We start from the raw sequence: 104501 nt of genomic DNA on the forward strand, positions 1-104501 counted from the left end.
TTAACAACTTCGCTCTTAGAACCTAAAAAGAAAATGGATCATCGCTTATTATCAGAAACAGACAACATTTATATTCACATAGTTCTGGAAATGAATCCACATAAAATCTGGAAATGTTTTAACAAAGTGGTCTCATGACTTATCAAAGCCATTATTGAATATGTGTTTGTCCAGGATCCTACTTTTGAGTTTTTCATCTACAAAGAAATATCACATATCATTAGAAAGATTTTAATAAAAAATCGAATTTATGATATTAACCAGGAGTACAAATTAATAAATTAATTGAATTAATTATAACTACAAAATTAAATATTGATTACCATATGAGAACTGTGTACAGGTTTTCTCGAAGTGTACAACAATAAAGGGTATACACGAATACTCTTTACTGTTATACATCTGTAGAAATATGTGCGTAATTTCCCTCCTGGTTCTAAAGGTTGCTTAAAATATAGCAAATTCCAAAGTAATAATTAGAAATGATATTAAAGGAATACAGCAATCTCTGAGTACATACTCATTGTCTGTATCCTGGTAAAAGCAAAGTGAAATTTGCAATACAAGGTAAGTAAGCGCATTCACTGAACACCCTATTGACCCCATCAGGACAATGGCGGTCATCGTCAGCAGGCAATATGCGCATGTTATTTAAGTCTGTCAGGATCACTGTACCTCTGTTCTGAAATCACTGTTCTCCATGAGCCATCGGAGGTATTGTCCGTTTCACTGTCCAAAGAATTTTCATGTTATGCATATCTTCTCTTCTATAAGGTACAAAGTCATAAGACAGACTCTAATCTTCTCTATATGCCTCTGAAATATGGGCCTCTGCGGCACCATCTCTCACGAAACCTATCTCGTCAGCGAATACTGGATACTGAAGTGAGCAACCCGCAAACATCGCCATCCCTCCCAACGGAAGACGACCAGCATGGCCGATCAACTTCAAACCCCTTGGAGGTCAGCAAGTTTTATTTTATTTTATTTTTTTATGGATTGCATTGGAAAATTTTCAATCTTTCCGTCCCTGCCTTGATCTTAGTAAATATCTTCAGGTCTTCAGCACAGGATATAGTGTCACGTTTGTTTTTAAAAGACATTGTTATTGTTGTAAGCAAGACATCAGAAAGAATCCCTCCATGGAATATATCTGCTGTGGTACTGAAAGAGACCCTCGCTTGGTGTTAAGAGCACTGAGAAACCATAGCATGTCACCATGAATGTGAAACTATCCATCCAGCACGTGAAGTCGTGATGGCACTTGAAAGACTGCTTGATCTTCAAGCATTGAAAGCTACCCTGAAAGTCAAAACAAGTTACCACTTTCTCTACACTTTCCTAAAAAGCTTGCAAAAATATGTTGTCTTGGAGAAAAGATCCGAAATGAGTGGTGTGTCATTCCATGCTGCAAGTGATACTTCACTAGAACGACTAGTTATTTGTGAGGGGAAAGAAAAGAAAAAAAGTAGCATGACCTTAAAAGTCAACTATTTCTAATCGAAATATTAGATCTTCAGACAAATGAACTTGACCTAGTAGTCGCAATGGAAAAACCTGATTTCCGAAAACATGAAGAAAATAATTTTCCCGTAACCTTCAGCAGGCTACAGGCACAGGAAATTCACCTGCATTCGTTTACCAGTGCGGCAGTTGGAATGCTGGGAAGAGGACTAATGGTGTATCGATTCCAGCTTGGAGGAGAGTAATGCTGTAAGAGGATATTTTGAAAATAGTTAGAAGATACTAACTATTAAAGGCGCGGAGGCGCTTTATAAGATATTGTGGAATACTGTTATGAGGCAGGAACTGTTGCTCTTACTGGTTTGGACCCTCGGTGGTAAGAGATGTTTATCTTAGATGTAGATTATTGGCAAATAATACATACCTACATGCAAGAATTTGTTTTTCTTTTTAAATCTCATCCACTTGGTAGGTCAATACGTGCATGCGACCTTCCTCGTGATCACTGTGTCTTGGTAGCAAAATGACAATAAACACTAAATAACACAAGATATGATATTGTGCTTTTGTCAGACATCTTAGAGTGGTAAAAGGCCCTTATTTTTTTAAGTGTTGCTTCCAGATATGGCTCCCTAGTAGAAAAATGGGCTTCTATCTTCTTAAGTCGATTTAGCTCCATCGTCCTAGTGATCAAGGTGTGATGACGGTAAATTTAGTATCTGTGCACTCTGGAATGGTCCTGATCTACTGGGTAAGGTAATCCAATACAAGATCCGGATCATACAACTCAAGAACTCGCATGGAACATATGTAGGATATCCAGTACGTTTTAGGGGTTTCAGCGTTGTGATTTCTCCACCATTTTCGGTCCAATGATCTTATAATTTGGCGTTGGCAGCATCAGTTGTATGAACCTTTGGTCACGATCTGAATGGAACAAATTATGTGTGTCTTCTGAAACGTGACAACAGCTGGAGAAGAAAACTAAATTCAGTAGGTTTTGTCCTCGTGCGGGTTGTTAATTGCCCTGTGACATATTTAATGCCTGTGAGGTAGTCAGTTTCTTTATAAGGTGCTGACGCGTGGGTGGTAAGTAAGAGTCTCAACACATTTGTAATGCGGAAGTGACGGGGCTTCTAACAAAGTTTAACATTTCATCAGTTCATTCTGAGTTGGGGACAATGCTACCTACAGGGTCCCATCACATTAAAATGATCACCTACCTAGTTTCCAGAATATGCGCCTTTCGAGGCATGCTCCGCAGCCAGCAGCCTTGGGAGAGACTTAATGAGTCCGCGGAAGGTTGCTACGGGCATCAGTGACCATGCAGACTGCAGTTCACCCCGGAGTTCCTGTAAGTTCCTTCGTTCAACTATTAAGTTATAGGATATACAAGTTTGGCAAGGATTATTGCCTCAGGTGACGATCGACCCAAGGCCGCCATAATTATCTTTAACAGTGAACTAGTAATAACAACTATCTCAAATGAATGTTCTGCTACCACAGTTTGTATCCTGGTTTCCTCCAGGGACCAGTCGTTTTATTTGGTTTCCCAGTATTTTTCTCCCTCGGAAGATATTCAGCAAGCCGAACACAGACTTGACAGGGTATGTAGCAGATTTCCAGCTAACAACTTACTAATTACAGCTGATCTCAAGGCTAAGTCTACACTTTGGAACAGCGGCTTTTCTGATGCTCGAGGCGAGCAGTTGGTTGACCTGACCTTGGATCATAATCTCTGTGTAAAGAACTTACCTAATAAAACGTATACATTGTGGACGTCCTCGAGGGTAGCACAGTGGTATCGTCACTATCCTCCCCACACCGGGTGGAAAAGCCCCGGGTTCGAATCCCGTCGATGACGCTAGGAACTTTAGTGGGCTTTTTTTTCACTCTGTGGCTGAGTTAGTCGGTCTCAGGCGTAGATAGCAAGGTTTTCCCCTCAGAAACAGGTTTTTTCGCCAAGCGAAACAGGCAAATCGACCAGAGAACACATACAATTTACAGACACGAATACGGGTTAATGTAATCATTTACGGGTAACCCTAATGTAGTAATTTTTTTTTATACATTGTGGACGACAAATGGTGAATCTAATATAGATGCTACTTTAACTTCCATTAATCTGGTGGATAGTGTGCAAGATTGGGACATCAATCCGTATATAATTAATAGTGACCATCGAGCAATCACCTTCACGGTTTTACCGGAGGATAGACAAGTAGATACAACAATAAGGGATTTAAGGCATATTCAGATGGACAGGGTGAACTGGACCAAGTTTCGTGAATATCTGAAAACCATTTTTAATGGAGATGATAAAGTAATCATTAACACATTAACAGTAAAATAATATGTCTTTCTGGTTCAATATCATTTATATCAGGCGATGGTCTCCTCGACAAAAAGAAAACAGACAAGAAGAACTTCTGTCCCATGGTGGTCTTCAGCACTAGCTGAATTGAGACAACAAAATCAACAAGCACGAAAAGCATACCAAAGGAATAGGAATATATCGGATGCAGACACTCAGGCTTTGAAAAATGATTACAGAGACTTGAGGAAGAAGTACCATAAAGCAATTGCTGATAGCAGGCAAAACTGTTGGCAACGTTTGTTGAAGAAAACAGGAAATGCTAACCCTTTGGGTATAATCTATAAGCTTTCAAGAAATAAATTTTTGTGAGGTGAAATTTACAATACGGTAATTAGGGAGAATCAAGAAACTTCGGATTGGGAATCTACAGTTGAAGCGATAGTGAGTAGCCTCTTTCCTTAAGACTTGCCGTACATGGACAGATCTGACCAAGCGAAAATTAGACGCATTCATCGGGAATATAAGGGGACAACTGAAATTGCCATTCTTAACATGCTTGAGCTAGGAGCTGCAGTAGCTAAATTGAACCATAAAAAAATGTCCTGGCCTTGACCTCGTTGAGAATCAAGTGATTGAAAAATTTTATGAATTCTTCCCTGAGACTTTATTAAACTTATTTAATAAATGCTTGCTAGAGGGGCTTTTCCCTCTTGAATGGAAGCTTGCACTCACCCTAATCTTGCATAAACCGGGAAAGCCATAAACAAACCCCAGAGCATACAGGCCAATCTCTTTATTGGCCAATCTTGGCAAATTATTTGAAAGGATGATTGCTCCAAGGATTTTAAAATTATTTACAGAACATAAACTCTCCTCTGATTGCCAGTTCGGATTCAAAAAAGGACGATCCACTGAGGACGCAATCTCAACCTTGCTGACTTACATTATTCAGGACGGAAACAGCAAATATGTTCTTGCTGTTTTTATTGACTTTGAGGGCGCTTTCGATTCCCTCTGGTGGGAGAGTGCTCTCAGGTCACTGCAACTGGCAAAGTGTGATGACTACCTGTTCAAAGTCCTTAGATCTTACTTTAAGGAACGACAAATTAGAGTATGTGCAAAGCATTTATCGTACACGACTACATTTTCAAGAGGATGCCCTCAGGGTTCAGTCTTTGGACCTCTCTTCTGGAATGCAGTGCTAGACCAGTGGCTCACGAAGGATAGCGATGAGTTCATCAAAGTTGCATATGCAGATGACCTGGAGGTGGCAGTGCAGGGAGGATCAAGACAAATTCTCGAACAAAAAATTCAGTCAGTTTTGAATAATTTAGTGGCATGGGCAGGTTTAAATAAACTAAAGATTTCTGTCACCAAGACCAATTTCATGGTGTTTAAACACCACTTCGATTATGGAAGGCCGCCAAAGGTAACCCTATATGGTACTCAAATTCCATATGTACAGAACACCAAGTATTTGGGTTTAACTTTAGATGATCGTCTCAGGTTTCATGTACATGTCACTAAAAGCAATGAAAAAAAATCAAAAAGTTCGTAGCTGCAGTTGTTAGAATTCCCCCACAAGGAATGGGGCTTATCCAAAAAACTCTGGTATTGTTCTACATGACGATATTTCTTCCCATTGTAGTTTATGGTGCTGGTATTTGGTTTGCGGCTGCTACCAAGGTTACAATTAAAGCTAAGCTTCTGTTCCTGCAACATACAATGCTGCTTACAGTTATTCTCGCTCCCAAGACAGTGTCGACAAATGCCATATACATTATTGCAGATACCATCCCCTTATATTTACACATTATTTTCGGAGGTATTGTATATAACTTAAAGAAGGGATGGCCGTTACAAATACTGAATATAACCTGTAATCCAAATAACAACATAAAAGAGGAAAAACGTAGAATATGGGGTGAGTTCGTGAATTACTGGCAGCAACGTTGGGATCTGAGTAAGTATGGAACCATTACAAGAGGGTTCATTCCAGCCTTAAGGTTTGCAATGGACAGGAGGGTGTCTTCTTGGTTTGCTCCCACCATGACCACGAGTTACATAATCAATGGACATGGTTTAAGGGCCAAACTATTTGAAAGAGGATTAGAACCTGACCCCTACTGTTCGTGCGGTGAGGTTGAATCTTGGAGACATGTCATCCTTGAATGCGGACTGTATACTTCAGACAGGCAAGAATTACTAAATAGGTTACCAAACCTCACGGATAATGATTTACCTCGCTTGGCTCAGAGGTGGGACATCTTTGCTTTGCTTCAGGAATTCTTGGCCAAAGTTTTTAAAAGAAGACAGGTTAAGAAATCTATTGCAGGATAACAATTAATGGAAGCGCTGAACATTTGATGACAGAACGCTTCGTGTACTATCTTCATAGGATGTTTCTGGTTTACAGTGCGAGTTGACCTTCCGCTCCTGGATACCCAAATGCAGAATTGCATTTGTGGATGGACTCTGAGTGGAGATAATGTTAATCTAAGTGTTAATGTTAACATTTCCTAAGTGTTAATGTTAACGTTTTATAAGTGTTAATGTTAATGTTTTCTAAGTGTTATTGTTAAGTTAATGTCATTCTAAGTGTATGTATGTATTTACTATTTACATGTAAATAATTGTATAATGTTGCTTTTGTTTCAACAAGTATACATTGTTCTTAGTTGGAATTTTTTTTTCATTATTATTTTTTTATTTTTTTTGTTTCGCTGGCCTCCAAATCTGGGCAGCCTTGGTGGGTGGGACTGCTGGCACCTACCATTATAGCACTACATATGGTAGGTGCGGGATTTGTGCGGGATATAGCACACAGAGAATGATTGATCTTGATGTTGGTTAGTCTCTGGTGGCGAAATGGCCTGACATAACACTCTTTTTTTCAGGCCTGTTTTGCAGAGGTTCAGAGCTATTAGAGGAGTAATAGGTGAAGATGGGCTTATGTATACGATGAAAACAATCTCTGCATATCCTCAACCAAGACCAACTCAGTACTGTTAAAAGGTACCCTGAACATCAGGAGACCACCCCAAAAACGCATCCAAGGCACTACAATTAAGCTCACAAAGGAACTAAAACACCTCGGGGTTGTCCTAGATATAACCTCTCATTCACCCCCTCATCTGACCTACATACAGAAAAAGATCAGAAGATACTCTGCTCTGTTCATGGGGGTCTCCCGCAAGGATTGGGGCATGCGGAGGAGAGACCACAAGCTATTCTATGAAACCGTATCCCTGCCTGCCATAACGTATGCCGCTGGCGTGTGGTACCGGAAGGCCACTATGGCCGTCAACAGAAATAGTACGATGGCCGTCATTCAGTGTAGCCACGTGTTCTGGAGCTCCTGAATGTTGAGTTATATTAATGTGTTTAAAGTATTTTCTTCCACTGGAAAAGTGTGCCAGCTAAAAGAACTTCGCAAGTGGATTAAGTGGGTAAAAAATTTTTGTTATTACGAGGGTTATCTGGTCTGTACTCTCTCGTCATAGACCAAATCCCTTTAGGCTTAGCATTCTGCTAACGCTTTGCTGTAGTCAAACACGCATTGTTGGCAGTTAGGCCTAGTGGATATTGCTGGGAATACGATACGTACAGTACATAAAGTTTTGGTATCAGTGGGTAGCTCTCTTCTCCAGCTTCTGAAACAAGTACCAACAGAAGACTGAAGCATACAGATGGTGTTGGAAGAAAGAGGAAATTGGACTGGATGTACAGGTGACCTTTTGTGACTTTTCGTTAACAATATTTAGAGATATGAACGTTTTTAAGAAATTTTCCTATGTAAACCAGTACAGCAATATGCTGGCAGTATATGTTTAGAATAATCGTTTTGATTAGAGCGGACCAAACTTTGGAAGCCCTAAAAACCTACAAAATAATCTCTTTGACCTGTATGCGTGTAGCGGGTATTGTTCACCAGCATATTACAGCCACAAACTGATATAAATATTGACAACCCCGATAATCCGCACGTCCGAATATCCGGAACCTTTGCTGATATGGATAGCAAAAATCACAAACTGAAAGAAACCCAGCCAAAAGGGCAGGACGACGAGATAACCCCCCTAGAACAACAAGAGGACACAGAAGACGCCTGTCCTGGGACCCCCCAAACACAAAGCAAGCGTAAAAACAAAAAGCTGTTAACAGCGAAAATAGAGCGGGGAACACGCTCCCAAACTGAGAATAAGGACACTCAGGAAAATGTCAATGCGAACGAAGAAACAAACAATGAAAAGCAGCAGGAATCTCCCCCCATAGATCCCTCCCTACCGGTGGGCACTGTCTATGAAAAGTCACTGGCACTCAAAACAGCACTGGAATCAATATTTAAAGAACCGAATAATAGAATAACCACCCTTGTGAGGTCGCAAATCGTCACAATCTTTAACAAGATGGAGACTATCCTTTTCAAGACATATGTTGAAAATGAAAAGGTCACCGCGAGGCTGCAGGCCTATAAAGAATGTGGGACAAATAAAATGCAACAGCGTGCTCCCACTTTTGCTGAAACGCTGAGGAGTAATCAAAATCAGGGAAAACAAACTCAGCCCGGGCCCCCAAAAAGGAAGCAACCTCTCTTGATGACACCCAACTTGGTTGTGCTTAGACCTGTGACCACAGATGGCCCCCAGGAAAAGAGAACTAGTGAAGAAATAAAGACAACTGTGATGAAGGAACTAAGGGATGACCTCAAAGCTACTAAGATAAAGTCCATTCGGAAAACGAGGAATGTAGGACTCGTTATTGAAACGGAGGGAAACGAAGACATACAGACGATAATGGATAACCCAAAAATTGCCACCTTGGGTTTGACTGCAGAATTGCCAAAAAAGAGAGGACCTGCTATCATTGTCTTTGACATTGACAAAGACCTAACCCCAGAACAGTTAGCCACAGAGATAATAAACAGAAATCTGAGACCGACCCCCCAGCAACTACAGGAACAGCGAACCCTGGTGCAGCCTAGGTACTCCACCAGATCTAGGGCAGGACCAAACAGAAACTGGGTTCTAGAGCTGGCCCCGACTGTCTGGCAGCAATTAAAGAATCAAGAGAGAATCTACATTGAATGGGGATCCCACCGATTTCGGGAGCATGTGGCAGTCCCGAAATGCTTCCGGTGTTGTAAATACGGCCACACAACTCATACATGTACACAAACAGAATCAATCTGCGGTCACTGCTCTGGCAGGGGACATGAATATAAAACATGTCCAAACAAGGAGCAAGATCCAATCTGTACAAACTGCAAGGCAGGGAAAATGGACCATTCGCATTCTATCAGAGACCCGAACTGTCCAGTTTATCTTAAAGTAAAAGGGTTATACCAGTCACGAACCGACTATGGAGAGACGCCCTAAAGAGTACAATAGATCCAAAATTGCAATAATACAGCATAACGCGCAGAGAGCTAGAGCAGTGGCCCAGCAACTTAGGGTCATAGCGGACGAGGAAGCAGCTGACGTCTTACTACTACAGGAACCATATACCCACTCAAAACGAGTGTGCGGATATCCGGCTGCATACAAAATAGTCCATGACGAGAGTGACACCCCTTGGGCTGCAGTTGTGGTGCGCAATCCCAATTATACTGTGACTAAAGTAACACAGGTTTGTGCACACCCTGGGCGGCGTCTGCCCACATCTTAACGCCATTGGGCCAAATCTATGCTGTGGCCCTTTACAGCAGGCCGGGCGAGGACATCGCACCCATCACCAGGTACTTGCAGGCCTTGACCGACATGCTCCCTGATCAAAGGATCATAATTGGGGCAGATGTAAACTGCCGCTCACCAGCCTGGCACAGTCTGACCCCAGACAGGAGAGGTACCAGAAATGGACAGATTTTAGAGGACTTTCTCTCGAACTCCCGGTTCACTATCCTGAACAGACCACACCAGATGCCTACATTTTGTAATACCCTGTGGGAGGCGACTATTGATGTCACATTGTCCACGAGAAACCTTGCAGGTTACGTTGATGATTGGATCGTCAGAGACTCGTGGACGACTTCCGACCACAGGGTGATTACCTGCCAAATCAGAAGATTATTAAACAGGCTACTGATACCTAAACAAACACTAAATCGCTTCGCCATCCGCTGGGCGAACTGGGAAAGGTTCAGAGAGGTTTTAATGCCCGCTGCAGCCCTACACCTGGAAACAACAAACCAGAATGGGGATCCAGACGAGAATCAAAAGATTGTAACGGAAATAATACTTGCGGCGAGTGAAGCATCAATGAAGAGGAGAAATCCCAAACCGGGAGCAGTCCCGTGGTGGACTCACGAGATCCAGCAACTCAGAAGGGAGACCATGAGAAGAAAACTCTTTCAACGGGCAAGACGCACATGGCCTGCTGCTGAGGTCCAGATACTAAAGGAGCACTATAGAGAAGCAAGAAACAGATATACGGATGCGATAAACAAGAGCAAACAAAGAGCCTGGGAAAACTTGGCAGGCATAACAGGAAATAATGAGCCATGGGGGGTAGTCTATAGGATAATCACAAACAAACTCCCCAGGGGGGAAGTTATTTCTACCACATTGACACCACAGGGGAGCCAAACCACCACATGGCAACAGTCAATCACAAATATTCTGGGCACTATTTTCCCGGAGACTGCCATGCCTACTTCACCTGAACAGCATAGAATATGCCAAGAAAATGACATATACACCACTGACTCCCGTGAACCACCGTTCACGCTAGATGACATCAAATCCGCGGCAAATAACGTAAGAAATAATAAGTGCCCTGGCCTCGATTATCTCGAACCGGAAATTGTCAAAAAAGTAACGGATCTGACCCCCGAACTCCTTCTAAATCTGTTTAACAACTGTTTGCATCAAGGCATCTTCCCAAGAAACTGGAAGACTGCGGGACTGAAGCTGATCCCAAAAACACCCACGAAGCCTCCACAACAGCCAACCATTTACAGACCGACAGCTTTGCTACCAGTGATCAGCAAACTATTTGAGAGAATGCTATATGCCCGAATTGACACACATTACAAGAGTGCTGAACTGCACATGTCTACCCAGTTCGGCTTTAAGCCTGAGTCTTCGACAGTAGAGGCACTTAGACATCTGCTGCACGGTGTGGCCAGTTGCAACAGTAAATACTACCTAATCATCTCCATAGATTTTGCCGGGGCTTTCGACACCATTTGGTGGCCAAGTGTCCTGGCAAGGCTAAGGCGGGCCAACCTTCCCTGCAATTTGTATCTCACTATCAAGTCTTACCTTACCGACAGGAGTATTAGTGTCGTGGCACCCTATGGTAGGGTAAACCGCCGTGTCTGCAGGGGTTGCCCCCAGGGTTCTGTCCTGGGGCCGCTGTTGTGGAACATTGTCTTGGATGAGTTCCTGGCCATGGACCTTGGTGACGTCCAAACCCAAGCTTTTGCCGACGACTTAATCTTGAAAATTGCTGCCGACAATAGAACCCAGTTGGAGGTAAAAGCAAACCATGCCATCAGGATACTACAGGACTGGACCATCTTACACTGCCTAAAAATCTCACCAACTAAGACATCCTCAATCTTACTGAAAGGCTCCCTTGACCTGCACAGGCCACCTCAAATAAAGGTGAACAACACCACAGTGAAACTCCAAAGCCAGCTTAAGTACCTGGGGGTGATATTAGATTGTAATCTTTCCTTCAAGCAGCATCTCACACATTTAAGAACAAAGATAAGGAAGTACTCTGCACTGTTAGCACGTGTGGTTCGTCGGGACTGGGGACTTAAACGTCGCGTGCTCTCCTTATATTATAAAACGACATTCCTACCAGCTATAACATACGCCTCTGCGGTTTGGTATCACAAGGCATCAACCGCCGTAAATAGACGCATAATCGACTCAATCCATAGAACTATCCTGTTAACCATTACCAGAGCCTGTAGCACCACTAGCACTGTTGCCCTACAGGTCTTGGCCGGAGCCCTTCCCCTTGACCTGGACATCATACGTACTGGAATAGCCTATTATATAACCAAAGGAATGCCTTGCACCCACCAAGACTACACAGTGGATAACAATGCAACCCACAAGGCTGAAAAGAACAGGTTGCAGAAATACCTAAAAGAAACCTGGCAATACCGCTGGACAAACACAACAAAAGGGAACATCACCAAAAAGTTCATCCCGGACGTAGACAGAGTATACCCCATTCTTCCAACCTGGCTGCAACCCGGACTTTACACGACCTACCTCCTTACGGGTCATGGGGCTTTCAATGCAAAGCTTACAGCATTGGGAATAGTGGAGGATCCGCGTTGTACTTGCGGGGAACAAGAAAGCTGGGTGCACATTATGTTTGAGTGTGTCCAATACGAAGACCTTAGATGCAGACTAATAACTAGAGTTCACTATTTACCGAGGGATCTCGAGTCACATCTACTAGATACACAAGAAGAATATTTAGCCTTAACTGATTTTGCCCAGGGATTATTTACCAGGCGCCAAACACTAGCCGCCATATACCGAAGACCTTAACGGAATGAGACAAAACAAAACTGCAAATAGCAGCGAGACGACACAGAGGAACCGACTATACAGACCTTGGACTGACTACAAAATGCACTAGGAAAAGACAAGTGACAATAGATTGTCGAACTACAAGAGTCATGATTACCGCCAATAGAAGCGAAAAAACACCTTTAAATAGTCGTGACATCAGAACAAAGGGACACTGCCCCAAGACCTTGCAGCATAGACCCACTACATAATGACAAAAGGTAGTGTAAGGACTAGCAAACATCACGGAAGGGATAAAACCCCATAATGACAGCCAGTTGACTTGATTATGACCCCAAGATAATGACCAGAAAATAAGCCCCAGACCACATGCAGTCTGGAAGGATGACATCCAGATTTAACCCCCTATTAGTGTCCCACCTAGATGAGACTCAACGGCCAATTTTTTAGGGCCTGCAAACTGATGGAGACGACATACGTGGCACTCTCCCGCCGGAACAGCCTATTGGCGACCCAAATCCGCACTCTCTTGAGCGGATCTTTCTTTCCAAACTCCTGGGGAGGAGAGACTTGCCTCTCCTTGCCTCCCCAATTTTTTCACTCTGGTGGGGCACGGGCATGCCTCACTACCTGCAGGGGCCATCTACTCTGTCGGTCCCTTATTTCCAATTTCTTCCCCCCAGTCTTCATCCTCCCCCCAAACTTTTGTCTTGCACAGCGTTTAGCCCTACATGTCAAAATCAAAAGAGAACATCAAAATTCTTGCCCGAACCTATTTGGTTTTTAAAACTCACTTTCACCGCACAGCCCCACGTCGCGCAATATTAATACTAACTTGTAAAGTATCACTAATAGCAACCTCGATTTTTTTTTTTTTTTTTTGGTCCTAGCCACTAAAATCCCAGGAAAGTAAGTGGCAAGACCAGCCAGAGTACAAATATTGGTAACACCCGGCCGGCCTCCCTGTGGCAGGTATTGGTAACACCCGGCCGGCCTCCCTGTGGCAGGTATTGGTAACACCCGGCCGGCCTCCCTGTGGCAGGTATTGGTAAGGTCGGGTCTTACTAGGGGCCCGGCGGCTAACAGGCCGGACGAACAATGGGCACAACAAACTACACAGTACATATCCCACACACTTTTAAATCTCTGGCTTGTCCGATACAGAGAACATACGCGGAGATGGGAGAAATCCCAGGTGCCGTCAGACCCCGAACATACCTAATACCTAATACCTAATATGGCCGTCAACAGAAGAAAACTGGACACCACGCTGCGGTATATATTACTTACAATAACAAGAGCTTGCAATACTGTAAGCACGCACGTTCTACAGGCCCTGACGGGGACTCTTCCCCTAGACTTGGAAATAGTCTTCTGTGGCTTAACATATCAACGCTCCAAGGGACGGGAGGCTAACCACCTGAACTTCACCGTGACCCCGGAAATTGACCACAAAGTGGAACGCAAACGTCTCCTTGCACATCTCAACCAGACCTGGCAAAACCGCTGGAAGACATCATCCAAAGGTGAAATCACTAAAAAATTTATTCCTGATATCCAACTGGTGTACTCGAACTATCCACCTTGGCTTTCTCCTAGACTTCTCGCCACCTACCTTTTATTTATTATTATCTTTATTTTCTCCTAAGAGACACCCGCTTACAGCTATTAACCAGGGGGTGCACATTCATATATACAAATATAATTTATATACATAATTATCTATTTATAATTTATACAAATTAGTCTTTATAAATTATACAAATTATACAATGTCTAAATTATACATTTTCTAAATCATACATTGTCTGATTAATCATTGCCTTATTTTACATGACAGGCAGATAGAAAGAGAGCACAAGCATAATTTACAATTTTACAAGGAATTAGAGAATGTTCACATCTACACCACTATTTACAGCGAGTTCACAGAAAGACAAGACGTCCAATATAAACATAACAGGAGCAAAAACAGTCCCGACCAGTTCATTTTCTTCATTTCCTGCATTCTCTTTTGTTTCCCTCTGTCGGCATCACTCAACATTTATAGGTGGAGTAATGCCTTTTGAAACACTTCGGTCCTGTATCTCTTCTCTGCGCAAAGCCTTTCTGGGTCTGCTTGAAGATCGTTGAACATTTTAATAGTGTTCAAAGGAAAAAATCGCCGAAGGCTTTCCAGCTGTGTGAGCGCGCTACTGATTGGAAGGGATGTTGTTCTATTCGCCCACCTTTGCGTCATGTGGGGCCGAGTCAGCAGGTGGTCAGTTTTCGGCGAGTCGACTCTTCCGGTCAGTAGTTTTGCAAGCGTGAGGATGTTCTTGGTGACAATAATGTGAGACCAAGGCGTGACATCCAAGTTGGCATATAAAATGGTTCTTGAGATTGTAAATGGCTTCGTAGTGATCCTGTTTAACCATCTCAGCATCCAGTACTCTAAACCCAGGAAAGCCTTGATGGTAGCAACTGGGGCAGAAGACCAAATCTGAGATGCGTAGAGAGGGATGGGGATGACGCATCTTAAAATATATTGTTTAACAAGGTCAGGGTTCCTGATACCTACTAGTTCTTGTCTGGAGGTCCATAGCGCTGCGTAAGTTTTCTTCTTTACATGTCCGAAATGGGGTGTGAAGTTTAGGTTTTCGTCCCATTTCAGACCAAGATCAATATGTGTCCTGACTTTTTTGACCACACTGCCATTTACGCGTATTGATATGTGGTTTTTTAATACCTTGTTGGTGAAAACAATTTGGGCTGTCTTGTGTTCATTTAGTCGGAGCCCCATGCAATTAAGGTATTCTTGCAACTCGGCGATTTTGGAGTTTGCTTCGTTGTTACATTGTAAAGATGTGTTTTGGTCATTCGAGGTGACGAAATATTTCAAGTCGTCTGCATATACGACAAATTGCTTTTGATTTTGGGTCAGGAAGGGATGCAGTGCTGTTGCGAAGAGAGTAGCAGAGAGGACACCACCTTGTGGGACTCCCCTGTTGACTTGGAAGGTCTCTTTGGAAGTTCCATTTATGGCAGTGATGTGTCTCTCCCTCAAAGAACTCGTTATTATAGCTAATACGTGCCCAGTTATATGGAAATATTCCTCCAAGATGATAGTAATAGCCGAGATGGATATTCTGTCGAATGCGGATGCAACGTCTAAGAAGACAATGTCTAATTGCTGTCTGAAGTTAAGGGCGTGTTGTATTCGAAATAGAGTCTCCATGAGATTGGTGGTAGTAGATCTTTGTGGGATCACTGAATGAAGGTACTCCGGTCTATGCCCGAAGCAGTGATGGTTGATGGTATTTAAAATGGATTTCTCAAATATTTTTTGAAACGAACATCCAATTGCAATAGGCCTGTAGTCTTTGGCGGATTTAGGATTGCTATTTTTTGGGAACAGGTTTAACGAAATACGTATTCCATATCTTCGGAAAGTGATTTTCACTTAAAATTTTGTGGAAAATATGAAGGAGCAGATCTATGATGTATACACTGCTGATCTTAATCATGAAGAGTGGGAATTTATCAGGCCCAATTGTGGCTTTATTCTTGAGGCTATTCACAGCGGCTTTAATGTCACCTCTAGCGATACTGATTTGAGACAGTTCAGGATAGAACTCTGCCTTCAGTTTGCTAATTGCTTCACGGATTTTCTCTGTGTTGACTTCACTTTCAACTTGATTTTCTGCTAGAGGAGTTCCAAAGGTGGCTTGGATCCATTCTGAGAAGATGTGCTCGGGCATTATATCCGTACGCCTTTTCTTATTATATATCCTGCTTCCTTTCTTTAAATGTGATCGCACCATGTCATAGTGAGCTTGTTGGCCGGCCGTGGCGCCATAAGAGAAAAACTCCATGGATTCAGATTGAGTGACATCCCCCTATGCCACTGCGGTCTACGCGAGAGATGGGGGCACTTGTTGTACGACTGCCCACTGTACGAGGATCTCCGCTGCCGATTTATAACCACCACCCAAATAATGCTACGAGACCAGGAATATCTGATACTAACTGAAAAAGATACCCGTAGTGCCTTCACGCAATATGCGCAAGACCTCTTCACAAGAAGGCGGACTCTCCCGCATCCACCACCTCAACAGCAACAACCATGAAATGAATAACCTATGACAGCAAACAATACAAACCAACAAATAACTGCCTCAGAAAAAAAAAAAAAAACATGATAAGTAACCAATCACACGAACTGGATCTAACCAACGAAAAGTGCACACCCGCTTTGTGGAACTCCCCCGACGGGACGCAGCCTCATAAGTGACTTTCTACTCAGCTGAATTCCAACCAGCGCAATGAGGCCGCAGAGCTTTCTGCATATGCCAGCCATAATGGCAATCGGTGCCAGCACTCTTGCCATCTTTCTTTCTCCCTCCCTCGGCGGCAGGGGAGGAGGCAGGAGGCTGTCCTTCCTGGTCTTCCCCTACTCGCCAATCCAGATTTCCTCCTGGTGGAGCATGGGCATGCCCTACTGACTTATAATGGGGGTCGTCTCCTCTATTGATCCCATTTCTTCTGTATTTCTCCCCCCCCCCAGTCTTCAGTCTCCGTTCTTTGTCTATCTCCTCGCTAGCGTATACCACACAGGTCTAAATTTAATAGTTCCAAATTAAGTTCGCTCACATTTCGGTCTTTCAATCTAGCGATCAACCCACCAAACGTTTTTTTTTTTTTTTTTAGGTCCTAGCCACTGAAATCTCGGGAAACTAGGTGGCAGGACCTGCCAGAGTAAATAACTGTAATACTGGTGTACCTGGTCTGCCCCCACGGGGCGAAGTGAGGGCAACATCGGGCCTCAGCAGGGGTCTAGCGGCTAAATGGCCAGAAGAACAACGGTACACGACATCACAAACCTCAAGATCCATACACTTTTAAATCTCTGGCCTTTACAGTGAACTGTATCACACCACAATGTAAATTGCGCAGAGATGGGGGAAACCGCTGGTGCCGTTTCACCCTAAACATACTTTACAGTTTACACTTTACACATTACATTATGTCCAGGAGCCGCTCTTCATATCAGGACACACACAAGCAAATGTACAGAAAGGCTACAACATATACAGGGTGATTCATTATCAGTCAGACAAACTTGCAGGAGGTATAGGGGACAGGTGGTAGATGACTTTCATCAACCGGTGAAATACCACCACTTTGCTTATTAGAGGCTTGAAGTGGTGAAATCCATGTTTAGTCTCTAGAGCAAAGTTTCCGGCATCCCCCCTCTCCCCATACTTTTCCTTCAACCCATGCATGGTACTAAGTACTATAGGTTTTGATACCTTTCGTGTTTGGGGTTTTCATAAAAAAAAAAAAAACAAAGACGAATCGATCGGAATCACATAGCATTGTAGGGTCCGAAATGCCTTCGTCATGCGGTAGAGGACGTTGAACGGGAGGTCGCGTGTACAGCGATCCCGCTGGAAGTCAGCATTTGAGAACCGGTTCCCGAGGCAGTAGGATGGACGAGTATTCAAACGTTGAACTGGCCGACATGCACCTCGCGTATGGAGCTGCGGACTGTAACGGCGCGCCGCTCTGCGCTTGTACCAGGAACTTTTCCCGCATAGGTGTGCTCCTCATCATACGATTTTTGCACGTGTGCACAGAAGGTTACGTGAGACTGGTTGTTTCACGAGAGGTACCATGAATCGAGAGCGAACGACGAGGACGCCACACAATGAGGAGAATGTCCTACGTCTTGCAGAAAGCAATCCGAGTACGAGTACTCGAGCGATAGGTCAACGATTGGGTATTTCCCAATCCACTGTATGGAGGATACTGTCAACAAACCAAATGAGTTCATACCAGCTGCAACGCGTTCAGTCATTGGAGCCTGCGGATTATCCACTCCGGAGGACTTTTGCTACTTGAGTTCTTCAACAGAAACGGTTCGCAAATGCTGACTTCCAGCAGGATCGCTGTTCACGCGACCTCCTGTTCAACGTCCTCTACCGCATGACGAAGGCATTTCGGACCCTGCAATGCTATGTGATTCCGATTCGTCATTGTGCCCCCTACACCTCCTGCAAGTTTGTCGTACTGGTAGTCAAAAAGAGTATAAGAGTATGTATACAGGGTGTTTCAGTTAAACGTTTCAGAACTTCTAAGAGGGGTAGGGTACATCCTGACAACTCGAAATCATATAGCAATGTGGGGTCGGAAATGCTTTCCTGAAGCGGTGTTGTACACAGAAGCACCATAAAGAAAAGAGACCGTAAGTGAGAAATCGTTTTAATAATACATGAAAAGAAGCAAAAGGTACATGGATTAAAGTAAGTGTTCGAAGTTTCTTCCACGGGCTACAATGCACGCCTCACATCTCCGACGCATGGACATCCGAACATTCTGGAATACTCCAGGCCAATTTCGAATTTCTTCGGCAGCTACTGCAATTCTTGCAACCAGCTCCTCAGCATTGTCAACAGGGGTGTCATAAACTAGCGATTTCATATGACCCCAGAAATAAAAATCAAGACATGATAGGTCGGGTGACCGAGCAGGCCAACGCACGGGACCACCACGTCCGATCCACTGTTGACCAAATGTGACATCCAGGTAGTTACGAACATCTTCGCTATAATGGGCAGGGGCTCCATCGTGTTGGAACCACATTGTCTGTTGCGTCGATGCAGAAATCTGTTCATCTCTCAAAAGTTGTGGCAATACTTGCTGCAGAAAGATCAAGTAGATAGGTCCGGTTAGACGACACGGTAACAGGTAAGGTCCGATGAGGTGATCTCCCATAATACCGGCCCATACATTGACCGAAAATCGAATCTGTGCTGCACGACGTCGTATTGCATGCGGGTTCTCGACCGCCCAGATATGGTCGTTATGCGTGTTGAAAATTCCTTCCCTTGTGAAGGATGCCTCATCGGAAAACAACACTTCAGCAGGAAAAAGGGGATTTGTAGCACATTTTCCAAGGTACCACTGTGCGAAAGCAATACGAGGTGCATAATCCTCCGGTTGCTGTGTCTGAACACGCTGCACGTGAAACGGATGCATGTCTTGTTCTCGGAGAATCCTCCAGACGCTGCAATGGGAAACCCCGACTGCGTTTGCTAGACTTCGTGTACTCGTTCTTGGATTCCCCTGTACATGCTGCAGCACATTCTGTTCGACGGCTGGAGTCCGTGCTGTTCTTACCCTGTCCCTGTCAGCTCTTGCAAATGAACCTCTCTCAACTAACCTCTGGTGCAGTCTTGCAAAGAAATTATGACTGGGAATACGCCTCGTCGGATATCGTTCCGCGTACAAACGCTGTGCGGCTGGCCCACTACAATTTGCAGCCCCGTACGCCAAATGCATATCGGCTAACTCTGCGTTCGTGTAATCATCCATCCTACTAACTTGGCGTTCTTGTGCGAAATTAAGATTCCCTGCACTAAAGCTCGGAATTTTCGATTCTGCCCATTGGTATATGATTTCGAGTTGTCAGGATGTACCCTACCCCTCTTAGAAGTTCTGAAACGTTTAACATTGCTATATGATTTCGAGTTGTCAGGATGTACCCCACCCCTCTTAGAAGTTCTGAAACGTTTAAATGAAACACCCTGTATATTGTATAAGAGTATGTATATAAAATTTGTATATAAATCTTGTATATAAATTGATTAATATGTATCTTGAGAATGTATATACAGTTGTGTGTTAATAAATGAAATGAATGAAAATGAAATGTAGGTTCCTTAGTGGAGGATCCATCCGCCTGATGTGTTGATTGAGGGGGTTACATAGATTTTCAATTGTGTTAAGATCCGAGGAATTCCGTGGCCAAGGAAGTAGCTTTTCAATTCTGGCGACATGGCATTGCGCATTGTCTTGATGATAGATACCATCGCCCCCAGGGAATACAGTCAATATGTACGTGTGCACTTGATCGGCGACGATCGATAGGTAACCATTTGCATTCAGAGTGCCTTCCAGAGGTATCAGCAGACCCAAGCCATGCCATGAAAACAATCCCCAAACAATCCCTAGACCATAACGCTGCCCGAGCGGAGTTGTACGGAGGTCTCGGCATGCAGACGCAATAATCGAGCTCCTGGTACTTTGTTTAATTTAAGTGCTTAAAGTGCCCCATACTTCTGGAATTATGTTCTCCATAGACAAGTTTAGCATTAGCATTAGCATTAGTAGAGGCATATAATGCAAGAAAGCAAGCTTATGCAGCATCAGCCAAAAAAAAAAAAAAAAAACCCACTTCCATTTCACCCCTCTGTTCGTTCAAAATACCTGTCCAGCTGAGCCTTAAACTTATTTAGGCTATCAACTTCCACAACAAGGGATGGAAGTCTGTTCCACCAACCAACTACCTGCTGTCTAAAGGCAAATTTCCGCACATCTATCCTACATCTGTCTTTCTGATGATGTCCTTGATGCATACAAAAAAGCAGTGTGGAAGGCCTTCAAGGCACTCTACCAAAATTTTAGAGGAAATCAAAGATCAGAAAACTATGAGGAGCTTGTTGACTGCAATGTACAGAGAAATGGATTGTAATATGAGCTAAGTATATTAATAGAGAGAAAGTAAGCCTTCTGTATAACAGTGTTTTTTGGGATAGTCTGATTCTTTAATCAATAAATGATGCATCGCACTGGATGAACAAATAGTGGAAATTAATTGATAATGCAACATCTGTGGCATCTTGAATATCAAAATTTGCAGAACAATGTAGCCTAGGGAACTAAAGATGGCTCTTAAAGCTAATACTGGTCTTTTTCATAGAGGGGAGGGCTAAGAAAAAACAAACACCACATAATTTTAAGCAGTGTTCATTACTAAATTCCTTACATGCTTTCAAATGAACAGTAGCAGAAAAAGAACTAAAATTTATGGAGTTTGAACAATATGTAAAAATTGTATTCATTATATAAAGAGGTCTTTTTGTAAACACAACCAATTATTCTTGAGGCTTGTATAATCATGGTCAGACTATGTTTTACAGCATAAGCAAGAAGATATGATGTCACAACCTGAATGGGAGCTTTGGTTTTTTTTTAGGAGCATTAGCAACTAATGCCATATTGCTCCGGTGCGGTGGTCATTCCCTGACCTTTCCGCATGCACCATATTTGGTGGTGACGGGCTCGAACCCCCGGTCTAATCAAGAAGCTTGTGCTACGCACTGCTGCTCCTTCCCACCTGGCTACGGAGGCGCCTCCTGAATGGGAGCAATGAGAAATAGGTTATCAGCCTTTAATGCAAAAGGATAAGCTTTTTAGGGAATTTATTACAGCTCAAACCATCATTAGAAAAAACTAAGTAAAACCATAAAAAATAAAACCACAAAAAAAAAAAAATACTCTTTACAATTTAATACTGTATTAGCATATCAATATCATTTTCAGTTGTCTTTTTTAAAAATTTTTGATCCCCCACTATTTTTTTGCATTTAACATATATGAAGAATGAAACTGCGAACAGCAAGAGTATACTATATTGTGTCTATAAATTTGTATATTCTAAGGTAGCTTACATGTTTCTTAGAAAAAACCAATTTTCTGGGAGGATGCTGTAGTCATTGTTGGTTATTCACACATCACTTGCTATGAATATAACACACCTCTAATGGTTTGCTTATTGCAATATGATCCTATGTGACTAGTTAATCAACAAGGGTGGATATTTCCTTTTTTATATTGATTATACAGTAATCTATTAATTTCAGGTAGCAAAAGACTTCAAGTGTATAATTTTCTTCATTTATGTGATGGGAAAAGTCTACTTCCATAGTGCATAATGGCTAACTATAACCATGATTAAGGAAGGGGGGGTCACTGGTGTATACCAATAAAGGTATATTTGTTATAAAATTAGTTGCATTGCTTTATGATCACATCTTGTAAGAACTTTTGATAATGAATTGAGTTTACTCACCAGCTCCAAGTTATTTCACCCTTTGTTTTTCCTTCACTTAAAGATAAGCTCTGATGATATATGGTGTCTTTTGACCACTTCTTAATACAAAACAAATGAAACATACAATAGCATCCCAAGCAGGACCATACCTATAACAAAAAAAAAAAATAATAAAAAAAAAATTAAAAAAATTAGGTGGCAGGACCTGCCAGAGTAAATAGTAAATTTCTAAAATACTGGTGTACCTGGTCTGCCTCCACGAGGTATAGTGTGGGCAACGGTGGGCCTCATTTGAGACCCAACGGCTAAAAGACCAGATGAACAACGGTACAAAACATTACACGCCACAATATCCACACGCTTTTAAACCTCTGGCCTCTACAGTGTTCTGTATAACACCACAATGTATATTAAGCGGAGATGGGGGAAACCCCTGGTGCCGTTAGACCCTAAACACACTTACACTTACACTTACACCATAACGCTGCCCCCCACCAGCCTGCTTTCTGCCAACAATCGTGTCTGCGTGTCTGTTCTCGGAGTCTGCGCATGTAGCACAGTGGTGTTGTCACCGCCCTTTCCACACCAGGTGGTAAAGGCCCGTAGATCACGCGAGGAACTTTAGTGGGCTTTTTTCACTCCGTGGCCGAGTAGTCGGGCTCAGGCGTAGAATAGCAAGGTTTATCCCCCAGAAACTGGGATTTTTTCAACCAGCAAACAGGCAAATCGACCAGAGAACACACGAAATTTACAGAGAAAATAAATGTATGGGTAGATATAAACATTTACAGGGAACCCTAATATCATAATTTTTTCTTTGTCTGTTCTAGGAGGTTTCACGCCTAAAATGTCATCGTTCATCCACTCAGTGGAGCAGATACGGTGACTTATTGGAGAAGGTTACCCGTTGACACCCCGCGGGGGTTCAGTGTCGGTATTGCTGTGCAAACTGATAGCGTTGTTTGCGATGAACAGCCATCAGCATGGGTGCTGTCACCAAGCATCAGCTCCAGAGCCCAATACACAACATGGTTCACTGCACTGTCGAGTTGCAGACATTTCTGGTGTCCCATTTGGACAGCCAGTTGAGCAACAGTAGTGCCCTGATTGGTCCTGACCAACAGTTTCAGCCGACGTTCACCTCTGGGCTCAATGGCGCATGGGGCTCCAGAATTCGCACGTCTGGTCTTCAAAACGGCCCCATTCGTCAAGTCGATAAACTTTCACCACTGCAACACGTGAGCATTTCACAAAGTCCGCTTGTAAGATGTAAATCTTACAAATTAAAATATAAATATTTGTTTTGCTAAAATAAATCCAGGAAGGGCGATGGAAAGTGAAAATTAGCATTAATGCCCGAGTATTAAGTTAAAGATAGTAAGTATCAAGATTGAATATTTAGGTTGAATGTAAAAAAGATTAAAGTTGGTTTATTGTTTATTTTTTTTATTCAAGGACTCATAACCTATCTCTGTAAGGAATTCAGTGATAGTCCTTTTAAAAAAGAACACTCCTGTTGTATTAGGCAAGTTAGTTACTAAGGTTGAGATAATTTGTTACGAATGTTAATGATTAGGAAATAACGCAAGGGTGGTAAAAGGGATAAATAAGATGGAAACTAGAGAGTAACTAAAGTAGAATGAATGAACTATAGTGAATTTTATTGAGATAAGAGGTAATACATTTGTAATACATTTTGGTAATACAGTTGTAATACACTTCATGTGTTAAAGGCTAGAAACAAAATATATAAAAAGAGTAATAAGAGCTGAAATGAGTTAACTGATGATAGTGATAAAAATTGATAATGTAAGAGGATGATTGAGTAATCATCGAGAATTCACATTCAGTAAGATACAACTGATACAAACTGATGTTAATAATTCGTAAAGTGAGAATAGTTGATGAGAGATAGGTAGTGTATTGTGCTGTAGTATGATTCAAATATATGCAAATTGATATGCTTGTATGTAATTATTTGTTTCTTTTATGTACATAATGTTCATTAAAGGTTTGTAAATTTTTTTGTAAATAAATATGTTTTTAATGTTCTGCTAACACCCGCTTTACACACCTTACAATTTTCTGTGAATTGTAGTTAGATTTGTGTTTGTGGAGTGGGATTGTGACTTTAGTAGGGTGGAGGTCTAAGAAAAAAGGGAAGCAAAAGCCAACCCCCCACCCAATAGCCGATGATCCTTCCTTTTTCCAGGTCTGATAGATCGCGTGCTTGCCCATGACAGACTGTTACTGTGTTCACGAACACCAAGCCTTATATGCTTGCGATGTGTGAACTTGTCAAGTGTGCTGTATGATTTGCTAGGCATGTGTGATGTCTGCATTGGGGGGGGGTCATAATATTGTGACTGTACTCTGTTTATGAGTGCAGTCCATCAAATTCCTCTGAATTTGAGAGAACCAGACTGGCATCAGAGAGCATAGAAATGCTAGTAAATGAATGGATAAACAGCAAGATAAGAATATTAAGATGTAGCGGCAGTATTAGTAGTGTAAAAACAGCATAAGAATCCCTTGTTAAAAACATTGCTTCGATAAAATTTAAAAGGATATTTTAATTCGTATGACCATTAGCTAAAATTAACCTGGAGCTCGCCTCTTGATAACAAATTTGAAGTACACTTAAACCTCAGTTCACATCATCATCATTATTAACCATAAATTATCTGCTTGAAAGACTCCTGCTATATTTGTCGGTGGAAATTTGACTCGTCTTTGCCAGCCTGGTGGGAAACTTTCAACATTTAACTTTCATTGCCATCGATTATATGACAGAGTTAGTGGTATCGTCAAGGCTTAAGACATCTACACGTTAAAGTGTCTCTTAAGTTGTTTCGCTGGTTCTACCCCTGCCATTGCAACAATATCATTGATATTTGTATCAGCTTTGATTTAGAAGATAATTTAGCTTCTTTGTGCATATATCTATTCGTGTATAAGTTTTCGAAAATAAATCGCTACAATATATAATTTTAAATCTTTCCTGCAGGTGGCAGTTCCATAATAGCCGTATTGCTCAACTCATTTGTACATACCTTCATGTATTTATATTATGCGCTGGCAATATTGGGGCCAAATATGAAGAAATATCTTTGGTGGAAGAAATATCTGACAATGGTTCAAATGGTAAGTGATTTATTCTAGCGTTCAGGGTTAATGAATAACACTAGCATACATTTGATGCATAAGCATTTTTTTCGTAACGAGACAGCAAAGAATGTTTGCCACAAATTCATCAAATATCTCATTCTGTGATGAAGTTATCGACAAATTTATAGGAACGTTAAAGATAACTCAAAATGTCTTTTAATGTTCTAAGTTGTCCTTATCCTTTGACAAAGATAATTCAAAAGTAGTGGCATCACTCTGTAAGTCTACCTCCTTCTGTGTTCAACTAAATAAAACATACGAAGCACTGAATGCAAGCTGCAGTCTGTTGGTTTTAATTGGTGACTATACCATGTCAATATGAGCCTCATCAGTGATGCAGCATACGTACCAAAGAAATCGATGTCTAGCCACATTTCACGTTAACATGCCGGGTGTTATGCAATCAGCATGAACTCTGTTCTTCAAATTGTTCAAGTTTCCTACTAGTTGCAGTTGATAAATCTGATTTCTAACGAAGGCAAGATGATCGCTTTGGTCATGAATTTAGACAACAGTGTCCCATTCATTGATTGGTTAGTTGTGAGATTGATCTAATGGCTGGGAAAATGGTAGTATCTCTTTATAAAATAGCTTCAAAATTTGAAACCAAACTCTTACTTATGCCATTAGGATATTCCAAGGAAAGACCCAAAGAAATCTGGTCTTACTTGGAGAAAAATATTCAAATATAAAGATCTGCATATTTTTTCTGGCAGTTGCCACCATAAACCATATAATGTTGTTGTTTTTACTTAATTAGCAATAGATTTGAGAAAACCTATCATCACTTTCCCATACAAGAACATTCGTTTCTTGCTGAAGAAGTAATGGTAGTTTCTCTGAAATTAAACAGTGTCACATTGCACTATTAAAACATACACCTCTGAGGAGTGCAGTAGTCTTGGTGCTCAGGAAAATTCACAATGCATTCCATTCTTCTAATTTTGACATGGATTAGCAAGGGAAGTGGCCAATATTTTTAAAGATTCGACACGCAGTTGAATCATAAATGAAAAGAGTACATTAGAACCAAATGGTTTCCTTTTAAATTTCAAATCTTGCTTGTCTGAATATGACAGCGGCTCCACGGCAAGTCATCTCAAAAGAAGAGAAAATCACCATATAAAGTCTTTATCAAAAAAATGTACCAACGTTTAAGGCTAAAATGAAGGGATATATATGTATAATTGAAGTTTTTAATATAAGAGTAAAAAAATATTATACGTTCTCTATAACTCATTTAACTTCTGAAAAAATATCATAAATCATAGCGAAATTGTTATATTTCAATAATATATAATCAGTGTACCTGATTGTCCATAAATATGTCTTCTACTAGGGGATTTTCTCTTGTATTTCTGCTTACTCTCCTTCACAAGGAACAGCAGTAATCCCCCAACATTACAGGATCCCAGCGACCTTGGTGCCGCTTTTTCATCGGGAAAATATCTTGATGAAACCGCGCTCTTGTTCATCACTTACATCTTCCGAATTTTCGGGGGAAAATTCGAGATAGGAACGGAGAAAATCAATTTTCAACGACATTCGACAGCCCATGTTTTTGTAGCACTCAAGTAAATTAGACACCAATATTCCTTAGTTTTCTTCATCCTCTATTACCAAAAACATCAAGCACTACCGCCTTAAATGATCGCCAAGCTGCAATTTCAACTCCTTTAATTGGGTTTCAAACACATCGTCTTTGGGAGGTTCCTGATTTGGGGTTCTATGAAAATTCCTTCCTTAAGTTTGGCATATGTTAAATTAGGAAACACACTTCTCAAGTATGCAAATCCGTTCCTTCTTCATCTAGTTCCTTCACAAAATTTTTCTTCAACCCAGGTTTGATATGCAGGGATGGAAGAAGAACGTTGTTTGAATGTACTAAACTGTCCTGGTATGAACTCGCCCCGCTTGTCCCAAAGTTGCACAACATAATGTTCTTCTGTCGCACGGCTGTCCCACAAACACAAAAAAAAAAAAAAAAAAAACAATATTTTGTGAAAGTCCCCTGCAAATCAACAAGAAAACCAATAATCTTAAGATTACTGCATATGTTCCAACCATAACCCTGGTATTTTATAGCATGTAGAACCATAGACACGCTTTCATGACTTTCTTTAAGTCCAACTGAATGAAACACAGTAACTGATGGAAATTCGTTGCAATTAAGCAGTAAAACTGCTTTTAAACATGTTTGGAGGATAGATTGAAATTAATACTTGGAAAACCTTGGCACAACCTACAAAAAACACTATGTGCTCTCTTCAAATTGTAAATTGTTGCATCGGAATTTGAACCTAAGAACCATACGTAGAAATCTGATTATGTTTATCACAAGAAAACCGAGGCCAGAATCGATTGCTAAAATTAAAGAGAATTAGCTTATATCTCTTAAAATAAATCAGTATGTCATACATTACTGGCATATTTTGGTGTGACGTAACTCCTTCTATATTTAATAACTGTGACTTGATGTGAAACTTTCATGGTGATTTTATAAATCTACGCATACAAATTGGTTAAAAACAGCATTTAAGCTCTTGGAGGTAAAAATCGTATTGGCTAGTGTAATCGATTTAATCACTGAAATAATTTGTTAAAAAGTAGCCTATAATTTAGATTGCACACTGATAGTTTTGATTAAAACTTCGACCTATGTCATAATTTCAGGTTCAACTATTTCTCATGGGCGCATACCATCTCCAGTTGCTCCTGTTTCAGACCTGTAGTTATCCAGCGATGTGCAGCCTCATTTATGTTCTAACAGACGGAGTCTTCTTTCTACTCTTCGTGAATTTTTACATTCAGACATACTTGAAACAAGGAAATTTATCATCGCTCACGAAGTCTGTGACTACTGCATGTATAGGTGCTGCTGGTGACCAACTAGACAAGGAGACGTTCCCTCAATATGGAAATGATTTGGCGAATGGATACTCCTCAGTTCAAAGAAGGAGAATAATGCGCACTAGTTATGAAACACATGCCATACAGCCAGAAGAAGATGGAGAAACAGTCAAGTGCTTACAGAAGGACAGAAATCTTTAACTCACCACGCATTTAAATCTTCCTTCAGCGAACTGAAAATACCTCGTATACATAATGAAGTTTATTTAATAAAATAAGAAACTACCAAAGAAAATTTTAAGCATAAAAATGAGCAGTACTATAAGCATAACAAAATGCACTTTAAATTCAATCTATGTTTTATTGTTTTCCAGAGATGGACTAAAACCTCATGTTAAAAACTGAAGAAATACTATTTATATGTCCAGTAGATATAAACTATCATTCACAGTATTTGGTTTTTATTTATTTACTTTTTTATTCAGCTTGAGGCAGGTGCACAAATAATAATATTTACAAATTACAGATAAATATAAATAACAACTAACGTATAATAGGAATATTAATCTTTTTTGCATCATTAGAGTTCAACTAATTAAAATGTATTGATCAGGACGTTGGTCTGTATCTTCTGTTTGAGCTAAGATATTCAGGATCAATTTGATTAGTAGATCGTTGTACAGGTCTTTGTGTTAGTAGGCAACGTGCAATGAGATTCAGGTTAGATTCTGTTGTACGATTTCTGTCATCCCACACACTGGGTGGAAAAGACCTGAGTTGGAGTTCCGTCGATGACGTGAGGAATTTTTATGGGCCTTTTTCACGAAGTGGCTCACTTTGTCGGTATCAGACGAAGGTACCATGGTTTTTCTCCAGGAAAATTCACGATTTTCTTCCAGCAAACAGAAAATCGACCTCAGAACACAAGCAATTTACAAATCAGCGACTAAGCCCATAAATGTACAAAATTTATGGCCTTAGTTGCTGATGTTCCTAATACCCTACTATAACAACAACAACAACTTCAGTATGCTGAACTCTTCTCCTCCTCCTACTGCTTATAATGACCATCCATTTCTAATATTACTTTTCCTTGCATGAATAAAATGTAAATAGACGAATAAGAATGTATATACGCGCTTTATTGATAATTTCTGCACACTAAGACCCGATATATTCCCAATTTAAAGATAATTAATAAACCCGGAGGCTAGCAGTTAACTACAACTTAATGAGATCGTGCATCGGATGAGCCCGATATTCACTCTGAGGTTAAGTAAGCAGCAACTAATCATTGCAGTTATTGTGTTCTATCCCCGACTGCTTCAATAGGGGCTGGTATGATTCCTCAATACATACTGTAGTGTCTCGGCTCTTATCTTGCGGATACCTTAACCACACTATTTAAAAACCCCCTCCTAGCACCACTTTCCGCCTCTGTGGAATCACCACACAATAATGCCCCTCCCAAAATACCAAGCAGGCAACACCATCAGCTAATAGCCTGCTCTCCAATCTCTTAAAGCTTTTGGAGAAAGTTTTGCTTCTAATCCTAACAAACCAAATTCTTTCGCATCTGCTCCACAGATACATTATGCAGTCTCTGGTAGATCTACCATTATCAACCTAGTTGACATTCGATCCGCTAAGAATTCTTTTGAGGATAGCACTGAGATGGCCATCACCTACGTAGCCTCCAATCAGCCTTTGATTCCATACACATCCCGACATTCATCACCCTCTTGGAATGGAGATGTGCTGTCTTTAATCAATGCCTTTCTTCTCAACAGAACCATAATCCTCCAAGCTAATGATTGTAGGATCTCAAAATCATCTCCGCAGGGGCCACAAGGAGGGCTACTTTCTGAATTTTATTCACAGCCGTCATTGTAGCCTTCATTGAGAACAAATTCGTCATCATATGCTATGTTGACGATAAATAGATATCAAAAGAGACGAAAAGGTGAGAGTTATCAACGCTAACATTAGTGCAAATCTCAACGACCTAGAAAAGTATCTTAATTTCTTCGCGCTCTCCAGCAACGCGTTAAAATTAGTCTAGATTATCCTGGCACTGAAAAATAATTTAACTAAGGTCATAGCGACTATTGGAGAATCTCAGATACTAATTATGCCCATCCACACCGACTTAGGCATAGTCTTTGACCACAAGTTACGATTTCTCAATCACATCAAGAAATACTTCGCTAAATTTCGTCATATATGTTTGTTAGCGAACTTCCAGCTTCTTCTCGTCCATGTGCTTATGCTAGCTTGCAAACATATAACTACCTTCTTCTATGTGGAATCCTGTAAGGAATTGAAATCTGGGCATCGGGTGCCCACACTGAAGTGAAATGCATTTATGCCGTGGAACGTGGTTGGTAAAATGGGTCATCATCCCCTTGCGCAATGGACATAGTGGTTCTGGGAAGCCAAGGGTGGCCGCAGGATCCCTATTGGAACTGTACCTTGCCCGTCACCACCGCAGGGAGGTGAGCTAGGCATCCATCGTTCTCTGGCTAGTCTCCACCAGGGTTGTCTGAGCTTTGTGACGGAGACCCAAGAAAAATAATTATTGGAAATAAAGCACGAGGATATAGAGAAAAAAGAATGGGCCAGAATATATCGGTACAAAAGGTAGTAGGTCGCACAGAATGGGGCCCACAAGAGCTACAAGGCGAAATGGCTGAGTGGGAAAGGGGACCGGCTCCAAGAAGAAAAATAATCGGAGAGACAGATGCTCCCATGTGATCGCCATTTGAGGCCCCAAATGGCAATAATATCCCACACTGCAGTTCAGTGTCAGCAATGGTTCCTACTTCCAAAAGTGGTTTGCACAAAGAGGTAATCCCGCACTGGGATTACCTCTTACCCCACATCAGGTCCGAAAGAAGTGACAATCCCGTACTATGAAATAGTGACAGCAAAGAATCCTACCCAGGCTAAGGTTTGCCACAATAATTTTGAGCCCTCAGCGAGGCCTGTCCCAACAGAAGTTTGCAAGACAGGAATGATCCAATCTCTGGAGTAGAAGTGTTAGGAAGTGGTCTGACCCCACTAGGGGTTTGCATGAGGCCTGGAGGTGGTATTTCAATTGTAGTCTTCAGCAGTCAGATCAGGGTAAGTCATATATCTGAGATTTCGTTGTCCTAGTTTGCGTGCGTCTGCTGGAAATTCATTAGGTTATTGGCTCTTCTAGTCTCGAAGACTGACCGCGCGAACTCAGAAAAGGTAACATAGCTGCGCTCGTCCTGTAGCAGTCGTTCATTATGCTGAGGATTTTCTTGGATTTTAGTGTAGAGCCTGAGCTGAAAGACTTCATGTAAGGGTTATGCGTACTTAATGTGGTCCCAACTTCAGATCCACGTGAACATAGAGGGTCATTTTCAATTAACATAGAGGGTCATTTTCAATTACTGACGTTGTTAGATTAAATTTGAAGGGCCCATGTCCCGTTAGGAGAAAGGTTTCTTGCAAACCAGGCGAGTATAGGAGGGGGGTTTCGACTCTTGAACCCAAGGGTAGAGATACATTTTTGTGATGAGACCTTTTTTTGTGTGATCTCAGTTTTCCTGCCAGTTTCGGATGAGGTTTTCTACGATTCTCTTTCTTTCCTGCTTGGGGCTATTGGCAAAGTCCAGCATAATACCAGCTATCTCCGTAGGGATGCGCTTCTTGAGACGTTGGAAGAGGCCTCTATGGATGACATCTAAATGCAGAGGCATGTGCCTCTCAAGAACCTGGATCGCTGGAATGCTAACTGTTCGGCATGCCCTGCTGACCGTGAGTAACATTGTCTTTGAATTGAGTCTAGCTTATATCGGTTTTGTGCAAGAGTAGCCCTGGTGTATCAAGCAGTTGCACTATAAATGACAATGGAAATGAATATGGCTTTATAGAGGTCCATAGCTTGAGGCTATCCCAATCTAACCGACTAATTCTGACAATCATGAAGGAATAGTTTTTTTTTTTTTTTATCTTGTCGACTAGGTATTTTAGATGCAGATGGAAAGTGAATTTCATATTAAGGATAATTCTAAAGTATTTTTTCTGAATACAGCTTGTCAGGTGCGCAGGCAATTTTGATGACTGGGATGACTGGAGGTGTTGTCATCTGAGTGTTTTTCTTCAACACATTTTTACATTTACTGCACAGATCTATTTTAGGTGTACTGTGGGGGGTGGAAAAAGAAGTATGATGATGGGACTTTTTTATTATTTATATAGTTCCTTGTTTCTTATTCTTATTTCGTTTTGTTCCCTATTATGTGTTTGTCCACTTTATTCTTATTTCCCCCACTTACGCATCTGACTTTACTTCCAAGGAGAATTCCAGATTCGAGGGAACTTCTCAATTGTGTATAATTCCCTTCGGAAAGGCTGAGTGTTCAGGAATAACAAACTCCAAATTAACAAACAACAAAGTTTATTTACATATATATATATATATATATATATATATACAACATTATATACAATTGAATAAAAAAACATGTCATATGCATACAAGGTTAAGTCAAAGATACCTTGCATATATTATTCTTATATTAACAATCGATATGCTATTTTCATCATTATAATCTGTGTTCTCACCATTCTGTTACAATAACTTAAGACCAATCTTAATTTTCCTAAAGTCTCTATTTGTTATTAGTCTTTCAGTTGGACCAACAATTCTTCATTAATACAAACACTATATTCAATTACCTATCCTTAAAACATAATCAAAACTTCTCATAGGATTCAATTATCTGTCTTTAAAACATTCAAAGTTTTTTTTATAGTTCAATTATCCTTCTAACATATTATAATCATCTGAACAACAATTTAAACTATTATTTATCTTTCGTTTCTCTTGTATTTTACAATAACCTTTTTGAATTAATTAAACTCTGTTAGTATATATATAATTTACTTAAGAGATAATTTATCTATCAATTTACTTCTAGTGCTATCTCTGTTTTTCATTAATTAATCACTATACTGTTTCACTAACAGTCCTTGTTAACTTACAGTACTTACTATTATCTTTTTCCTTTCCCTTCCGGGGAGGTTTCAAACTTCCATTTTTGGCTCACTGGGGATCTCCTTCATCTGCTTTCACCTGAATTTGCTACAGATAATTTTTTTAGGAACTCTTGGCTGCATGGGACTGGCGTTCTTTCTCCACCTTATTCGGGCTACCATCCATTCGCTGCTTCCTTCCCTCTCATCGAGCTACTAATTTCGCATTTTCGCTACTTCTCTCGAGCTACTGATTCTGCGGATTTTGCTCCCTTTCTCTCCACCTTATTAAAACCTATCACAAGGAAAACTCATAGGGCATCTCACACTAACTCCTTCTCCACCCCACTTTATTAAAACTCATCACAAGGAAAACCTCATAGGGTGCTACCCTCGTTTTTCCGCTCCACCTATTAAGAACTTTTTCAAGAAGAAAACTTCCCAGGGCGCTACCCTCCTCTTTTCCACCACGACCAAAACACTCCACTGTTAACTGACACATATTTCCTACCACAACAGAACCCTCAACTGTCCATGTTACTAACTCATTTTACTTATCTCGACGAAAATCTCGACTGCTGTGTCCGCTGACTATTTCATTTTCCCTAGCACCAACAAAAACTCAACTTAGAATCCCACTAACTCATTTCCATAAACACCCACATAACTCAACTCGGGGATCTGTGTCTGTCTCATGTTCCCAAACACCGACAAGAATCTCAACTTCGTCTCCCTCCTAACTAATTTCCATAAACCCCCACATAACTCAACTCGGGGATCTGTGTCTGCCACTCACATTTTCTAACACGACAAAAACTCAACTGTCCATCCTAACTCACTTTCCCAAACACCGACGAGAATCTAAACTTTGTCTCCCCCTAACTCATTTCCATCAACACCCACATAACAACAAATATCGTTGTGGGTTTTTTGGAGCAAAGGCTGATATGACCAAATTGCGCCTGTTCCTATGGAAAGATATTGTATACATGTATGCTACAGTTATTACTTCAACCCTGAACGCTTCACTAAACCACTTACCATTTGAATGATCGTCAGGTACTTCTTCCACCAAAGATATTTCTTCATATTTGGCCCCACTATTGCTAGTGCATAATTTATGCATGTACAAATGAGTTGAACAATGCTGCTAATGTGGAACTACCACCTGCAGTAAAGAGAAAAATCATATAATTTTGCTATTTATTTTCGAAAATTATACAAGAATAGATATACGAAAAACATATACACGAAGCAAAGTTATCTCCTAAATCAAAGCTGATACAACGCTGATATCGTAATGGTAGACAGAGAACAAGAGAAATCATGACATCATTTATTTATTATTCTTTCATGACAATCAATCATTTTGACATCACAAAAAAAAAACAAAACAAAAGTAATGTTAAGCGGTCGCCCGCATTAAATTACGTAATATTTACAAGAATTAAATTACAACACTCTTCATTATCTACAGTTATCCAGCTTGGATATCTCCAAATGTACTCATATTGGTATTTTATCTAAACAGCAATGTCTTTGTTATTGAATTGACTTATAATAGAATAAATCATAGGCAGTAGGATGAGAATGTGATAACCTATACCGATGAGCCAAAACATTATGACCAGTCGAGTCGTTATGCAAATCGAAGCAACTCAAAACGAAGGTTGTCACAGACATCTCTCAAATATGCCAGTCAAGCTGTACTTGCTACCTGGGAGTCTAAAACGCTGATGGAACTGATATTCGGTTGACAATCAAGTCAGGTGGACCAATTTTCGGCGAAGTCCGGACGGTCTGTGGCAGCCAAATCCTCTGCTTGCACGTTCACGATGGTGGGACTGTTAGTAACCCTGGGTATAACCTCCATGCACATGCACACTGTTGGTGACGTGACAACCCAGGTGTGAACCAACGTAAGCAGTAGTCGAGGTGTGGCGCCCACAACACATGGAGGAATGCCACCCCTCTCTGTTACCAGGCAATACTAGGTTGATGAGAGTCATCTACCACTAGGTGGTAGATGACTTATATCAACCGGTGAAATACCACCAATTTGCTTATTGGAGGTTTGAAGTGGTGGAACAGACATAGTCTCCAGAGCTAAGTTGCGGTCAACCCTTCCCCATCGTGCAGTATGACTGATGACTTTTGACGTTACGATGAACATCATGGCGAGATCCAATCTTCCTTACATTTTGCGGGTACAGCTCATAAACGGTAATTGCAGACCAGCCGCTAGTTAGTACACCGGACCGAATCTATAGGTAACTCTTTAGGAGGTTTCCGGATCAGCTAGTGTATAATCTTGCTACATCTACTCTGCCAGGTAGTGACTGGAGTGAGTCCGAGTGGTGTGGGTGCGGAGGACATTGTCGAGGCCATGTTATGTATACAAGGATCTGGAAATATTCTTACCACGTGTACGCCTTATCCAAAAATTTCATTACTTCATACAGCATGTCCCACACACTTTTTCTTACTATTGAATACACCATGAATTGTCAAACTAATAGAGTAAGCTTATCTGCAAAAAGATCTAAACCTCCCAAACACTTCCTAGTTCATTTCACAAATATACGTGGTCTCAATTCTAATCTCAACGATGTCCATTTCCACTTTTAGTCGGCTAAACCCCATGTACTTTTTCTGACAGAATCTCACTTATCGGTTGATTCAACTACTGCTCATCTCAGATGCCCAAATTATTCGCTGTATGATTCCTTTCGCCTCAAAGGTTGTACTTGTGCGTATGTCCGTTCTGATATTCCCTGTCAGAGACTTGGCAATTTGGAATCTCCTCTCTTTGATCTTCTCTGGCTTAAAATCGCTCTACCTCATTGTGTTTAAAAGTCATCTGTTGTCTTTACCGTTCTCCCAACTCCACTAATCACTTGGAGCTCTTTGACTTCCTCTCTTTGCAACTTGACTTTCTCCAGTCCAACTTTCCTAACAATGAGGTAATTTTCCTTGGTGATTTTAATGTTCACAACTCCAGCTGGCTTCCATTTTCTAGTCACACCGACCCAGCTGGTCGAGATTCTGAGGCTTTTGCAATTACTAATGGCCTTGCAGAGACTGTTCATTTTCCTACAAGAATACCGGACAATCCTAACCGTACAGCCAACACCCTTGATCTTTTTCTCACAAACAACCCTTCTAAGTACATAGTTGAAGTGAGTGGTCTTTTGGTCACCTCAGATCAGAACTTGGTGATTGTCTCTTGCCCAATGGAGCCTTTATCTCATGGCTATTCTCAACCTCGTATTGTTTGGCATTACCAGAATGCAAAATGGGATGGACTGCAAGATTTCTTTTGCTTGGTCAGATTACTTTTTCAAAACTTCTGATGTCAACGTTCGCTCAGATCGTGTCAGTGAAATTATTATTGTAAGAAAGGAATCCTTTATTCCATACTCCACTTTAAAATATTGTCCTTTATCTAAACCTTGGTTTTCCAATAAATGTGCTAAGGCTGTTCAAGAGAAGAATGTTGCATATCGTAATTGACTTGTTTCTAAATCTACAGATTCATTTTCTGCCTGCTCTAAAGCTAGTAACAATTGTAAAGCAGATAGTAATCAGTCCAAACTACATTTTGAACTGGCTAAGGGTAGAAAACTTGCTTCTTGCCCTAATGGTAGCTGAGCATTCTGGTCTCTTGCCAAAGCTATTGGCCGCAACTTTTTCCCATCTCTGCTCCCACCTCTGTCAAAATCAGATGGTTCTGTTGCCACTTCACCCAAGGATAAAGCTGACCTGCTAGCATCCCATTTTTCTTCCAACTCATGTATAAATGTTCTTCGAAAAACACCTCCCGTCATTCCCAACACGCTCCATTCAATGCCTCCTGTGGTTTTCCGTCAAAAGGATGTCAGTAAGATTTTTACGAATCTCGATGCTAAGAAAGCTCCAGGTCCCGATGGTATTTCTCCACTTGTTCTCAAAACCTGTGCTCCTGAACTTACTCCTATTCTTTGCCGCCTTTTTTCACTTTCTTATTCCAAAGGTGTTTTTCCTTCTGCTTGGAAATTTGCTCATATCCAGCCAGTTCCTAAAAAGGGTGACAAATCCCTCCCATCCAATTATCGTCCCATTGCAATTACTTCTACTCTTTCTAAAGTAATGGAGAAATTAATTAACCACCAACTCTTAAACTACCTGGAAACCTTCCGTCTGATCAAGGATCGCCAGTATGGATTCCGTCAGTGCCGATCCACTGGAGATATTCTGGCTTATGTTACCCATTTATGGAAAAATTCAATGGAAAAGTTCGGGGAAACAAGCAGTTGCTCTTGACATCTCACATTCTTTCGATCATGTTTGGCATAAAGGTCTCCTAAACAAGATTCCATCTCATGGTTTGCCAACTGTGTTTTTGCAAGTGGTTATCCAGTTTTCTCTCTGATCGCTTACTGAGGGTGATGGTAGAATGGTGAGATCGGCAGAAGGATGACCGTATGAGGAAAGACTCCGTACATGTGGGCTACAGAGCTTGGCAAACTGGCACCTCAGAGGTGACCTGATTGAGGTTTACAAGGCTCTGAGAGGGGTTAGTAAAATGAATGAAAAGGGGTTAGTAAAATGAGGTGGAATTCTTACTGTTATAATGAATTCCGGAACTAGGGGATTATAAATTCAAATTACAGGGGTTGAGGTTTAGATTAGATTGTAGGAAGTTTTCTTTTAGTCTGCGAGTAGTTGATTGCTATAACAAGTTTCCCTCGTATGTAGTTGAAACTGACAGTTTGAGTAAATTCAAAGGTCAACTGGATAGTTATCTGTGTGAGGAGTGAAGCATATAATTTATGTTTTCTTATCTACTTGTTTTTTTTTTTTTTTCCATTGCAGCAAAAGCCTTGTGGCTTCCTTTCACTATGCGAATACCATTACTAAGGCAAGGTTTCTGAATCTGGAAAGTGAAATGAAACGTGCTATCATCAGCAAAATTATAGATAAGATTTCCATTCAATGGAAGAAGGTAATTAATATACAAGAAAAATAGAGCGGAAGAAAAACTGAACTTGGGAAGAAGTTAGGAGACAGAGAATCTTTTGCCGTTAACCGCAGTAAGCGATCAGAGAGAAAACTGGATTCACAATTACAAAAAACAGTTGGCAAACCATAAAATGAATGATTCCTTAGAATAGCTTTATGATAAACAGAATAAAAAGCCTTTGAAATGTCAAGAGCAAATGCTAATTTTTAAAATTGAATCTGTGTATAGATGGGTAACATAAGACAGAATATCAGAGTAGATCCACTATAAGACAGAATATAGTGGATCTACTCTGCCGAAATCCTTACTGTCGTTCATTGATCAGATGGAAGGTTTGTAGATAGTTTAGGATTTGGCAGTTAATGGATGTCGCCATTACTTTAGAAAGAATAGAAGTAAGTGCAATGGGACTATAATTGGATGGGAGGGAGTTATCACCATTTTTAGGAATAAATTGATGGACATGAGAAAATTTGTAAGCAGAAGCAACAGCACTAATGGAATACGAAAGTGTGAAAATAAATAAATCTTTATTTGTCCTACCAAAATTAAAATATAGGTGTACATTGGTAAGAGACAAATTCCCTTCACGGCAGAAAATGCCAGGGGATTACCATAACATGTGAATAAAAGAATGTTTAAATACAAGAAAGGTTAAATATACACGAACAGATGAAATACAAACTGCATTACTCATCACTGTATTACTGTCTAGAGTCATGGCAATTGTAACCACACTGCGGTTTGTTTCCTATATTTCAGACCTTCAATGAGCCTTAGTATGTTAATTCCTATACGCGTTAGGCACTAAATTGATTCTAACGCACTGGCGGGTATAAACCTGTCGGCCATCTTCAGTCTGTTGGTCTTCATTCTCAAGAATTTTGTGCCTCTCAATGCAGATGGCGGGATGTGCCACTCACAAAGCTGCCAGAAGCATGGTGATGATATCGTGCCAGTCATCATTTTGATTGTAGTTATTAATCGTTTCCAGGCAATGATGTCTGGTAAACGTTGCAGTTTAAGCTGCGTGGTTCTTAAATGTTGAGGGAGATGGTGCTTATGGTTTGCCCACTTCAGCAGCCAGAATTCACTGGCATATATTCTCCTAATGTGGGTAGGGATGGCTGAGGCCCACAATTCTGCGCCATACAAAATAGCCGAATACACTGTGGTTCTTAAATATCGTGCGGTTGTTGTTGTTGTCTGTTTCACGTGCAAGAAGTGCTGTTTTGTTGTCCAACGTAAGTAGTGCATTTTCTTTACAATCAGGTCAATAGGAGACTTGAACATAAGTTTAGTATCAAAAGTTACTCCCAGATCTCTATGCGTTTCAACAACTGGGATAGGTTTGCCATTAAGTTTCGGGTGTACGAGCGTAGGCGATTTTTTGAGCGAGTACACTATGATTACAGTCTTCTGCGGATTTAGGGCCAAGCCAAATTTGTCTAAGTACACGAATAAGTTCAGAAGCTTATAATTAATCTGGTCACATAATGCCCTATTGGTCATGGACGGTTGGATGGGTGTTAAGATCTTAACATCGTCTGCATAAGTGCATACATCATCCCTACTTTTGCAGAATGGGATCATAATGGCGGTAAAGAGGAGTCCAGATAAGACTCCACCCTGTGGAACTCCTGCATGGAGTTGGCGTTGGAGGATCTGACTATCTGTGCGGTAAAAAATGGACCAACGAGTAAGTAGGGCCTGTAGGAACTTCAGCAAATTTCCTTTTATTTGGAACGCGTGTTGGGGCAGATGAAGTAAGCCATGTACATCCAGACTATCGAAAGCTGCTTTTATATCGGCATAAATTATTGCAATTTCCTTTCTAGCTTGAAAAGCATTTAGTATTGCGGCTTGAACTGTGAGGAGGTTAGTAATAGTAGATCTTGCAGTTATTGAATAATGAATTTGTTGAGGCTGCCCAGCCAGTATCTGATTCGACAACTTTGGCAATACAGCTTTCTCCAGTACTTTTAACAGGGTAGATGCAATAGATATTGGCCTATAGTGCTCCACACGGTTAGGGTTTATAGTTTTCGCCATTGGAATTACAGCATACTTATTCCAGTTCTCAGGGGAAAACTCGGCAAGCAAGAATAGAGCTATAAATTGCTTGGAGTGGTTCAATTAGGTAAGGGCTGAGACACTTTACCATGAAGTGGGGGGACTCCATCAACTCCAGGTGTGTTAGTTGTCCTGAGGGAGTTAATACTCTGTATTAGTGCTTCTTTAGTGATAAGAACAGACTCCATCTCATTGTCAACTAATTGATCCCACTCAAACTCCCTGACTTGGGACTCATGATATATGCTGGGGGAACTGCTGATGTGGTCCATCCACGCTTCTTTGTCAAGCCCCTGATTTGTGTCACTTTTAAGTGTGCAACGAGGTAGCTTTCCTCTTCCAATTGTGTCTTTCATGTAGCGGCTGATTGCTCTAGATTTTTCCCTATTAAATATTGCTCTGGCCCTCGAGTAGTTAATTCTCTTTTGTGTGTCATTAGACAGTTTTCATTTTCTGTGCAGAGTTTGCTTTAGTTTAAACAATGCAGTTAGGCTAGAGTTCCACCAGGTTTTCGATTTTGATGATATCCTTACTACTTTGGAAGCCGCAAATTCTGTAATAGAGTTGATCCAACTGGTTAAGAGAATTGTTGCAAATAAGGCATCACATTTGAGTAGACATTCCCACGGGATACATCTGGCAGCAAATAAGCATTTATTTGGGTCCACAAAGGCTAGCGAAGCGACAAGCTGGGTCTTAATTTTTTCCTTGGCATTGAAGTCCACATACGGTATCATTATGAGCATTAGAATTGGGCTATGATCGGATGGAAAGAACACTTCAGGGGGTACATCAATTATACATTTACCAGAAGACGGAATTAGGTCGAGTCTATTTTCACCTCTTGTAGGTTGGTCATTAATAAGAGAGATGGAGCATGGCTGTAGTTTATTTCACATGGTGTCCAGCCAGTTATTGAGGTGAGGTGGAAGGTTGAAATCTCCACATACTATATGAGTGGTGAAACGTGTAATTTGTTGAGAAGCCAGTCTACCACATTATTTATCATTTCTAGACTAGGGACAGGTGGAATGTAAACGACTGCTATATCTAAGAGTGCTGAGTGGACTTTTAAAGTGACAAGTAATGCCTCATAAAGCTCTGAATCCGCGTAGGCGACTGAGATTATTTGAAGTGCTATGTCACGTACAAAGAGGGCTACTCCTCCACCCCTCGTTTCAGATCTGCATTTGAAGTAGGCTTTGTATCCAGCAGCGTCAGCAGCGACTATAGACTCTTGATGTGGCTGGAGCCAGGTCTCGGTGAGCCAGATAACATCAGCAAACGTGACAAGAGCATTTGTTCCAATGTGTCCAACTTGTTTCGTAAGCTCCTAACATTCTGATAAAAAATCTTCCCGATGGGTAATGGTTTTATCTGTATCCTAGTAGGTCTTCTACGGGGTATAGTCTTACTTTGTATCATGTGTCGGGTAGTTACTATTGTAGAAATTCGATTGACATCAGACTGGCGATCCGGTAGAGGTTCATTATCCTGTGTAACTGGCGTGGTTCGTATAGTTTTCAATGGCTTGGTTTCCTTCTTTTGGCGTCATACTTGTGAGTTTGTGGTAACAGAACGCGGGTAAGCTCAAGAGCACAGGTTTTGAGAACAAGTGTATAGAGAAATATCATCAGAAACTGGGGAAATCTTGGCCAAGACTATTTAGAATTCTTCTGACATCCTTTTGATGGAAGATCATAGGAGGTATTTGTATATTGCACACGTTACAAAGCATCTACACATCAAGTAATAACCAAGAATTCTGGACACATGGATTGAAAGAATTATATTGCAACTTTGCAATAGCTAGCAGCTCCAACCTCAGTTTAATCGGACCCCTTTGGGAAGAAATTGAATGTTGAAGTCCAACTTAGCATAGTGGAAAAACGAGTGGGTACAGTAGTACAGCATTTGAGTGGACCTGTGATTATTAAATACAGTACCGTTCTTACATTCTTGTGTGTCCGATCAGCAGTACAAATTGAAACGGAATGGACGAAAATTTATTAAATGGCAGTTGATTTAAGTTGATTCACCAAAATGTAATTGATTTAATGGCGAAATTCCCTGCCAAATGCTTCTTTCAGTAAGGGTTGAACGAAATACTTGTAACCAAGATAGTCGTACATGCCTACCTTTATAATTAAAAAAAGGAATAAGTAATGTTTATTCAATTATTACCCATTTATTAAAAACTGGTTTACAGGCATTTACAGCAATAATTGAAGTCATATTTTAAAAATTAATATTAAATTCAAATATTCTTTAACTTCATAATGTTCCTGTACCGATGGGTGCAGAGACGTTGTTCCTACCCGAGTACAGCTTATTTTACTGAGTTGTAATGTTTCATTGCTATAACGGGTCTGGAATGACAATATTATCAAAAACCTGAAATGCAAATGAAAATTTTTTGTGTTACAGGAACATGGCATCTGGGCAAGGTTAAACGTTTTAAGTAAGAACATGTAAAGCAAACAGTAATCGAAATTCTTGTTTACCTTCAACAGATTCATTTTACTTTTAGCAGGAAGGGAAAAAGGTTCTCTCGTGAACTTAAAAATCTGGTGGTGAGTAGAAACGTTTTGAATGTCTCTTTTCGCTTTTCTTATAATGATTATTAAGTCGTTAAATCGTTTGATTGTTAAATCGTTTGATCATTCAATCGTTTGATCGTTAAATCGTTTGATCATTCAATCGTTTGATCGTTCGCAATCAAACCGGGTGGAAATAACATGTTTACAACTGATTTTGGATTAGCCTAATTATATAAGTTCTTTAGAAATTGGTGTACACTGGGCTCAGAAATGACTTCCATCTGTTTTTCTCCGTTATATATAGTTTTTTTCGCAAAGAGTTATATTAATTTTTTGGGTGCCAATAAAATACCTAAAAGTAATATGCGAAGTGTGATCAAAAAGTTCGACGACCGAATTTTTATCTCGAAATTGCTGCGTTGTAGCGACTAACGAGTTGCCACAAGTTGCTCTGGGTTTCCTTTTAACTCAGGTGATTATGTCGGATCGGACCAAGTTCACACTTCAATGGCTCATTTTTACCCAGATTGAAAAGAATTCTTTGAAGGTGACAATGCAACTGTCCACCATGAGGAAATTGCATCTGAATTGTTCGAAGAACATTCTCGAGATTTCTGACTTCTACCGCGGGCACCTAATTCTGCAGATCTGAATCCAATTGAGAATGTGTGGGATATTTTGGAAAGGGCATTTCGGATTCGTAGTTCTCTACCAATCACAATACCCCAGGTGACAAATATACTGATGGAATAATGGTCAAACCTGACAATTCTTCCATCAGTATATACTGTCTGGCTGACACGCCTAGTAGAATCCGTGCCACGACGTATACGGGCTATAATTCGGACAAAGACTGGTCCTGTTTATATAGTAATGAATAAGTAAAGCATGCCTGTGAATTTGTTGAAGTGCATAAATTTACGAACATCTCTGTCTGTGGATTGGCTACCACAGGGTTGCTCCGCTAGTGCTTCATACGCCCTACTGCCAGGCCCGCCTCCTCGTGGCGCTGGACGATAAACTAGAGATTTCTGTGTGAAAACGCAAGCCCCTAGGCTAAGAGAGCGGATGGAACAACACAACCCACACTAACAGTACAGGAATACTCACTAACCTAGATAAATCTGCCCTTTAAAGTGTTTGTAAAGAGCTTGTAATTCATCGCACTGCTTAACGCGGAGTTAGGGGAAGCCCCCGTTGCCACATTACAAATTACACTACACACTAAACTACCAGAAATTGAGAACTATAACATGAAGCCTACAGTTGGGAGAGCTACCACATCGAATTCCACACACGACCACAAAACAACTTCCAAAGTAAAACAACAACCGTTGTGTCTCTGCTTTCACCATAGACAATAGAAGAACAGATGAGATCTTATTTGAATACAGATTTAAGTATAGATGCTGATCAACAAGGCTTTCTCAAAGCAACAATGTACCTCATTAGAAATAACGACTGAGAAATATATACAGGGTGTATCATCATATGTGGGATCCACTTCAGGGATGGAATTTGGTGGTAAAAACAATAAAAAAATGTTCATGTAAATATAGGTCTGATTTAGACTTGTTTCTGAGTTACAGCCATTATTGTGTTCCCAATTTTTTCCACAAAATGAATTAGAACAGCAGGCTTCATTCCACTAATTATTTTTGAATGATTTCAGTTAATTCTCCTTCCTGACAAGGGGGGCTGGAGCTTGTTATTTACATTTTATATTGTATATTTGGTGTGATAACGGACGATTATTCAAATCGAAAGATGGCATCTCATGTATGGACTTGCTAAAAGCAATGATGTACGATGACAGTAGACTTATTAGCACCAGAAGCTTTTTTATGCTGGTGAGGAGGTCTATGATGAATCATTTGCATTCTCGTATTCAGGTGTCCAGGAGTCATTTTGCGCATTCCCATTTTGTGTGCCACCAACTATCTAAGCAGATAGTTGCTGGCACACAAAAATGGCCGTAATAACTCGAAAAACAAAGCAAAATTAGAGACCTGCATTTACATGAACTTTTCTAAAATTCTTTTTAGGTCCTAAATCCATCCCTAAAGTGGTTCCCACATGTTATAATACATCCTGTCTATACAAACTAATTTTCTCTCAGCAGGTGAATTCTGAGATACACAGACACTGGCTAAAAAAATACGTACCTTTGTTCAGTGTCGAATCGGGCCGCCTTTATTTCGAATAACAGCAGATGTGCGCGAAGCGGCATGGATTCTATAAGGTGTTTAAATATTTTAGTCTAATTGTAACTTTCTTCCAGAAAAATATCGGGTAGCTTCAACAAAATTGAAGGAAGAGGTCTTCGCTGTTGAATAGCTCTCTTCAGCTCATCCCACACATTCTCAATAGGAAACTGAGATCAAGTGAATGTTGGGGCCAGGGAAGTTGGTGGAAATCCGTATCATGTTCTCGAACCATATTTGCAGTTCTGGAATCAAATACTGAGGATGCGGAAAGGTCAGGGAATGACCACCGCATATCCCCGGAGCAATATGGCCTTAGTTGCTAATGCTCCTAAAAACCAAATAACAAACAAACAGCAGTTCTGGAATGATGCGCTTTTCCATTGTCATCAAGTAAAGTGCCCGTCAACTTCGGGATAAGAGTGTAACACTGCAGGGCGCAGTAGATCTGAGACAAAATTCAGATACTCCCTGGATGACATTGAACCCTCCACCGGATCAACGGACCCAGCCGTGTCAACAAAACATTCCTCATACTATGATACCACGTCCTGGTATCATAGCTTGGGTTGTCCTAATAAGGCGAGCAGGGTTCATAATTTCTTGAGGTTTTCGCACACGCACTGCCTACATTTTCCTTAATTGTATCGTGATTCGTCTGACTGCTTACTTCTATTGTTCCACTGGCCAATCGCGGTCTCGAAACTACTGCAAGCGGACTTTTTCTGAATCAAGTGGCTTCCGAAAAGGCAGGCGATTGTCAATACCTATTTTCTTCAATTTTTCACCCTTCTTTTCGTAGCATAGCGGTCACGTTATTTTTAGCTCCTGTATTATCGCGTCAGAACTATGGATTTATTTCTTGTTAAAAGTGCAGTTTGTTGCCAAATAGATAATTACAACTTGAGAATTCTGTTGGTAAGCATAGGTTTGTGTTATTAGAGCTCTCTTTCGAGTTTCTTCCATTTTCTTCTCACTACTATGGTTCTTTGGTGCCAAAGAACTTTGGCGCCATAGCCGAAGCTTTAGGTAGGGGGCCACTCCTTTGCCTGACCACCACAGCCTCTATCCTCGCTAATTTGACTGGGGCTGTTTTCCCCCTTCCGTGATCTTGGACGGGCGTCGCATCGGAGGTACCAGTTTCACCGTTTTGTGCCTCCGGTGTTTACTTCCTTCTTACTTACCCAGTGCCAGCAGTGCTTGTTTCAATAGCACGCATGCGTCGCAAATTTTCACCATCTGCATAAAGAACTGTACAGCACACCCATTTTCTGCAAAGATCATTAAAATTATTATTAAAATCAGTTTATTTCCCAAAAAACCTTGGGTCACCCCGGGACGGCTCTGTGCCAGAAGGGTGTGAATATAGACTAAGGTGCGAGGAACACAATGTACAATAAACAAGGGTACATTCATGCTCGACCCGAGACTTTTACAGGATTAAATAAACAATAATATACAAAATATACAGTAATATACATGATTACATGAAGACAGAAAGTCTTTGTCATATACAAATAGGCAAGTTAAAAAAAAAAAAACAAAAAAAAACAAAAAAAAATGTCTGAGGAGTAGGTGAGTATTATAGGTTCATAATCTGGTAACAGTTCTTGAGGATTTCCTTCCTGTAGGGCTTGTCTTCACAGAACCTATCAGGGTGGATCCTAAATTTATTGAAGATCCGAAGACAATTGCCTGGAAACATGTTCCCCAGGGAATCGATGTTCGACAGAGTAAGACGTAGAGGGAGACAGGAGTCGGGGTGCTTCCCTCTTGCCCTCCTCGGGCCAGAGATTAATGCGGATACTGATGGAGCATCAATTCGCCTCGTTATAAACCGTGCAAGCGTGAAAACATTTTTTGTCATGATGATATGTCTCCAGGGAGTGGTGCCTAGATTTGCTTGTAGGATAGATCTGGAGATAGTTAGGGGGTGGCCTACCACCCTGTTCATCCATCTAAGCAACCAGTACTCTAAACTGAGATACTTCTGAAGGTATGAGGCAGGGGCAAATGACCAAATTTCTGAAGCATAGAGAGGAATCGGCGTAATACACCTCAGGATGTGCCGAATAAGCAGCGCTGGCTGATGCACACCAACGAGCTCTTGACGCACTGCCCAAAGAGCAGCGTACGTCTTCTGCCTCATCCTGGCAAAGTGAGGCTGAAATGTGAGCCCAACGTCCCAGGTGAGGCCAAGATCAGTATGAGAGGTCACCTTTTGCACCGGTTCCCCACTCACAAAGATTTGGATATCATTTTTGGCTTTCTTCTTGGTTATCGTCAGTTGTGCTGATTTGGAAGGGCTCAGATGCAGCCCTATTGTGGAAAGATAACTTTCCAAGCTCAATATCTGCCTAGAAGCTTGTTGGTTGATATCATGAATCTGATGATTATGATCTGAGCTCACGTAGAACTTCAGATCGTCGGCATAAGAAACAAAGTTCGGATTCTGAGCAAGGAAAGGCTCCAAAACTGCTGCAAACAGGATAGCTGACAGTACGCTTCCTTGTGGGATGCCTCTTGAGACGTCAGTAGTTACTTGAAAGTCATTGTGGGTCACAGACAGATGTCTAGGAAGTAATATAGACTTCAAAATTTGAAGTAAGGTTTCCGCCAGTCCGAAGTAGTGTTTCAGAATGGTAAAAAGAGCTGGGAGGTGTATTCTGTCATAAGCCGATTTTATGTCGAGGAATATGATATCAATCTGTGATTTGTTGTTAAGGGTGCGCTGAATTCTGAAGAGGGTATCAAGAAGATTGGTAGTTGTCGATCTCCTTTGTAGAACGGTATGGAGGTATTCGGGCCTGTGTGCATAGCAATGCTGGGCAATTGTTGGCTGAATTACTTTTTCGAAAATTTTGAGTAAAGAATAGTTGATGGATATTGGTCTCAGGTCTTTAGGAGATTTCGGTTTCTTGATCTTTGGAATGGGCTTAACATGGTAAGTTTTCCAAATTGAAGGAACTGTTCGGGATTGCAGGATTTGTCTGAAAAGGTGAAGGAGAATGTCGGCTATATATGGGCTGCAAATTTTGATAATAAAGAGTGGGAAACCATCCGGACCTACAATGGCTTTGTTGTGTAGTTTATTGATGACATCAATTAGGGTCTCTCTAGTTATTTCTATTTCAGACAAGTGTGCCCTAGGTAACCAGTCCTCCTGCGAGAGAAAGGAATCAGAGTCAGGAAAATCTGCCTGCTGTAAGCTGAACTGTGCCCATTCCTGGACAAACTTTTTGTCAATAGCTAGATGATGATGATGATTCGAAAGGATCCTTCTACTACTCTTCAACCTATTGAGAACAGCTTGGTTAAGGACCAGCCTTTTCTTTTTCAAGAAGCAAGCTCTTTCTTTCTTAAAGATGGAATGGTCTGAGGGAAGTGGAGTTTTTCTGCCATTTCCGGTAGGCCTTCTGCTTCTTGATGAAAGCCATCTTAGTTTCCTTATTGAAACCCCGATTCGACCTGTTACCACTCATGGTGATTCTGCACCATGTAGTGCAATTAACTTCAGTCGTTCCGACAAGAGCATAATGGCATCCTCCAACGGCTCAGAATAGAGACACCCCCAGTCAAACCCAATCAAGCATTGGAGAATGATCTCTGGCTTCAGATATTTGGTAGAGAAGGCTATCCTAGGCAATTCAGCAGAGTACTCGTCAGGTAACCCAAGGGAATTGCTCTGTAAGGATAGTTTACATGCAATTGGCGAGTGATCAGATTAGAATCGAAAGTTGCCAGGTAGGAGTTTGATATCTTTTAAGTTGTGGAAGATTAGGTCCAGCGCTTGACAGGCTCTAGTTGGTTGCGTCACTAACCGTGTAAGGCTAAAGGCCCGAAGAGTGGCCTCAAGGCCCTCAAGAGCATTCCCATGCCTGGGCAGTGGCAAGTTAAAGTCACCTGCTACAACAGTTGGAATTTTAGGCATTACGTTGGTTGCTAACCACGTGAGCAGCTCCACTCTAGAGTCATCATTGTGGTCCGGAGGAAGGTAAACCAGGCAGCATTGCATTTGAAGAAGAGGACTCCTCAGCGTCAGGAAGACTGCCTCAAAGTTGTTAGATTGGCTCACTCGTGTCCTTATTGGCTGGAAGCGATCGTTGAACAGGATTTCAACACCTTCGCCTCGCCCGTTAATTCTGTGATTCCCAATGTGTTTGTAAGGGGTGTTAAAATGGGTAAGATCAAGCTGTCTATCTGCCACTAACCATGTTTCTGTGAGGCAGATGACATCAAACTCATTAAGCAATAGGAGAGTCTGGAGACAATGAAGCTTGTTTTTTAGGCTGCGTACATTCTGCATAAACCAAAGAATCTCTCCTTCTTGTGAACCTGGTAGCAAGTCATCCTTTTGTAGCTATGGCTGTTTATCTCGCCTGGATCCGCTATAAGCGATCGATCTGCTCCTCTCTTGGAACGGCTTTATAAGGGTGCCTACCGGCCAGCAGCTAGAATCCAAGACGATATGCTTTGCATTCTCAGGGCAGGAGATGATAAAGGAAGAATAGGTCGGGTGTCTAGTTTTGATCGCTTTTGCGTCTAAGTTGATCCCATGTTCTTGGGCAAAGAGTGCCCTGCAACTTTCCACTTTTGTTGCTGGTCCTAGTCTGGAAATAAAAATTCTCTCTCGGGTCTGGACAGCTGAAATATTATATATCTCCTCAAGTCTCCGCGACAGAGGGACCGAGGCAGGTTCAGTAGGAACCGACATATTAGGCTCCTTGCATGGAGTTCTGTTACCTTGTGTTTTCACAGTCAAAACACTTTGAGCGCAAGCCATTTGTGGGTTATGCCTGGGAAATTGCGCAAGATAGTTAATTTGGTCAGAGAGACAGAAGGCATCCGCTTGAGCACAGATCCGCTCCTCCCTGTTTTGGCGTGGGGTTTCTCTCATCTCCATCCTCTTGTAACCGTGCTGGGCCTGGCTCAGAACCTGGCCACCAGGTTTCTCTTGACGTCTTTTGCAAGGTTGGTGCAGATTAGATTCACCAGGAATAATACACTTGTCCTGTATAAAAGGGCTGTCAGCCTCGAAGGTCGGATCGCGCTGATGGAGAGCGCTGTGAGGGGGATGAGTACCCAAAGGGTTCAACATCACGGCCGGGGCTACGATCTGTTCAGTTGTTTTGTCTGCAAAACGAGGTGAACTGTGCAGATTTTTGAGATCTCGATTTCCTCACTGGACTCGCTCAGTTTGAGTTGGAGGTCTTGGTCGTGCATTATCTGCTTCCTGTGAATGCTCCTGAGGTTCCAAATGGTCCATCACTGACGTCTGACTAGAGGGAAGACAGTATTCACTTATAAAGATTTTGAGATCCCTGAGTTGTTCATTCATTGGGAGCACTTGGTCGAGAATTTCCGTATTTTGGGCTCTGAGTTTTCTATTTTCGTTATTGAGGCAGGCAAGAGAGTCGATTATTGGGGACAAAATCTCCCTGAAAGTGATCTTAAATCTTTCAGGGAGGGCATTGAGTATGGAGGTGTTGTCCCTTAGAGCGCTTTTAATTGACGAACAATCAAAGGGGCTATTAACCTGTAAGTTTGCGGAGGCAGCAGGAGCGGTATCAAACTCCCTATTCTAGGGAGTTTGATACCGTTTGATTCTCAGCTACCAGACTGCAAAACTCTGACCTGAACAGTCTGTTCTCTTGGACTCCGCGAAGACTGAAGAGGTTTCAAGTTAAACTCTTCTTTTGTCTCAGTATCATCACTTTTAGATATTAAATTAACACTACGCATATATTTCTGATTTCAGTTAACATGGATGACAAAAAACCTTCTGCAACTGATATTTTTTCTCCGTTACCATCACTTGATGAGATCTCAACACCTCTGACCCCTCAAGTGCCATTGACTCAATCACCGCAACCAACTATTGCCTCTCAGGAAAGCTCATCTTCAAAAGTTGCTGCTGATTCTCTCACAATCAACTCTTGACAAAGAACGTCAGACGGATCTCCCTTCGAGTAATAAACTTGGAACTGCAGGTGCAGAGGAGAAAAATAATTTAACAAATGCTCAGGCAAGCGACCCGTGCCAGAATGTTCTTATTTTATATGACAGAATTGCAAAAATGAGACGGGATCTCTCTAGCTTCCTTTCTTATGAAGGCAACAAGATTACCAAGCAATCAGGTAACACTATAATGGATGAATGGCTCAATTTGGAGGCTGTTTCGACTTATCTCCTTGTAGAAAACGAAAAGCTAAAGGCCCTAAACATAGAAATAAATACACGTACCAATCTTTTCGAAAGCGTTATAAATACATTTTCCGGTATAACAACAAATATGGCTTCTTTGGCCAAACAATCTGTTAGTGACAGTTCCTCTACAGACAAACCTATATTTACACATGATGTGTCCCTTGCCCCGATTGTCAAGGATGATTCAACTTTTCAGGAAGACACTGCTACTGACACCTCTATTGTCAGGACCTTTGCTGATGCTGCCCGTTCCGCTGTAAATGTTCCTAAAGTGAAACCTGGCAATGTCTTAATTCTTAGAGCTTCTGAAAACAGTGATTGTAAGTCTAGTACTGACATTAAGACATTGGTGGCTAAAATTCTTAAATCGGATTTAAACAATGTTAAGATCAAGTCTCTTAGGCTAGTGAGGAACAAAGGAGTCTTGCTGGAAACGGCCTCTAAAACAGATCTGGAGTGTTTGTCCTTCTCGGAGTCTTTTACATCTGCAGGTATCAGCTCAGGTGTTCCTCGAAAGGGAAACCCCACTGTACTGATTTCCGATGTCCCAAAGGAATTGACACGTGACGAGATAATTGAAAATTTATATAACAAAAATCTTAGCGATTCGGATTTTACATTTGAGGAGGTTAAGAACGGAACTTTCTTTCGCTTCTCAACTAAAGCAAGGTTACATTTATCCGTAAACTGAGCTGTTAGTTTTTCTCCCAAGATTTACAAACATATAATTACTCTGGAGTGCATATTTCTTGCCTGGAGTTCTCATAGACACAGACCTTATACTGTTGTGAGGAAATGCTTTCATTGCTTGGTGGTCATGTGTTTAACGTGCGCATGGTGGTCATGTGTTTAACGAGTGTCCTAATAAAAACGAAGAGCCATCGTATATCAATTGTAAGAGAGGAAAACGTGACTTTCACCATTCGGTGAGAGATAGCAACTTTCCTGTCTGCAAAAAGGCCTTGGAAACAGCACGACTGAGGATTGCTGATGAGTAATACACCCAATTAAAGTGTATATAGTGTAAATAATTCCCCTACTGGTGATGTTAATAGTACGAACTTGCCTAGTGTTCAGTCTATTAATCTGAAATTTATGCAGATCATTCTCGAGTTGTTTCGGACGAGATTAGATTAACAGCAGAACAAAACTCAATCGACATCATCGCTGTTCAAGAGCCATATTTTGCTAAAGGGCGAATGGGAGATTGTTCAAAGATCACAGGTTATTCTCGTTCCACCCGAGTAATCCAACCTGCTCACCAGCAACCGAAGACTTGTATTGTTGTATTAAACGACAAAATTGATGTAACTGTCATTAATGGTCTCTGTCACCAAACTGCAACTTGTATCCTTGTCACATATTCTACCATGACCTTTTATATCATCTCAATATACTGCTCTCCATCTGAAGACTTAAATAGTTCATTAAATCATTTAGAACCCACATTGAACTTTCTGGGTCCTCATAATGTCCTTATTTCAGCGGATGTAAACGCCAAGTCTAAGTTTTGGTTTAGTGCACGCTCTGATGCTCGAGGAAAATTACTGGAAGAATTTATTATTAATATGAAGATTTTTAACAGACCTCAACAGTTCACTACGTTCTCCAGCTTCTCCGGAGAATCAAACATTGATATCACTTTTTGAAATTCCTTCTGTAATCTAGCTATCAATGATTGGACTGTACGGCCTAACTGAACAACTAGTGACCATCGGACAATTTCTTTCTCGGTCTCCATACGTTCTCGTCCCTCAGATTCGAGTATTTGTGGGCCTGAGTACGTTCGCTTCTCAATTAATAATATTAATTGGGACATATTTGAATACTCTGTAAATGCTGATTTCTCCAAACTGACTCTCATTTTGACGCCATGTCTGTGTCTGAAGCTGCGACACAGATTCAAAAAATTTTGATTAATGCATCATATAAATCATCAAGGAAAAAATGTGTCAATTCTAGAACTTGTTCCTGATGGTCGTCAGAATTATCTTCGCTTCGGAAACCTCGACGCACCTATCAGCGCAATCGTCATTTGTCTCAGGCTGATGTTCGCATCTTTTATAATTGTTACATTGATCTCAAGGCAACTGCTACCAGGAAGAAAGCAACTGCTACCAGGAAGAAGGAAACTTGGACAGAATTTGTGTACAACTCTGGTAATGCAGACCCGTGGGGGTTTACTTTATAAAATTGTAAGAAATAAATTATTTACACAAGAAGTGTATAGATCGATCGTATACAATGGTCTGGAGAACACTAACTGGACGGATTCTGTAAACATTAAAAAGTTATTCTAAATAACTTTTTTCTACAGGACAATTTGTGCTCCGACTCTGATTTTCACACTAATATTCGTTCTGCCAATTCTCTGTATGTTTCTTAAATTACGACTGAGCCTTTTAGGGCCATCGAGTTGGACACATCGGTCAAACAAGTGAAAGTTAAGAAATGCCCAGGGAAGGATGGACATGCTGGAGAGTACCTTTATTGTACGGTTCACCAAGATTAAGCCCAGTATACTTCTACAACTTTTCAATAAATGTTTAGATGCTGGGACTTTCCCGGATCTGTGGAAGACTGCCCTTATCAAGCTGATTAGGAAACCAAAGAAGCCCCCTCAGGAACCGAGGTATTATCGGCCTATAGCCTTATTGGTCAACCTTGGTAAGCTATTAGAACGTTTAATTGCCCTGCGATTAAACATTTAACAACGGATTAAACAACGGGGACTAATTGCGCCTAATCAATACGGATTCACTCCTGGAAGGTCCTGCGAAGACGCCTAATCAATACGGATTCACTCCTGGAAGGTCCTGCGAGGACGCCTAATCAATACGGATTCACTCCTGGAAGGTCCTGCGAGGACGCCCTTGTAGACTTCATTTCTTCTGTTGAACACTCCAGTTTCAAGTATACTCTTGCTATCTTTATTGACTTCGAGAGCGCTTTTGATTCCCTTTGGTGGGAAAGCGCCCTAGAACGTTTACGTCATGCCGAATATTCCCAGCAACTTTATCTTCTAATTAAGAGCTATTTCTCTAACAGATTTATCACTGCCAAATCTAAGTACAGACAAATTTTGCGTTAAGTCTTTCGAGAGTGTCTTCAAGGCTCCATTTTGGGACCACTTTTCTGGAACTTTGTTCTGCAAGGTTAGATTACCCGAACCTTTGACAACGTGAAGATCATGGCATATGCGGATGATTTGATAGTCCTTGTTGGTGGCAATTCAAGATCTTCTATTGAAATATGCGCTTAGAAAGTTCTATCTGATCTTCAACAATGGACAGTTGAAAATAAGTTAAAAATTAGTTCTACGAAGACAAAAATTATGATCCTTGCTCTAAATTGGATGTTCGTCGACCACCAAGAGTTAAAATAAACAATAGACAAATACCTATAATAACGGAAATTAAACTTTTGGGAATAACTATTGAAAGCAGGTTACCTTTTCTTCCTCATTTATCCAATCTGATAATTAAGATTAAAAATTTTACCGCGGCTCTTGTCAGAGTTTCTAGAATTGAGTGGGTCTTTCTAGAATACCTTTAAGAATTTACTATAACTCTGTGTTCCTCCCTATGGTTGCCTATGCTGCTGACAATTGGATCCATAGGATGGGGACAGTAAAATTTCAATCAAAATTGATGTCACTCCAGAGTACAATGTTACTTTGTATTTTGAAGATTTGTCGAACAGTTTCAACACCTGCTTTGAAGGTTTTAGCTGGGACGTTACCACTCGATCTCTACGTAATTTTCAGAGGCTTATGTTATCGCTTGAAACGTCAGATTCCCACTCAGATCCTCGGAATTTCTATTAACACTCAAGTCGATGCTAAAGCTGAACGACAAAGAATTTGGCAAGAGTTCATCAATTTGTGGCAGAGTGGGTGGAACAGCACATACTGGGTTGTGTAGCACGTAAGTTTTTTCCTGAAGTTGACTCTCTTATTGATAGAAAATCTACAATCTGGTTTAGCCCTGACTTGTTTAGTTCCTATTTGATATCAGGACATGGATCATTAAATAAGAAACTGTTTAAATTTCGCTTTTCTCCTACGGAACTCTCTCATTGTGGCGGTGTGGAAGATTGGCAGCACGAGTTGTACTCTTGTCCCTCATACAATGAATTTCGAGTAATTCTGTAGAATGCAATTCCCAAATTTTCATCAGGATTGGAACCTAATTTTGTATCAAATGCCACGAGTTACCGCGTCCTTCAGGATTTTGCTAAGCCCGCCTTCAATAAAAGGCTCGCAATCCTTTCTGCAATGACTGGACATGCGAATGTTTAAAATTCAGCTCAAGACTGTTCACTGTCACTGCAATGATGTCCATTTTCTCAACAAGATCTACAATTCTGTACTTGTGCTCCGTGTGCTGTGTTTTTTTTTTTTTTGCAACTCTACAAATGTCCTACAACTACAACTCAATTTGGCGATGAAAATTCCTTTGCTCGGATGGCTGTTAACTGACTGTGACTTTGTTATTGGTGATTGACTGCGAGTTTGCTACTAATGACTGCAGGACTTACTGGATTTAACCTCAACTCCAGAGTACAATGTTACTTTGTATTTTGAAGATTTGTCGAACAGTTTCAACACCTGCTTTGAAGGTTTTAGCTGGGACGTTACCACTCGACTGTTTATAAGGTTTGTGCCTGCTTCTGGGCTAAAATGCTTGTGTAAAGTTTTGTCGGTTGAATGGTACTGTTACCCTTAATTATTTTCTTTGACCTTGTATTTTTTTTTTATTTATGTTACATGCAAAAGATTATTTGCAAAATTGTTACAATGCAAAAGATTATTTGCATTGTTTAGTTTGAAATCTCAAAGTATCATCTGTGTTTACCTCAATCTGTTGAGGTTATCTTGTGTACAGTATTTAATTTTTGTATAGTTGTATAAGTTCCTATTTTTTACTATTTTTGGCTCGTACTTTGTTGGGCTCTTGGCGCGTCCCTCTCTTCTGTTGCCGCCGGTTGGTTGCCCCTGGTCTACCTTCCTGTGGTGGTGGTGGTGATGATGGCGGCGCGTTTCCAACCTGCTGGTTCAGGTTAGCCAAACAGCCAGTTCACTTCTGGCCATTTCTGCAGAATCCTCTAATTTAAAAGTGAAACGAGGCGGAGATGAACTAACGTTCCAGGTACGGCCCAAGACAAATACATGCATACATACAATTCGCTGCGCACGGTACTAGATGAATAGGGCAGTTCTGGGCTTGGTTGAATTCAGATGTTATTTGCTACGTACTGGATGTCCTGTTTTAGAGTACGACGGCTCTTGAAATACTGTTTTTCTGCCACATTTACTCTTTTCAGATATGAAAGAACCACTTCTTTTCCAGTCTTCAAAACCTTTGAGATGGATGCTTTTAAGAAACCAGTTATTTCTTCCGTTTATTGGATCACGTCTCCTGCTAAACGTGCACCGACATGTGGGATAAGACTTTTTTTTTTTTTAAATATAGATCACGTTTTTCACCATTCTAGCTTCAGATTACTGCAGTCGAACAGTGCGTGCAGTGTTTATACTCAACGAAGCAACACGTCATCACCTCATATCATCACAGTGTCCTTTGCATTTCTTCTTTCTGTGACTGTCTTAATACGAAAGTTCTTGTTTTTTTTGGCCAGTGTGTGTATTTCTATTCTACCAAGCGTCATTCCTCCGGGAGAAATATTCAGAGCACTATAAAACCATGACAAGGGAAAAGAAAACCTGACTCAGACCTGCTTCCAGATCAAAGCATTTTGAGGAATTTTCGGAAAACAGAATTGAACTGTTCAAATTATCCTAAATTGATAAATGATATTAGCGTGCGACATTCAAACTTACCAGCAAATTATGAGCGCTACGTGAACATGGAAGTGAGTATTACCTCCAGAACGGATCCCAGGTGAAACATAAGGGCCACCAGGACGCAAAGAAAAACGTAGGCAGGACAGCGCTATTTGCTCTACAGTTTTCTTCGAAAGACTCTCTCCAACATTTTGGACCAACTCCTCTGCTTAAGGTCTGAAAGCGAGTGACTTCATCCTGCGCTACACTCGATGGAGATGTTCAATATTTCTAGTTCTCATCTTCGTCCAGCTATGAAAGTGGACCTATTTAGCTTTTTAGTTGTGGTGGGTATTTTTTGGAAGCCACACCCGCTCCATGGTTCAGCATCACTTACCTTCTGGGAGGTAAGGTCCGATAAACCGACTTGAGAGATTATTATTTTTTTTCCCTGATTGGGGGTTCCGCCTCGTGACGAGTATTGCTATCAAGTACACAGGGTGGTTGTTGTTATGTCTGATGCTACTGTTGGTCGAGGAACTCTCTGACTATCCTACAGGTGTTCAGGATTGCGACTTTCTGGAGTTCCTTGTAGGTGTTCGCTGGGAGACCTATTGCTGCTAGGCTGCTATGTTGGGTCTTTGGCACCGAACCTCTGGTTGACACAATGATCGGGATGGTCGTTACTTATTACATATGCCACATCTCTTTGATCTCCTGTGTTAGGTTCGTGTACTTCCTGATTTTTTCCACATCGGTTTTCTGGACATTGCTCTGTCCATTTCTGGACAGAGGGTTGGGCACCTCTATGTCAATCAGATAAGTAGCCTTTTCCTTCTTGTCCGCAAGAGTTATGTTCAGCCTATTGTGCGGTATTGTCTTATCCGTTATTATGGCGCGGTCCTAGTACAGTTTGTGGGTTGGGTTTCTAGTACTGTCTGGGTTCGCACTTGTAGTATGGTACACTTTCTTCTTCTTCTTCTTATTCTTATTATTATTATTGTCATTAAATTTGAATAGAAACAATTTTATAAATGTTTTCTTATTTTTTTATTAGCAAAAACCTTTGAAATGCCTTCTAAATTATCTGACATGCTGGAGTCGCTATTTGGAAAACCATGTAAGTCATACAACTTTCTCTGTATTAATATATTATTCTATGTATTGTACAGGATGACTTTAACGTCCTTTCTCATTTAAAAAATTAATAACTAGTAACTATAGTTCATATCGAAGTTTTTGTTTTACATTATAATTAGTACTGTATATTTTATATTTTTGTACGATACAAAATTAGTTTTAAATTTGAACAGCACGGAATTAATTCATCTCTTAACCAATACTTAACTCATCTCAAATAAGCAATTTTTGTGTTCCCTATAAACAGAAATATATACATTTAGTTTACAGCATGGGTAGTGTACATTCAATCGAAAATTTTGAGTGAAATTATGATCGCAACTGTGGAAAACACAATGCGTCATTTTCAGTATCATTTTGTGCTTCAAACTAGATTATTGAAAAATTTACCTTCGTGTTGTTTTTCTAAAAATTACTTCATGTGAAGCTAATGGTTAAATTTCGGCATTGTATTGACCCCTTCCTATACATATATACGTTCAGTGATCACCGAATTATGACCGCCTACCTAATACCGTCTTGGGCCACCGTTCGCGGGTATAACAGCCCCTATTTGCCTTCCCATTGATTCCACTAGACATTTGAAGACGCCCATAGGACCCTACAGCCATGCTTCTGGCAAGGCTTTCATAATATGTGATGGAATAAGTGATGGTTGCGTGTCCATAATAGCCCATAAGTTTTCAATTGGATTGAGGTCAAACGAATTTGGAGGCCAATCAAGAAGGGCGATAACTTCATTATTTTCCTTGAACTGCTCGTGCACAGTGTGAACCCGATGGCATGGGGGAATTATCGTCTTGTAAGATCCGTTTCTGTCCTGGAAAAAAATGCAACGTGTCAGGCTTCATATGATTTCCTAAAATATAAACCTCTTTAGGTTTACTCTTAAGAATTGGCCTCCTAAAGAGCAAATCACACCAGTGAAAGTTGATCCAAGTCGTGAAAAATGGACATCGTAAGATGTCGAAGGTATGGTGTCACTCATACATAAGAAATGCAGAATCTCAATATGGAGAATACAATTTGTACAGAATGGGCATCGTGTATTGTGTCAACGTATTTGCACTTCGGAGATTTCCCTCAGTTCTACAGTCTGCTTCTTTGTTGATGATTAATTTACCAAAGCCAGACTTGTGTGTTTTTGTGTTGTATGATGAATGGGTGTTCAAATTACTGCCAATAAATGGGCCAAAGTAGGCAATGAAATGCCTCACATCTGCATCTTCGTAAACTGCCAGAAAATTATGTTTGAAATCAATGTTTTGATTTCAAAAATCATTAGTTTTACCAATGGGTATTCAATTATTAGGAAGACAGGGAATGCATTTTGGAAGAAAGACAGAGAAGATGGGAACCAGAGTACATCTACCAGGCCACATTGCACTGCTGTGACTCAAGCATGAAATAAATCAGGTGGCCAAAAAAAGATGCCATGATTGGAAAATTCCAGTAAATGGTATCAGTCACTGAACCTGAAAAGTAAGTTGTCATTATAAGTTTTATGCACGCTGCTCGGTAATAAACATTGAATCTGCCAAATAACATTCTTAAGTCTTATTTTATTTACTCTTATTTTAGAAATATTCTTTTGTATGTGCCGTTCATAATTTTTTCTCTCTATCTATATAGATAAAGAATTAGACGCATGGCCACTAATGAGGGACCCAGAAACAATAGTGTTAATTGGAGCAATTTACGTACTGTTTGTCACAGTGATTGGTCCAAACCTGATGAAACATCGACAGCCATTCCAACTGAAAGTTGTAATGTTGCTTTACAATATTATCATGTCTCTTGCAAGCATGACTATCCTCAGAGAAGTGAGTATAGAGTTTGTAAATAAGATAAGAATGGATATTTATTTTTAAAATGTGGTTATATTACACATGCTAACATCTTTTTGTTGAGCCATTTGATCCGGCTGGAGATGATTCAGCGTGCAAATTATTCATGCATGATTTTTAAATTTCAATCTATGTGTCATTCACACAGAGGTATTCAATTGTTAGAAAGACAGGGAATATATTTTGTAAGAAAGACATATGGCATGGGACCAGACTACGTCTACCAGGAACAAAAACTGACGAGGCAACAAACAGTTTATCAACTTATAATGGGACTCGTGAGCCCATAGAAATACTTGGAGAGACTAATGATTTAAAACTGAAAGGAACAAAAATGCTATTACGAAAAAATGCATAATTATTGGTAAGGAACTGGTTTTGCGCCCCGCAACCCATTTGCCAAGACCTTCAATAGTTTATCAGTTTTGGCCCCAACCCTAAAAAGTTTGGTTGCTCTTGATGTGTACAACTTGTTCGTTTAACTTGCTCTATCATCTATCCCAGCATTTCTATAAATGGTAGCCGACCGGGCTAGCCGAGTGGGTAAAGTACCTGCCCGGCAACCCAAAGGTCGCGGGTTCGATTCCCGCCTCGGGCTTGGATCAAAGTACTGCAAAAACCTTGGGAGGTGCAATATGGCCACAGAAGCCGATGCGCCAACAACTACCAAATCAAAAAAAAAAAAAAAAAAAAAAAAAATCTATAAATGGCGCTAATACCTGGAGATCTAGTTCTCATTAAGGAGATTTTTAAGGAGAAAGATCAGCCAGATCAGCCATGACTGTTTAAACATAACGTTTTAAATTCCTTAAAACTAGATCTTATGTATAGCTTAGCTTAATTTTCAGCACTCACCTCATAGTAATCCGCTTAGCTGGTGGAGGGTTTTACCACATACATAGTGGTTATAGGATTCTAATACTTCATGGGGATTATGGGTTTAAATTAAGTTATGGGCTAAAAAATTTTTTAAGAATGGAGGGTGCACCTTCCATGGTTGCCTAATTAAATTAAATTAAATGAAGAGAAAAAAGGAAAGGAAAATATAAATTATATTTTTTAATTATATTTTCCTTTCCTTTTTTCTCTTCATTTAATTTAATTTAATTAGGCAACCATGGAAGGTGCACCCTCCATTCTTAAAAAAATTTTTAGCCCATAACTTAATTTAAACCCATAATCCCCATGAAGTATTAGAATCCTATAACCACTATGTATGTGGTAAAACCCTCCACCAGCTAAGCGGATTACTATGAGGTGAGTGCTGAAAATTAAGCTAAGCTATACATAAGATCTAGTTATTACATTACAGCACATAAAGACTTCTTAAAACAATCAAGATTCCTTAAAACTTTATTAAATTCTCTATTAAAAACAGTTTTGACAGAATTAATGTCATTCGTGGCTACAAAATCAAATCATAGAAAATAATTCAAAAGTTCATTCCCAACATTGTACAATTAATCAACTAACTCCCCAAAGTCTCCATTTAACCCACTGTATATATTGCATATACCTGCGTTGATAAGCTATTTGTGTTGAATATTTTTGATAGTGTGATTTGAAAACATCCACCACGAAAAGTAATACCTTTTATATACTCTGAGCAAATGGAAGGATGCCATTAGTGTTTAACTTGCTCTATCCATTCATCGCCTTCAGCACAGAAATCAGATCTTCTCTTTGCCTAGTGTCTAGATGCTGCAATTTTCAGTAATGAAGCCTTCATGGTAAGAGCAACTTTTTATTCTCCTCATTAATCTTGTTGCTTTCTCCGTAGCCGTTTCTCCAGATCCTTCCTAAAATGAAGTGCCCAGTGTACTACAGAACTGTGGTTTAATCATTGCTGAACATAACGGGATAAGCAGATAAGCACCTCCTTCATACTGCTGGCAAAATGCTATGTATCATTGACAAAAGACATTGGTCAAAGAGCTTAATACCTGACTGCACAATTACTCCCACCACCGTCTTTTTCATTCCTCACTACACCAATTTTGACATCAGAAAGTTGGTTTTTTTTTTTTTTTTTTTTTGATTTGGTAGTTGTTGGCGCATCGGCTTCTGTGGCCATATTGCACCTCCCAAGGTTTTTGCAGTACTTTGATCCAAGCCCGAGGCGGGAATCGAACCCGCGACCTTTGGGTTGCCGGGCAGGTACTTTACCCACTCGGCTAGCCCGGTCGGCTCAGAAAGTTGGTACGTTAATCTGGCGTTACCGCTGTTGCAGCACTTCATCAGCCAGTTTTTTCTAGGTTGCAGTAGCATATCCTGATTACTGCGAGTAACCAATCTGCAAACTTAGATATTAACCTATTAACCTGATATGCCTTGGATAATGTCATTAATAAATATTTAAAATAATAATGGGCCTAGCACTGAACCTTGGGGAATTCCACTAATAACGTTCATCCAAGAAATCAATGTCCATTGATAACCACTCTGGCTTCACCACTCTGGCATAATTGTAGCTTTCCCCACTACTCCACCTTGTGCAACAGCCTTTTATGTGCAACAGTATTAATAAATTTCCTGAAATCTAATTATATGATGTTAGAATTATTAGTACATCCAGTTTCTTTGTTACTGCATCACAGTATCCAATCAGGTTGGAGAGACAAGATCGCATATTAAATCCATTCTCTGACTGCAGCATAATTGCCTTCCTGTCTAAGCAGTCTTGCATAATGTCTATAGCTAGCGACTTCATTATTTGCCCTGAAAGTGAAGTCAAGCTAATATGTCAGTTACTCATGTGACAATTACTCATGTCATTCTTTGATCCCACATTGTGAAGTGGGGATGCATTCGCACATATCCAGTCCAGATGGACCTCCCCTGAATCCCCTATCATAATTATGGCTAAAGGTTTACTTGCCATCCTTAATAAAACTGGATTGATTCCATCCCACCTCAGGCGCCATTTTTTTAAGTTTAGCTTTAACAATTTCCTCTCAACTATCACAAAATCATTTAATAATCTCTTAGAATTTTACACTTCTGGCATCCCATCCCTAGAATTCCTCACGTATGAATGTAGATAAAAACACCCATTCAGTCTATCATCATCTTGAGTAGGATTATCAACAGTTAAACCATTAATAAACAGTGAATCAACGAGGTCATACCCTTCTTTCTAGTGTTTGAAAAAGTAAATAAGCGTCCGCTGTTTTTCTTTGCATTCTTTAGCAGACATGTCTTGGAATATTTATTAGATTGTCTAACCTACTCTGTGTCTTGGTTGCAAACAAGGTTACAGCCTCTATAGGTTTCTGTATCACCTGATAATTTATATAAATCTGCTGCACTTTTCCTCACTGCGACTATTCTCTCATCAAATAATCTGACGTACATTTAGATCAAAGCGTTGAAGAGTATCTCTTAGTTGATATAAAAACTCCAGTAGCGTCTTCAATTACTTCTCTGAAACTTTTCAGTTAGAATTTGCTGTTGGTAATATCATCAGCTGGTCCCTGAATAAATAAATAAATAAATTTTCTGTTTATACTCCGGCACGACAACCAAGTCAGTAGAGTTTACAATAAATCGTCAATACAACTATTTATCGTATTTAGTAGTCACGGGCTTGAACCCCGGTCCACTCAAGGAACGCGTGCTATGCACTCTCGCTCCTGACCACTGGGCTACGTCAGAATTTACGTATGAGAGCAATCTAGTTGCCATAACAAAAGCTAACGCGATTCCCTTCGCCCTTGATAGCAGTCACAGCTTTAAATAAATGTCACATCATACACCCTGATCACTGCCACCTTGTGGTTCTTTTATATGCATCAGTTTACCTGTTTTTTTTTTTTTTCACCAGATATCTTTCATCTCCTTTTGTCATATCTTAAAGCATGCAGAATCACTGCTGATAACAGAAAAAGAACATTTCTTTCCCTTTATCCTTCCTTACATACCAGCGGAGGAAACAGTTATACAATAAATCCACAAAATTCTTGCTATTGTGCAAGTGGCCAATGCACAACAAATTCCAATCGACTAAAATCCCCCATTAAAACATATTCTGATTTAATGCCTCTATTTATTTGTCTATATAATTGTTCGTTGGTATGTGGCCCAGTGGTTATAAACTCTTCCCAACGAGTGAAAAAGGCTTAGGTTCGAATGACGCGAGGAACTTTCATATGCTTTTTTTTTTTCACTCCGTGGCTGACTTAGTCGGTCCCAGGCATAGACAGCAAGGTTCCCCGTGGACATTCGGGTTTTTCTAAACTTCTTCCAATATGATTTTTAAGGTAGTGTCTCTTTACACGCACCGACGATCCAATTCATTCCAAAAGTGCTCTATAAGAATGAGGACAGCGTTCTGTGCTAGCTAGTCCAACGTTTTGGACGTTCATATCCTCAAACCAATCCGTCACAACTCGAGCAGTATGACACGGGGAACTGTCCTGCTGATAGCGGTATGGGCCTTCGTCGACGAGCTGCCACAAGGTAGTTATTGTTCAAGACTACATAGACCTCAGCATTCATGGGTTCGTCCAAAACAAGCAATGGTACCAGGCGAAACAATGAAAAACAGTTCCGGACCATCATGCTGCCTCTGCCAAATTTCGTGACCAAAACAATAAACTCCGACAGACAGCTTTCTTTGGGCATCTGCCACACCCAGTTACGACCGTTATATTGGTAGACCATGCGCCATGACTCGTCACACCACAGTACAGCATTCCATTGGTCTACGATCCAAGAACGGCGTATTTTAAGCCAAGCTAAATGACCTCTGATATTATTCGGAATAATTATTGGCTTTTGAAAGGCTGCACGGCCGTAGTAACCCATATCATGCATGCAGCTTCTTTGTACTATACCGCTGCTGACGTGTGCCTCGATTATCTCAGTCTGTCTTTGTGTGCTGCTACAACATCGGCCCGCATTCAGAGACGATGATTTTTGCAAGGCTGTCCTGTCGCTTTCCTTTAGCTTCGGAGATTTTGCTCGTCATTTCGTGATGGCTTCAGCACCAGTCCGCATCATTTCATTGGTGATCACATCACCAATGAAATGTTACAAGCAGACCGATTGTTTCTTATGTGGCATCCTATTAGACGTTGCTATAACCTTAATCGAGTTGGGCATTTTGCATTCACAGTTGTACTGTCTCTTCGAATGTCTGAGAGCGCATTTATCATTTTGTCTGATACCTGGTCTTTGGGTAGGACGTGACCATCAACGGAGTGGCTTCCGGGTATAAATGGCATTCACAGACAGGGCAACTGCATCACTAATTAGCACGCAGGTAGCAAGCCTCAAATATTGTTAAGCAATAGATCTCCGAGATTAAACAGTTGTGTGTGTGTCCTTGGATTGTGACAGCATAAATGCAGTTTTCAGTAGAAGGCCGTATTTATGCAATTGCAGGTTGTGTACTTTTGATCAGATTACAGAAATTAAAGAAATACTAATAACTTTTTACCCTCACAGAAACTAACAATCATTATATAAGGATTGGTCTTGCATATGAAATTCAGAAATATATAGTCTTTGAAAGTATGCGTCTATTTAAGTAGAATGGAACGAGAGAAATTTATAACAAAGGAATGTTTTTATATTAAATCAATTTCTTTCCAATTTCCTTATTAATATTTCTAACCAATAAGAACATCTACTTAGCTGAGCGGTTTATGTGATTGCTCAATACGGTAAAGTTCTTGTAAAAGCCCATAAATCTTCATAGTTTTTCCTGAATATAAATAGAAAATTATTTATTTGCTTTTACACGCCTGGTATTTTATACCAGACATGTAAACCTATCGTCCCCCGAGCGCTGCCAACTCTCACAGATTAAAAGAATGAAATTATTGACAAATGGTGATATTTAAAGCTCATTTGATCATGAACCAATCATGAACGGTCCTCTCTGTAAGTATGTAAGTACATCTGTCCACAATAAAAGTCCAGGAAAGGTTTCTCCCTAAAACAACAATAATAGTACTTTATTCTATCTGAAGACTATTGTATTTCCCTTCTCCAGTTCCGAATTATTTATGCTAAGTGCAGCCAGACTTGTGAGCTAAGAATATGTATATATACATGTATAATGTCTTATGTAGAGCAGAACCTCAACAAAATCAAAGTTTGGTCATTCAATTAGAATATTCATGAATATACACAATTGTAAAAAATATACCTAATACAGAAGCAGGACACATGCAAGTCCATGTCAATCTACAATTTTATTAGGTAATAACACAGTTTTAAAGCTTCCGTAGCCGAGTGGTTAGGAGTGGGAGTGCAGTAGCATATGCTCTTTGAGCAGACGGAGTTCAAGCCCCTGACTGCTAAATACGGTCGATCTGCCAATCCGCATTGGATCAGCGTGGCAGATTATGGTCCATTTTCCCTCAACATGAATCGCTGAGGAAGCTTCCATCCTGCAGTGGATTGAGTTGGCTGTTTTTACTACAGATTTTAGTCAAAGTCATCCACTTAACTCCCTACGCTCTGGTTCATAATAATCGAAAAGTTTTAGGTCAGCCCATGGAATGTCACATCATCATTATCATTCTAGCCAAATTTATCTTTTTGATCAACTTCGTATTCTCCGTTGTTCTCCATTACTTCGTTATTTCCATTTTTCTCCATTACTGTATTATTTCCATTCCTTTCTACGGTTGTATCTGTTTTCATTATGCTACATTGGTTCAATTTTAATTTCTTACTGCTTCACTGTTAAACATTGTTTTCCATGCTCAATTTTATTTATTACATGTAAGAAAACATTACTTCTCGCTAAATAATGTTAAAGGAAGGCCGACTACTTAAACTGGACGTGATTTATTCCTGTCGAACTGCATTTTTCATTTCGAGAATTCAAAACTGCACTCATCAAATTCAACTGCAAAGTTGTAGATCTGCAGTCGAATTTGACTTTCTTTTCTCGCTATTAGTCCTGATGGAAGTGTCCAAGCATTTGAGGGAACTTGGAAAAGAAATTCTTGTAATGGACATTGCAAAATTTATAAAATGCAGAGTATTAAAATAAATGGTGAAACATTTTGGCGCTGTTCAGCAATATATAATTCAAAAACTCGTTCACGTCCACAGAGTGCATTATAGCCTAAGTTGCTGATGCACCAACAAATTTAACAACAACAACAACAACAACAACAACAACATCCACAGAATACCAAAAATGCATTTGGATGTCAATTTTTAAAGCAAATTGAAGTATGAGCTTGCTTCGCTGACACGAATCCCTAAATTGCTTCTCATACTCGCTGACACGATTTTTTAAAAACAAAAATTCAAGAATATCATCAAGGATGTATAATGAGACTGCATTTTGGTAAGTGTTTCGGGCATTATTTCAAACAACAGAAATTGGATTTCAAAATAATGTGTTTGTTTTATTATTATTTATTCATTTTAAGTTACATTTGCCCCTGGACAGCCTTTTTAGCTACCAGGTCACATTTGGTGGCATGGCATACATAATACGTCATATTGCTTTAACAATATATCTCTCACAAAAAAGCACATCTCATTTATAATACATATTAATTACTTACAAATTACTTTAATACTTCGAGAAAATGGAAAAGAAACCCTAATCCCCTGCCTGGTGCCATATTCAACAGTAATAAAGAATCGTAATCTCCTTCTTGGTGCCCAATTCAACTTTAAGAAATAGGCCCCAAGATCTTTGGTTACCATTCAAATCTATTCAAATTTAACACTGAAAAGATTGTCCAATAAATTAAAATATATAAAAACCATCGTGTTGTAAATTTATTCTTTTTGGTAACACGTATATATTTTTTTATCTTTCTCTACAGTGTATATATATTTTAAGGGAATATACAAAAACTTATTCGATTGGCTGTATACCACCAGGAGGCATAATATTCGGTCCAACAGGCAGATTGGTAAGTAAACCCAAAATTATTAAAATTTAAATTTTTCAGTTGTTCAGAGAGGTGTGTGATATAATATCTATATATGTATGTATGCATGTTTATATCCGTATATATCGCAGCAATGGATGGAAATTTTAAAGTAAATCTATCCATTCTTTCTAGTGGAGAAATTTCAATAATAAGCCAAAGGTGCAGTGGTTTTGTGGACTAAAATCCAGCATTTCTTGAGTAAAATCCATTCAATAGTCTCTCAGACTCTTAAAATGGGGCAAGGAGTTAAAAAAAAAGCCAATAAAGGTTCTTCTTCGAGTCATTGAATGAATTCGAACCAATGAGAGCATTGTGTGTACCTCATACTTGTACAAGCATTAAAATATGTTTTTAAATTGCAGTGCTATGTATTAAACGCAGAAACAAAACAAATATATATATATATATAGAATATGCGGTAAATTCAAATTTACATATTATTATTCTATTCATTTGTATGCCTTTTCTTGAACTGTTGGTTCAACATTTCTTTCAATTATATACACATATATAAGTATACATAAGATTACTGATTTCCTGTTTACTGACGAATTTGCTGCAAATTCTGGGTAGAAAAAGGTAAAAGGAATAGCTCCTAACATTATCTGAGCTTTCCATGTACTCGTTAATATGTATAGTTTAATTAAACGTCAGAGTTTTTTTTTTTTTTATGAAAACCCCAAACACGAGACTCATTACAACCTATAGTACTTAGTACCGTGCTTCGGTTGGAGGTTGAGAAGACGAAAGAAGATATTTGTTGGCATTGGACTTAAACTTCTGTAGACTGTAATTTTCATGAAATACCTGTGAAGGAAGGTTTTTCTAGAAAATGGCAGTCAAATTAATACACAAGGAAGATTGAAAAGATGGTTCTGTGAGTTTGAAGTTGGACAGTAAATGGATGTTGGCTGGTGGCGGCACGTGTTCGGACTGTTTTGAAAGAGAGAGCGCGAATTATAGAAGCCAATTCAGAAGAACAGTGCCCATGGAAGTATCTGTAGAAGAGGCATGCAGCAGAAACAGTACGTCTATGAGACAGCGAGTGGAGAGACCCTGTTAGAGATGAATCATTAATTAACCTAACTGCCCTCTTCTGAATGGAATCAAGAAGCCTGAGAGAGGTTTTGGGGGCACCATCCCAGATATGGGAACAATATTCCATGGCAGGGCGGATTTGCGATTTGTACACAGGGAACAGTTGTTTGGAAGAAAAGTAACGCCGAGAGCGAAAGAGAAAACCAAGTTTTTTAGATGCAGAGGAAGCAACATTTGTAATGTGCTTGTGCCAAGAGAGATTAGAAGTCAGGGTAATCCCCAAAGAGATATATCCTTTTGCCTAGAAATCGGAGTGTCACTAAAGATAAGCATAGGAGCAGAAGAATCCTTTTTGCGAGATATAAGACAACACTGAGTTTTAGAAGGGTTGAAATCAAATAAGTTGTCTTTGCCCGACTGGAGAATTACCTGAAGATCGGCATTTAAGGAATTGGTAGCGGATATTCGAGAAGTTGAAGCTGATTGAGCAGGATAAGGTTTTTCTCAAAATTAAAAATGGAATGGAATGTGCTATCACCGGCAAAACTATGCATACGATTTCCAGTCAATGGAAGAAGGTCATTAATATACAAGAGGAAAAGAGTGGGGGAAAGAACTGAACCTTGGGAGACACCAGCGTTAGTGGAGAAGTTAGAAGACAGAGAGCCATCTACCATCACCCTCAGTGAGCGATCAGAGAGAAAACTGGATAAACAATTACAAAAAACAGTTGGCAAACCATAAGATGGAAGCTCGTTTAGAAGACCTTTATGCCAAACACGATCGAAAGCCTTTGAGATGTCAAGAGCAACTACTTGTGTTTCACCAAACCTTTCCGTTTAATTAGTCATAAATGGATAACATAAGCGAGAACACCACCAGTGGATCGACATTGACGGAATCCATACTGGCGATCCTTGATCAGTCGGAAGTTTTCTGGGTAATTTTAGAGTTGGCGGTTAATTGATTTCTGCATTATTAATTCCAATGGGACGATAATTGGATGGGAGGGATTTGTCACCCTTTTTAGGAATAAATGGCTGGATATGAGAAAATTTCCAAGCAGAAGGAAAAACACCTTTGGAATAAGAAAGTGAAAAAGGGCGGCAAAGAATAGGAGTAAATTCAGGAGCAGAGGGTTTGAGAACAAGTGGAGAAATACCATCGGGACCTGGAGCTTTGTTAGCATCAAGTTTCATCAAAATCCTTATATCCTTTTCACGGAAGACCACAGGAGGCATTGAATGGAGCGTGTTGGAAATGGTGGGAGGTGTTTTATCAAGATCATTAATACATGAGTTGGAAGAAAAATGGGATGCTAGCAGGTGAGCTTTATCCTTGGCTGAAGTGACAACAGAACCATTTGGTTTGGACACAGGTGTGAGCAGAGATGGGCAAAAGTTGCAGCCAATAGCTTTGTCAAGAGACCAGAATGCTCGGCTACCATTAGGGCAAGAAGCAAGTTTTCTACTCTTATCCTGTTCAAAATCTAGTTTAGACTGATTGATAACTGCTTTACAATTGTTGCGAGCTTTGGTGTAGGCAGAAAATGAAACTGAAGAATTAGAAACAAGCCAATTACGATATGCAACATTCTTCTCTTGAACAGCCTTAGCACATTTATTGGAAAATCAAGGTTTAGATGAAGGACGGGATTTTAAAGTGGAGTGTGGGATAAAGTATTCCATTCCGGCAAGAATAATTTCGCTGACACGATCTGAGCAAACGTTGATATCAGAAGTTTTGAAACAGTAATCCGACCAAAGAAAAGAAGAAAATAAATCTCGCAGGTCATCCCATTTTGCATTATTGTCATGCCAAACAACACGACGTTGGGAATAACCATGATATAAAGGCTCCATTGGAGAAGAGACAATCACCAAGTTGTGATGTCAAGTGTCTAAAGGACCTCTCACTTCGACCGTGTACTTAGAAGGGTTGTTTATGAGAAACAGATCAAGCGTGTTGGCTGTATGATTAGGATTGTCCTGTATTCTGGTAGGTAAATGAACAATCTGTGCAAGGTTATTCATTAGTAATTGCAAAAGCCTCAGCATCTCGACCAGCTGGGTCGGTGTGACTAGAAAACGGAAGCCAACTGGAGTTGTGAACATTAAAATCACCAAGGAAAATTACCTCACTGTTAGGAAAGTTGGACTGAAGAAAGTGAAGTTGCGAAGAGAGGAAGTGAAAGAGTTCCAAGTGATTAGTGGAGTTAGGAGAACGGTAGAGACAACACGTGAATTTGACACAATGAGGTAGAGAGATTTTAAGCCAGAGAAGATCAAAGAGAGGAGATTCCAAATTGCCAAGTCTGACAAGGAATATCAGAACGGACATATGCACAAGCACCACCTTCGAGGCGAAGGGAATTATACAGTGAATAATTGGGCAACTGAGATGAGCATTGGTTGAATCAACCGATAACTGAGATTCTGTCAGAAAAAGTACATGGGGTTTGGCAGACTGCAAGTGAAAATGGACATCGTTGAGATTAGAGCTGAGACCACGTATATTTGTGAAATGAATTAGGAAGTCCTTGGGAGGTTTAGATCGTTTTGCAGATAAACTTGCTCTATTAGTTTGACAATTCTTGGTGTATTCAATAGTAAGAAAAAGTGAGTGGGACATGCTGTATGAAGTAATGAAATTTTTGGATATGGCGTACACATGGTAAGAATATACCCAGATCCTTGACATAACGTGTCCTCGACAATGCCCTCCCCCCCATACACACTACTCGGACTCCCTCCAGTCACTATCTGGCAGAGTAGAGGTAGCAAGATTATACACTAGCTGATCCGGAAGCCTCCTAGAGAGTTACCAATAGGTTCGGTCCAGTGTACTAACTAGCGGCCGGCCTGCGAACACCGTTTTAGAGCTGTACCCTCGAAATGTAAGGAATATTGGATCTCGCCATAACCTCAAAAGTCATCAATCATACTGCGTGATGGAAGAGATGAGGAAGGGTTGACCGGAACTTAGCTCTAGAGACTAAACATGGGTTTCACCACTTCAAGCCTCCAATAAGCAAAGTGGTGATATTTCACCGGTTGAGGAGAGTTATCTACCACCTAGAAAGTAAACTTAAGGGTAAACTTTCTAGAGAAAGAGTGGAAATAAATGAATTAAAACTTATTAATTGTTCTTTAATATTTTTCTACGCTAGATTCAAAAATTACTATGAAATAGAGAACTGATTCGTATGTTTGTCGACTAGTATACTTCGTATCAATTGACAGCCTTGGTATTTGTTAGCTCTAAATGAGTTGCTATCTCTTTTTTTAACGCTATGTAATTATAGTTCTGCTTTCATCACTCTCCTTCCTTATCCCTCTTTATTGCTCCATATTTGGGGCGGGAAATGTCTGGCCCTTTTTCGGAGAGGCCATTTTATTTTATTTCCTCATTCATTTTTATTATTTATTATTTTTTTTTAAATTTTTTCTCTTACTTTTCATATTATTATTCCGTTTTTTAAACTTATTTTTCGTGTTCTGTATATTATTATTTTCCTCTTTTATTTCTTTCTTTACTTTTGATGCCTCATTCACAGGCGATTCTCTTCTGCCCTCCTGTGGATGTGGGATGTTTGGATTAGTCCTTATATGTGGTCAATACGTGCTTAGTTTCGGCCGTCTTCTCGTGGTATGGACGGGTCATATCATTATTATCATTGATTCTTTAAAGTGCGGCTTTGTCTTCATTGCATGAAACAGCCTCATTACAGATGGTATGCAAGAAGATTTGATGCTGCACTTGCTTTTTCTGGACCTTCCAGTTAATTTTGTAGTGCGGAAATAGCGATCGTCAATTTGGTTGCGCAGTTCGTGCCACACCATCGGAAGAGCTAAAAGCATAGTTTTTTTTTACAGTTATTCACATCTGCAGATTTCTGGTGTACGTAATACAGCGCACAATGCAGAGCCTAAGTTTTGTGCTCACCAGTGTTGCAACCAAATACGTACAGTCTGTAGAAGTAATGGTCACATTAACCGCGTGCTCATCTTAATCATGCTCTGTAATAAACCAGGCAGTTCAATAGCTTCTTCTAGAATTTTCCGTTGATTTTTACTACTATATCTACAGTTTAAACATGCTTCATGAACATGACACAGTATTTACAGATATGAGCCTTCGCTCATTAATAGGACTCTTCAGTGATACTCAATGCAGGCAATTGCAAGCATGTGAGTGGAAATTTTGAATCTGATCACAGGAGTCAAGGTTCCAGTCAGTCTGCGTTGATCAAAAAGGGTTGGATGTAACTTTGACAATCTCCATTGAAACATTATTTTGTTAGTTTGTGAGTTACGTGCCAAAGCTACTAAGGGTCATGAGGGATACGGATTGTGTCTGTAAATTGCACATATTCTGCAATAGATTTGGCAGTTTTCTATGGTAAAGAAAGTCCAAGTTTCCAAAAAATAAGCCATGCAATCCTTGCCTGAGACCGACTAATTCAGCCACGTGGAAAATTGAAAAGAGTCTATAAATATTCATTTTGTCATTGAAGGAATTCGAACTCAGACCTTTAAATAAAACTAAGGGCCATGAGGGATACAGATTGTGTCTGTAACTTGCACATATTCTGCAATAGATTTGGCAGTTTTCTAGGGTAAAGAAAGTCCAAGTTTCCAAAAAATAAGCCATGCAATTCTTGCCTGAGACCAACTAATTCAGCCACGTGGAAAATTGAAAAGTCTATAAATATCCATTTTGTCATTGATGGAATTCGAACTCAGACCTTTAAATAAAACAATATTTATGCTTCTCCAAAACATTGAGTCTTGATGTCTATGCCTTGCTGAGGCAGTTTTAGACGATTAAATTGGAATTCCTTTGAATATTTCCTGTTGTTACTATGAGAAAGCAGTTAAGATACGTAATCATTGCATGGAACGCTTGGATAGCAAAGTCCAATAGTCATAATACCAACTTTTGGAGTTCTGGGTAAAACGATATTGAGTGAATGGCTGCACAGTGCTGTCACCCAGAGCACCTTGAGATATATAATCGTTTTGTAAATCTGTTACAGAGAAACCTTTAAAATGAAAAAGGGCAAACAGCTATTTAAGTTTATATTCCTTTTAGTGCTCCAAGCTCGAATACATTTCATTTAATTGAATTCTACCTTTAAGTGAAATTCGGAATTTTTATTTCAGGGAGCAGCAGCAGTATGGCTCTACTGGATGACAAAATTTATTGAATTTTTTGATACAGTAAGTACTTATTATGCAGTATAAATTAAAAATTTACATTTCTGTTGCAAAATGTAATTATAATATGTATACCGATGAGTCAAAACATTATAACCACCTACCTAATATGATATTGGTCCTCCACGTGCAGCCAAAATATCTCGTACCCGGCGAGGCATGGACGCTACAATATTTCTAAATGTGTCTTGGAGTATCTGGTACCAACATGTAACCAGCAGATCCTAAACTCCTGTAAGGTCCGTGGTTGAGACGCCGCAGATCGGAGTTGCTGTTCCAACAAAAACCACAGATGCTCGATGGGATTGATGTCTGGGGAATCTGGAGGCCAGGGCAATACCTGGAAATCTTCCTCATGTTCCGCGAACCAGTCTCGAACAATCCGGGCGGTGTGGCATGGCGCATTATCCTGTTGAAAGACGGCATCGCCAGTGGTCAAGACCCTTGCCATGAAAGGGTGTACCTGGTGAGCAACGATGTTTAGGTAGGTAATAGATGTCAGAGTTCATGGATGACTGGACCCAGGGTTTCCCAGCAGAATATCGCCCAAAGCATGACACCGCCGCCACCGGCTTATTATTTTCGTCCCACGGTGCATCCAGGCGCCATCACTTCCCAGGTAAACGACGCACACGTACCCGGCCGTCCACATGATGCAACAGGAAACGTGATTCACCGCACCAGACGACCTTCTTCCAATCACTCAAGGGTCCAGTTTCGATGCTCGCGTGCTCATTGTAGGCGCTGTCGCCAGTGAACAGTGGTCAGCATGAGCACTGCATAGCGGCCTGCGGCTACACGGCCCCATTTTCGGCAGGGTTCGATGTACTGTGTGTTGTGACACATTACTCCTGTCACCAACATTCCAATTACCGGCAAGTTGTGCTAGACTCGACCTTCTGTTGCCACATACCATCCGGGAGAGCTTTAGCTCATCTCGAGCATTGATGAGCAGTGGTCGTCCGAAACCTCGCCGGTGGTTTTTGGAGGATTTTCCACCTCGGACCACTTTTAGGCCTGAACTAACAACAAGGGCTGACCGGGAGCATCCCACCAGCCGTGCCGTTTCGAATATGCTCTGACCCAGTCGTCTGGCCATTACAATTTGGCCTTTGTCAATCTCGCGTAAGTCCGTTGCCTTTCCCATCTGAAGGACAAGAGAACACTGATTAACGGAGCTCAGTATCAGGTGTTTTTTTATACCTTGTCCCGACCAGCGCACGCCGCGCCGTAATTCACCTGCAGTTGCTTCGATTTGCATAACGACTCGCTGGTCATAATGTTTTGGATCATCGGTGTATGTATTTGAATTTTTCGAAAAATCTCTGCTTTTAATATTGTTAGGGAAGGTTGTTTTTCATGAAGATTAATTACTAGCCACTCTTATACCACGTGAAATCAATAATACAGTTTATTAACCTTATAGCTTAAATCATTATAAGTTTAAGGTGACGTTTCACGCATCTTACCGACACCGTCAACCGACCATGCTGCTGAGAGACTGCTGCTTTCCGATGCTATCAGAACCACAGCAGTATGCACATCAGGTTCTGGTAGCATCGGCAAGCAGGAGGCTACTAAGATTATTAAATCTAGCAATTAATTAATCTCTCCTTTTACTATTATAAATACTTACAAGAATCTATTGTTTATAAAAATAAAACGTAGATGTGTGTTATGCAGTCACAATATCCACTCAATCCTCTTCAGATTTCAAGACCATTTTTTCAAAATTGGCTTAAACCCACCATACCTCAGCGACAATTTTTAAATTGTCGCTGAGGCATGGTGTTTTTATATCAGCAAGACCTGATAGTTATGAGTTAATTTTCACAGATGAAAACCAGGACGTATGAGGATATGATGATCTTATTCTGCGGAAAAACCATCTTAAACTGACTGGATAGCATCTCTAGTATTCGGTAAGAATTTTTAATGCAATATGATACCCTCGTAATATTTGCCTACACTAATACCACTTTCATTGATCAAATTGGTTGAAGAACGTATTACAGAGTTTCATCAATCCATGAAGGAGGATCAAAGGCTGACACAAGTAATTATAGACCTGTTAGTTTAACTTCTGTTCCAGGTAAATTAATGGAGGCACTGGTTAAAGAAGCACTGCAGGATCATCTAGACAAGACTTCAGTTATAGCTACGACACAGCATGGTTTTGTTAAGGGAAAGTCTTGCCTGACCAATTTGATTGGATACTATGATGCAGTCACCAAAGAACTGGATGCAGGGAATAACTTTGATATTATATATTTGGATCTTAGAAAGGCTTTTGATACTGTTGCACATGGAAGACTGCTGCACAAATTGGAGCAGTGTGGCATTGGAGGCAAATTGCTGCTATGGATAAGGGGATGGTTGAGTGGCAGAAGACAGAGAGTGGTAATCAATGGACACTGCTCAACGTGGACTAATGTTATTAGTGGAGTTCCTCAAGGTTCAGTGTTGGGTCCGTTGTTGTTTTCGGTGTTTATGAATGATATTGATGATGGGATATCAAGTTTAATGTCCAAGTTTGCAGATGATACAAAGGTTGGCAGGGTCGTTAAGGACAATACTGACGCTATGCTGCTGCAACAGGATCTGGAAAGGTTGAACAGATGGGCTGAGAGGTGGCAAATGAGGTTTAACTTCGACAAATGTAAAGTGCTGCATATGGGAAACAGTAACCCTAGAGCAACGTATCAACTCTGCGGTATTACACTGACAGTGGTGGAGAATGAAAAGGACCTGGGGGTAATTGTGCAGGCAGATATGAAGTTCTCTGAGCAGTGCAGACGAGCTGCAAGAGTAGCTCATGGTGTCTTGTCAATGATATACAGGAATTTTTCTAGCAGGGATAAGGAGGTGATTATTCCCTTGTATAAGGCAATGGTAAGGCCACATCTTGAGTACTGTATACAGGTCTGAAGGCCTCATTTCAAGAAGGATGTAGAGCTGCTGGAACGGGTACAGAGAAGGGCAACAAGATTAGTAAATGGAACAAAGGGTTGCTCTTACGAAGAAAGGCTTAAGTTTTGCAAATTACAGAGTTTGGAGACTAGGCACCGGCGAGGTGATCTGATAGAGGTGTATAAGGCTTTGAATGGTTTGAGCATGCTCAATGCCAATGGGATTCGTCATCTTTCTAAGAATAATCACCTCAGAGGGCATAAATTCAAATTGAGGAAGGACGGATGTCGGATAGATGTGCGGAAATTTGCCTTTGGCCAGCGGGTGGTTGGTTGGTGGAACCGACTTCCATCACTTGTTGTTGAAGTTGATAGCCTAAACAAATTTAAAGCTCAACTGGACAGGTATTTCGAACGAACGGAGGGGTGAAATGGGAGTGGGTTTTTTTTTTTTTTTTTTTTTTGGCTGAATAAGCTTGCTTTCTTGCATCATATGCCTCTGCTTATGCTAATGCTAATGCTAATGAACTCAGTCTGGTCTACAAACTGAAAATCAGAAAACTAGTTCTGATTTTCAGATTTGTTAAGCATCACAGCTATTAAGATTATTATATTTATAATTATAATTATAAATTAAAACTATCGAAAATTATGGAAGGACGGAAGAGATTTAAATTAGCCAAACCAAAGGGAAACACGAATATATCATGAAAGTGGATCATCAGACAATCAATAAATACCTGATAAATGAAAGGAATGGACCAAAATTTATTCATAAAGCTACGTATGATGCGGCCAGGCATGGGAAACAACCAGTGGAAATGAAACTCCAAAAATGTATCAAAAATTGAACATCTGATTATGAAGTATACTTAAACACGTATTGAACTTCTGATGATTTTTTGAGAGCGCAACATAGATGAAGGATCTGCACCCTCCATCGTACAGGAGTACGTGTCGGTGTCGAAGGTCGGATTTTGCTTGTTGTCAAGAATGCTCACACCTCTTCAGAAACAGAGCAGGGCAAAAATTTGGAGGATGTGGCATGTGGATGTAGCAACCACCCCGACCTCCGTGCCAACCAACGGCATGGTGCTAAAGAGCCTCCATAAGAACTGCAGCAAAAGGCTTTCAAGAGAGACTTGTTCTAGTATGATTTTTAGGAGCATCAGCGACTAAAGCCATGTTTCTCGGTGTAAAGTGTCTGTAAATTGCGTGTGTTCTGTGGTCCATTGTCTGTTTTCTGGATGAAAAACCCGAGCCCGAGTCCGAGCCTGAGACCAACCAACTCAGTCAGGTTTTAAAAAAGGCCCATAAACATTCCTCGCATTATCGATGGGACTCGAACTCAGGTCTTTCCTACACCCAGTGGGAAATGAACTGAGTTTGTTAACAATATAGTGGCGGTGTCTGTCTCCATATCTATTTAGTGACATTGCATGGTTCAGTGCATGGGTCCTAGAATGCCTACAGATAAAGTTAAAAAGTTTAAATTATTAATTTAATATTTTAATATTACCAAAAATTTCATAACCAACTGCAATTTCATTTTCTGAGTTGGTAAAAGAATTTTATATTTTGATAATGTTGACGTTCTTTTTTATTAGAATAATAATATGATTTTAATCTCTTTCCTGCAGATATTTCTTGTTCTCCACAAGAAATTCAAACAAATTTCTCATTTACATGTCGTTCATCATACAGGTACCTTTGTGATTGGTTGGGTCATCTCTAAATATGCTCCAGGTAAGATATTCTTGTATATACAAATGTGGAGGATTGTGGCGCATAGGCTGCTTTGGCTATAATGCATAAAAATGTAAAATCAAAGAGAAAAAAAAATGGCCGTTGGGTAATCAAAATGGATAAAATGAATCGAAGTAGGATATTTTAGGATTTTATTACTGTGAATAATTCTTTTAGGATTTAAGATTTTATTATTATGGATAATCAGCTTAAATAATTTTAATTCTCTAGAAGCTAGAGCTAAGCTGATCGTTAGCTCTAGCTAAGTTGATTATTTAAGTTTTAAATTTGAAATCTGGATAATTTAATGACATGAATGATAAAGTGGGATACTCAGAAGAGTTGTGGAAGCTAGCCACTTAGGTATTATGAGTACTAAAGAACAGTAATATACAGCTCGAAATAACTGAATTATATCCATCAATTCCAAGAACTATTACTGCAGTTCTTGGAATTGATGGATATAATCTCTGTTATTTCAATAACTCTGTGGGAGGTGTATTGACATGATTTTTCACACGAAATAAACGTTTTGGCAACGTTTTTCTCCAGTTTTTCGTCCGGCAAATAGAAATTCGACCAAAGACACATGGAATTTACAGACATATTATACACGGCGCTATACGACCAAACTTCCTGGTATGCCTAAAACTCGCCGGTGTGGCCACACTTTCTGGTATGCCAGGAAATCTGCTTCAAAGTACACATCCCTAACCAACGGAGGTGGGCCACTTCTTTAATCACCAAACATCACTTTATAAATGCTAAACTGCACAGCCGGTGATCGGTGGAACATTTACTTTTGACTAAGGTGGAATAGAAGTTGGTCACATATAATGTACGACCAAGAAGTATCTTCTTAACTAAACTGGCATCACTAGAACTTGGACAAGAATACCTCATAGTCCGAGACATGAATATCTTCAGGCACTTCACTATTTTTCCCTAATAAATAATAAAATTACGATAGTCCAGAGTATGCCAGCAAATGGAAGGTCACTTTGTCACTTTCATAGAAAGCAGGACAACCCCTTTCCCCTCAGTTAAAAGAGCACCCCGCTAAATAGCTTTAAAACGGGACATATCTCATAATTAAAGATATCAAATAGACACAAAAGGAGAAAAAAAATCCCTAACATGGACAGCACAAATATGAACGCATCTATCAATATAGCAAATGCCTATATCACGCCCACAGACATTAGAACTCTGCTTGAATGAGATACCAACATGCAAACCCTTTTGAAGGATACGATCTGCTGACATCAGGGCCCTTTGTGCCACAAAGAAGGAAAATCTAAACATGGAAATTATGGAAGCTGTGGCTATAAATAGGAGGATCACTGTTCAGCTTCCTTGATGACTCCACGATGAGAGTGTATCCAGACAACTTCAGCATCTATTAAGAAGACATGACAGGACCCGCCAGGTGTTAACCGATGTCAGGAACGTAACAAAGAATTCTTTCATCCTCCCATAGACTCCCAACTCACACGATCTCAACCCAATTGTACAAGTTCGGGGCCTATAAAAAGAACATTCGATGCTACCACCATTCATATAAAAATGTACGTGCGTTACTGGCCACATTGTGCAACACTTGAGCTGACATCCGACTTCTTATCTTCTTAATCCGTCTAAACAAATAGTTCTGTCGGATTAAGAAGATAAGATTGTAATAATATTTTTATCTGTAAGCTGTAAGATTTTCTTATCTTTAGTAATGTCTACTCCTGTAGGAATTTAAATGAGTTTTGATTGTCGAAGAAACAGGTTTATCAGGAGTCATATTAACAACAAAAGAAGAAAGAATATCTCGTAGTAATGAGTATTAAAAAACAATATGCTTACAATTCTCAATCTGTTCACCAGTACACAAATATGAATCTTCAAGGCCAATGCAGAAACTTGATAGTTAACCGAACCAGTTGATATAAACAAGTGCATTAAAAACTAGTTCACCTTATTTTTGTCAGAGTAATGAAGTTGTTGTAAAGAGGTGCCCACCTTGTTCACCAGTTGCTAAACAGTTCTCGCTAGCATATTAAATTTTTAGTTTAAATGAAATTTTCGACGCTAATTGAAATTCCTGGAAATTAAGCAGCATTTTTTTTTCTTGATAAGGAAAAACATTCCTCGAAAAGCGATCCAAATTCAGTGGCATTGTTCCAGCCAAGAGTTGTAAGGCAGCAAAATAAACACGCGACATACTAAGAATCAATAAATGCATATGTCCTTGCAGTGATGTAAGCCTTGCTTAAAAGTCTTCGGAACTTTGGTAATATTTTCATTTCAATATTAACACAAACGAAAGATTACTTCAAGAAGAAATTAGCGTGTTACAATATAAAACGCTATATCCATACGGACTGAATAACAGATTTAATCAAAAATACATGACTAATAATTTGAAAGATATTTGTGTTTATAATACGTTTCAAATCGCTAAACTTCATAAATCTAAATGCAAAAGAAAACATAGTAAATCTAAAACATTTAAGAGCGACCGAGAACAGCTAGGGGATTTCATAGATTTATTTAAAATTTGGGACACCGATCCTATAAACATTGGTAAAATACATAATAATTAAACAGCATTAAACTTAGTGCAATCAAAGCCTTAAACAGGAAAGCTAATAATTATGTGTTTGGATCTTGTCACCTTATGCACATTATACTAGACATTGTTAAATTCAGAATTAATATTTTGAATATTAACAAGCAACCAGAAAACTCTGTCCTTGTCTTATATTTTCAAAATAAAATGATGGATAATTTGGATATACATAGAACTATTAATAACTTACATATTAATATCAGATTTAGATAGGCTAAACCATTTGGTCTTAAATCATGTAACTATAAAATAATAGCTACAAACCTTCACAGTATTAACATTGGACAGGATATATGTGTTTGCCACAAGCCTTCATTTCTTAGATACGTAGATCCTAACCATAACCACATTATAACCGGAGATTTAGATATAATCCCATATCCCGAGCTTAGAGATATTTTATCACTCGGTTTTAAGGTTCCACCCAATCTACCTTTTAATAAATCAACTTTTAAAAAACTATTATATCTAGATTTATTAAAATACTGCATGAGATCTGCATACAAATATATCATACCGGTCGAGGCATTCCACATGTGGCTGTTCACAATGTTAATATCATATTTAACGAATATAATCAATTGAAATTCAGACCGGATAATCTAAATAATACAAAATTAATAAATAAGCAGCTCAAAGAAATACACAAACATTTTGTAATTACTCCGGTTGACAAAGCTGCTTTGTAATTATACAGTTATATGTAAGTCATATTACGTAGAAATTACTAAAATTGAACTGCAGTCCAGTAGCACAAAGAAATACATAGCATCTTCCCCTAATGTAATAATCAAAAAACTAATAGCATTGCATAAAAAATTAAAGTACAATAACCTAAAATATCCGTTGATATACCTAAAGTTCATAAATCACCTATTGCATTTAGATTCATAACATCATGTAGAGATAGTTATTCTAAAATTCCAGGAAAAACGGTAGAAAAGTTACTTAAAACTATATTAAATAATGTAAATAAAACTATTATAATAAATAACAACTTACCGATTGTAAATGCAATAAAAAATAACAATATTCAGCAAATGCAAACATTTGACTTTAACCGTTTATTCACTGGTATCAATCTCGACAATTTAAAAGATGTTCTCAAAAAACTATATTTGGAACATAAAAATGCTATAAAGTTTGATTTAACCTACTGGATATTCTAATAAATTTATGTATCTTTAATAATCATGTATATGACGGAACATCGTTATACTTTCAAGTGAATGGCACCCCTATGTGAAGTCCAGCATCCTGCATAATTGCAAACCTCTAACTATATTCTACAGAAAGAACGTTCCAAGATAACCTACTTATGTTCAGATACGTACATGATTTATGTGTATGTGTATTTAATTGTCCGCATTTCGTTCAGGATTACAGCAAATTATATGCAGAAGAACTTGTATTGGAAAAAACTAACAGTTCTGATACTAGAGCAAATTACCTGGATCTTCGTATAGAAATATTCCAAAATAATATAGATGTAAACGTATATAATAAAAGAGACGCATTTAATTTCGATGTAGTCGGCCTTACAAACTGGAGATCTAATATATCGAAATCAGTGCATGCTAATATCGTTTTATCCCAATGCCCGAGGATTGCTTCTATTTGCAATAAAAACACAACCTGCGCAGCAAACATAATAGCATTGTACAATAAGTTGATAAATAATAATTTCCCTATCGCTTACCTGAAATACCACTTCAGGAAGGCGATAAATATAATTAATTTCAAAAATTTATTTTCTGAACCCATTGCTTCAATATAATTATCATAATTACGGATTTAGAGCCATGTATATTATGTACGTAGGATACGCTTTGCTTTCTTGGTGTCTTACGGCTTAGAAAACTTGTACCCACCGGCCTACAAATTATAGTGTATCATTTATTTTATTTTATTTTATAATCACACTGTATATACTTATGTTCACGCTAAGGTGACAATCAAATTCAGCTCAGGGTCCTACTATAGAAAAGGGTTTGCGATCCCGGGCATACTCGAGCTACAACTTTTCTCTTGTATTGTCTTTAAGCTGTCCTACACTCTTTGTTCTTATTTCTCCGAAATTATTAGGGTAATCTGAGGATGTAGGAGAAACTATTTCTTATCTGTACTACTATATTTTCGCCTTTATGGAGTTCAGGTTCTATTATTCCTACTCTATTAGTTTTTATTCTTCTTACTATCTGCATGTTTCTCGTTGCGTTAACTTTAATTAATTTGATTAATTATTTATTTTTATTTTTACCATATCCATCACCACATGTATATTACCTCACTAGAGGGATTATTATTTCATAACGACTAGTTGATACATTATGTCCTGGATACGGTAGATATGCCTTATACTTTGCATTTGTTCTTATTTTAATTATTAAATTGCGTTCTCTGTCGGGTCAACGATGATCAGTATCGATGCTTACATTTATAATATCTTTCTTTTGATTCTAAAAATTTTTTTAACTATCTTTAATTGGTTTAGATTCATATTACTTAATTTACTTAATCTCGGAATTTTTATGTATCTTAGCAGATATTGATCATTACAGAAACAGAGAACTCCTTGTCGTTTTTTGCCTTCATTCTGGGTGGTTGGCCCCAGTTGAAGTCATCTAGATTGTCGGTAAAAAGCGATAATAATTAGGTCGTCCCTGATGGTATTATTATTGGATTGATTTCTAATGGTTCTTTATATTACCCTTATTATTTTACAAATTAAAGTAAAATAAAATAAAAATAAAAATAAATATAGATGGAGAAATTATTAATCACAAAATGCCAAGCCTAGTTGAAGAGAAAAAAAGAGAGAGAGAATGTTAAGAACCTATAAAAAAAAATCATTAAGTAGAATTAAGTCTGAATTAATGCCGAATTAACAGGCAAATCATATGTACAAAAGCTGAAAGAAAAAGAGGGAGGGTAATAGAGATAAAAATTATAAAATTCAAAAATAAAAATTTAAAAATTAAAAATTAAACATTGGTACAGTATGTAAATTAAATAATAATAATAATAATAATAATAATAATAAATAACAAGGTAGCGGTATAGAAAAAAGGAAGCAATGCAAGGTAAGGGAGGGAAAAGAAGTTAAAAATATAGAGGGGAAGATTGTGAGAATAAGAAAAGTGAGAATGTCCCAATCACCCTCGTATTACACTAATAGTTCAACGGACGGAAAAACGAAGAGCAGAAAGTAGAAAGATGTAAAGAGAAGGAAAAGAGTTAAAGGATACTAGGCAAGCCGAGTGTGTAAGTACCCAACCTCATAGAGACGGCCTTGGCTGTGAGAGTGTTAGTAGAAATGGAAATTAATACCGCTAGCTTGTAGTGTATATTTTGAGTGATTGATATATGAAATGATATAAAATATGAAAAGAAGAAAATTTAAATACCTGTGATATTTGGCAGGGCAGAGATTCAGAAACGGGTACCCCTTTCAAAATGGCGGCGAGACGGCCGTGATTGATGCGTGTTGACTCCGCACCATTGTCACATGATCTCCTTAACACACGGAAACAGCCGGTATGGGTGGCACGCACTGCGTGCCAGCCGTGTCATCCCAGTGCCACGTACCTAACGGCACTGGAAATACGAGGCACGCTAAGGTAAACCCAATAAATTTAAAAGTTCAAGTTACAAAAATTTCACGTGACATTTGAATAAGTCGGATATAGCTGAAAAGGGGAGAAGGTAATTTAAAAGGAAATTTCGCGAAAGAAAAGGAACGGCAAATCAACAAAATTTAAAAATAAAACATTATTTCGCGAGCATTAACAACGAACTGAGACGAAGAAAAACCACTCACCTCATCGGTCGGGTGAAATTTCAACGACTTTGAACGGTCCGATGCTTGACAATTTAATTTTAAGTTACTTAATTCTTTACTTTCATTTTATTTTGTTTCTTCTTTCGTTTTAATCTTTAAAAACGTAGTGGACGTGGAAATGCCGATCATTAACAATTCCACTGCCAACTGAAAGTCACTCCTTCTACTGATGTTCTTTTTTCTTTTTTTTTTTTCTAACCTCCGTTCTTCACTGTTTCCGGGTCCTACCGTAGAACTAGGAGCAGCCTTGGCTCCCCTTTTCTTCTTTCTCACTCTGTGCAAGATAGATAACCACTCTCCCATTTTTTTTTTTTTTTTTTCATTCTCTCTCTGCTGGCACCCGACTTACATCTTCCTCTTCAATGTAGCCAGGGTGTGGCATTAAAATTATTTATTTATTCTTTAATTATTTTTATTTATTATTTATTTTTTTTTTTTCGATTTACTTAAGCTTAATATTTTTTTTTTCTCTAACCTGCGTTTTGCACTGTTTCCGGATCCTGCCCTGGAACTAGGAGCAGCCTTGGCTCACCTTTTCTACTTTCTCACTCTGTGCAGGATAGATAACCACTTTCCCATTTTTTTTTTTTTTTTCTTACTCTTTGTCTGCTGGCACCCCGACTTACATCTTCCTCTTCACTGTGGGATTAAAATTATTTATTTATTCTGTGATTATTACTATTTATTTATTATTTATTTTTTTTTTCATTTACTTTGGTCCTTGTGTCCCCCCAAGCTAGAGGTTTTCCGACCCACCTAGCAGTGCATTGATAGCATCAGCTATCAATGCACTGCTAGGTGGAATGCACCTTTTCTATTTGTGTCCCGTTCCTGTGGGGGCGGTCTCTTCTGTTGACAGGTGTAGACCGGGCTGAAAGGGGCAGAACCCCTTGAGCCTTGCACCATCTTTCTAGGGCTGAGTTGATCGACAGGGCTCTCATCATATAATCCCTCATCATATATACCTAAATGCAATATTAAGCGATTGAGTTTATGTTATACGTTATGCTATACTGCTAAATTTGTAGCATTTTAAATTAGTTATAGCCTTACTAAAAGTAAAATTTCTTAGTTAAAAATAAAAAATATATGCCAACCTATGTGATTAGAACCTTCTAGTTACTTATCTATCAAAATTAAAACCCTATAATCTAACTACCATGCACTACATTAGTTATGTGCTACAATATTCACACCAAATCACCGATAGATTAAGTTGAAAATTTCTAGCTAAATTTGAAAATAAGCTAACACATGTGAGTAAGACTATTAAACTATTTATTGAACAATTTAATATGTTACTTAAGTCCAAAAAAAAAAAAAAAAAAAAAAAAATGATAAAATTTTCCAGAAAAACTTATCCATTCCCAGGAGCTTAAAATCCTTACTTTGCACAGTTCCTACCCTCAAACCAATTCCAGTTGTTTATTCTAAGTATTGGTTACACTTTAGCTGAATGCAAATTTCAGCATATGTAATCTACAACCATCCTTTTCCAATTTAAATGTTTGTTCCCTTTTGTGTGTCATCTGAGAAAGTGAAAAGATGATGTTAACATTTATTTTAGTTAACTGCTTAGTGTTCAACTAGGTCACCACACAGATGACTAGTTTTCAGACTTCAATTTAAGGAAACCCAGTCTCTCTCGATAGGTGTACCTTTTTTACTTTTCTTTTGTTTCCATGCACAACAAACCTTGTTGTGCTTCTCTGCACCCTTTCTGGATCTACATCCTTCCTAAAATGAGGTTTTCAAACCTGTATGTAGTAACCTTCAATACTGTTTCTTACATTTTTATTTTGAATTTTCTTACCTTCTTACTTTGAAATTATTAGTTATCTAAGGATACTGAAATGTTTTTACCTCATTTTGCATGTACTTGTTTACCACTTTTTCACAATTTTCTTTATTAATTATAATAATTTTCTTTTCTTTACAAATTGAAGTTGGGCATTTACACTTTTACAACTTGCCTGAATAATTCATCTTGTTAGTATTTATTTTTATGCAGGAAACTGCATATCTTAATTTTTGTGCTTGAGTATTTCATGGTTATACACAGTATGGCAAAAATAGTAATGATTGAATTCAAATAATGCAAAATTTGAATAAGGAAATATTTTCTTACTCATCTTCCTCCCCAGGGAACTAAATACATTTGTTACAGTGGTTTAAATAATTTGTTAGCATTACTTGCTTGTTCAATGTTACTCAGCAGTCACTTGCTAATAAATTGTACACATTCCACCAATTTGGGACTCTAGGGATTTTTTCTCAGGATAGAGCTTCATCACCATAAGCTGTTTGTAAAGTTTCATGTGTTTCAGTGGGACTCTTCTCCAGCTTTACAAAAAACTTGATGTTGATTCTTTGGTTTCTGATGATGTTAGACACAATGCACAGAGGACGTTCATACAAAAAAACAATGTAAGGCTAACTGGTCTGGATTGTGGGATTGACAAGGTCACACTTCTGTGCTTTTCCAGCACCCTCTCTGGAGCAATACGTACTCACATTAGGTATTTTTTAAAATTCAGCTTCATTACTTTTTTGCTGCTGTCCTTTTTATTCTCCAACTTTATAACATGGCATTATATATACAACCAATGTTTATTATTAGTTTTTTATTTCATAACATTGTGACTACTTTCAAAACATTTGAAAATATCTGTTGAACATTAAAATGCTATATTCCAAATGAAAAGCATAACTGCAGTTCCTGCAAAGATTATATATTTTAACTTATTTTGAGACACTGGTATTAATGTTTTTGACCTGCCCAAGTTTGACTCAGATATTTGCTTGCTACAAGATTTTTTCCATCCTTATCTTTACACATTAATACTAGTATAGTGGATCTGTTTCATATTACTTTTTACACTGTATGTTTGTATTGCTTTATGCTGTTTGCTTTTATTAATTTATAATATTTTATTTCAGTTGCACTTGGTAACTGATATGAAGACACATTATACTTTTTTTCACACTATCTTCTTTTCACTAATTTAGTTATTTATATACTATTAACAGCTGCTTTGCACTTGAAGGTCTAGTAATATATCCTTTTACAATTTTCTATCTCATACAGTTAGTGGTTTGTTACAATGATCTGAAAACACTGATTTCAGGCATTTTGATCATATTACACGGTAATCGTCTTTAATGAAAAGGGGCAGTTAGGAGAGTTGGAAAATCTAATTTGGGTACTTTATACCACTAATGCATACATTAGTGGTTTTAAATTCATAATGTATACTGGTAATGCACACATATTAGTGGTATTAAACACCTTGTAAACTTCCATAATGCAGAATGAGGATTTTCACTTAATCAAGACATATCTTCCTTGCATAATGTTGTACCAATAGTTCAAAGTAAATGCTTCTGAGTTTATCAAGTCTTCATTTTGGCCCTGTGGAAACATGGATTTGAATACATTACATTATAAACTGTGGGAAGAGTTAGAATACATGTTCTGCTAGCTAACAGAACAGCTGCTACCACTGATGACTAGCCTGCTCATTGGGGTAGGAGGATTATGTAAGCAAAAGAACAAACCCAGAGTCCTGAGCTGGATATCGGCATTCTTCCCTTTCTTGGTGATTCCCTTTTACTTTTCTCCCTCTCTCTCTCTTAGGGTAACTGGGGAATTTTTTTTTTTTTTTTGGCTGGTGCAGCATAAGCCTCAGGCTTCCTTGCACCATATAGTTAATAATAATAATCTCACTTGAAAATTGCCCCCCCCCCCACTGAGAGAAACTAATAATTTCTACTCAATTTACAAAATTGAAACTCTCAATATACATAAACAGAAGTATATTATTTAATTTCCTACTTTTAGCGTTCAGCAAAAACTATTAATTCACTCGAAAACAGCAAAAATGTACGATCATAATATCAATTTAGGAATTATTAGTTCGGCAAAACGGCGCTCGAAGCCATATTAGTAATAGTAATTAGCCAATCACAATGTGATTGGCTGATTACTATTGCGCCATTTCCAGGCTCCGGCGGTCATTTTTAGACAGTATTTCAGTTGTGCGGGTGTCCTGTTAATCTCCTTTTTCACAGGTTTTGTTGCTGTGTAATCTCCTTTTTCACAGATTTTTTTCTTTGTTTCTCTCCGTTCAACCTCTCATTTTCCTTTCACACTGAAAACATTTGTACTCACACGCAATCAAAATAAATTTGATTGCGTGTGAGTACAAATGTTTTCGGTGTGAAAGGAAAATGAGATTGGTGTTTCTTGATGTAGAGCGCGCGAATTTCTTTTTACAGAGAGCTAATTTTGAACTAATGCCCTAGCGCGTTTCGTCTTCAAAGTTTCGAGCGCCGTTTTACCGAAGTAATAATTCCTAAATTGATATTATGATCGTACATTTTTGCTGTTTTCGAGTGAATTAATAGTTTTTGCCGAACGCTAAAAGTAGGAAATGAAATAATATACTTATAGATATATAATATAGATTTTCAGTTTTCAAGTGGTATTTCTTCGTCTCAGTTCGTTGTTAATGCTCGCGAAATAGTCTAGTTATGTATGGGCGAGAAGAATCAAGTGATTGCATTTCGCGTAACTTTTTGTTTTATTTTTAAATTTTGTTGATTTGCCGTTCCTTTTCTTTCGCGAAATTTCCTTTTAAATTTCCTTCTCCCCTTTTCAGCTATATGCGACTTATTTAAATATCACGTGACATTTTATTATCGCGAAAAAACGTGCATTTTGGTAACTTGAACTTTTAAATTTATTGGATTTATCATTTGTTTTCAGCCGCCATATTTGTTGCTGTGCCAAGTGCCGTCCGCGTGTCAGTTGAAATCCATCGGGCGAGGAGAGGAGGGGGAACGCAGTGAGTGGGCGGAGTCACAATCCGTCAATCACTGCTTTCCCCCCCCCTCTCCTCGCCGCCATTTTGAAAGGGGTACCCGTTTCTGAATCTCTACCTTTGGCAGAAACAAGTTGAGTGGAATATAATAAAGAAATGAAGAAACAAATATGCGATCATGATTAATAAGGTACAATTATGCGAATATGATTAATAAGAATGGAATGCAAACAGAGGGAAAACTATGACAACGATGGTGGAGTTGCTCAGAAGAGAAGAACTATGGGAGCCCTCTGTGGTCAAAATAAAATAGAGAAAATAAGATTGGACATAAATAATTACCGATAATATTAAATTACGAAAAATTAAAAGAAAAACTTAGGAAGTGAAAGAACACGAACATCGTTCTAATAGAAGTCATAATAAAAGTCATTATGTGTGATCACTTTCCAAGCAGTGGAAATACCACCATTCAAATGTACAACTGTACAACTATACAGGTATCGAATTAACCCTAATCAAGGTGGAACATGGTGAAACCGAATTTTTCTTTAATGAAATCAGAGAGATTTTTTATAATAAAATTTAAGAAATTAATAGGAATGTCATTATTGCGAAGTTTGGTATAGAGATCATTTAAAGCACCAGCGAAAAGTGATTGATTGCTACTAATATTAGCCAAACGGGTAATTTGTGTGTAGATTATATTTTTATGAACCTTAATCGAAATGTTCGAGTTCCAGTTTGTTAAATAGATAATATTAAAATTAAATTCGCTTCTCTTTTCGAATAGTTCCAAATTATGACGAAGAGGGGGACTGTTTAGAGTAATACTTAAATCAAGAAAAATTGCATGTTGGCCACAGAGGGCTCCCATAGTTTTTCTCTTCTGAGCAACTCCACCATCGTTGTCATAGTTCTCCCTCTGTTTGCATTCCATTCTTATTAATCATATTCGCATAATTGTACCTTATTAATCATGGTCGCATATTTGTTTCTTCATTTCTTGATTATATTCCACTCAACTTGTTTCTGCCAAATATCACAGGTATTTAATTTTTCTCCTTTTCATATTTTATATCATATTTCATATATCAATCACTCAAAATATACACTACAAGCTAGCGGTATTAATTTCCACTTCTACCAACACTCTCACAACGAGGACCCTCTCTATGAGGTTGGGTACTTACACACCCAGTTTGCCTAGTATCCTTTAAACTCTTTTCCTTATCTTTACATCTTTCTACTTTCTGCTCTTCGTTTTTCCGTCCGTTGAACTATTAGTGTAATACGAGGGTGATTGGGACATTCTCACTTTTCTTATTCTCACAATCTTCCCCTCTATATTTTTAACTTCTTTTCCCTCCCTTACCTTGCATTGCTTCCTTTTTTCTATACCGCTACCTTGTTATTTATTATTATTATTATTATTATTATTTAATTTACATACTGTACCAATGTTTAATTTTTAATTTATTAATTAAAAAATATATATAATTTTTTAAATTTTTAATTTTTAATTTTAATTTTGAATTTTATAATTTTTATCTCTATTACCCTCCCCTCTTTTCCTTTCAGCTTTTGTACATATGATTAGCCTGTTAATTCGGCATTAATTCAGACTTAATTCTACTTAATGATTTTTTTTTTTTATAGGTTCTTAACATTCTTTCTCTGTTTTTTTCTCTTCAACTAGGCTTGGCATTTTGTGATTAATAACTTCTCCATCTATATTTATTTTTATTTTATTTTACTTTCATTTGTAACACTTATTTATATACATGTATCCTGTTTTGCTGCTTGGCGCATTCAGGTACACGTACTGTTTTGTTTTTTTTTTTTCCCTTCCACTTCTTCGTTTTCATATTTCATATATATATATATATATATATATATCATACCTTACTTTACTAACCTTATTTTATCCCTTGCGTTTCTTTAAATCCATTTTGGTATTGTCTGCTTCAATTGACTTCAATATTATACAACATATTATATATATATATATATATATATGTGACAATACCCGATAAACTGCTCTGGGCGCCTGTCTGCACTGCTCAGAAAACTTCATATATGACTGCATTATTACCCCCAGGTCTTTTTCATTCTCCACTACCCTGAGTAGTACGTTATTCTGGGGTTGCTGCTGTACACTGCATTTGCCAATGTTAAACTTCATTTGCCACCTCTTAGCCCAACTTTTCTATATCCTATTGCAGTAGCGTACTGTGATTACTATCATTAATAAACTTGCCAACCTTCGCATCGTCTGCAAACTTGGACATTATTCCTGATATATCTTCATTAATATCATTGATAAATACCGAAAACAATAATGGGCCCAACACTGAACCCTGGGGGACTTCACTAATAACATAAATCCACGAAGATCAGTGTTCATTGATTACCACTCTTTGTCTTCTCCCATTCGACTTTCCCTTTATCCATAGTAGCAATTTGCCCGTAATGCCATATTGCTCCAATTTGTACAGCAATCTTCCATCTGCAATCATACCAAACACTTTCCTGAAATCCAAGTATATGATATATTAAAATTGTTTTTTGTATCAAGATCCTTTGTGACCACATCATAGGAGATTATATTCTCTTAAATGAATGACTGTGTCATCCTTCTCTCAGACTCAATTTATCGCCTACGCTGACTTGACCATTTTCATCAGCGATTCATACAGATCTGCTTTGGAAGTTCAGGCTAACTGTTTATTAAATACCTTAGTTAATTGGACCAAAACAAATGATGGCCATTTTTAAGAATAGACTAAACTACAACAGATCTCCACAGATAAACGTTTACGGCATTCAACTTCCTTTTGTTCGAAGGTTAAGTATCTTGGTATTCTAATATGACCTTGGTATTCTAATATGACCTTGGTATTCAATTTGACCTTGAATGATCGGTTAAATATCCATTCACACCTAGCATCTCAGTGCTGCCGTAAGCTGGACTGGGGCCTTTACATGAGAAATTTATCGCTGTACTATCGCGGTATTTCTTGATTCCTATGATTTGTTCCTATGCTAGGCTGGTTCCACAAAGTTATCAAAAACTTTTAAGCAAGGTTTACATCACTGCAAAGACATAAGCATTTATAGATTCTTAGAATATGTCGCGTGTTTATTTTGCTGCCTTACAACTCTTGGCTGGAACAATGCCACTGAATTTGGATCGCTTTTCGAGGAATGTTTTTCCTTATCAAGAAAAAAAAAATGCTGCTTAATTTCCAGGAATTTCAATTGGCGTCGAAAATTTCATTTAAACTAAAAATTTAATATGCTAGCAAGAACTGTTTAGCAACTGGTGAACAAGGTGGGCACCTCTTTACAACAACTTCATTACTCTGACAAATAAAAATAAGGTGAACTAGTTTTTAATGCACTTGTTTATATCAACTGGTTCGGTTAACTATCAAGTTTCTGCATTGGCCTTGAAGATTCATATTTGTGTACTGGTGAACAGATTGAGAATTGTAAGCATATTGTTTTTTAATACTCATTACTACGAGATATTCTTTCTTCTTTTGTTGTTAATATGACTCCTGATAAACCTGTTTCTTCGACAATCAAAACTCATTTAAATTCCTACAGGAGTAGACATTACTAAAGATAAGAAAATCTTACAGCTTACAGATAAAAATATTATTACAATCTTATCTTCTTAATCCGACAGAACTATTTGTTTAGACGGATTAAGAAGATAAGAAGTCGGATGTCAGCCCAAGTGTTGCACAATGTGGCCAGTAACGCACGTGCATTTTTATATGAATTGTGGTAGCATCGAATGTTCTTTTTATAGGTCCCGAACTTGTTCAAATGGGTTGAGATGGTGTGATTTGGGAGCTTATGGGATGATGGAAGAATGCTTTGTCATGTTCCTGACACCGGTTAACAACTGGCGGGTCCTGGTATGTCTTATTGATAGATGATGATGTTGTCTGGATACACTGCCATCACGAAGGAGTCATCCAGTAAGCTGAAGAGTGATCCTAGTAGTTATAGCCACAGCTTCCATATTTTCCATGTTAAGATTTTCCTGCTTTGGGGCACAATGGGCCCTGGTGTCAGCAGATCCTATCCTTCAAAAGGGTGTGCATGTTGGTGTCTCACTCTAGCAGAGTGATAATGTCGTTAGGCATGATATAGACATTTGCTACTTAGCCATATTGATAGATGCGTTCATATTTGTGTTGATTTTTTTCTTTTTTTTTCTCTTTTTGTGTCTATCTGTTTGTTATCTCTAATTATGAGATATATCCCGTTTTAAAGTTATTTAGGGGGGGGGGGCGGTGCTCTTTTAACTGAGGAGAATAGGGTTGTACTGCTTTCTATGAAAGTGACAAAGTGACCCTCCATCTGCTAGCATACTCTGGACTATCGTAATTTTATTATTTACTAGGCAAAAATAGGAAAGTGCTTGAAGATATTCATGTCTCGCACTAAGAGGTATTCTTGTCCAAGTTCTAGTGATGCCAGTTTAGTTAAGAAGATACTTCTTGGTCGTACATTATATATGACCAATCTGCTATATCACCTTACTCACAAAGTGAATGTTCCACCGATCACCGTCTGTGCAGTTTAGCTATCATAAAGTGATATCTGGTGATTAAAGAAGTGGCCCACATCCGTTGGTTCGGGATGGGTATTTTGAAGCAGACATCCTGGTTGTAGCAGAGGCATCATATGCCTCTGCTAATCCTGCCTTATATTGTCCATGTTGTATGGGTGGCTTCTAAGCCTATATGGCTGCAGCGATCACAAACATCTGGTTTTCGTCCGTGGCAGGTGGAGCCAGATCAGTGTTTACAGTTCTAGCGTAGTGAGATATACGCATCAACAGGGCTCTTTTGCCATGCAGAGAGGAGGGATATTCTGGATGTCCAGTATTAAAGTTCCGTGCGTTATTAAGCAGCTTTTATGGACTTTTTTTATCTTTCCGTGGTTGAGGTAGTCGGCCTCAGGCTGTGTAACGAAAAGAAAAAAAGTGTCCATAAAAGTTACTCATTTCACTAACGGAAGTCGAAACCAGGTCTTTTTCACCCGATGTGGGAAGGACGGTGATTATAACTGCTCTGATCCTAGAGGTCAATTGATTGGGGATTTCCTGTTTGCCTATCATCTCTTCGTCTTTAATCAACCTAACACGCTAACACGCTATTTTCACTAACGCGTTGGATGAGTGAAACTTTCATATAACATTCACTTTTTCTACGTTTGATTCCCCATCCATAAATGGACTGCAGATTGTACTCTTAGCGACCACAATGAGACTGGCTCTGAATAAAATTAAATTCCACTTTTTTTTTTCCAGAAAAGACATTATAAAACTCTCCGAAATATGAGAAACTTATTGAATGATTTGAGAATAATATTTTTACAAAACTTCTTGTTCCATCCTTAAATAATATGCCTATTCAAAACACTGGTTCTGACGTTTAACATAGTTCGCTCAAAACCTGCTCTTACCTTAATAAGTCAAAATCTTCCAGGTTTTAAACTTTACTGTTTAAAAACGTAAGGTCTATTCTGCTCGTAAGAACCAAAAACAGAAAGGCAGATCTTGAACCCTAAACGTTGACCATGAACATTAAAAACAAACTTAAAAAGAACATAACAAGAAATATAACAAAATATTAACAATAAATTCCTATTAAAACAATCATTCGTAGAAACAACTGCTTAAAACTTACTCTTATTGATTGAAAGCTATAAGTAAAATGATTGATAATCTATTTCGTTTTAATGCTGTCTCATCTGATCTTCCCATCAATCAGAAAATCAGAAGAGAAAATTAATTATATAAAATCTAAATACTATTGTTACCATTACAAAACAAGAAGTCATTGATACTTGCCCTTATTTAGAATATAACTTTGCTACTTGCAGTTTTAAGATAAAGATCGCCACATTATGTCATTTTAATCTTATTACAGGTGGTAGTTCTATGATGGTCGCATTGGTCAACTCATTTGTACATACGGTAATGTATTTCTATTATGCTCTGGCAATACTGGGTCCAGATACGAAGAAGTATCTTTGGTGGAAGAAATACCTGACAGTCATTCAAATGGTAAGTAATTTAAAGAAGAGTTCACGGTTAAAGTAATAACACTAGCACACACACACACAGTGCAAAGGCATATGGAAGAGTAACGAAAGAGCAAAGTGTTTTCGACAAATGTAATGCCCTTGTGGGTAGTACAGTTGGTAGAATCGCTACCCCGCACCATCCGTCAAAAAGACCTGAGTTCGAGTTCCATTATTGATGACGAGAGGAATTTTTATTTGCCTTTTTCACAGCGTGGCCAAGTTAGTCGGTCTCAGCGAGGGTAGCATGGAGTGAGATTTAGAATAGTAGTAAGAGTGATTTTTGGCGTTGTGATCGTAAGTATTTTACTTCTATAAAATCCTTAAAAAAAATTTTTTTTTTCATTAATTTTGGTTTCTTATTGTTAAATAAATTTGAATATCCCCTATTTAATCCGTTTTGTTTGAAAATGATTAGTGTTTGTTCGTTTTATATGAACAATTACAGAATTAACGATGCCTGCTAAGAGTTTGGTACCATGAGTAGCATTTATTTATTATTAACATAATAATATACACAACAGGCGTACTCCCAGTTAAAGTGTATAACAGAACAGAAAATTCATGAAGATACAAAGATTGTACATTAACATGTAAATAAATAAAAGATTGCATGCTATTTAATCATAACTTTCACCTAATCAATCAATCAATCAATCAATCAATCAACTTGCTCCATATAGTTCTGTGAAACTGTTTCCTGTCCTCAGCCGTATCCAGATCATACTTGTTCATAACAGCCATATTTCTTTTAAAGAACGTGTTCTTGGATAACTCTAACCTAGAGTTACTGATGTGAAATGTTGTCTTCTGTCTTGTAGTCACTGCTGTAATGTGAAGATCAATATGGTATAAAAAATCAGGCAAGTAGGTTGAACCAGTGAAGATATGGTACAACAGTTTTAGATCGAGAACAGTTCTCTGAGTTTCCAAAGATTGAAGTTTGAAATAAGAGCAGAGAATTGGGTACAAAATTCAGTAGTAAAACATTGGATTATGTCTGGAAAGATAGTGGATATATTTCGTTTGTAGTGATTCAATTTGCTGTATCAAATATGTATAGTGCGGTTCCATATAGGAGTAGAAAACTCTAGTATAGGGAGTACAGTTGCTTTGAATAAAAGCAAAGAGAACTGAGGATCTTTGAATCTATATGTCTACCATTGCATCCTACGAAGTATTCATGGTACTTTCCAATAGGTAGCAAGCGTTTTACAAGAAAATCAAGGATATTATAAAGAAATGTTGAAAAAAACGATGTAGGGATTTTAACTAAAGCGACTTCAATCAATCAAGGAAATTCAATCGCCTTCATGCAGAATCTTCCTTTACTTCAAATTCTAGTTCAAAAACAGGCTGTGAGTTTATCTTTTTTTTTTGCTGCTCGTAACTTCAAAAACTGAAAATCAGACTTTCCCTTATGAGAATATTCTGGAGAAAGGCACCAGTGAAGTGTATTCTTTGTTGAAGGGCTACTTGGAGGATTCCAAACCAAATAAAATTTTAGAAAATCTATCATTACTTCCCTATACGGGGACTTCTTTTTACTCTGTAGTAGAGATTTTGAGATAACAAAAATATAAAGTGCGTCACATTGTCAGAATTTAAATTTCCAAGGAAAAAACCCATGATACCCTCGCCTCCTGAGACCGACCTCAGCCACGTTGTAAGAACAAAAGACCTATAAACATTCCTCACATCATCGACGGGACTCGTCCTCCTCGACTAAGGTGAAAAAGACTCAGTTCTTTTCCACCCTGGTCGAGGAGGACGGCTACTCTATCAACTGCGATATCCACGAGGGAGAATCTACATCCCTGATGAATGTAATAGCCTTGTTGCTCGGGGAAAATTCACTCGCAAAACTTATATCTGCATTGCATTCTTCTAATTTCAACATCGATTAGAAATGATGGCGACCAAAATTTTTCATAAAGAACTCGCTCTCAGTTGAATAATAAATTAAAGGTTTTCTAAGGACCTAAGGTTTCGTCTTAAATGTAAAAGAACTGCATGTTTGAATATTGGCAGCAGGTGTTGTGTTTAGTGATGTGTGCCTGTGTGTACGTTAATTGGGAAACCAACCAAGGCTGTGAGGTATATTTGTGTCTGTAAACTGCGAGTATTCTGTAGTCGATTTTCCTGCTTGCTGGAAGAAAAGCCCGAGTTTCCAGGAGAAAAAAACCTGGCCATCGCCTGACCCCGACTAATTCATTCATGTAGCGAAATTAATTCATAGAATTCCTTAAGTTATTAACGGGATTCGAACCTAGCCTTTTCCACCAGGTGTGCGGAGGATGGTGATTATATCCAATGTAGAAAAAGGTGTTAAAACAAAAGAATTCTTCGAATGGTATGATCACAAATACTTTCTGATTAACATCATTAGCTGGAGAAATCACAACCTTACGTATAATGAACACTCAACAGACAATTCGTGTTTTTGTTTTGTTTTTTTTTAATGGCAAAAGTCTTAAGCTCGTAGACGAAAAAGAAATGTTTTTCAATTGCTAAAAGAAATCAGTTTTTGTGATTAGTGCCCTTTTCAAAATAATCGAGTCAATTATTAGTAAAATCTGTTAACTATTAGTCTATAATATAAAAACTACGTTAATATTTTTGATAAAACTTCTACCTAAAGTAATATCTGTATTACCTTGTGAAGCCTATACCAAAAATTCAATCACCTACTCTTCTTAAGCACTACCGGCCAATCTCCAATGCCTCAAGTCTTCTAAAACTCCTAGAGAAGATACTTCTCCCCATTTTAACTAAACAACTTCTTCCACATCAGCCTCATCAAATCCACTACTCTCTTCCTCATAGATCCACTGTGACTAATCTCTTAGCTACCACCAGCTCTATCCTCTCTGCGTTTGAATCTCATGCAGAGCTTGCAGTCACTTATGTAGACCTCGAAGCAGCATTTGACTCAATAAATGTTCCTGCAATGCTGAAGCTACTTTCAGACCATTATCAAATCAAGGGAGACACCCTACAGTTCCTCACCTCACTCCTTCAAAATAGAATAATCCGGCTTACTGTCCACGGCCAAACATACGAGCGATGTGTCTCTTCAGGCGTGCCACAGGGTGGTGTCTTATCCGGCCTCTTATTTACAGCGCTCATCTCGCCGCTTGTTGAGTCCAGGCATGATACTCTATGCTATGCTGATGATATGAAGCTCCTCACACTGATTTCTCCACATGATGATCTTCTTGTGATAACAGCATCAATTAACAATATACTTCTGGAATTTGCAAACTACCTCAACCAGTTTGGACTAAAAATAAATCCAGAAAAGTCTGAATTTATGATATTCTCGTTAAAGAAAACGCCTTCCTATATTCAGCCAATACTATGCAATTCCCCTATTCCCATCGTCAAGAAACATACTGATTTGGCGGTTTTTTTTGATCCTAAGCTCTGCTTTGGTAACCACATGGAAAAGCTGCTCACCCAGGCAGCTCGACTCCGATGGATGGCCAAACAGCATTTGCATTACATTAATGAAGTAACGATCACCAGAAGATATATAAAAAGTACGGTATACTCTCCGCTTCTATATGCTGCAGAAGTATGGGCATCTGCCGCCCCTAGCACAATTCGACCACTCTTTTCTACTGAGTTTTGGCTCTTAAAATGGGTCATAAACAAACATAAACTTCCTCCACAGTTAAGGACAACTGAAATGGCCAGTTTGATAAAAATTCACAGGCTTCCCACGCTGATTAAGGTGAAATGCCTTACCACAACTGTAAAAATGATTACTGGAAAGATCTCGGCACCATCATTCTGGGACCTGTGCTCTTGGAGAGTCCCTCAGCCTTCCCTCAGAGCGACTCCAGCTCTATGCCCACATCTCAGCCGTCTCCACCTATCCGATAGGTTTCTGCCATATCAGCTACTTCCATGTGCCCAGTCTTTGGATGCTGACCTTAATAAGTTTTCTAGTGATAAGGAGTATAGGCGCCGCATCCTTAAATTGTACTTCCCCGTCCCTGATTCTGCTCCTTGAAGCTCGCCTTAACGCCGCAATCCAGAAATGCGACATGAAGATGGCTTACCAACGAGCCTTGTAATTTTCCACCTGTATATTATTTGTTCATTGTGATGTTTATAATTGTGTTATACTTTGAGTGTTGAGCTCCATTTACTTTTGATTCGTTCATATATGTATTTTATATTTAATTTATTAATTTCCTTTCTTACATATTGTAATATCACTGTTAACCCCTGGCCTTGTGGCCGTGAAGGGCTTATTGCAATGTATCCATTGTATTACCATTATTATTATTATTGCAATAAAGATTTCTATTATATTTCAGGTTCAACTATTTCTCATCGGTGCATACCATCTTCAGTTGCTTTTATTCCAGACCTGTGGTTATCCTGTGATATTCTCCCTAATGCACGTTCTTGTAGATGGAGTCTTCTTTCTACTCTTCGTGAACTTTTACATTCAGACCTACCAGAAAAAAGGAAACATATCGGCTATCACGAAGTCTGTAGCTATGGCGTGCATGGGAGCTGGTGACCAACTCGCCAATGAGACTATGCCTCAATATGGAAATGATTTGGGAAACGCATATTCAGAAGTTCGCAAAAGGGGCAAAATGCGCACTAGTTAAGTAAAACATAGGCTGCGGCAGGACAGAGATAGGGAATTCTCAGGACAGAAACTTTTAACATTCCAAGCGCTAATATTTCACAGTCATTCATGGATTTTTGTTTTAAAATCTTCAGTCAGCAGCATACTATGTAACTAGGGAATATGAAAATTTAGTAAAATAAGAAGCTATCAAAGAACATTTTATGCATAGTAAATAAACTGTAGTTCTGTATATGATAATAAAAAAACGAGCACTAATATATTTGTTGTTTTCTTAAATATAAAATAAAGGTACGTGGAGAAAACTAAAAATCCCTCACGTAACCTATGATATGTGAGCTCTTATGGTCTTTGGAGCTTCTCAAAGTCTGGAAATCTGCATTACCTCAAGTTGCCAGACTAATGACGTTCAAGTTTACTTGTAATTCTGTGCCAATACACAATGCGTACTTGTAGAAAGTGGTTATCAAGTCCCATTTTCTATCCAAGCTATCCATTTGCTGCTATAATAGAAGAACCTAACCCACCAGTATATTTTCCTCTCAATAAAATAATATTTAATATGGAAGATCAATTAACTTAAATTAAGAAGATATATCTTATGTATTATATGAGCTGATTAAGAAATTTAACCTGATTTTAAATAAATATAATTAAAAAATGATTCTTAACAAAAACAAACAATGATATTACAAAGCTCATTCTAGAATCTAGAAACGTATTACTGGAAGTGGTGTTATATTTGGTACAATTAAAGGATTAATAATGCTTGGTAAGGAAGGACTTTGAAATGGTTAAAGATGTGGCTACAGATAAAGGTAAACAACTGATGAACAAATTAAGTGAGAAAACAAAGCGAGGCTTCAAAGGTTATTAAAAGGTTGAAGGTTGAAATTAATTAAACCTAACACTGTAAAATAGGATGAAGTATCTAGAGATTCTCTTCTCTCTGAACAGTCAGATAGGCGATTTAAGTATTATCTCAATTGGAATATTATTTCTAAAGAACAAAAATTGTCATAAAGCTTTATAGAAAAATTTCATGAAAAGATTGACTGTAATCTAATATCTAAATATGACTCCATCTCTAATGAGTTTATTTAAAAACATGCAAATAAGTTAAACTTGGAATTCATTTTAGAATTGCAAAGATTATCTGAAAGATTTATTAAGGAATTCAAAGAAAAATTAAATATGAAAAAAGTAACAGTTTAAAACACTTGGTAGTGCTTTATCCTTGAATTCGCTAATCAATTAGATATGCAAATTATAACTAAATATCAAATGTTATCAGTAGACGTCATTAGCAACTACTGTACTAGACAAATTATACTGTAAACATTTAAGATTCAGTGCACGCACTGAACAATGTGGAACTATTTTTTGATTCAGTTGATCGTCTCACATAAACTCTACGATTGTATCCAAAATTTTCAAATTTGGATTCATATGTCCACAGTAGGCTTTACCACTCTTCAATTGTCCAATGTTTGCCACTGTTGGCCTGGGCCAACAGTTTGACGAAAGAAACTGTTGGCCCAGGCCAACAGTTTGTTTAGTTTGTTTTTGTTTTTATCGAATTTGCGGTTTTAATAAGCATTTATGCTTATTAAAATATGTCGAGCAGCTCGACATACCCGGTACCCCCATCAAGGTCCACACCAGGCATCGAGCTTATGCCTCTTTCCGGATCAAGATCAAAGTTTCCAATAGGGAAAGGTACCTGAACGCAGCTATTTGGCCCACAGGTCTCCTGGTGATGCCATCGTTCGGCGACCGCAATGAGCAACCAGTGGCACATGATATCTCGAGACCAGAGGAGAGCAGTGCGCATCTCTCTGCGTAGCTAGGCAGCGAACCAGATTCTCCCCTTCAACCTGATGAAAGAAGAGCAGCCACCACGATGACTAAATCCTGTAATCTCGTCAAGTCTGATAGCCAGATACAAGTGCACATTACTAGTTGGTCGAGTCCTAGTTGCGCACCCCGCTCAAGAGGTATCCACCTCCCATCAGCCACCCTCCTCAAGGAAAGGAATCCTAGAAACCTAATCTACATCAAATCCGCCAATGATAAACATGTGAATCTTCATGCAGAACATCCGGAGCCTGAAAAACAAGCTCAGTGCTCTGACGGATACGCTTCTAAGTGCGGATTACGACTTTGTTATCCTTTTTGAAGTCAGCCTTCGTGACGACATGGATATATAACGTCATTAACCACCAACCTTGGATATCAGTCTATTCTGGCGAACAGGAAAGATAGGAAAAGAGGTGGAGTCTTACTCTGCCAAAGACAACGGCTCCCTCTTATCAAGTCTTGGGCATACCCTGGTAGCGATTTTGATGCTGTTCTGGGCTGGTGTCTAGTCAGCGAATTCCAGTTGTTAGTATGTGCAGTTTACTTAGCCCCACCCGTTGCAGATCAATTCATTATTAATTTGTCTGTCTGGCTTCTGACCTCTATCATGTGCAACAAGAGAGTGATAATTCTCAGAGACATCAACCTGCCCCTGCCAGCTGCATCAAAGCTTCTTGATTAATTGCCGATCTGTCGAATCTCGACATCCACTGCATCTATGTGCTTCCCTCTCGTGGAGAAGCCACGTTACAGAGAATCTTTTCCAGCCATGGGAGTGTTGAAGCAGTAATCAGTTCTAATTCGGCATTTCCCTCCGACTACAGGCCAATTGGAGCTTTCTTATCCTCCCTTAAGGAATGCTATAACCAACCGAACCAATCCAAGCCAATTGAAAAGATCAGGAAGGCTGTCTATGATCCAAAATACAGTACTTAAAATTGAAACGGCAATAGACCTCTTTAGGCTCTGCCCCTGGTGAACTCTCAGTGAAATGAATCTAGAGGAAGCTGCGTTTTCGCTTCAGAAATGGTTGTCTTTCATTGCTAGAGTGGCCATGTCAAGGGTATGCGTCATCTGCCCACACTCGAAGCCATGGTGGTCCAGCATTCTAATGCATCAATTTAAGGAAAAGCAACGACTCAATTCAAGAGATTACCCACAGAAAGATCATACTCAGCATACTCAACATCCAGAAGAAACTTGTAGAAATCCAAGAAGCAGGATATCAAGAAGCAGGATATCCAAGAAGCAGGATATCCGGTCAACAGAATCGTTAGACCTGGCCAAATGGTGCGAGCATGTAACCTGGTTCTTCAAAAGAGACATTGCAGCTGCGGACCTCCCATGGAACAGTGCCCGCTACATAACTACTATCACTAACGTGACGCTTGGCGAAGAGAAGCTAATAAAGGCCATGAACGCCCTGTCCAACAAGAAAACGAAAAAGTGACTCTATTCCCACCTTTGACTTAAGGTCTCCTTCTACTTCATCAGCGATGAGCTGACGAAGTTGTTTAACAGAATTTTACAAGAGGGAGTCGTCCCAATCGCTTGACTTAATTATAGAGTCATTCCTGTTCCAAAGGTCCAGAATTCTGGGTCTTAATTGGGCTCACCTATCCTACACAGCATCAAAATCACAACTCTGCATAAATCTGAGATGCACCCTAGCCCAGCACTCGGTGTATGCCAGGAAGCTCACAATGAACCTTAATCTGTGCTCCGCTGTTCTCGACTTCATCAACATCTGGGAAATCGTAGGCTGCAAAATCCCGGGCAGAGCCCTCAGAAATCTTCCAGTGCTCTGTTATAACTTGTAGAAGTTCTCGACCTTCA

General features: G+C 39.1%; 1 protein-coding gene across 1 annotated transcript; it reads left to right on the forward strand.

Moving 5' to 3' along the window:
* The first annotated feature begins 42732 nt into the window (after positions 1-42732).
* Positions 42733-101019, forward strand: LOC150091693 (very long chain fatty acid elongase 7-like). Its single transcript, XM_090385222.1, has 8 exons — positions 42733-42829; positions 58050-58112; positions 59765-59955; positions 67782-67871; positions 74096-74152; positions 78699-78804; positions 96040-96176; positions 100522-101019. Exons 2-8 carry the CDS (start codon positions 58064-58066, stop codon positions 100822-100824), a joined length of 933 nt encoding a protein of 310 aa, XP_090241348.1. The 5' UTR covers positions 42733-42829; positions 58050-58063; the 3' UTR covers positions 100825-101019.
* Positions 101020-104501: the final 3482 nt, after the last annotated feature.

The sequence above is a fragment of the Mastigoproctus giganteus genome, chromosome 1 (assembly GCF_048544385.1).
Source record: "Mastigoproctus giganteus isolate SK-2022 chromosome 1, ASM4854438v1, whole genome shotgun sequence".
Lineage (NCBI taxonomy): Eukaryota > Metazoa > Arthropoda > Arachnida > Uropygi > Thelyphonidae > Mastigoproctus > Mastigoproctus giganteus.

What these genes read in the sequence shown, in the direction of transcription:
- LOC150091693 (XM_090385222.1), top strand. Translation starts at nt 58,064, where the DNA reads ATGCCTTCTAAATTATCTGACATGCTGGAGTCGCTATTTGGAAAACCA. An exon ending in GTCGCTATTTGGAAAACCAT is followed by an intron (nt 58,113 to 59,764) that starts GTAAGTCATACA and finishes CTATCTATATAG; the next exon opens with ATAAAGAATTAGACGCATGG. An exon ending in TTATTGAATTTTTTGATACA is followed by an intron (nt 74,153 to 78,698) that starts GTAAGTACTTAT and finishes TCTTTCCTGCAG; the next exon opens with ATATTTCTTGTTCTCCACAA.